The sequence below is a fragment of the Salmo trutta genome, chromosome 25 (genome assembly GCF_901001165.1).
Source record: "Salmo trutta chromosome 25, fSalTru1.1, whole genome shotgun sequence".
Taxonomy (NCBI): domain Eukaryota; kingdom Metazoa; phylum Chordata; class Actinopteri; order Salmoniformes; family Salmonidae; genus Salmo; species Salmo trutta.
This window is the reverse complement of record NC_042981.1, coordinates 17,377,307-17,506,026: the sequence shown is the minus strand read 5'-3', so window position 1 is coordinate 17,506,026 and position 128,720 is coordinate 17,377,307. Positions and strand designations below refer to the sequence as shown.

The window sequence follows — 128,720 nt, the reverse complement described above, 5'->3', positions numbered from 1 at the left end:
GGTCTCTGTGTCTGCTCGATCTCTCGATCTCTCTGTCTGTGTGTCTGCTCGCTCTCGATCTCTCTCTGTCTCTGTGTGTGTGTGTCTGCTCTCTCTCTCTCGTCCTACTTACTGAGCTACAGTGGAGCTCAGCTTTTACTGTTAACAATTCATCTCCCCAGCTCTCTGATGGCCCACACACATGTACTTTTTACTCAGAGTACAGCAACCCTCTGGACCAAAGAAAAACTTAAATCAAGAGCAGACCTTGGTTTCGGCCTCACCTAAATTGTTTGGAATCGCTGATATTGAATTGCAGGATTTACAGTATGTGGCAGCACTATCAATTTAGGGTCTGAATGAAATCATATCTGTTGTCTGAATAGTATGTAATGCTAAATATCCATTGTTTAGTTGGAATGGAATGTTTGTTTCCTGTATATTTGACTGTGATATGTGGTTGTCTCACCTAGCTGTCTTAAGATGAATGCATTAACTAATTCTCTCTGGATAGGAGCATCAGCTAAATTACTAAAATGTCAAATGTAGTAATTTTGTTACATTTGACTGTGTAAAACCAAGCAGTATTACTTATTTCTCTGAGTGAGGTGGATATTTTGTCTCTCTGAAATGAAACCATTGAGTGATAGACATATTTGTTTAAAATCTATCATTGAACAACCCAATACCATGATTAGATTATTATTATTTTTTCCACTATCTCTTTCTACATTTCTTTCAACAATGAAAGCAAATTTACCAACAATTCTGAAAATTGATAGTGTTTTGGAATAAAACCTCACATAGGCATAGGTAACATAACTAAATGACTGTGAAAGTCAAACTGCAATAAGTATAATTGAAAGTTGTAAAGTCATGGTAAGTAGGATTACTGTTATTCTGTGTACTGTACTGTGGGACATAAGCAAACAAGGAAATGCACATCCAGAGGTAATGCTCCTAGTGGCAGGTGATTTTAACGCAGGAGAAGTGAAATCCTTTCTATCACATTTCTACCAGCATGTCATCTGGGCAACTAGAGGCGACAAAACACTGGATCACCTTTACTCCACACACAGAGACGCATACAAGGCTCTCCCTTTGGCAAAACCATAACTCTATTTAATTTCTTTATTTAACCTTCATTTAACTAGACAAGTCAGTTAAGAACAAATTCTTATTTACAATGACGGTCTACCAAAAGGCAAAAGGCCTCCTGCGGGGACGGGGACTGGGATAAAAAATAAATAATATATAAATATAGGACAAAACACACATCACAAGAGAGACAACACTACATAAAGAGAGACCTAAGACATCATGGTAGCAACACAACGTGACAACAACATGGTACAAACATTATTGGGCACAGACAACAGCACAAAGATAAAGAAGGTAGAGACAATACATTGCGCAAAGCAGCCTCAACTGTCAGTAAGAGTGTCCATGATTGAGTCTTTGAATGAAGAGATTGAGATAAAACTGTCCAGTTTGAGTGTTTGTTGCAGCTCGTTCTAGTCGCTAGCTGCAGCGAACTGAAAAGAGGAGCGACCCAGGGATGTGTGTGCTCTGGGGACCTTTAACAGAATGTGACTGGCAGAACGGGTGTTATATGTGGAGGATGAGGGCTGCAGTAGATATCTCAGATAGGAGGGAGTGAGGCCTAAGAGGGTTTTATAAATAAGCATCAACCAGTGGGTCTTGCGATGGGTGAACAGGGATGACCAGTTTACAGACGAGTATAGAGTGCAGTGATGTGTGGCAAATCTGATGACCGAATGGTAAAGAACATCTAGCTGCTCGAGAGCACCCTTACCTGCTGATCTATAAATGATGTCTTTGTAATCTAGCATGGGTAGGATGGTCATCTGAATCAGGGTTAGTTTGGCAGCTGGGCCCAAAGAGGAGCATATCCTCCTGATACCTGCTACTAAGCTATAGGGAATTGTTTTAGGAAGATCATACCAAGAATCACTTAGTTATTTGATCTTGAATTTTAAAACCCTTTGATTTGGGTCCAGTGTAGTTATGTGTAGCTCAGCAGATAGTCCCCCAAAATATAAAAAAATTAATTCATTCTGAAATGTCTCTGCTACAGTATATCTGAGAGATTTAAGAAAGATCAGGAAACGTGTTATTAATTCTGTATTTAACCCCATATTTTTGGCATTCAACAGTCTCCATATATACTTCCATTCATTTTTTCAACTGGTACCAGGGGACCTTCAGACAAGTCTTGTACATGTTCGTGAGTCTCACCTTTGTACAGAGGGGTTATATTAGTGTGTAGCCAAAACGGTTTGGATGCTACAGATGATTTTGTGAGAAGACCGATTTTCGGGATGTCTCATGGTCTGACAAACATCGCTGTAGCTCTACCACCTTTCACCGCAGATGAAGTGTGACTTAGGCGGATGCGGTGGATTGAGACGAATCCAATGCAAAAACAAAATCATATCTCTAGTTTAAACTGACAGATCTTTATGGGGATTTCGTTGTTATGCTAAATAGATTTCCACGGGGGCGCGGACATCGACCTTAAGCGGTTTGATAAGTGCATCGATCATGTCTTCCCCATTGTGACGTGCATACATATCCCAACCAGAAGCCATGGATTAAAGGCAACATCCACACTGAGCTAAAGGCTAGAGCTGCCGCTTTCAAGGAGTGGGACACTAATCGTCCCTGTGCCCAAGAAAGCCAAGTAACCTGCCTAAATAACTATCACCCCGTAGCAGTCACATCTGTAGCCATGAAATGCTTTGAAAGGCTGGTCATGGCTCACATCAACACCTTCATCCCAGACACCCTTGACCCTCTCCAATTTGCACATCGCCCTAACAGATCTACAAATTACGCAATCTATATTTTACTCCACACTGCCCTCTCCCACCTGGATAAGAGAAACACCATTATGAGAATGTTGTTCACTGTCTACAGCTCAGTGTTCAACACCATAGTCCCGCCAAGCTCGTCACTAAGCTCAGGGTCCTGGGACTGAACACTTCCCTCTGCAACTGGATCCTGGACTTCCTGACAGGCCACCCCCAGGTGGTAAGTGTAGGCAACAACACATTTGCTACGCTGATCCTCAACACTGGGGCCCCTCAGGGGTGCGTGCTTAGTACCCTCCTGTGCTCCCTGTTCACCCACGACTGCGTGGCCGCGCACGACTCCAACACTATCATTAAGATTGCTGATGACACGGCGGTGGTATGCTTGATCAATGACGATGAGACAGGCTATAGCAAGGAGGTCAGTGACTTGGTAGGGTTTTGCTCAACATCAGCAAAACAAAGGAGCTGATCGTGGACTACAGTAAACGGAGGGCCAAGCAGGTCCCCATCCACATCAATGGGGCTGTAGTAGAGCGGGTCGAGAGCTTCAAGTTAATTCCTTAGTTATGTGGACACCAAGGAACATGGTCCACACACCAACACAGTCATGAAGAAGGTACGACAACACCTCTGCCCCCTCAGAAAAGGAGGCAGAAAAGATTTGGCATGGGCCTTCAGATCCTCATAAAGTTCTACAGCTGCACCATTGAGAGCATCTTGACTGGCTGCATCACTGCTTGGCAACTGCTGAGGATTTGACCGCAAGATGCAACAGAGGGTAGTGCGTACGAACCATTACATCATTGGGGCTGAGCTACCTGCCATTCAGGAACTCTATACATGGAGGTGTCAGAAGAAGGCTATAAAAATGTACTCCAGCCACACAAGTCATAGACTATTCTCTCTGCTACTGCACGGCAAGCAGTACCGAGGTCTGGAACCAACAGGCTCCAGTACAGCTTCTACCCCCAAGCCAAAAGATGGCTAAATTAGTGAATCAAATAACTACCCTGACTATCTGCAATGACCCCCCTTTACACTAACTCTTTTGACTCATCACATATGCTGCTGCTGCTACTGTTTATTATCTATCCTGTTGCCTAGTCACTTTACCCATACCTACTGTATATGAACATATTTACCTCAATTACCTCGTACCCCTGCACATCTACTTGGTACTGGTAGCCCTTGTATATAGACAAGTCATCGTTACTCATTGTGTATTTATTCCTTGTGTTATTATCTTTCTATTATTTTTCTAGTTTTCTCTCTGCATTGTTGGGAAGGGCCTGTAAGTAAGCATTTCACTGTTAGTTTACACCTCTTGTTTACGATAAATATGTGACAAATAAAATGTGTTTTGATTTGATCGTAGGCCTAGTCATGTTGCTGTGTGTGGAGAACCTATTCTTGCACTGGTCACTAAAACCACTATCGATCACAACAATCCTCACATGCAATATTTTTCTAGTAAAATATGATTACCTAGTGAACAGTCTTCTACTGTATATTTACATGTGTTTAATTGCTTATATATGAAGTAATCTGCCCTATAACGTAACAAGCTTCCCTGGAATAATATCAACCTCTCACTTTATTTGACTCATATTTAATTCTGAGTTTGAGGCCACCTTATTGTCCTGGCTTCTTAGTTCAGATGTCCCCTCTTTTCAGTTTGAACACAGGTCTCTAGTAGACCCTCCTCCTCTGATGTCAAGGCAGGGAGATGCCTGGGGAATCTGAGGACATTATTTAAGGAGCTTGGATGTGATCCCAGTAATACTACAAACTTCCAAGGAATACCACCTTTTTCCTTCCCCCTGCAAGAATTTGGAATCTTAGATCTCAAGAACATTTGTATTCTACAAAACATCTGTAAGGTGGAATTGATCTCCTTTTTGGGGCATAAACGTACTTGTGCCACATCATCTACAGAGCCTTCAGAAAGTATTCACACCCCTTGACTTATTCCACATTTTGTTGTGTAAGAGCCTGAATTCAAAATTAATTCCATATTTTTTTAAATCTCACCCATCTAAACACAATACCCCATAATGACAAAGTGAAAACATGTTTTTCTACATTTTTGCAAATGTATTAAAAATAAATACAGAAATATCTCATTTACATAAGTATTCACACCCCTGAGTCAATACTTTGTAGAAGCACATTTGACTGTGGTTACAGCTGTGCGTCTTTCTGGGTAAGTGTTGAATTGCTTTCCACACCTATATTGTGCAACATTTTCCTATTATTCTTTTTAAAATTATTCAAGCTGTCAAATTGGTTGTTGATCATTGCTAGACAACTATTTTCAGGTCTTGCCATAGACTTTCAAGTAGATTTAAATTAAAACCGTAACTCACCACTCATGAACATTCACTGTCTTCTTGGTAACCAACTCAGTGTAGACTCGCCTTGTGTTTCAATGTATTGTCCTGCTGGAAGGGGAATTCATCTCCCAGTGTCAGGTGCAAAGCAGACTGAACCAGGTTTTCCTCTAGGATTTTGTCTGTGCTTTACACCAGACACACTCTGTTTTACTTGGATGAAAGCAATTCCTCAATAGCAAAAGGTGATGTTTATTATTTCTCTTCGAAATGTAATTAACGTAGAGGTTTGACTGAGGGTCGTTTTTCTTCAGAGTTGTTCTTTATTGTAAACTGGGTAGTTCGAGCCCTGAATGCTGATTGGCTGATGTATACCACGGGTATGACAAAACATTTATTTTTACTGCTAATTACATTGGTAACCCATTTATAATAGCAATAAGGCACCTCTGGGTTTGTGGTAAATGGCCAATATACCACAGCTAAGTGCTGTCTCCAGGCACTCTGTATTGTGTCGTGCTAAGAACAGTTCTTAGCCGTGGTAAATTGGCCATATACCACAAACCCCCGAGGTGCCTTATTGAGTAATTATAGCCTGCAGGATTTGGTAGCGAGTTGTGGCGACTGAAGAAGGGAAAGACATAAAAAACTAAGAGTAATAGGCTACATGATAGAAAACACAAGGAGCTCAGACAGTATTCCCTATTTATTCTCTCTCTCTCTTTGGAGGGTGTCTGTGTTCGGTTCTTGGGTTTTACGTAGCTGTGTCAAGCGTGTGTGGAGCAGCCGTGCACCGGTGAGGCTGGAGGAGTTCAATAGCAGGGCAAAGACTAAGAGGCTGTGTAGGCCCGGAGAGAGATAATGTTTGGCACTGCTATAGAGTTTCACCTCTTCAACCTCAACATAAGGCACATCAGGTGCCATGATGCTGCCACCATGCTTCACCGTAGGGATGGTGCCAGGTTTCCTCCAGACGTGACTCTTGACATTAAGGCCAAAGAGTTCAATCTTGGTTTCATCAGACCAGAGAATCTTGTTTCTCATGGTCTGAGAGTCCTTTGGGTTCATTTTGGCAAACTCCAAGCGGGCTGTCATGTGCCTTTTACTGAGGAGTGGCTTCCGTCCAGCCATTCTACCATAAAGGCCTGATTGGTGAAGTGCTGCAGAGATGGTTATCCTTCTGGAAGGTTCTCCCATCTCCACAGAGGAGCTCTGTCAGAGTGACCATCGGGTTCTTGGTCACCTCCCTGACCAAGGCCCTTCTCCCCCAATCGCTCAGTTTGGCTGGGCGGCCAGCTCTTGGAAGAGTCTTGGTGGTTTCAAACTTCTTCCATTTAAGAATGATGGAAGCCACTGTGTTCTTAGGGACCTTCAATGCTTCAGACATTTTTGGTACCCTTCCCCAGACCTGTGCCTTGACACAATCCTGTCTCGGAGCTCTCGGAGATTTGATTTGATTTAAGGACAAATCCTTCGACCTCATGTCTTGGTTTTTGCTTTGACATGCACTGTCAATTGTGGGACCTTATATAGACAGGTGTGTATCTTTCCAATTCATGTACAATTAATTGAATTTACCACAGGAGGACTCCAATCAAGTTGTAGAAACATCTCAATGATGATCAATGGAAACAGGATGCACTTGAGCTCAATTTCAAGTCTCATAGCAAAGGGTCTGAATACTTTTCTGTTTTTATTTTTTTATAAACTTCCAAACGTTTCTAAAAACCTGTTTTTGCTTTGTCATTGTGGGATATTGTGTGTAGATTGATGAGGAACTGTTTTATTTAATACATTTTAGAATAAGGCTGTAAGGTAAAAAAAAAGTGTGGAAAAAGTCAAGGGGTCTGAATACTTTCCAAATGCACTGTATGTACCTAGCTATATGTACAGTTCATAGCTACCTCAAATACCTGGTACCCCTGCAAATGGACTCGTTACTGGTACTGCTTGTATATAGCATGTTATTTTTACTAATTATTGTTATTCGTTATTCACTCTGTATTTATTCCTCGTGTCACATTCTTTTTTTACATGTTTATCTTATCTTTAACATTGTTGAAAATGGACATGTAAGAAAGCATTTCACTGTTAGTCTACACCTGTTGTCTACAAAGCATGTGACAAATACAATATTATTTTCTTGTATTTTCAGTGACACCCCTCGGACAGAATTCTTCCTGACTATGTACAGTCGTGGCCAGAAGTTTTGAGAATGACACAAATATACATTTTCGCAAAGTCTGCTGCCTCAGTTTGTATGATGGCAATTTGCATATACTCCAGAATGTTATGAAGAGTGATCAGATGAATTGCAATTAATTGCAAAGTCCCTCTTTGCCATGCAAATGAACTGAATCCCCAAAAACATTTCCACTGCATTTCAGCCCTGCCACAAAAGGACCATCTGACATGTTAGTGATTATCTCATTGACACAGGTGAGTGTTGACGAGGACAAGGCTGGAGATCACTCTGTCATGCTGATTGAGTTTGAATAACAGACGGGAAGCTTCAAAAGGAGGGTGGTGCTTGGAATCATTGTTCTTCCTCTGTCAACCATGGTTACCTGTAAGGAAACACGTGCCGTCATCATTGCTTTGCACAAAAAGGGCTTCACATGCAAGGATATTGCTGCCAGTAAGATTGCACCTAAATCAACCATTTATCGGATCATCAAGAACTTCAAGGAGAGCGGTTCAAATGTTGTGAAGGCTTCAGGGCGCCCAAGAAAGTCCAGCAAACACCAGGACCGTCTCCTAAAGTTGATTCAGCTGCAGGATCGGGGCACCATCAGTACAGAGCTTGCTCAGGAATGGCAGCAGGCAGGTGTGAGTGCATCTGCACGCACAGTGAGGCGAAGACCTTTGGAGGATGGCCCGGTGTCAAGAAGGGCAGCAAAGAAGCCACTTCTCTCCAGGAAAAACATCAGGGACAGACTGATATTCTGCAAAAGGTACAGGGATTGGACTGCTGAGGACTGGGGTAAAGTCATTTTCTCTGATGAATCCCCTTTCTGATTTGTTTGGGGCATCCGGAAAAAAGCTTGTCCACTAATTTGAAGGGGCGTCTACATAATTTTGCATGTACAGTGTATATACCTATAGATCGGTTAGTGATGAGCAAGGTATTCTTTCTCTTTCAGCCTCATCAACAATACACTGTAATATAAACTGGTATCACTTCTCAGCTTGATATGGCTTCCAGTTTATTTTGTATACTGTACACCATACCTACAGTACATTTGCATGTTGACCTGTACTTTATGTAAAGGGATTTTTTTGTTGTTAAGAATTGTATGATTCTATATCTTACTATAATTTCTTTCAATAAAGCCATTTTTCATGCATCTTTTCAATAGATTTGTTTTCTTGCAAACACAATTAATCCAACAAAACAAGGTTGCATGCATTACAAACAAAAACAGACTTTGTACAGGTACACCATTTAATATTTATTATAGACATTTTATATACATTATTTTTCAACTGTTTCATTTTGCTATGTAGTACAATCTTTAAAATCTGCTGATTCATAGTTTGTAAATCAAAAACCTTACAAAACTCATCAAAACTCGCAAACTGACCAGAACCTTTTTTTTGGAAGACTAGAAAAAAGACTATTGTATTTATCATGCATTACACAAACAAAAGCATTTAGTTACACCATAAATTGTAGCATGTTTGAACATAAAATAGTTTTGCAGGATAAAATAGAAAAGTACAATCAAACAAAAGACTGAGTCGTGATTAATCTTATGTTTGCTATTCCAATCACTTAAAACAAAATTAAGAAAAATAAAACGGTTACACCCCATGCTTGCTTCAAAGCACTGACATAGCATAAAGATGTCTAATAACCTGTGATAAATAAACTCAAATACAGTAAGGTGTACAAAATATCACATAGTGATAGGATGATGCAGTTTATTTGAAAAGAGAGCGCTCTCTCAGGAAGCCATGAACTGTGCTTCTTTTAGTCCTACAGTCTTTACTCATGTGACAAAGCCAGGTAAAAGCAATGTCAGAGATCACATCCTTGGGTTAGGAAGGGTGAGATCACTGAGTGTTTTCAGTGACGGGGGAACAGTAAGATGATGGTTGTGGGGGACATAATGAGTTGTGACGGAGGGTTCAGACCGGGAATAAGTATTCCCTTTTTTAATACATCATTTTCAGTGCTGTTATGACAGACTTTATTTATATAAAAAGGATTATAAAAACTATATATATTTTTTTTTTACACAAAAATGTCATGAAACTAATGCTAAAGTGTGAAGTTGACTGACTATATTTCACGCCTGACTCATGTTTAGTGTGAACTGACGCCGCAGGGTCTCCCAGTCGGCCCACCAGGGGCTGTGGCCATGTCCTGTTAAATACCCTTTTCACACTAGCAAGCCAAACAAAACCGAGCTGAACTGGTTACAAATCCACCATAGTTACTGGAACTATGATGAAAATAAAATATCAGAGCCAGCCCTGTATGGTTGGGGTCAGCCCTGTATGGTGAGGGGTCAGCCCTGTAGTATGAATCAGGTGAAATCTCAATTGTCCCTCGGCCATTGAACTATACTGACAGAACAGATATTAGCTCAGCTCAAACCCAGTCAAAAAGGCTACATACACTAGTTTGTTTTACTCCAGCTTTTTAAACTTACAGTAAATTACAGGTAAATGTTGTTTTAGTTTGAAAACAGGATAAAACTGATTGGGCGCTTCTCCACCACCACCACGCCTGGCATAAGTCCCCTTGGCACCTGGTTTCTGTCAAGTGTTGAGTTCAACATGGATGGGGTGGAGGGAGGCAGCTTCAATGTAGTGTCATAAAATGCTACTCTTGTTAAACAAGGCAGTGAAGCAGTCCATTCTTTCTCTCTGTGTCTACCCACTCAACCTGGCAGAGCAGCACAGGTCTACTACACAAACACTTTGGCCAGGGCGTCAGCCCCGGCACTTGCTATGTATGCCTTAGACGGGTGGAAGGCAACGTCATAGATGGACTCGTCAGACTTCTTGCGGTGGGCAGTGATCTCCTGCACACAGGTCTTACTGTCCAGGTTCCACAGACGGATAGAGCAGTCGTGGCCTACGGAGGAGGAATGTGTTCAGTAGGGAGAAAACATTTCGAAACAGAGGTACTAGCTACCTGAACTCAAAAAGAAGACTTTTCTTGTCCATACAAAACGTTTTGCTACAGTGTGAGTGAGCAGTAGTGTGGCTTGTACTTACTTCCTGACATCAGGTAGATCCCGTTGGGGTCCACAGCCAGGCTGGTAACGGCATCCAGGTGGGCCACCATCACATGGATCACTTTACCTACACGACACGCAGACGTAACAGTCAGTACAGAGATATGGCAGACAGACAACAGTCCATAAAGAGGTATGGCAGACAGACGTAACAGTCAGTACAGAGATATGGCAGACAGAGACGTAACAGTCAGTACAGAGATATGGCAGACAGAGACGTAACAGTCAGTACAGAGATATGGCAGACAGAGATGTAACAATGAGAGTAACTAGCTAAACAGTGTCCCCTCCTGCCCACTTACCCGATTTATTGTCAAAGAACTTGATGTTCCTGTCCTCGTGGGCCGTGATGGTGATCGGCAGGGTGGGGTGACTCACTACCTTGTTGATGTGGTTGGCTGCAGGCAGAGCTGAAAACAGAGGAGAGGTCAACACAACTCACTATTAATACACCATCTGGAATGAAGACAGACAGTTAAAACTGTTTACTTCTTCTCTAGGAGGATATATCATATATCTACCATGGTCACAGGAGAACAACAACAAATAGCAGAATGCAGTATTTAAAAGTTCCCCAGTCTTACCACAGAGCTTAGGGTTAGCATCGCTAGTATGTTAAATAAGACTCCAGGCTAGGGTTTGGACTAGGTTAGGATTAGGGTTCTACTCTAAATTGTAGACTTACTGCTCTCCCCCTGACCAGCGAACACCACGGCGGTCTGTGACGTCTCCAGGTCATAGATCACAGCGTTGCCCGTGTTGAAGGACGCCACCATGTGGGCGGGGTCACAGCCGTTGAAGTCCACCGCAGTGGGGATGCCGTGCTCTGTAGAGCACACAGACAGAGACACCTGTCAGTTAAAGAGGCTTTTACACCAGTATTCTCTGACCTTGGCCACACAGACAAGTGCCAGTGTCATGTCCGTGTGGATAACAAGCTCTCCATTACACTAGTTATCCATCACACTACTGGGGAAGGTCAAGTGCACAGCGTTCTTACCTTTCTCTGCATTGTAAGTGCTGATGCATGGGTTCTTCTCCTGGGGGTTCCACAGCTTGACGGTTCCGTCTGCAGAGCAGGACAGCAGGCGGTTCTTGATCCCGCTGTAGGCCAGCCCCCACACGGCGTCTGTGTGGCCCAGCCAGGTTCCAGCCAGGACGCTGGGGTCTGAGGGGTTGGAGGGGGGGACAGGGTCAGTCATACCCATTAAATAAGGGTGGAAAAACAGCTCTGTGATTACTCAATGACGTGATTGGAATAAAGTGAAGAGAAAGTCTACTAGTCAATTCCAATAATATGACAGATGAATGAAAGTATTCCTGACTTCTGTTACTGTGGTCAATGTGTGAAGGCACAGAGGAGAGACAGAATATTAGCCATGCTAAATGTGCCAACCTTACCATAGGTGTCATAAGGGTCCACATTGGAGCTGGGGATGTTCCACCACTGTATTGTGTGGTCAATCCCTCCACTGTAACACTGCTCTCCACTAGAACTCATAGCCAGGGAGAGCACAGGCCCCCTGAGAAGAGGAAAGGGGACTTTTAATCATTTACATCATTATACAGTGAGAGAAAGCCAAATGCAAAACAGTTGTATTGATTGATTATAGCTTTATCCTATTAGGTTGTCTTTTTTACCACTGCACCTTCTGGTAAATAGATACTTACACATGAGCTCTGAACGTATAAATAGGCTCCACATCAAAAGAGGCACTTCTAAAGAAGAGGAAACAAACAATTCTTTAAAAAGGGTTTTCAGACCCATTTAATCTAATGATGCATTCTATAATGACAAGATAATCCAACCATGTAAACAAGTGTGTGTGTTTACTTTTTGGCAGGCACAGTCTTCTGCAGGTTCCACAGTTTGAGGGTGTTGTCCTCAGACACGGTGACCAGGACAGGCTCTACAGGATGGAAGGCCAGAGCCCTGACCCCGTCAAAGTGGCTGCGCAGGGTGTACTTTGGATTCCACGTCTTCCTGAACGTGTCCTTATTGGCTGGCAGCTAAAAATAGATAGACCGGACAGGGGAGGAGAAGAGAAGGGCAGCTTTAAACAAGTGTGGAGTGAAAAACGGAGACAGCTTGGTGGTGAGTTAGCAAGGGGGGAATGGACTGCACTTGAACTACTGGAGGGCGGTATGCCCCTCCACTTCCTAATGACTTGTGATGATTCTGACCAACTGTCAAAGCAAGAACATTCCCCCTCTCAACGCTTTGTTATAGTTATAGAGAGAGATAGAGAAATTAGACAGAGAAAGGAGAGCGAGAGAGAGAAAAAGAGAGAAAAAGTGACAAAGTACAGAGCTGCAACTTTTTCTATGGTAGGTTATGGGGGGACTCTTTGGGGAGATTCACCTACTGCTCACCTCTTGGCCACAGCACAGTACACTATATGATTACAGACATTGACCCTTTCTCTCTCAGCTCATTCACTGTCAAGCCACTAACACCTCTGTCTGATCACAGCCAAATTACGTTGTTCCTCAAAAGAACAGACATGGAAACCACACATTCACAGCCCAGTAAGCCGTACAACATCAGAAACTCATACAGATAGGCCCAAAACAGCACAGAAGAATACCAGAAAGCAACCTGTAACCAAAATATCCAAACACTCTTAGATAACTTCCTGGATAACACATTTACTCACAGTAAAGAAGGCATCAATCTAGCAGTAAAAAACAACTATATATATATTAGAGGTCGACCGATTAATTAGGGCTGATTTCAAGTTTTCATAACAATTGGTAATCTGTATTTTTTTACACACCTTTATTTAACTAGGCAAGTCAGTTAAGAACACATTTTTATTTACAATGACGGCCTAGGAACAGAGGGTTAACTGCCTTGTTCAGGGGCAGAACGACAGATTTTTACCTTGTCAGCTCGGGGATTTGTTTTTGCAACCTTCCGGTTACTAGTCCAATGCTCTAACCACCTGCCTTGCAGGCTGACTAGAAGCCAAGGTAAGTTGCTAGCTAGCATTAAACTTATAAAAAACAATCAATCTTAACATAATCACTAGTTAACTACACATGGTTGATGATATTACTAGTTTATCTAGTGTGTCCTGCGTTGCATATAATCGATGCGGTGCCTGTTAATTTCTCATCGAATCACAGCCTACTTCGCCAAATAGGTGATGATTTAACAAGCGCATTCGCAAAAAAAGCACTCTTTGCACCAATGTGTACCTAACCATAAGCATCAATGCCTTTCTTTAAAACTTCTTTGGGCTCAAATCCCGTTAACGGGATTGGTTTGACAACATCCGGTGAAATGGCAGAGCGCCAAATTCAAAAAAGAAATATTAAAAATATAAAACTTTCACAAGTGCAACACACCAAATTAAAGCTTAACTTCTCGTTAATCTAGCCACCGTGTCAGATTTCAAAAATTCTTTATGGCGAAAGCAAACCATGCGATTATCTTAGAACAGCGCCCAGCATACCAACACATGAAAATCAGATTTCAACCCGCCAGGCGCAACACAAAAGTCAGAAATAACGATTTAATTCATGCCTTACCTTTGAAGAACTTCTTCTGTTGGCACTTCAATATGTCCCATAAACATCACAAATGGTCCTTTTGTTCGATTAATTCCGTCATTATATCTCCAAAATGTCCATTTATTTGGCGCGTTTGATTCAGAAAAACACCGGTTCCAACTCGCCCAGCATGACTACAAAATAAGCTACCTGTAAACGCTGTCCAAACATTTGAAACAACTTTCCTAATACAACTGTAGGTATTTTTTAACGTAAATAATAGATCAAATGTAAGACGGAATAAACGGTGTTCAATACCGGATAAAAACAACGTGAAGCGCGTGACCTGGAGCGCGCATCAAAACAGAGTGCACTAGGCTGGACCCTCGTTCACAACTGCCGTACTTCTTCATTTCTCTAAAGAAAAACATCAACCAATTTCTAAAGACTGTTGACATCCAGTAGAAGCGATAGGAACTGCAAGCAAGTGCCTTATAAATCTAGATACACATACAAACAAAAAAATCCTGGATGGTTTGTCGTCGGGGTTTTGCCTGCCAAATAAGTTCTGTTATACTCACAGACACAATTTGAACAGTTTTAGAAACTTTAGAGTGTTTTATGCATATCCTAGCTTCTGGGCCTGAGTAGCAGGCAGTTTACTTTGGGCACGTTTTTCATCCGGACATCAAAATACTGCCCCCTAGCCCAAAGAAGTTAAAATCAATACACAAGTATATATTTTTAAACCTGCATATTTCATTAATATTGCCTGCTAAGACAAATTTCTTATAACTAGGGAAATTGTGTCACTTCTCTTGCGTTCCGTGCAAGCAGTCAGGGTATATGCAGCAGTTTGGGCCGCCTGGCTCGTTGCGAACTGTGTGAAGACCATTTATTCCTAACAAAGACCGTAATAAATTTGCCAGAATTTTACATAATTATGACATGACATTGAAGGTTGTACAATGTAACAGGAATATTTAGACTTAGGGATGCCATCCGTTTGATAAAATATGGAACGGTTCCGTATTTCACTGAAAGAATAAACATTTTGTTTTCAAAATGATAGTTTCCGGATTCGACCATATTAATGACCAAAGGCTCGTATTTCTGTGTGTTTATTATGTTATAATTAAGTCTATGATTGATATTTGATAGAGCAGTCTGAGCGGTGGTAGGCAACAGCAGGCTCATAAGCATTCCTTCAAACAGCACTCTCGTGCGTTTGCCAGCAGCTCTTCGTTGTGCTTCAAGCATTGAGCTGTTTATGATTTCAAGCCTATCAACTCCCGAGATTAGGCTGGTGTAACCGATGTAAAATGGCTAGCAAGTTAGCGGGGGGCATGCTAATAGCGTTTCAAACGTCACTCGCTCTGAGACTTGGAGTAGTTGTTCCCCTTGCTCTACATGGGTAACGCTGCTTCGAGGGTGGCTGTTGTCGATGTGTTCCTGGTTCGAGCCCAGGTAGGGGTGAGGAGAGGGACGGAAGCTATACTGTTACACTGGCAATACTAAAGTGCCTATAAGAACATCCAATAGTCAAAGGTATATGAAATACAAATCGTAGAGAGAGAAATAGTCCTATAATTCCTATAATAACTACAGCCTAAAACTTCTTACCTGGGAATATTGAAGACTCATGTTAAAAGGAACCACCAGCTTTCATATGTTCTCACTTTCTGAGCAAGGAACTTAAACGTTAGCTTTTTTACATGGCACATATTGCACTTTTACTTTCTTCTCCAACACTTTGTTTTTGCATTATTTAAACCAAATTGAACATGTTTCATTATTTATTTGAGGCTAAATTGATTTTATTGATGTATTATATTAAGTTAAAATAAGTGTTCATTGATAAAAAAAGAAATTAAAAAAAAGACCACAGATGACAACTGGTTTGATGCAGATTGTAAAATTATAAGGAAAACACTTAGAACACTATCCAACCAAAAGCACAGAGACCCAAATAATGGTGAATTACGCCTTCATTACTGTGAGACTTTAAAACTCTATAAAACGTACACACAGAACCAAAAAAAGCACAGTACAACAGCAAGCAGCTGACACTAATTCAGGAGTCCAAACAAACAATTTATGGCAAAATTGGAAAAAACTAAAAAAATCTAAACAAGAGGAATCAGCGATACAAAATGGTGACATATAGACAACCCATTTTAAAACACTCTACAACACCGTTCAAATTGACACAAACGCAGAGCAATGCCAAATTCATGAGAAGTTGAATGGATTAGAAAAAGCTATAAAAGGACAACCAAAATCTGACTAGGAGCTCTATAAGAAACTTCAGGCCCTCAAATTTAAAATAAAAAAGCATACAGGCCCCGATGGCATCCTAAATGAGATGCTCAAACGCACTAATGCAAAATTTCAATTGGCTATATTAAAACTGTTTAATTTGATCCTGAGTGTAGGTTATTTCCCTGACATCTGGAATCAAGAACCACAATCTTCAAGAACAGAGACAAATTTGACCCTAACAATTACAGAGGCATTTGTGTGAACAGTAACCTGGGGAAGGTTTTCTGTAGTATTATAAATGTAAGAGTTCTAAACGTCCTTAATAAGCACAATGTCTTGAGTAAAAGCCAAATTGGATTTATACAAAAACATTGCACGACTGATCATATTTACACCCTACAAACCCTGATAGATAAACATGTCTACCAAAATATACGCTTGCTTTATTGACTTCCAAAAAGCATTTGATTCTATTTGGCATACAGGACTGTTCTACAAAATTATTGAAAGTGGTGTAGGAGGTAAAACATATGACATAATTAAATCAATGTATACTGGCAATACGTGCAGCATTAAAATTGCCAAGAAAATAACTGAATTCTTTAACCGGGGCGGTGCCTTCGCCAGGGTTGCAATCTGAGCCCTGCACTCTTCAATATTTAAGTCAAAAAATTGCCACAATTCTAGAAAAATCCTCAGCCCCTGGTGTTAGTCTCCACAATTCAGAGGTTAAATGCCTACTCTTCGCAGATGACCTATGCCTGCTGTCACCCACAGCACATGGTCTACAGCAGAGCCTGGGCCTGCTAGAGCAGTACTGCCAGACCTGGGCCCTGTCAGTAAACCCCAAAAAGACTAAAATAATGATTTTCCAGAGAAGATCTCTGTGATGAGAATAGGCTACCCGTCCTGTTGGGGGAGGACGCAGAGAGCTGCTTAATATTGTAAATATCCAAAGTAAGCTTTGGCAATATGTACATTGTCACGTCATGCCAATAAAGCAAATTTAATTGAATGAGAAAGAGAGAGAGAAGGGAGGGGTTCAAGGGTGATTGAGGAGATAGAAGGGCAGGGAGGTGTTCAGAAGAGGGTGGGGCAGGGCAGGGGGTGTTCAGGAGAGGGTGGGGGAGGGGCATGGGTGTGTTCAGGAGAGGGTGGGGGAGGGGCGTGGGGGTGTTCAGGGTTCACTGATGGCAGGTGGGAATCGTGGTGCTTACGTCATAGCTGTAGTCGGCGTCGTCATTGGAGACAGTGAGGTCAGCTAGGTCTCCCAGTCCCAGGACACTCTCCAACACGTCATCAGAGCCCATGATAAAAGACTTGCCCCCGCCTGAGGGAAACGGTAAGGGCTCGGCTAAGAACAGGACAGAGAGGAGGAGGTTTTAGTAAACACCATACAGGCCACACCTAGACAGAGAGAGATGCTTGGTAACCAAAGAGCTCAGCTCCTCTCAGCAGGATGCTAAAACATTCACCTAAATGGGAAAGACTAAGCTGCTAGACAGAAAATATTGTCTTGCCATGTTAAACACTAGTAGAAAGTGAAGTATTCCCCTGGGTAGACGTCAAAGCCTAAATGACTAAAATGTAAAACATTTTGATGCGTGCAATGAAACAAACAATTTCCTAAACAGACTAACATTAAAGATGCACAACGCAGAAATTGCCCCGCCATTTCCTGATTGCTAAAATTCTAATAGTTTGCTTAATTTCAGTTTGTGACAAAACAAGCAAGTATAGTGTAGGAAATTATTGTACCATCTAAAACGCTATGAAATATATTTTCCATAACCCCCAAATATTATATTTTCAGCTCATGTACAAAACCAAAAAGATGCAAAAATTTTACTTAACCCGGTCTAAAACCGGAAGCATAGAACTTGCGCACATAGAACTGACCTACTGCTTCTTAGACTTGCTATCAATGAGCATGACAGATCTATAACATACAATTCTGTGTGTATTTGGTCAGGTCGCCCAAAAAGTTACATATTGCAGCTTTAATGACGAGAAGCAATGACACAGGTTAGGCCTCCTGCACAAAACTAAAACAAATAGACTAGCACTGTATAGAACAGGGTTCATTTCATGACTAATGAGCCTGACTGGTGCTCTGTACGCAACTCTTTCTCTCAGCCACTGTGGAGCGTTGTGCTGAGAGTAATGCTAGAGTAGTGCTGCCTGAGGGTACTGTGACTGACCCTAGAGTCTGTGATTAGAACAGGGCATGCAGCAGCAATGAGGTGTGTGTGGCAGGGCCAGGCGAGGGCTCAGAATATCCTGTGCACAAGTGAGGAGGAATGCTGACGCAGCATCGGCGCAATTGAGATTCCACAGGGTGGGCCTTTCTTGCTGCACATCAGAATAGCCCCCCACCCCAGTTCAATTATATCTACCACTGGCCCACACATAGACAAGTATCCTCTACCTAACACACACACACACACACAGTCCACAGATCTTCTACCCAACACCCATATAGGCTAACAAATTAGACTTGGCGCATTTATGCCAATTGGACATGATGCAGAATGGAGTATAACCAGTAAATTCTTTAGAGTCTGAGAAGTTGGGGGAGGGGGGAGCTAAGCTGACATATGGAATTGTTTTAAGATGGTCATACTATGTATGATTAGGCTATTTGATTTGGAATTTTAGGACCCCTTTAGGTATATAAAAAAATATATTAAAATGTTGGCCTTTACTACTAAAGCCCATTGAAAGGGATTGAATAACACATTCATACAAAACTACCTTCATACTTCCATTCGTTTTTTTAAACCTGTACTGGTTACCTTCAGACAAGTTTCGTGACACTTGTGGGGTTCGGAGAGCAAAACATGTGTTCGTGAGAATCTCCTCTTCCACAGTGGGGTCCCATTAGCTTGTACGTCAAACCGTACAGACATTTTCTTAAGAATACCAATTTTTGGGATATCTCATGGTCTGACATACACCTCTTTGGCTCTGCCACCTTTTACCACAGATGCGGAAGTGCAACACCGCCGGATGCGGTGGATTGAGACATCTGGTGCAAAAATATCTGAGATCTCTAGTTTAAACTGACAGATTTTGATTGGGATATTTTTGTTATGTAACTTAGACTGACGCACCGGTGCGGCAAACAACTCTAGGGAGTTTAATGTAACTAAATGTCATTGTAAATGTCATCTACGTAATCCCCAAAAGTTATTATTTATCATGAGAGGGCCATAAACAATAACTAGTAATGCGGCATACTCAAAGAAAGGTTAAAATCTCACCTTTCCTGTAAAAATAGTTATAAATTGCTGAGGTGTAGTCACTTCTGAGGACACAAGCTCATGTACACAGTTCAAATGATAGAAATATGAAATACAGTATTGATGTATTTCCTATTCAACTAAACTGTATGAATAAGACTTGAAATGACATATGCCTTCAAAATATAGCATTATCAAATTATAAAATGACTAACCTTCCGTATAACTGTAAAATACATATTTGTATGTTTAGTGTTAGAGAAAATGGGCATACTTTCTGAAGGTCTCACTTGATCAAAACGTCTGCCGCTATTGCTGTGAAAATCTCACCGAGCTCTAGCTTCCTGAACTTCTTAGGAACTTGCCTTTCATCTCATATTATCCATCTATGTCAAACAGAAAGTGTTTTTTGTTTAAAAAAAACGATTAATTATTGTAGATGAATGGCGATAAATCGATCCCTGAATGTGCTACCATGATGAAACCACTCTCTCCTGCTGTGCAACAATGTAACGATTGCAGACATGTCAGTGGTTGGCTTCAGCCAGGAGTTGATGAACAGTCAGAAGAGCAAATGAAATGGTAGGAGGGACATCCCAGCTTCAAGTGGTTTCAGATTTCACATCCTATGCCACACAGGCTCAGAAAACATACTCTGTCAGTGGGAACAAGGGCTATCGCTCAATGCAAGGCATTTCGATCTACAGTGTCCACATATTTTATTATGGAAAATGACAGTCGGAACCGGTACCAGAACCATGCAGGTCCCCTAAACAGAGGACTTTACATCTATAAGTTATCTCTCAGCAGCTAATGAGTTAGGTATCTGATATCCTCTTACCCCATTCGGTCCCGTCCCCTGAACTCCGGGCCTCCCCTGCTCCTTCTCCATCCTCGGAATTCACCAGGAAGTCAAACTCCTTCAGAGCCTCCTCTGTGTCGGGGTCATCTGGAAGGTCAGAGGCCAGGCCCTCGTTCCCAACCTGGACAGATGACAAACATTCAGTCAGTCACCAGGTCTGGCACAGTGGGATTATCAGATATAGAGTTAATACAATACTTGTATTAAAAAAAAGTTTAAAAAAAACGTACAATACTTTTATTTTCCATATTTGATTTTAGGAGACTAGTGCTTGGTATGTTCGTTCCATATGCTCTTGTACCAATTTAATTGCGTTGACTTCTTTAACACAGCAGGCATTTAAAGGTTCTCTCTTTATGAATATCAACATTTAGAATCAGGTCTGAAGATACTAGTCTAGTGTCAAGAGCTAAGCACCGCTTTGGTCTTAGTAAGCCATTATTACAACCATTTACACAGTGATGACAGCGGCAGTACATTTAGAACAACATTAGGAATGGTCTTTTCACTTATGACCATATGTAATCATCTGTAGCAGAGAGGTTTTCACCTTCATCTTATGCTTTTTTATTGTGTGTTTGCCACTGTCTATATCCTCCATCAGGTCTCCCTCCTCATCATCATCTTCATCACTGTCCTCTGCGTTTTCTAAGAAGTTAAATGTTTCCAGAACATCTCCTGGATTCCTAGTAAAACAGGTAGAAAACGATTTAGAGCAATTCGTCAATGTGGATGATTTGATTATTCACATACATGTCACAGGTCTGGATGATGCATCTAATGCTATTCAGAGCAGACGGTTCTGAACACAGAGGCAGAATGCACAGAATCAATCAGAAATCTGCTATCTGGGAAGACGCCAGGAATAGTGAGTCAGTTGGATAACACTAATTCCTTCAGACCTTCACTGAAGTCAGTGGCAGTATGCATGATCAGATGAGGCCTACCTACCTACCTTTTCATATCTTGTCCCTTTCGTTTGGCTGGAGACTCCCCTCCATTGAGGATCTGATCCAGGTTCCTGTTTTCCACTGAGCCATTCTGCTCTGAGCCGGACAGGCCCAGTAACGAACGCACTCTCTGAGACCGCACATCTAGTATTGTGTCCGTGTAACCTACTTCCTGAAGATATCTGTTGGGACAGAAAATTACACATAAAAATGACTTAGCTAACTAAGTAAACCTGGGCACGTATTCCTAAAGCGTCTCAGAGTTGAAGTGCTGCTCTATTATCAGTTTGACCTTTTAGATCATAAGGAATAAGATGACATAGACAAGTAGGACCTTATCCTAGATCAGCACTCCTATTCTGAGATGCAGGGCCGGATGGAAATTCATCTTGATCGATAAGTAAGCGTGTTAGCTGCATGAGAGGCCCTGTAAACCGTGTGTGCTGTCTGTAGAGTACTCACTGTCTGAGGAGTTGTCTGCCCTGTTTCCACGTCAGCTGACTATTCTGAGGTACAGCAGGGACCTCTGTGTCTTTGGTATCTTCTGTAAACACAATAGAAACGTTAATGAAACCGCTGTATAGCTAGCTGTATGTCAACATATTCTATTTGTCATCATTAAGTTTTATTGCAGTTCAGAGAGGAGAGGTCCGTACCTGATTCAAAACTGGGCATCTTAACTTCACCTTGATTTAATTCTGTTCCATATTTTAATTTATGGTATTTTGCTCTAATAGAGTAAAGACAAAGTAAAGAGATTAGTAAATGTGATGAGATAATAAAGCATACTTTGCAGTTATGCACAACATTTACAGGCAATGTATAAATGTCAGGCATTGAGGTAAATGAGACTAAGATTGAAATGGGCCTTATATGGACTAATAAAAAATTATTAGGTAATAGGTATACACACTCACCTTTCTTGCTTTAATGCATATTCTAACATCTTTATTCTTCGAACTAGATCATTCTTTAAATTTTCTTGACCCTTCCTTTCTCCTTGTAGGAATGCTATTCGAGCCTGAAAGAAACAAGAAATACGTTTAGGGTCTGCCGATGAAGTCAACATTACATTCTCAACTTTGAAAGCACTACATATTAAAAGCAATATTTTGTGGTGTATCAAACACTACTGAATTATTAAACATCAGATCTGTTTCAGAGGCAGCAACAACTTCATCACCTAGTACTACCACACTCTTCTTCTTGTCCTCAAATTCCATTCAAAAAATTACTCCAAATCTTTGTATCAAATTCAACTTGAATTACTCACAAACAACCCCCATGTAGGGGCTTACTATTCCAGCTAGGGACCCTGTAGAACAGTGGTCACTAACCTTTTCTGAGTCAAGATCACTTTCGCAGTTAAAAAAGCAAGAAGAGATCTACTGCTCAAGATGATTGTTCTTTTTTTTTTATTTTTTTTTTTTAAAACATGACTTAAAAAATATATGACATTAACCTAATAAAAACAGTTCTGTCGGAATGAGGTTTGTGCAGTAGGCCTAATACATTATCACAGCATATTGGGTATATGCTTGGCCTGCAAATATTGTTCTTCTCAGACCACATTATATATCAAAACTCGAGCTTTGATAACAAAATAGATCAGTTGGTGAAGCACTTGCGAGGCACAGCTGAGCATAATTTGAAATAATTCACTTTTTTTACTGGACTGATGGTATCTGCATCTGATGGTCATGGTGCTTTCAAGCCAACAGGGAACTCTGGGGGAAAAAACGAGGTCAAATCATGACTTCAGTGAACTTCAGGTCGAAAGTCGGAGCTCTCGAAACATGCCAGAGGTTTCAAGTTGGATTGCAGTTCCCCAAAAAATTCCCAGTCGGATGTAGTTTTTTCCGAGTTCCCAGTTGTCTTGAACACACTGAAGTCGGATATTTGAGTTCCCAGTTGTTTTGAACATGGCATTAGTCGCAGCAGATGGAGAGCAGCAGAGGGTCCGCCTCAGTCCCTGCTCTCCTTCATTTCCACCGGTGATTGACCAGAGAGAGGAGAGACAGTCTTCCACCTGATGGCGAAACTCGAGTGGCACCGCATCTGCCTCAGCACAAATTCATGTTGTTTCTATGACTAGAGAAAGTGAAATACTCCTCGATATTAAAATAGCTAATAATAACAAAAAACGCAGGGCTATCGATACACTTGGCTACTCACTCATTGCAGCTGCAGCGTGAGTGGAAGTAGAGAAGTGCATTTAATGTTTTGTAATTGTGTTTAATAAAAACTATTGACAGTGCTGAATAAAACTTAAAACATGAACTCACTCATACAAACAGCAGCTCTTTGCTGTATTCTTTGACAGTTTTTCACTGGTCATGGTTTTAAATGTTATGAAATCTCACGTAGGCTACTATCAAACTTTGCTGTGGCCGGGGTCATGGAAGCTGTACGTAGGCACAGTGATTTGTGATATCCGATTGGCCAGCGCAGTAAGTGCACTGGACTTAGCCACAGATCTCCTGGTCCACCGGGTAGGTGGAGACAAATTAAAATGGTTAAAAATAGGAACACTTTGCCTACCTGGTGCACAGGGTGTCTGAATTAAGTGCATCTACCACCAACTGCACAAAACAAAGAAAAGAAGAGCAAGCCTTTATGCTTTTATCAGTGGCTTTTCAACAGAAATGTTTGGTGATGGACTAGGAATGCCTTGAACTAGAGGTTGACCGATTAATCGGAATGGCCGATTAATTAGGGCCGATTTCAAGTTTTCATAACAATCGGTATTTTTGGCCACCGATTTGCGGATTCTTTTTTTTATAATATTTTTTAACTAGGCAAGTCAGTTAAGAACACATTCTTATTTTCAATGGCGGCCTAGGAACGGTGGGTTAACTGCCTTGTTCAGGGGCAGAACGACAGATTTTTACCTTGTCAGCTTGGGGATTCTATCTTGCAACCTTACGGTTAACTAGTCCAACGCTCTAACCACCTGCTTTACATTGCACTCCACGAGGAGCCTGCCTGTTACGCGAATGCAGTAAGAAGCCAAGGTAAGTTGCTAGCTAGCATTAAACTTATCTTATAAAAAACAATCAATCATAATCACCAGTTAACTACACATGGTTGATGATATTACTAGTTTATCTAGCCTGTCCTGCGTTGCATATAATCGATGCGGTGCCTGTTAATTTATCATTGAATCACAGCCTACTTAACAAGCGCATTCGCGAAAAAGGACTGTCGTTGCTCCAACGTGTACCTAACCATAAACATTAATGTCTTTCTTAAAATCAATACACAAGTATATATTTTTTAAACCTGCATATTTAGTTAATATTGCCTGCTAACATGAATTTATTTTAACAAGGGAAAATGTGTCACCTCTGCAACAGAGTCAGGGTATATGCAGCAGTTTGGGCCGCCTGGCTCGTTGCGAACTGTGTGAATACTATTTCTTCCTAACAAAGACAGCCAACTTCGCCAAACGGGGGATGATTTAACAAAAGCGCATTTGCGGAAAAAGTCACAATCGTTGCACGACTGTACCTAACCATAAACATCAATGCCTTTCTTAAAATCAATACATAGAAGTATATATTTTTTAACCTGCATATTTAGCTAAAAAAAATCCAGGTTAGCAGGCAATATTAACCAGGTGAAATTGTGTCAGTTCTCTTACGTTCATTGCACGCAGAGTCAGGGTATATGCAACAGTTTGGGCCGCCTGGCTCGTTGCGAACTAATTTGCCAGAATTTTACGTAATTATGACATAACATTGAAGGTTGTGCAATGTATAACAGGAATATTTAGACTTAGGGAAGCCACCCGTTAGATAAAATACGGAATGGTTCCGTATTTCACTGAAAGAAAAAACTTTTTGTTTTCGAGATGATAGTTTCTGGATTCGACCATATTAATGAGTGTTTATTATATTATAATTAAGTCTATGATTTGATAGAGCAGTCTGAGCGGTGGTAGGCACCAGCAGGCTCGTAAGCATTCATTCAAACAACACTTTCGTGCGTTTTGCCAGCAGCCCTTCGCAATTCTTCAATATTTTTTTTAAACATTTTTAGTCATTTAGCAGACGCTCTTATCCAGAGCGACTTACAGTAGTGAATAATGTAAACATTTCATACATTTTTTTTCTCCGTACTGGTCCCCCGTGGGAATCGAACCCACAACCCTGGCGTTGCAAACACGTTGCAAACACCATGCTCAACCAACTGAGCCACAGCAACTTCCAAGATTAGGCTGGTGTAACCGATGTGAAATGGCTAGCTAGTTAGCCGGGTGCGCGCTAACAGCGTTTCAAACGTCACTCGCTCTGAGACTTGGAGTAGTTGTTCCCCTTGCTCTGCATGGGTAATGCTGCTTCGAGGATGGCTGTTGTCGATGTGTTCCTGGTTCGAGCCCAGGTAGGAGCGAGGAGAGGGACGGAAGCTATACTGTTAGACTGGCAATACTAAAGTGCCTATAAGAACATCCAATAGTCAAAGGTATATGAAATACAAATCGTAGAGAGAAATAGTCCTTAATTCCTATAATAACTACAACCTAAAACTTCTTACCTGGGAATATTGAAGACTCATGTTAAAAGGAACCACCATATGTTCTCATGTTCTGAGCAAGGAACTTAAACGTTAGCTTTTTTTACATGGCACATGCTGCACTTTTACTTTCTTCTCCAACACTTTGTTTTTGCATTATTTAAACCAAATTGAACATGTTTCATTATTTATTGAGGCTAAATTGATAGTATTTATGTATTATATTAAGTTAAAATAAGTGTTCATTCAGTAATGTTGTAATTGTCATTATTACAAAAAAAGAAAAAAAAAAAAGAAAGAAAAATCGGCAGCGGCTTTTTTGGTCCTCCAATAATCGGTATCGGCGTTGAAAAATCATAATCGGTCGACCTCTACCTTGAACCATATTAGTTTGTTGGTGAAGTGGACACCAAGGAACTTGAAGCTCTCAACCTGCTCCACTACAGCCCCGCCGATGAGAATGGGGGCGTGCTCGGTCGTCTTTTTCCTGTAGTCCACAATCATCTCCTTTTTCTCTCCCTCAACATGTTCAAGACAAAGGAGATGATGTGGACCGTTGTGAAGATGGCACGACAAAACCTACTCCCCCTTAGGAGACAAAAGATTTGGCATGGGTCTTCAGATGCTCAAAAGGTTCGACAGCTGCACCATCGAGAGCATCCTGATTGGTTGCGTCACTGCCTGGTATAGTAACTGCTCAGCCTCCGACCGCAAGGCACTACAGAGGGTTGTGCGAACGGCCCAGTACATCACTGGGGCCAAGCTTCCTGCCATCCAGGACCTCTATACCAGGCGGTGTCAGAGGAAGGCCCTAAAAATTGTCAAAGACTCCAGCCACCCTAGCCAGACTGTTCTCTCTGCTACCGCACGGCAAGCGGTACCGGAGCGCCAAGTCTAGGTCCAAGAGGCTTCTAAACAGCTTCTACCCCCAAGCCATAAGACTCCTGAACATCTAATCAAATGGCTACCCAGACTATTTGCATTGCCCCCCCCCCCCTTACACCGCTGCTACTCTCTGCTGTTATAAACTTTAATAACTCTACCTACATGTACATATTACCTCAATTACCTCGACTAACCAGTGCCCCCGCACATTGACTCTGTAGCCCCCCTGTATATAGTCTCACTATTGTTATTTTACTGCTGTTCTTTAATTACTTGTTACTTTTATTTCTTATTTGTATATATTTTTTTTTAAACTGCATTGTTGGTTAGGGGCTCATAAGTAAGCATTTCACTTTAACCTGTTGGGGATATGCATATAATTAGTAGATTTGGATAGAAAACACTCTAAAGTTTCTAAAACTGTTTGAATGGTGTCTGTGAGTATAACAGAACTCATATGGCAGTCAAAACCCTGAGACAAATCCTAACAGGAAGTGGAAATCTGATGTGTGGAATCACTTTCAAGCCTTTGCCATTGAAACACACAGGGACTTATTAATCATTTAGCACTTCCTAAGGCTTCCACTAGATGTCAACAGTCTTTACAAAGTAGTTTGAGTCTTCTATGGTAGACACTGACCCAAAGAGAGGCTTGGAAAGTTGGTCACAGGGGGAGGGCCATTACTACTATGACGCGGGCGCCCATGGGAACCCTTTTGTTCCGAAACGTTTAGTAAGACAATGCAATCGTCCGCCTTGAATATTATTGAAGCTCTGGTTGAAAAAGGCCCTAAAGATTTGTTATACAACGTTTGACATGTTTGAACGAACGTAAATATATATTTTTTGCACATTCGTGACGACAAGTCCAGCGCGCCTCGTACATTATGAGTAGCCTTCAGAACGCGCTAACAAGAAGGAACTATTGGGACATAAATTAACTTTTTCGAACAAAACTACATTTGTTGTGGACCTGGAATTCCTGGAAGTGCCTTCTGATGAAGATAATCAAAGGTAAGGGAATATTTACAATAGTATATTTGATTTTAGATGGTTCCAAGATGGCGCTAACATGTATCGCCTAGCCTATTTTTCTGAGCATACCACGTCGTTTATTGCAAAGTGTGATTTCCCAGTAAAGTTATTTTTAAATCTGGCAATGCGGTTGCATTCACGAGATGTTAATCTATAATTCTTTGAATGACAATATTACATTTTAACAATGTTTTCGAATAGTAATTTTGTAAATTTTAGCGCTGATTCACCGGAAGCATTTGAGGGAAAATATTTTCTGAACGTCACGCGCCGATGTAAAATGCTGTTTTTATATATAAATATGAACTTTATCGAACAAAAAATGCATGTATTGTGTAACATGATGTCCTAGGAGTGTCATCTGATGAAGATTGTCAAAGGTTAGTGCTGCATTTAGCTGTGTTTTGGGTATTTGTGATGCATGCTAGTTGCTTTGAAAATGTCAGTGATTTTTTTTGGCAGGGTACTCTCCTAACATAATCTAATGTTTTGCTTTTGCTGTAAAGCCTTTTTGAAATCGGACAACGTGGTTCGATTCAGGAGAGGTGTATCTATAAAATGGTGTAAAATAGTCATATGTTTGAGAAATTGAAGTTATAGCATATGAGGTATTTGTATTTCGCGCGACGCGATTCCACTGGCTGTTGACTAGGGTGGCCCACGTTCCCAGACAGGTTAAGGTCTACACCTGTTGTATTTGGTGCATGTGACTAATGAAATTTGGAGATCAACCAGTTGTTTGTGATCGACTGGTTGGTGACCCCGGCTGTACAACATTGACCCTACACATTTAACATTTCTCTCAAAGAATCACTGTGGATGTAAAAATAGAGCTAAACTAACAAAAAGCTATAAAGGCACAGATGAATTGGGGAAACCTTGGTATAGACCTGGCGGGTCAGGGTAGGACTGCAATTAGCAGTGTGTCTGATTATCATCAGAGCAGCAGGCCTATGTTGTAACACAGGCCTCTCTAGCACCATCACCCCTGTAGGGGTGTTCAGTTCATACAGAACTATTTAGCTGGCCCTCTTCTCCTGCTCAACTCTATACTGCTAGGGAGTACTGAGCAGCTGTGAAACCCAATGCCGTTTAAAGGGTAGCAGGCATGGGGTATTTTTAGTCAGCCGCCCCTTGACTGTAGGGGCAGTGCTCGACTTGGGCAGGAGCTCATGGAAGCAGAGTACCAGCACCTCAAATGTTCTACCGCTTGAGCTCCTGCACCTATATAGAATATTAAGACAGCTGCCCCTAAAAACCCCTCTCTTGACTGTTGGGGTGTCATGGTGCCCATAGCGACCCAGTTGTAAATTGACAGGTAAACTGGAGGCCGATTTCCATTCCGTAGTCATGGAGACTGAGAAAGTGTGGTGCCCTGGCATAGTGACTCCACATCTTGGGCCACCGGCTAGCTTACATAACAGTTCCGTTGCTCTCTGGTATTAGATCATACCAGCAAAGAAAACACTACGGTGGATCTGAACCATTGACTCACCTGGTCCAGTCACTCCCTCACAGTAATAAGATAAGACATAATTGAGTCCACATTCAAGGAGAGAAGGAGTAGGAGATTTAACTCTCTACAGGAAAACATGGGAGAACTGGGGTCAATTTTAATAATAGGATTCACTTCAGTAAACTGAGATCAGGTCTCTTAAACAGAACAGTAATATTTTGTGTACAATATTCTCTTCCTTTTGCCTGCTTCCTTGGTAAGCAAGTCCAAGGGCTAAATGAACGGCTTGCTATTACCATAAGCATGGGAGGTCTGGCCAGTCAATGTTAGCTAGAGGGAGAAGGAAGGTTTCAGCTGAACGAACAGCTGTGTACACACTGGAACCAACTCAACAGCCAGGGGACAGAGTAGTCTGTTACACAAGCATGCTACTAGCTCTGCAGATACAGCTGGCTACAACGTTCTTCAAATAAATATCACTGTATGTGTACATTTAATATACAGCTAAAATCTAAGAGGGCATACTAATTAGTCTATTTGTTAACCTCACTTTTCAATATCCCTGATAGGAGCATGGCAGGCATAGTTACAAATACAGTACACTAATCAGAGATCAAATCTCAACTATAATCATAATTTAAATGTTACTGTTACTGCTAAAACCACTTTGGGAATCCCCCCTGCCCGAAGGACCACACTTCAGATACCACCTCCAACCAATCCCAGTGCAGCTAGCAAAGCCAGTATAGGCCTAGCTGCTATGTATGTGTGAGGTCACAGCGTTGAGATGTGTAATGGTCAGACTGGGGACACAGTGAGCTCACAGACCCAAGTTAACATGCTGACAAAGGAATGGGCTGTATTGGAACAGGAATAGACATTGCCGCCTTTTGGAGCTTTGTTGTCCCCAACATATCATATACCTACCACTTCACTGCAAAGGAACAGAGCTTTGGCCTATTTCACACATTTGGATACATTTAGGGCTGTATTTTGGATTCGCCTATCTGTCTACTTGTTTGTGTGTATAAAAGCCATCTTGCTTCAATAAACAACAAATAAACATAAGTCAGTGAACTCATATCTAGGTTTCACAACGCTGGCCTAAAAATAATACCGTATTATCAGACAAGTCTGAAACTGTCAAATGTATACACACAGTTTGCATCGTTTTTAGGAGCCGAGGTAGTCCATTAAGTAGAACAGCTATTTTCAGCATGTCTACTTATAGATGTTATGTATAACCAAGAAAGAACTGTGGAAGAAAATGCCAGTGTACTACTAATTAACACTGATGCTTTAAGGATAGAGTGCTGACATAGTTGTGCACCACCTGGCTCATACACATCCTGAGGAAACACCTGCGCCCAGTGGAAAAATACATCACCCACCAAATCAAGCACAATGAAAGAATGACGTGAATAATAAATTATTTCTGTGTGAGCAGTCAGTGTACTAAGGTATGAATATAGGCCTACATTGAGTTAGTGATTTCAATTTCATCAAGAGAGAACAGCATGTTATCAGTTGGATAACATAATCGTGTCAAACCTTCATTGTGGTGTTTAAATACTCAGCATCAACATATCAAAAATAAAACCCAGATAGAACAATCACTGCCTCTGTGTGTTAATAAACATTTTATTTCCAAGACAGATTCTGAATAGAAAGGGCCCTGTCAGTCTACCATTTCTCTGTCTGTCTTCTACAGCCAGGGCAAAGGAAGAACAGAGCACATAAGAATGGTTCATAATATGCCCTGGATGTCTCAGCGACCTATAAAGCCTGATTTAACCCAGATACTTCCAGGCCTGATGTGACTGCTGTGGACATTGAAGTGATTTGTGCTAACAAGGCTAACTGCTTGAGTGGTGTTGCTGGACCGCAAAGCAACTCGAACAATAGGAAAGGTGCAGTTGACCAAAATAATCTAGGCTGTCAGCTTGCTTCATTAATTTAACATTTAAATAATGTGACCAACACAGAAGTTCAGAAAGCATACACTGATTCATATTGTTTTATCAATAAAAAGTTTAACAATATAACAGCATATGGTTCTGGAAAATTAGGCAGGTCATAGGCTACTACTTTATGTTGGCAAGACAATTATCTATCATATTGTACTTCAAATAGGGCCTGTGAAATGTTAAAAAAATATATAAAAATATCTAAGACATAAACCCTTAACAGTGCCCTAAATCTGGCTCGTTTTTTGGCCATCTAGTGAGGCACCCAATTACAGGGTCATAACATGTAGTGTTGTCACTTCACTAGTCCTGAGGGGAAATACACAGAGCACTACAGGGATGCGGAAGACTGCTGCCTTCTATCCATGTCAGTCTCTTGACTGGTGAGTCATGCTGAAGGCATGTGTCACTGAGCAAGTCAGTAAAGTCTGCCTCCACCTCACCTGGCCTGGTATGGGTTGTGTTCAAACAAAGCAGTACTCTACTCTGTCCCAGGCATTTCAACACTTCCACATTCATTGTTATTATTACAATCATAAAAGTGAACCAACATTCCCTTTAATCTCTGCAAGACATAATTATCACTTAGCTGATGTCATAAACTTGTTATAACAAACTTTGCAAAATGTAAAAAATACGCACAAAAATAAGAAATAATTCCTAGCCAAGATGGCATCCGTGAAACAAAAAACAACTATAAAAGTAATGTAGCTAGATAGCAAACTAGCTAAGTCTAAAGCCACAGATTATTTTTTAACCGTTCGATCGGTTAAAATAAGCCACTGTCAGACTGTGGGCCTTGACAGCTAGCTAGCTCTGTTGACGTTAGCTTGCTAACCACAGGCACGAGCCATCTGACTGGCATCAGACTATGGGATTTTCGATTTGTTTGAAATAAACTTTCAAAAAAATATTTGTTAAAAATAATGCACAACTGATATGATCAATAAAATGGGATTTTGTCATATTCAAGATTGATGGTTACCTAACGTGATTCAAGAAGACCCAGCCAAGTCGTCGCCATAATGACCAAACCAAAATGGCTCCTAGTCTCAGAGATTAGTTGACTGTCAGTGGTTTGATTAGATCATTCTGTAGTTCAACGACTCTAAATTGAAACTACTAAATGAATACCACAACAACAAGAGTCAACATTATTAATAAAATCACGTGTAAGACATTGCAAACACATCAACCTGATGATGTTCCACTGTAAAAAGAGTGACATAGCTTGCCATCCTGCTGTGTGCTAAGCTAACGTTAGCCATCTAACGTTACCTGTTATCCGTGACTAGCTAGCTAGCTGGTGGTATTTGATAACTAACAATCAAGTTGGGCGGACAAACTACAGTAGACGTTTATCTATCGAAGCATGGCCACTGTATGGAAAGGGTGTAAAACAAATGTTGCACACTATCCAGGCAAAATGCATTGTTGCTCAATATAGTGTTTATTTAGCTAGCTAAGGTAACGTTCACCAAGTTAGCTTGCTACCTGAAGTTCGGCCCTTTCCACTTCCCAATGAGCTCTCTCCATTTCGAATCTGGCCCATTCGTGCTGGATATAATGTAGGATACCGGGGATGGTATACTGCTGTGGCCGTGGCATCTCGTCATGCTGCTGCCCCATCCCTGAGCCACCTCCACCACCGATTTGGGGATTAGCGTTGTTATTCCCCTGCGGTTGTTGCTGAGGTCTTGGGGCGGCCATTCCAACTCCTCCTCCGCCGGGGTGTTCATCCATTTTTAAGAAGAGGAAAGTCCCAGCACAATTTGCTGCTTGAATTCGCCCCCCTCCCCCTTTCAGTTCAGTATTCCCGTATGGATTTGACAATGCCTTTCCCTGAAATTCCTCGGCGACTGTAGTGAGACAGGGTTTTGTTTTGAACTTGCTCTCAGTGTACTGATTTGACGACCGCCATTAGTCCGATCCTTGGATATGAGAGTCTATTCTACTTACTGCGGGGGTGAGGAAGAATTGGCCCGCACTGCATGATGGGACATGCTCACCTTTTTATTTTTTCCTGTCATCCAAAGCAGCTCAATGATCCAAATACAGGAGCATGGGCATGTGTGCCGTTCGTACAGTTACACCACAGACAAATAATGTGAACCAGGGAAATAATATAAAAATGATTCGAAAAATATATCTTGATAAAAAACGAACAATCAGGTGTTTGCATGGCAGGCCTGGGACTCTCAGGGGGGCTTCTTTCCAGCACCATGGACCTCTCTGCTCATTGTTGAGTGTTCCTGAGTATATTGTTTATGTGTATCTTGTCAGACTCATCAAGGTCTGACTTGCATCTGAAACGTTGTTGGTTTAGGGTGAGTAGCTTAATAGTATTCAAGCTTGACTGAATGCATTCAAAGCTTGGCCATAGTCGTCCTGACTTTGCTGAATTGGATATAACTGTCCGGTTACAGATGCATTAACACAAAAGGGTATTACATAAAGACTAAATGCATGATTTGCTATGACACCATTTATATTATTCTTTCCTTTTTTGCAGATACACTGGACTAGGAGGTCACCAGGATCAAGTTCCTCCTGATGGTGAACAAGCAGGGCCAGACCTGCCTGTCTAAGTACTATGAGTGGGTGGACACTGGAAAGAGGCCTTCTCTGGAGGCTGATGTTGTCAAGGGATGCCTGTCATGGTAAAAAGAAGAGGTCTCTATCTCAATTGTTATTTTTACTCCATTTGAAATCTCAATCAATCAAATGCATTTTGTAAAGACCTTTTTACATCAGAAGTTGTCACAAAATGCTTTACAGATACCCAGCCCTAAACCCCCAAAAGCAAGCAAGCAATGTGAAGGCAGAAGCACAGTGGCTTGGAAAAACGACTTTTTTGTTGTTTACTTTCAGGGTAGGACACAACAGTGAGAAGACGTACATAACTGGTGACAGGGGCATGGACGAGACAATACAGAACAGAAAGAAATCCAGTTCAATAACCTACATCCACCCCTTTACTTTATCATTTTGGTTATGCTATTCTTCATGCTGAGTTAGTTTGCCACTGCCAGTCCACATGCAGTTTATACAGGTGACAGAACTCATTCTGCTATTCAAACATCCAAGTAACTATTATTTTCTATCTAGTGCTCTTTTATGGACTTCAAACTAGTATATCGACAGTATGCTGCTCTCTTCATAGTTGTTGGTATCAGTGACACTGAGGTGAGAGTTCATAATTTTACTGTTATGTGTAAAAATAGTGTTATCAGATTAAGGTTGATAATTATATTATTGAGAGTATTAATAATAATAATTATATTATTGAGAGTATTCATGATTCATGGTGTGGGATGTCTTTCTTTCCCACAGAATGAGCTGTCACACAACTTTGTTGAGGTTCTTGACAAGTACTTCAGTCATGTGGTGAGTTCAGAGTCTCTTTTTATTCACTGCTTCAGCACATTCTGACTGTATGCTAGATTTACTGCATGTCAACTATCCAACCACCTGTGCATAGCTCAGCATTTCAAAGGTCAACTTTTTCTGGGACAAAAACACATTACTCTAAACTGAGCATTCCCCATTAGAGAAGCCAATACTACACATTTAAAGTTGTTTTCCATTGGCAGATGTATCCTTGGTTTGCCTAATGTATCTCTATTTTGCCTTTTGTATTGATGTGAATATTCTTGTAATTACAGGGCTCATCTGCAAAAGAGTCCTTGGTCTCAGCATGACTCCCTGTCAAAATAAAGGTTAAATAAATACAATAAAAATAACCATGTAACTGCTTTGTTTTTCTCTCCTAACAGAGTGAATTGGATGTATCCTTTACAAATGATACGTTTTGTTATTAATCAGTTTGAGGAAATTCATTTAAATAGATGCTGGGGCTGTCTGCGTGTCCACCCTTCACATTAGGGGCTTGTCACGTGGCTAGCTGACTGTGCCATTCCAGGCCTGGCATTTAGTGCGGCACTGCACAGACTGATGAAGACAACTGTCATTGTCTGAGTCTTTTTCTCAGTGGGCAGTCAGACTTGCCGGGTCAGACCAGTCATAAGAAGTGGAATGCAACTACAGTCGGTTGTTTTTTTAAAAGAAGTTGTTCAACCTGGCGAGACATGTTAATGCAGAGGTTAAATTCCATGACTGAAACTTAAGTCAATTCATCCTTTTACAGAAAGACAATCATTTTGTACATGTATTAAACTGTGAGTTTGACATTTTCAATGTTTAAATATTTTTTCAAAGAATCCATGACTGAAATGTCACAGTGAACTTTGACCCCTCTGTTAAGAGTAGCCAGGGTTAACAATAAAATGTTTCTTACTAATGGAAAGGGATCATTGGGGGGGGGGGTAAATGCCCTACTTTACACTGTGATAGGGAATTAAATGTGTATTCAATGTCAGTGGAGACAAACAAGAACCGCATCCTGGCACCTCTACTAGCTCTGGACCAGATGTCTGAGACACATTGAGCAGTTGCTTGAACAAGAAGACTAATCGGCCTTTGAAAAAGGGGAGACACTGCCATCCAAATGATTCATGGACTTCATACTTGAATTTATCAACAACCCATTGTTATTAATATAGAATAGGGAGGTTTTAGACAGCTGTAGTAATAGATTGACTGTAAGGTATCACACAAACCCTGTCTTGTGTTTGGTTCTTGAATGTGCCTGGAATATGTAATTCAGGTCTTTTATTAAGTAAATAAACAAGACGTTTCATACTTTGCAAACATTTTAATTTTTTGGAGCATACACATTTGAAAATATCTGTTTACTTCAAACTGCAACTTGAGTTAAATAAATGTTTATAATATACAAAGAAAATACAAGGGAAAGCATAGCTTGCTTTTTTCTTTTTAAATGTGCCTTGCACACAGAACCAGTGTTTTTGTCTCTATAGCTTTATTGTAAAATTACACAAGAAATGCACTCAGGGACTTTGATCCTTATAGCAGGATAACAAACAATCAAAACATACATAACAAAAGAAAAATGAAGAGCAAAAATAATAAGCATGTGCATCATGATTGTATGCCGTAAGATTAAGTAGAAGGAGGGAAAAATGTAATCCTAATATTCAAACAATGCAGGCACTAATAAAACTTAATCTGGTAAGGAAATTCCCAAACACACTACAGTTAGCGCTACAGAAGCAGATGCCCTTCTCCCCTCAAGCAGGGAAAGGAAGGGGGTTGACAGCCGGGTGGTGGAGAGTTGGTGGCAATCCAAAAACCCTCAAATCTACAGAGAATGTACAGATGCTCACAGCCAGAGTATGAGAGAGAGTAAACACTGTAGACCATGAGGAAACTGTCTTCCAGTCGCTCAAGTCCTTCAAGCAGCAGTGTGCCCTGGGAAGGGAGGGAGCTGTAGTGGGTGGAGCGGAGGAAGGTGGGGGTGCCCCGGACCTTATCTGTATCAGTAGCTAGTTGAGCCAACATGGGACTGTTTTCCTAGAGTTCTCAGGGGGAAAGGACGGAACAGGGGAGATTTAAGGGAGGGTGGTTGGTGGGGTTGGGAGGAGGGGGGAAGAGAGAGATCTATTTTTCTGCAATAAAACACAATAGGCTTCACCAGCAGGGGAGGTTTGTCAGTCATAATGGGGCAGACGGGGCATGCTCAGTTGAGGTGGAAGCCCTTCTCCATGGTAGCAGCTAGGAGACGCTCTCTCATGATGTCTTCAGAGGAATACTCTGGCAGCTTCAGATAGTGTACACAAGTGTTAACAGAGGGATAGCTGGAGTCTGTCGCGTCCACCTATGAAAAGGAACAATTAGTTTAATTGTATTGCAGTCACCTTGCGGTAAACTATATACTGAACAAAACACGCAACAATTTCAAAGATTTTAGTTACAGTTCAAATAAGGAAATCAGTCAATTGAAATAAATTCATTAGATCCTAATCTATGGATTTCACATGACTGGACCTCATCACACTATCTTTGTGCATTCAAATTGCCATCGATAAAATGCAATTGTGTTCATTGTCCGTAGCTTACGCCTGCCCACACCATAAGCCCACCGCCACCATGGGGCACTGTTCACAACGTTGACATCAGCAAACCGCTCGCCCACACGCCACCATACACGTGGTCTGTGGTCATGAGGTTGGTTGGACGTACTGCCAAAATCTCTAAAATGACGTTGGAGGCGGCATATGGTAGAGAAATTAACAGAAATCTCTGGCAAGAGCTCTGGTGCATTCCTGCAGTCAGCATGCCAATTGACACTCTTTCAAAACTTTTTAGCGGCCTTTTATTGTCCCCAGCACAAGGTACACCTGTGTAATGATCATGCTGTTTAATCAGCTTCTTGATATGCCAATCCTGTCAGGTTGATGGATTATCTTGGCAAAGTAGAAATGCTCACTAACAGGGATGTAAACAAATTTGTGCAAATGATTTCAGCTCATGAAACATGGGAACAACACTTTAGGGAAGGGAAAGGGGGATACCTAGTCAGTTGTACAACTGAATGCCTTAAACTGAAATGTGGCTAACGCATTTAACCCAACCCCTCTGAATCAGAGAGTTGCAGGGGGCTGCCTTAATCGACGTCCATGTCTTCGGCGCCCGGGAAAAGTGGGTTAACTGCCTTGCTCAAGGGCAGAACAGATTTTTACCTTGTCAGCTCGGGGATTCGATCCAGCAGCCTTTCGGTTACTGGCCCAACACTCTGACCACTAGTTGCGTTAATATTTTTGTTCAGTGTAGTATGAACCCTGTCTATTATCCCAGAGGTATGGAGTGGCAGATATTAGTGATAGAGGTTGTTGCTGAGGTCTTGCTGCGGCCATTCCAACTCCTCCTCCGCCGGGGTGTTCATCCATTTTTAAGAAGAGGAAAGTCCCAGCACAATTTGCTGCTTGAATTCACCCCCCTCCCCCTTTCAGTTCGGTATTCCCGTATGGATTTGGCGATGCCTTTCCCTGAAATTAGTGTCATTCTTGGATGATAATATTGTATTATGTTTTAAAGCTAAACAGAATACATTTAATACTTCTCTAGGGTAGGGGGCAGTATTTTGACGTCCGGATGAAAGGCGTGCCCGTAGTAAACTGAGCCTGAGTAGCAGGCAGAAGGTAGGATATGCATATTATTAGTAGATTTGGATAGAAAACACTGAAGTTTCTAAAACTGTTTGAATGATGTCTGTGAGTATAACAGAACTCATATGGCAGGCAAAAACCTGAGAAAAATCCAACCAGGAAGTGTGGAAATCTGAGGTTTGTAGTTTTTCAAGTGATTGCCTATACAGTATCCAGTGACTTAGGGTTCATTTTGCACTTCCTAAGGCTTCCACTAGATGTCAACAGTCTTTAGAACGTTGTTTCATGCATCTACTGTGAATGGGGAGAGAATAAGAGCTCCTGGAAGTAGACAACTGAGAAAATGACATGAGCTCAGTGGCGCGCTCAAACGTGAGAGTTAGCTGTGTTCCTTTTCTTTTTTGAAGCCATTGGAATTGTCCGTTTGGAATATTACTGAAGATTTATGATAAAAACATCCTAAAGATTGATGCTATACATTGTTTGACATGTTTCTACGAACGTAAATAAAAACTTTTTTTGACTTTTCATCGTGACATTTTGCGCACGCTTCCTGCATTTGGAGTAGTGGACTAAACGTGAACAAAAAGGAGGCATTTGGACATAAATTATGGACTTTATCGAACAAAACAAACATTTATTCTGGAACTGGGATTCCTGGGAGTGCATTCCAATGAAGATCAAAGGTAAGTGAATATTTATAATGTAATTTTTGTCATTTCTGTTGACTCCAAAATGGCGGGTATCTGTATGGCTTGTTTTGATATCTGAGTGCTGTACTCAGATTATTGCGAAATTTGCTTTCGCCGTAAAGCTTTTTTGAAATCTGACACAGCGGTTGCATTAAGGAGTAGTGTATCTATAATTCTTTGAATATTTTATCAACGTTTATGATGAGTATTTCTGTAAATTGATGTGCTCATTCATCGGAAGTTTTGGGAGGCAAAACATTTCTGAACATTACACGCCAATGTAAAATGGGGTTTTTGGATATAAATATGAACTTTATCGAGCAAAACATACATGTATTGTGTAGCATGAAGTCCTATGAGTGCCATCTGATGAAGATCAAAGGTTAGTGATTAATTTTAGCTGTATTTCTGGTTTTTGTGACGCCTCTCCTTGCTTGGAAAATGGCTGTGTGGTTTTTCTTGTTTAGGTGCTGTCCTAACATAATCTAATGTTATGCTTTCGCCGTAAAGCCTTTTTGAAATCGGACAATGTGGTTGGATTAACGAGAAGTGTATCTTTAAAATGGGATATAATAGTTGTATGTTTGAGAAATTTGAATTCTGAGATTTGTTGTTTTGAATTTGACGCCCTGCTATTTCACTGGCTGTTGAATAGTGTGTCCCGCAGGTGGGACGCTAGCGTCCCACATACCCCAGAGAGGTTAATATCAAACGTTCCCCAAATTCCTACTGTCAGCAAGGTTGACAGTTTCATAAACTCAGTAGTGATTTGCGTCATAGAGAGCCCTTTCCTTACCTTTCGAACGATGGTGAGGCGTGGGTGCAGGTTTGCCAGACCGCCAGGGGGCAGAGTAGAGCATCCTGTGGTGAACTGGAGGAAGGCTTTCCTCTCGTCAGATGACATGCCACAAAGCACCCGCACAAAACGCAGGAACCCAGGACTGTAGAGAGGACAAGAGAACCGATGAACCCGTTAAAAGGACTCTCCAGCTAAATATGAAAACAACCTGCTGTTAGATAGCGCCAGTTGATGAACTGGTACTTTAGTACAAGCCTCATGTGACCTTGCCATTTGAGCCCCTTTTAAAGCATGACTAACAGTCAATACAAGGAGATCTAACAACAAAGAAATGATTTCCAAGTTAGCCAAAGGAAGTTCTATTCTACAAGCTGCAGTAGATGAAGGGTCATCATACCTGTCCCTAGTATAGCCCAGCTTGGGCTCTGTGTAGTTCATGACATCCTCAGATGTCCAGGATGGAGACTGGTTTCCACATAGAATCATCTGCACCTCCTTGTGACTGAAGGAGCTCAGCTTCTCCATGGGGAACACTCGGTTAAAGCCCTCTGAGAAAGGAACCATTCATTTCATTACATCCAAAATGTACTGTAGGAAAACAAACTTATTTGTGATAACTAATACTAAAGAGAGCCAATCGGCGAGTCGTATCAATAGGCATACCTCTGAATGCCTCCATTTGTTTCTGGATGCCAGTGTGCATGCAGAAGTCAAACATGAGCTCCACGTACTCCTCAGCATTATCCATGGTCACCATCTGGATGGATGAACAGAGGGGGAAACAGGACAGTTTCAGACAACTCATCTAACTAATAAAACTCAGGTCAGAGCCAACAGTGGTGCTCTACCTACCTCGTCATCCGCATTGGGCTTCAGGTCCACTGCTGAGAACCCATGCACTTTGGATGAGGGGCAGAACTGGAAATTCAATCTGAGGGAAAAGGGACTCAAAATTAACTATGTTGAATGATGACACAACTTTACAGCTGTCAAGATCAAACACTATATCAGCATCATGGACAACTGACAAAAGAAAAGTGAACAAATTCAAAAGTGATTAATCATTGCCTACAAAACAATGTAATTAGCAAAAATGTCATTCCAGTTCAGGATATTATCCACTGAATGCCTGACTAATTTAAGAAGCTCAGTAAGAGTGGTGGTAGTAGCTGTGCTCACCCCAGGTCCTCTACACTAAGTGGGGGTCCGGAGCCCAAGGGGTTCTTCAGCATGAGGTCCTGCAGCCTAGTGTTCTTTTCATCCTCAGACTGACTGTTGTTCCCCAAAATCAGCCTCCTCTTCACCGCCAGCTCCTTCATCTCTTTCAGGAACTTGGCCCGGTGGGAGTTGACCCGCTCAAAGTCTTCCCAGGTCAGGATGCCATGGTACCAGGCCGGGGGCTTGGGTTTAGGGGGGTCCAGGATGAACTCGGACTTGGAGTCCTCGTCAAAGCTGCCGACAGAATAGGTGTCCAGGCTCTCCTCGGTAGACGCCTCCGACTGGATCTCTGAGAAGTGGTGGTGCTGCTCAGTGGGATCGAGGAGGAGAGGGCCCCCACGGGAGGCGTATAGCAGCTTAGACATGTTGCTCTTGATGTCACCCATACAGAGCAACTTGAAGAAGGGTCGTGAGATGGGAAGGTCCACCAGGCGGTTGTCCTGAATGCACTTGGCCAGGAAGACCCCCAAGAAGAGGAAGAGTTTGCTGAGGCGATCCAGCTCGTCACTGTCCTGGGGGAATGGGGCTGGGAACAGGCCGCAGGAACGCTGGACGTAGTAGCCTGGAGGTTTCAGACCCCCACCCAGATCCACCTGATAGTACACAACACACAGTCAATAAGAAGCAGGGCATTTTCATTGACATGACCTTAACCCCAAAAATATTCATTAAAAGGTGACACTGACATGGTTCAAATATTACCGCTTAGATCTACATTTTAATGATGTGACAGTGAAGCAGCACTTACCTGGCGAGACTCATCGTCTGGGAAGTCATCGTCACAGAGCCAGATACCCAGGGATGTCCTCTGGAACTCAGCTGCCACCAGAGCATAGAACTCCAGTGTGGGACCCAGGCCTGTACCCTCCTCCCCCTGGAACTCAACCTGGGGAGAGAGAGAGACTGGTCATTCGCTACGACCTCTCATAACCAGTCACTATGACCTCTTGTGGCCATGCCATTCAAAGAAATAGGGGAAGACATTACCAAGCTGGAAAAAAACAGGTGTACAGTAAGATTACAAAATGTATGCCTTTGAACTGGATGAATGAGTACATATTTCACACCATTTAGCATGACATGGACCACTTATTCATGGGTACTAATGACAATCAATAATCCCTTCACACAGACTCTCCAATGAGCATGCATGTTAGTCCAGGAGTACAACTAATCTGGTTTAATCAGGCGTGTTGTTTTACTTCCAAAACAGATTTCCTGTCAGCGTGGATCTGCATGACGCTCTCAGCCCACTCCATCATCTGGTCTCCGCGGGGGACCTTGACTCTCTCATGTTTGAGCCGGCCCACCCTGAACTCCCCAGGGTCGTCTCTCCGCACCGTGGTGGAGGGCCGCGAGCGCTCCATGGTCGCCTCCCGCCGGTTCTGCAGCCACACTACCGCCCTGAGGTACACCGACAATACAGTGCGAAGTCAATGAAATTAACAGCAATAATTGGCCCTGTAATATGCAAGATCTGTATTAGTTTGTTATTCAATGCTATATAAACAAAGACATGAAATGGGTGTGGATGTGAGAAGACGTTGCACCAGTTTCAGGAGTACACACCCCTTTTGTTTAAACGTCAAGCAGCACTAACCTGGAGGCTCCAAACGCAGTGCAGGTGAAGTAGAGCTGCCGGGTCTCGAAGGGGATGAGGAAAGGACACTTGCTGGTAAGCTGCTCACACCATTCTGGGAGGGCCCCGCTGGCCAGGGCCAGAGGCTCCTCGATCTGCTGGAGAATCTTCGTTGTGACTTTCTTGCTGGTGAATTCCTCGGGCGATGCATTGAATTGGAGATCCTCTACATATTGTAAACAACACAGTTGATCAACAACATGTGTTATTAAGAACACTAACAAGTAACATTTTCACTGCAAGAGGATAATAAAATAAGGAAGCATATTATCTTCAGGTGATATGTGATGGGGAGGGGGGTCTGAGGTGGTATTAGGTGTGTATCTGTACCTTCCTGGAAGGTGCGTGTGTGGGCGTGGGGGTCTCCTCCGATGATGAAGAGGATGCGGAGCAGCTGGAGCACATCCTCCACTCCGCAGGCGCTCTGGCTGGAGCCAGCCTTGGCCTGGGCCTGCTCACTGGCCACACTCAGGATGTCACAGGTCTGCATGGCACCCAGAGACCCAGGGCTCAGGCCCCCCGACCTGCACCCATGCTCACAAAAGTCCTGCAAGCAATCATATGGACCGTGGTTTAAACCTGATGTTTCCTCAGCTACCTGACTCTACAAACTCTGATTAACAGCGAAGACAGTAGCAGAAAACTGGATATGGCTATTTTGCTGCACATACATCCAGTTACTGCATTCTCACAATCATTATGTTCGTACAACAAAATAATGAAAGGGAACAGATTCACTATGTAAATCATGGTAATGCATAATTTACAGAACAGCCACAAGCCATTTGGATAAAGTTAAGATAACAGCAAAAACTGTCTAACAAGTGGCTAGAAAAATGACAGTCAAGCAAGAAGGAAAACGATATATCAAAACAGAGAAGGGAAAATAAATAGATACATAGACAGATAAGCAACATCTTGATGCCGGTCTATACCTTGTATGCAGCTATGAGCTGAGAACAATTTCTGTTTTTCCTAATACTTTTATTAGTGCCGGTTAATTTCCAGTGTCGCAGGAAAGAGGAGTCTGCATTCTTCTGCATGTAGGTTATCAAGTCATTCTTTGGTAATTCATCAGTGCCAAGGTATTGCTCCACATGCTCTACAGACCAGCAACCCTACAACAGGAAGAACCAAATGTTGGTCTTTCCTGATTGTAAAGTCTCAAGGAAAATAGACATGCATTACAGTAGGTTGGTTTAACCACTAAAAAGAGACCCGTGCAGTTACTCTAGTTACATTATAACTAATAGGGTTTTAAGTCACAGTATCCTTGCTGCTTTAAAGGTTAGTGAGATAGGTCTGTCTTAGTCTCAAAAACCCGACCCTAGGCAACAATGACTAGGGTCCGGTTTGAATAACAGACTTTTGGCAACTTTGATAAGAGAAAAAAATAATGCCCTTGTTCCAGAGTGGGTCCTCTTCAGATAGACAACTCTCCCAACAAATCACGATGCAGACATTCCAGAATGTTGTGATTCGAGACCAAAGTTCAGGCAAAATCCTTGTAGTGGTTTATTGAAGATAGCCACTTGCGAAATGTACTCACTAAAAATAACCTCAGTGATCTCAATCTCGCCAGCTACTGTTTAGTATTTTATTCAAGCGAATAAGGTAGTGATGTGGGCAGGGACGTAGTTCCTCTACGCCATAAAGAGTCACTGTTGCCTAGGTCGGGTTTTCCAGACTAGGTCTGTTTAATTATCCAGGAGGAGCATTTCGCTACACATTGAAAACAGCCACAAAAAAATTCACAGCAAAGATTTTTTTAAAATGGGCAGGAGACAAAGACGGGGGGGAGGTGTGAAACTTGTTAATTACCATTTTTCTGCTTTCCTTCTCTTTGTCCGAATCCTTCAATTCTCTGTACATTATCCTGCAAAACAAAGTAAAAATGGAGATCTGCCATTAATTCCAGCTACTTTCAGTTTAGGTTTCATCATAGCGTCAAGTTAGAATCCTAAAGAAAAAGCCAGGCAGACTTACGTGTATGTGGGTTCCCAGATCCGGCGTAGTTTATCTGATTTGATGCTCCCGTTGCAGGAGATCTGTAGAAGCTTCTGGACATAGTAAAATATAGTACCCTTGTAGTTGGAGAGGGGTAGTTCAACTTCTCGGGTGGTTCCAAGCCCTGCCACTTTGAGGATGAGGGCGAGGTGGGGGGACGGGGCACACTCAACCTCCTCCTGGACTTCAGAGCGAGGTGTACCTGCAAGGACAAGGAAAAACATGAGGAAAGAGCTCACCACTATGCCCTAGGGTGCAATTGAAGTAGGTGTGAAAGACTTGCCATTTGTCTAGTAATCATGTACAATCCAAGTCCATCCACAGATAGATATTGAACTGTGTCGTGTTTGTGTACCTGGGGGAGGGATCTCCAGGTCAGTGGTCTGCTGGACATTGGTCCGGCCTGGCCTGGGGTCAAATGCCGGGACTAAAGCAGAGAACTGGCGTTTGAGGACAAAGTCATCGTCCCAGGTTCTACGCCGACCCCCTTTGGTTTCATACTCTTCCTCTTCCTGATAAAACAGGACATGAACAACAGCCCTTAGTTCTCTGGTAGTGGCAGGTAAGGTATTACACACAACACAAATCGACATTTACAGGAGAAACAAAACTTTCATAAAAACAAGGTCACATACATTTAGTCACACACTTCACATTTGAAATAGGGAGGTTTTCAGGCAATTCTTTTTTTACGAGGGTGCAAGCATGCAATCGACAAGTACACTTTATATGAATAGAAACTGCATCAGATTTTACCCTATTAAAATGAATGTGGAAACCAAGGTTTACCCTGGACCGTACCAAAACTTCCTCATACTCTTGGTCTTCCTGATTGTCATCCTCGTTCTCATCATCATCATCATCAGGCTCAGGCAGATCCTCCTCATCATCTAACTCAGCCAATAGCGTGTTAGCACGACAGCTGTCCAGGAAGTCTGCGGGGAGAGGTGGTGAGAACTCACTAGAAACAACTTTGATCATAATGCACTTCATATAGAGTCAGAAAGCGCTAGCCAAATGTACGAGGAGGACACTGATGAGTCAAGAAGTGTGAAATGACAAGATGGAAGTCAGGCAGTAGAAACACGTATGTGTTAAATGATGAAGAAGCAGAAGAGTAGTGGAGGAGGATAGGAGAGCTGTATAATATAGAGATGTATAATATAAGAATAATAGTAAGTCTAGTATAGCCTACCATAAAGGGAAAACTCAGCATCCTGACCAGTGTCACTCTCACTAGACGTAGAGGTCAGGCTGGTCGTCAGAGTGTTACTGAGCAACTGGCCAACCGACAAACCCGTGGTTGCCGTGGCTACATTATTGCTGCTGGTTACTATGGATGTGGACATTGTAACAGTTGAGGTGGTACCAGTGGTGGTGAGGTTAGGAAAGCTCTGCGCACCCATGAGAGGAGAAGCTGCAAACAAAAACCCAAAATGCGATTAGTTCCCAAACAGAAAAAGAAGCAGGTATTATTTTGACTGGTTCCAGTTAAAACTGAATGCTGGTTGCTCTTCTACCACTACACATGCTTGTCACATTCAAGGCTCAGTCAGCACCTTCCGACCACTGGAAGTCATGTTTTGAGAAAAAAAAAAACTGTGCATCTTACTTTTAAAAGGTTAACATAGAAAATAATGCAGTGATCACTGCTCGCTTTACACAAGGATGACGCAAAAATGTAATTAGAAAATGTCAGTAATACTCTGTCAGCAATGCAATAATATGATTTATTGGTGAGGCATTTGATTCTCCTTGGTTTAATGAAATGGCCTAATATTAGAGCAAAGAAAACCAGAAAAAAACAGCGGCACAAGAGCAAGAACACCATTCAGATATGTGGAGCCAGTATTTCTTCTTGGCTAGATAAGTGTCTGTCCTGTTTCTTCCCTTTGTGTGGTGATCAAGAGTCGGATTAGCAATCATATCAATATTGAACACAATCTACAATTTTACATTGCCAGGACAAATTTTGTTGACTAATACTCCAGGTTAATGTAAAAATGTGATAAGCTAAACTCTAAACCAAAGCTACAAGGCTCCTTCTACAAGTCATGCTAATAATGTCAAGTGAGCTGGCTGGACAGTGGTCCCTTTATGTGCACTGAAGGCTGATGAGGACTGAAGGCTGCATGTATCCCATGTGTCCCTGGCCTGCAGACAGTGGAGGCTGAATACTCACTGGCAGCGCTCATGACGTTTCGACCCAGTGTGTTGGTGTTGTTGTCGCTGCTGCTGCGGCTCAGGTTCATGTTGTTGGTGGCATTGGTGCGGGACATGTTAGGAGCTCGCCGCACAAACGACTCCATGAGGCTGGCCTCTCGTGACGACAGGTTTGGCACGCTGGCGCTGGAGCTCATGGGAGCGCCGGCCGCCAGCAGAGAGCTGACGGACAGACGGGCGCTGGCCACGGAACATAGAGGCCTCTGGGAAGCAGCCTCCTTACTGGAGGACTCAGACACGGAGCTGACGTCAGGCGAGCTGACGCTGACTAGTCCCATGGAGATGGCAGTGGCGTCTGCCGCCGCTTGCCTGTCCGCGCCCGCTTTCCGCTCGCCACCTTCCTCCGCAGTTATCGTGCTGGAGGCGGCATCGGCGGAGGACAGCACCACAATGGGTTCTTGGCCCTCTGCCCCAGGGATGCCACCACCAGCCCCAAGTACCCCCCCCTGCTCCAGCAGGCTATCGGCCCGGCGCTCTACCTTGGTGGAGCTGAGACTGATATCACTGCTGCTGGCCACGCTACACACCGAGCTGCTACTGCCCTTCCGGCTGGAGGAGCTGGCCCCTGCAGCCGAGGAGGAGCCGCCCTTGTCCGGACAGTTATTTTTCACCAGGCTGCTCCAGGACTGCGCTGTGCCTGAAACAGTGGATGAGACAGGTTTGGGTGACGGCGCAGACTCAGGGTCGTACCCTGGCGCAAGCTTGAGGTCAAATTTTCCTTCAGCACCCATACGATAAGAGTTTGAGCCACCAGCATCCCAGGTGACATCAATCCAGCCTGGAAAAGGATATGAATGTAGTGAGACCCAGCAGAGAGCAAGTCAAGACAGCAGTTCTGCTCGACACTGGACCAGATAACCATGTTTGTGACGTTGTCTACAGGTGGGCTGAATACAGATTCAGACTAGATCCGTTATTCACCATCAGTATGCCATTCTATGCAGCTATACTGAAGCTGATAGCATTGTGCTGAATAGTAAAACCAATAGCAAGTCAAATTTAGATACTGGATGTCTTGATGAAACTGTATGGCCTAGTACTCTGGTCCAGGTGAAGCAGTCAGATAGAAATCATGAGTTACAGAAAATGACAAAGCAAGGTAGAATTTAGCAAATGCAAAGCTGAAAGCCACTTGAGAAAAAGGAACTGAATAATATCGTTGTCAATGTAAATATAATAAAATTGCAATGGAGCCCATTCAGAGCTTGCAAATTGTGACATCAACATGCACTCAGCTGATTGATGGAGACAATTAGTCAAAAAGTATTTAAACACACTGGAAACATGGCTGCCCAGAGATTTAACAGATTGCGACGGAGGAAATGATTGTACAAGTATGAAAAGGTTACCTGATAAGTTGGGGGAGAGGGGGGAGGGTTGCACTTCAAAATATCAAACTAATAACAAAAAGGGTATAATGGTAGTGACAGTTTGCAAGTTTAGTCAAATACGTAAATGATAATGGGAGCGTTTTTAAGACGTTTGGCATACAGAGATAGACATGTAATCCTTTACACGCCCCTTGTATTTAATGATAAAAAATTAAATAATGCAATAGGAGAGCAATAATCCAGTCTAGTCACACAGCAGTAGCACTGACTCAGATCAACAACTACGCTGCTCTGTAGTCAGCCTCTACAGTTAGTGCATTTCAAGGTAGTTATTTATCCTTCATTAACATAAAGCATGGCCTTATTTGCCAATTGGGACAAAGAGGAAGTAGGCCTATAGTGTGAGGTCAGAAGCAGTAGGTTAAGTAATAGGCCTATAGTGTGAGGTCAGAAGCAGTAGGTTAAGTAATAGGCCTATAGTGTGAGGTCTAGAGGTCGACCGATTAATCGGCATGGCCGATTAATTAAGGCCGATTTGAAGTTCTCATAACAATCGGTAATCAGCATTTTGACGCCGATTGTGGCCGATTACATTGCACTTCACGAGGAGACTGCGTGGCAGGCTGACCACCTGTTACGCGAGTGCAGCAAGGTGCCAAGGTAAGTTGCTAGCTAGCATTAAACTTCTTATAAAAAACAATCAATCTTAACATAATCACTAGTTAACTACACATGGTTGATGATATTACTAGTTTATCTAGCTTGTCCTGCGTTGCATATAATCAATGCGGTGCCTGTTAATTTATCATCGAATCCCAGCCTACTTCGCCAAACGGGTGATGATTTAACAAGCGCATTTGCGGGAAAAAAAGCACTTTTGTTGCACCAATGTATACCTAACCATAAACATCAATGCCTTTCTTTAAAATCAATACACAATTAAACATTTTTAAACCTGCATATTTAGTTAATATTGCCTGCTAACATGAATTTCTTTTAACTAGGGAAATTGTGTCACTTCTCTTGCGTTCTGTGCAAGCAGAGTCAGGGTATATGTCGTTGTGAACTTTGTGAAGACCATTTCTTCCTAACAAACACCGTAATTAATTTGCCAGAATTTTACATAATTATGATGTAACAGCAATATTTAGACTTAGGGTTGCCGCCGTTCGATAAAATACAGAACGGTTCCGTATTTCACTGAAAGAATAAAAGTTTTGTTTTCGAAATGATAGTTTCCGGATTTGACCATATTAATGACCTAAGGCTCGTATTTCTGTGTGTTTATTATATTATAATTAAGTCTATGATTTGATAGAGCAGTCTGACAGCGGTGGTAGGCAGCAGCAGGCTCGTAGGCAGCAGCAGGCTCGTAAGCATTCATTCAAACAGCTCTTTCCAGCGTTTGTCAGCAGTTCTTTTCTGTGCTTCAAGCATTGCGCTGTTTATGACTTCAAGCCTATCAACTCCCGAGATTAGGCTGGCAATACTTTAGTGCCTATAAGAACATCCAATAGTCAAAGGTATATGAAATACAAATGGTAGAGAGAGAAATAGTCCTATAATAACTACAACCTAAAAAACTTCTTAAATGGGAATATTGAAGACTCATATTAAAAGGAACCACCAGCTTTCATATGTTCTCATGTTCTGAGCAAGGAACTTAAACGTTAGCTTTTTTACATGGCACATATTGCACTTTTACTTTCTTCTCCAACACGGTATTTTCACATTATTTAAACCAAATTGAACATGTTTTATTATTTATTTGAGACTAAATTGATTTTATTTATGTATTATATTAAGTAAAAATAAAAAGGTGCTAATTCAGTATTGTTGTAATTCTCATCATACATTTTTTTTTTAATATCTGCCGATTAAATCGGTATCGGTTTTTTGGGGGTCATCCAATAATCGGTATCGGTGTTGAAAAATCATAATCTGTCAACCTCTAGTGAGGTCAGAAGCATTAGGTTAAGTAATAGGCCTATAGTGTGAGGTCAGAAGCATTAGGCTAAGTAATAGGCCTATAGTGTGAGGTCAGAAGCATTAGGCTAAGTAATAGGCCTATAGTGTGAGGTCAGAAGCATTAGGCTAAGTAATAGGCCTATAGTGTGAGGTCAGAAGCATTAGGCTAAGTAATAGGCCTATAGTGTGAGGTCAGAAGCATTAGGCTAAGTAATAGGCCTATAGTGTGAGGTCAGAAGCATTAGGCTAAGTAATAGGCCTATAGTGTGAGGTCAGAAGCATTAGGCTAAGTAATAGGCCTATAGTGTGAGGTCAGAAGCAGAAGAGAAAGCCTTCAGTTGGAAAACCAGGAACAAAGGCTGGACCGTTTAGAAATATTGAGTAGCGTCACCCACAAACCACCTGTACAATGTCTTATACAGACATTGTTTTCAAGTTACTAATAATGTTATGAAAGGACAATGAACAACTGCTGGTTGATATTTTCTGGCTGACCCACCCCCCCCACAGTATTTAACATACAAAAGTGAGACTTCTACGAGCGTTAGTAATAGGTGCTTTGGGTGAAGATGCACTAAAGGCTCCTCAAATTATATAAATGCACTTGATGATGTTCACAATTTGTTTTGTGGTTGGTCTACCATATTTATCAATGACTCCCTTGTCACTAGTTTGTGCACATCTTATGTTCAATTGTCATAGTTACGTAGCCCGATGTCTCTGAACTACTATTATAACACTGCCCCCGTGATGATGGGGTGACGTATGGGATTATTCTGGGATAAAGCTCAGCATTGTCCTGCTTTAGCAGTTTAAACATGCATTATCATGTCATCCGACTAAGTCCCGCAGAAAATTTCTTAAACACTTTCATATGAAACAAAAGCTTTCTATGCAAGCTGTGTGTGTGTTCAGTTCCACACGGAGGGATGTTTTATTAGATGGTAGGGCTCAGGATGTACTAGTGTCTTACCGTTATGGGCCTCCCCTGTCACCGTACCCTCTCCTGCTGGGTTGCCATCCTGGTCTCTCCACTTCCAGTCGATGCCCCGCACCACACGCGCCCCGGGCACTATGTACTTCATCACCTGGGAGCGGAACAGACGCCTCTGCCTGCGCAGGTTGGCCTCCGCTTCCTTCACTGCTTTACCTGTAGAAGGGAGAATGAGGTTGGTCAGATTGCTTTGCATCATTCAAATCTAATGAATAATGATTCATAAACATACTACAACTAGTGTCTCAGCAAAAAGAGTGCTCCTCGCACACACCTTAAAAATACTTGTGTTTTGACTGTTTCTTGACAGCAGTGGCGAGAGCTTAGACCCCCAAAGAGCAAGCAGAAGTGGCACGGACAAACTCCCCAGAGAGAAACCTCAAGAGAACCCACGAGCAGACTCTTACCTAGCTGGTCCTCACACACACCACTGACGGTGCCGTAGATCTCAAGGCCTGACAGAGACAGGTAGTGTGTTTGCCCGCTGGCATTCTTCCCCATCTGCTTGATGCGGATGTGTCTCCAGCCCTGTTTCTCCTCTTTGGACGGGTCCAGAGGCCAAGTGGCTGTGGACCTTCACAACAGGACACAAACTCACTGTCAGAACCAGCCTTATAGGTTTTGGATCCTGACTTCTTCCTGACCATAGGCTCCTGGATATGAGCCCTTCTGACTGGAACAAAGCTTACTTACCCCGGCTCGTTGAGGCTGCAGTCCTCCACGTGGTTGTAGAGACTCATCCAGGTTTGGCCGTCTTTGGACACCTGGAACACCCAGTTCCTGAGGGCGGAGCGGCCGTAGCCACGGGCGTGGCGCAGGGTGTAGGCAGAGGGGATGACCCACAGGCCTAGGTCGATGGCAAACCAGGCGTTCTTATCATCATTGGTGTGGCAGTTGAGGGCAGAGCTGTCCCGACTCAGGATGTCCTCCAGTCGGCCATATGGGAGGTTACGACCCTCAGAGGAGGTCACTACCACCAGGCCGTAGGCTGCTGGGTTCACCCACTCATAGGCAGTCCTGGAGACAGAGGAAACACACAAGATTAATACAAGGTTATTTTCTAAATACTTTCTTGTATTGTATAATAAGCATTTAGCTGATCATCAGGTCTTTACACAAAGACGATGGGAGGAGACATACTTTGCATTGGTACCAATCCAGTAGACTATTCCGTTCTCGTCAAAGTCATGCTGGTGTCTGAATGTGAAGGTCTGTCCCTCTCTTAGCTTCCTGACGAAGATGAAGGAGGATCTATCAAAGTCATACCACTGCTTGGCCACCTGGGGGAGAGAGAGGAGATTACTCTGAGACCGTGTGAGTGTTTGCTCAAACTGATCCACTCAAATATGCTGAATGGACAGATAGTGTGATAAGAGAATTATCTAATAAAGGTAAATTAATAAAGAATCCATTATTAATTAGTAGTTATGTAGCATGGGTAATGAATAATTAAAGTACTGAACGTTAGTCCCATAAGGTCTAGTAGAGACCCGGAAGGGAGAGAAGTGTGCGTGTGTGTGAGATTAGTGGGCCTAAGGGAACTGTAGACATGTGTGTGTGTGTGTGAAGAGACCGGGAGTAGCCTTCAAGGTTCCCCTAATCTCGGGGGAAAGGAACAGGCAGCGCTGGATAGTGATAAACAGTGGTGGGAAGTCAGGGGAGAGATACTATTCACCTACTGTTTGTGTGTAGGTTATCTACTGTTTGTGCGGAGGTGTGTGCGTAAGCGGAAAGAGAGGATAAAATTAACTTTTGTTAATGTTGGGCAGAACGTTCTCTGAATAAACTGTACAGACCTTTTGCAGAAAACTGAGTCCTTGCCTAATTATTAACCCATTGTCTTACAAACCTTGGGAATTAGTCAAGGCTTATTGATTGTTTGTTAATTATTATCATCATCGGGATAGAATAATTCCCTTGACATAGTGAGAGAAGATGAAACATGGTTAAGGTAGAGGGGGTGGTACCATCTTGAGGAGGTACTGCTCCAGAGACTCCACGGTGGCCAGGGGCTCCATCTTCAGCATACGCCCTGTACGGTCGATCAGCGCCGTCTCCCCAGGCGCACGCTCCAGACGGAAACGCAACCTCCTCGTCAGGATCTAACACACACACAGGAAGGACGAATGAGTTAGGGATAGGCATTTGACCTTTGACTGTTGGAGTACTTGCATTCCTCATGAAGTTGGTTGAGAGAATGCCAAGAGTGTGCAAAGCTGTCATCAAAGCAAAGGGTGGCTACTTTGAAGAATCCATAGTATAAAAGATACATTTTGATTTGTTTAACCCTTTTTTGGTTACTATAGGAATCCATGTGTGTTATTTCATAGTTTTGATGTCTTTAACCTGTTTGGGATAGGGGGCAGTATTTTCACGGCCGGATAAAAAACGTACCCGATTTAATCTGGTTACTACTCCTGCCCAGAAACGAGAATATGCATATAATTAGTAGATTTGGATGGAAAACTCTCTAAAGTTTCTAAAACTGTTTGAATGGTGTCTGTGAGTATAACAGAACTCATATGGCAGGCCAAAACCTGAGAAGATTCTATACAGGAAGTGCCCTGTCTGACCATTTGTCCTTCTAGGGCATCTCTATCAAAAATACAGCATCTCTGCTATAACGTGACATTTTCTAAGGCTTTCATTGGCTCTAGGAAGGCGCCAGAAAGTGGAATGACAGCTCTGCATTCTCTGGGCGAAAAACAGCAGGGATTTTTGTGAGTGGTCCTTCTGGGAACAATGACATTGAGGCGCTCGTGCACGAGGCGACTACATTTTTTTCTTTCAGTGTTTGAACGAATACGTCGTCACCCGGTTGGAATATTATTGCTATTTTATGAGAAAAATCGCATAAAAATTGATTTTACACAGCGTTTGACATGCTTCGAAGTACGGTAATGGAATATTTTGAATTTTTTTGTCACGAAACGCGCCGGCGCGTCACCCTTCGGATAGTGACTTGAACGCATGAACAAAAAGGAGCTATTTGGATATAACTATGGATTATTTTGAACCAAAACAACATTTGTTGTTGAAGTAGAAGTCCTGGGAGTGCATTCTGACGAAGAACAGCAAAGGTAATCCAATTTTTCTTATAGTAAATCTGAGTTTGGTGAGGGCCAAACTTGGTGGGTGTCAAATTAGCTAGCCGTGATGGCCGGGCTATCTACTCAGAATATTGCAAAATGTGCTTTCACCGAAAAGCTATTTTAAAATCTGACACCGCGATTGCATAAAGGAGTTCTGTATCTATAATTCTTAAAATAATTATGTTTTTTGTCAACGTTAATCGTGAGTAATTTAGTAAATTCACCGGAAGTTTGCGGTGGGTATGCTAGTTCTGAACAAAACATGCTAATGTAAAAAGCTGTTTTTTGATATAAATATGAACTTGATTGAACAAAACATGCATGTATTGTATAACATGATGTCCTAGGAGTGTCATCTGATGAAGATCAAAGGTTAGTGCTGCATTTAGCTGTGGTTTTGGTTTTTGTGACATATATGCTTGCTTTGAAAATGGCTGTGTGATTATTTTTGGCTGGGTACTCTGACATAATCTAATGTTTTGCTTTCGCTGTAAAGCCTTTTTGAAATCGGACAATGTGGTTAGATAAAGGAGAGTCTTATCTTTCAAATGGTGTAAAATAGTCATATGTTTGAGAAATTGAAATTATAGCATTTTTAAGGTTTTTCGTATTACGCGCCAGGTGCTACCATTGGATATTAGTGAGTCCATAAGAGGTTAATATTATTCTTCAATGTAGAAAATAGTAAAAATAAAGAAAAACCCTTGAATGAGTATGTGTCCAAACTTGACTGGTAATGAGATATATATATAAAAAAAAAGTAAAAAATAAAAGGGGCATTTAAGATTCATTCATTGAAACTGTAATATCAACTGGTTATATTATACTGTGGAACACAAACTTCAAAAAGGTAGTAACCTCAGCAGTGGTGCCTGCTTGTAGAAGCCTGTAGCTCTGCTATGCCATAGCATTGTTTTGTTCATTTAGCAGACAAAACACTTATATCACTGTCAAGACACCTATTTTATAGTAAAAATAACCATGATGTAATAAAACAGAATAAAATAGAACAGAATGTGAATCGCATCTCGCGACTAGAACAGTTATTCTCAAAGAGATAATTTGATTCAGTGCTCAATTTGTCAAGTTGAAATACATTTTTCAGAGTTACAAACCAAAATATGTCTTCTGTTAAAATGTATTTTATTATACCTGTTCCTTGTTATTTTCTAAACGGATTAACAATTCTACATTGAACACCGCACGGATTTGAATTATGGCCAGAACATCTGGTTGGCTTAACGGTCAGCTTAATGATTCTGATGAAAATACACCGTCTTCATTAAACTAATGTTTTCGCATATTTTCAGTGTGGAACCTGTCTATGTTGGGTAGGGGGGGTTATAGGCTAGGCAAACCAATTCTAAATGCCACTAGCAGTTTACAAAGTAGGGTCGTCACTACTGTTAGTTACCACAGCTGAAGTCATAAACCCTGCCCGTTTCTACAAAATTCTATTTTAACTGTAACCTTCAATTAAAATCGAAAATTGTATTTTTGTTTTCATAACTGTTTTTACATTTTGACTGGGGCAACCGCAAAGTAGCCTAAGCGGAAAAGTATGAATTTATTCCAAAACTGCACATCATTATTAGAACACATATTTCCCTACTTCAGTCAACCGTTCCATTTAGAATTTGTGATAAAACTGTCATCATTTGGCAAGGAATGTAGCTTGTGTATCCCATCAGTTAGATACAGAAATAAATGCCTATAAAAACGTAAGCGCACACAGCACACGTGTAGAGGGAGCGGTCAGAACATAATTGAGTGAGACATGGAAGGAAAAGTGAATTTAAAGAACATAACTGTGTGATGCTTGGCTTGGTTTATTTGTTGTTGTGTCCCGCAAATGCACATGTACAAATGAACACTAGAGTCAAAAGCAAATAGTTTCACAGTACAGTGCATTCGGAAAGTATTCAAACCCCTTCCCTTTTTCCACATTACAGCCTTATGAAAAAATGATTTTCCCTCAATCTACACCCATAATGACAAAGTGACCAGTTTATATATATTTTTTGCAAATAATGAAATACCTTATTTACATAAGTATTCAGACCCTTTGCTATGAGACTCAAAATTGAGCTCAGGAGTATATTGTTTCCATTGATCATCCTTGCGATGTTTCTACAACTTGATTGGGGTTGGGGCTTGGTCAGGGTGGTGGAAGAACCTTCCAGAAGGACAACCATCTCTGCAGCACTCCACCAATCCAGTATTTATGGTAGAGTGGCCAGACTGAATAGACTCCTCAGTAAAAAGCACATGACAGCCCGCTTGGAGTTTGCCAAAATGCACCTAAGAAACAAGATTCTCTGGTCTGATGAAACCAAGATTGAACTCTTAGGCCTGAATGCCAAGCGTCACGTCTGGAGGAAACCTTGCAACATCCCTATGGTGAAGCATGGTGGTGGCAGCATCATGCTGTGGGGATGTTTTTCAGCGGCAGGGACTTGGAGACTAGTCAGGTTTGAGGCAAAGATGAACGGAGCAAAGTACAGAGAGATCCTTGATGAAAACCTGCTCCAGAACGCTCAGGACCTCAGACTGGGGTGAAGGTTCACCTTCCAACAGGACAACGACCCTAAGCACACAGTCGTGGCTTCGGGACAAATCTCTGAATGTCCTTGAGTGGCCCAGCCAGAGCCCGGACTTGAACCCGATCTAACATCTCTGGAGAGACCCGAAATTGCTGTGCAGCAACGCTCCCCATCCAACCTGACAGAGCTTGAGAGGATCCACAGAGAATGCGAGAAACTCTCCAAATACAGGTGTGCCAAGCTTGTAGCGTGATACCCAAGAAAACTGCCAAAGGTGCATCAACAAAGTACTGAGGTTGAATACTTATGTAAATGTCATTTCAGTTTCTAAAAACCTGTTTTTGCTTTGTCATTATGGGGTATTGTGTGTAGATTGAGGCGGAAAAACAATACATTTTAGAATAAGGCTGTAAGTTAAAATGTGGAAAAGGGGAAGGGGTCTGAATACTTTCCGAATGCACTGTATTAAAAAAAAAAAAAAAGGGATCTCTGGTTAAAGATCGAGTTTTGACATTAGTTTGAGAACTCATGCCCATCCCTAGAATGAGTTTTACTGAGCCTAAGCTTTAAAACAGGTCACTGGAACAAACAAAAACTGACCATCACCACTATACTACTGAGAGGTGTGGTGGAGGAGACTGACCTGCAGGTTATAGGTAGAGCCTGGGGTGTCATACAGGTGCAGAGGTAACCTCTCAATGGACTCCAGGACTGCTAGTAGTTTGCGGATTAAGGCAACTGCGGGTCGGCTGAATGAATGGGTCAAACCAGGAAGTCAGCCACTGACAGGTTTTTGTTATTTAAAAATACATTCATAAAAATGAATTATATAAAAGTCTGAATTATTACCTTTCATCATCTTCGTTTTCACTGAATGCGGCTTTAAATACATTTATTCTTTCCATTAATGGTTTACAATTATGTTTCATGTCAAGTTCCACACTCTGAAAAAGAGAAACGTTAATTGAGCTGGAGTTGGACTAACAAGGAAGTTGAGGAACATTGCAGAAATTGGTTACCCAGACAGAGTTGAGAAAAGGTATGAAAGAAAGAGATCTGCATCCCAGATGGAACCATAATCACTGTATAGAGTACTACTTTGGGCCAAAGGTCCCTGTACACCTCATCCATCCCACTTACATTATTAAGGACTGTAAAAAGTGCTTGCACTAGGCCACTGCTGCACATTTCATAGGGGGAGATGGTGTTCTCATCCTTGAGAACCACAATCAAGTTTTCCAGAGCCGTTTTCATCAAGTCTCTCCATGTGTTTTCTCCCTCGATACACTGCAACAGAAACAAAACAGCACATTTAACTTTCACTGAGTCATCAAACCTGTAGCTTACAGCTTCAGACAGAACAACCAAGAAAACAAAACAACTACATTGACTCACTCTATCAAAATATCTACTTTGTTTTTTTATTAAAGTACCGATTTTACTGTAAATTGCATTGAAGCGCACTTTCCATAAAGTGCAAGTAGACATGAATTGATCATGTGTGCTGGGTGAGCGGACCAGGGCAATTCCCCCACCTACCTGTCTGTTGGTAATCATGTTATCCAACTCTGACATACATTTAGGTTAGAGTTGATGTGCTTTTTTCCCCTACCTGTTTGTTGGTATGCAGCTCCCAAGCAGACTCCAGCTGGGTGGCGATGTTCCTCAGGGTGACCACCACCCCCCTGGGCATGCTCTCTACCGCCTTGAAGTGGTCATCATACAGGTCTCTGGCCATGGTCTTCACCTGCGTTTGACATTTCTAGCCATTTAGCAGACACTCGTATCCAGAGCCACTTACAAATCAGTGCATTCAACTAAGGTAACACAACCACACATCACAGGAACAGACAGAGGGGCTCTAGGCTCGCTGGGTGTTAAGGAAAAAGTGAGGGATAACTAGCATAAAACTGCTGTTAGGCTTGGGCTGTATACCGGGGTATTTGGAAATAGACACAGGATGGTTTTTCCAATACTGTTGACTATTAGATTTTTTTTTATATACATTGGAATATTTGCAGCTACTATTTAAGTAAAATACAGTCAACCTGTCAGGAGATAAAGAAGATTGTGTTCTTCGTTTCACCTGTCAGATATGCTTCATAATGAAACATTTCTGGTAGTAGTACCCAGTCACGTGGTGTTTGTTTACAAGCACACAATGAAGAGAGACCAGAGCCTTATGAGTCGCTCAGTGTTGTGCAGCACCTGCCAGGTGATCTAGTTACAGTATGGAATTCACAACTAAATGTTCGCCAGCTAAATATCTTAGAACTATTAAGTTAACTGTCTAAAATGTGCCAAATGCTCTGCAGTTGTACATTTGGTTCGCTAATGTAGTAGCTACTTAGCTATCTAGCTAAGTGGTTAGCTTCTTCCAAAATATATGTCTAATATTAGTTTTGTGCGTGCAGTAAACTGGGAGTAGCATTTTTGAGTTACTTGTAATAACGTCATGAGCTGGGATATCTGTCCTGAAAATAGTTTAGGTCAGAGACTATAAAATGTTTGCAATGCGATCGTTAGCATTCTCTATGGGATTTTATATGTACTTGTTAGCATTGCTAACCTTCGGGTTACAAAGGCTCAGGGGAGTTCGAAAACAGTGCCCCCTGTGTTTAGCGCCGGTATTACCTAAGATCCCGGTATGGAACAAGGCTGGTATGAAGGTATGACAATCTGGATACTGCCCAAGCCCTCCTGCTGTTATATTAAACAGAAGAATGATATGACAGCTAAACTAGATGGATAATATGTAATGTGTTCTAAAGCAAAGAAATATATACAAAAATAAAAATTTCCCTGTGACAATAGACAAACTAATCTTCTCAATTCAGGAAGGAGGAAGCTGGCTTTAAACAACAAAAAAATACTGAACAGCAGACGGACTCAACCACCTTTTGTTTTGTTTTCTCCAATTTGGATTTGAGCTTTCTTCCCCTCTTTCCAGTCCAGCCAGTCACAAATTCTGACCCTGTACAACAGAACACAGAAGGAAAACTTTAAGACAATCCCCATGAAAGGCAGGGCGGACTGGGAGAGGCACTTGATGGCTTACCACATCATTCTAGTAGAGGATAACTTTATATATATATTTTTTTTATACACACATACACAGTACATGGCCAAAAGTATGTGGACACCTGTTCGTCGAACATCTCATTCCAATATCATGGGCCTTAATATGGAGTTAGTGCTCCCTTTGCTGCAATAACATCCTCCACTCTTCTGGGAAGGCTTTCCACTAGATGTTGGAACATTGCTGTGGGGACTTGATTCCATTCAGCCACGAGCATTAATGAGGTCGGGCACTGATGTTGGGCGATTAGGCCTGGCTCGCAGTCGGCCTTCCAACTCATCCCAAAGGCTTTCGATGGGGTTGAGGTCAGGGCACTTTGCAGGCCAGTCAAGTTCTTCCACACAGATCTCAACAAACCATTTCTCTATGCACCTCACACTTTGTCCACCAGGGCATTGTCATGCTGAAACAGGAAAGGGCCTTGCCCAAACTGTGGCCACAAAGTTGGAAGCACAGAATCGCCTAGAACGTCATTGTATGCTGTAGAGTTAAGATTACCCTTCACTGGGACTAAGGCGCCTAGCCCCCTTCAAACCATGAAAAACAGCACCAGAGAATATTCATCATCGACCAAACTTTACAGTTGGCATTATGCATTCGGGCAGGGGGAGTGGCCTACTACTTAACAGCTGAGCCATTGTTGCTCCTAGATGTTTCCACTTCACAATAACAGTACTTACAGTTGACCGGGGAAGCTCTAGCATGGCAGAAATTTGACAAACTGGAAATGTGCCTATGACAGTGCCGCGTTGAAAGTCACTGAGCTCTTCGGTAAGACCATTCTACTGCCAATGTTTTCTTTGCAGATTGCATGGATTTTATTCACCTGTCAGCAACAGGTGTGGCTGAAATAGTCAAATCCACTCATTTGAAGGGGTGTCCAAATACTTTTTTTTTTTTTTAATATGGAGTCTCAGGGTTTCCGTTAGCCGGTAATAGTCGGCTTTTGGCAGCACATTTTTTTTTAAAGGCCAATTGTCCGGGGATAGAAAACAAATCCTATTGAGATAATGCTTTTTAGCCTATTAATTGATGGAAATACATTTGACTGATCATACTTATTGGTCTATGAGTTCATTTGCATAATTTAGTGGAATTGAATTGCAGGGTGTACATTCATTATGGATCTTATTAATTTTGGGCCATGATTAAAATAAGCCACTCGATTTCTCACCTGGTAATTTAAGTGCACCTCCCATTCGCTATTCAAATGCATAGGCAACAGTAGGGAGGCTTCAGCGCTCCACACAACACTTTGCAATGAGCTGGAGGCAGTATGCATTTAGAAAACATATGGCTACCTAATTGTTGAAAACAGAATGTGGCACTACATATGAGACATTACCTTGCTTCAAAGTAGCCTAGGCAAAACCCAACCATATCTGTAGAGCAGTGGAGGCTCCTCAGAGGAGGAAGGAGAGGACAATTCCTCAGTGAATTATTATTATTTATTTTTTTTCTAGTGAAACACTGTCATTTTTAAATAAAACTATACAATAAACATGTTCACGTCACCAAATAATTGATTAAAACACATTGTTTTGCAATTAAGGTCAACAGTAGCCTCAACAGCACTCTGTAGGATAGCACCATGGTGCAGCCGGAGGACAGCTAGCTTCCATTCTCCTCTGGGTACATTGACTTCAATACAAAACCTAGAAGGCTCATGGTTCTCACCCCCTTCCATAGACTTAAACAGTAATTATGACAACTTCCAGAGGATGTCCCTCCAACCTAACTAAAATGTTATCCATCCAATTAATCTAGTAGTGAAAGCATAAGCTACAGCTAGCACTGCAGTGCATAAAATGTGGTGAGTAGTTGACCCACAGAGAGAGAAAGACAATAGTTGAACAGTTTGGAAACTAATTAATTTCTTCAAAAATGAAGGAGTCTTTTTATTTTTTATTTTTTTAAACGTTCACTTACTTAGCAAATGCAGATAGCTAGTTTAGCTTACTCAAACAGAGGGATGCCATGTTATCTAGCTGGCTATGGCTATCCAACACAACACTGGATCTCTTCCAAGTCGAGGTAAGCTTTTGGTTTTACTAATTTATTGCCACCAAGACCCACCGGTGCAACTGCTTACTGACTGTACACTGTACTGCATGCTTGTAGTGGGTTTACTAATGTGTTAGACAACATAGCTAATAGAACTAACACATTACTTTAGCTAATATGGTGACAGCAATGTAGGCTGTGTGTAGGTTATATGGTTTGACGTCCACAAGCGAAGGAAAAGGTGAGAGGAAAGCGCTTAGATGTGAGAAGGAATACAACGTGGCTACTATGAAAGTGAACTGTGTGTGTGAGATCAGAGGTGTATTCATTCCGTCTATTCTGTTGAAAAACATTTCTTAAAATGGAAGCAAACGGAACGAAACAGTGATAAACCTACCTGAATTTGTCCAATAGAAACTCTCATTTGCAACTGTTGGACTAATAATTACACCCTAGATCAGCTAGATGCAGGCAGGAGTGTGCAAGGCAGTATTGAATGTGTCACTGTCTGTCCATGTGTCACTGTCTCACCTAATTTCTCTCTAGACCTGTGTGTACCTATGTTGTAAACTTTTCATAGGCTAGGTTGTAGCAACCTCATGATGGGTATAGGAACATTTTGTAGTAGCCTAAACCTACATTTACGTCATTTAGCAGACACTCTTATCCAGAGCGACTTACAAATTGGTGCATTCACCTTATGATATCCAGTGGAACAACCACTTTACAATAGTACATCTATATCTTTTAGAAGGTATTGATGTTACATTGAACTGGATGAATGGAATATGAATGACAGGCCTCCAATATGCTGTAATAGAAATAAAGCCATGCTCATGAAAAAAAAAAATTGTCATCTTAAACGGCACCGCCGTGGAGGCAATTATTTTATTTCATTGTCCAGTAGCCAGATGTACACTTGTGCATAGCCTAGTGCTTTGTGTGCATTGCTGCACTAATAATGTTAAGAAATAGTTGATCAACATTTCAAGCGAAACGTTGTGATGTATTGCATCAGATTCATTGCTTTTTAAAAGTTGTATGAATTTGGGATATATCGTCCCACAACTGTCGTCCCACAAATGTCTGTTTGGGATATTTCTTTCTTGACAAGCTGACCAATAGACTAGGTAAACGTTTTTTACTATTGTGGTAGTAGATTGACATAAGTGGCACATCCAAAAGGCTAGGGGAATCTAAGCTTTCCCTAAGTAAATTGAATTAAATTGCCAAAATTATATAGCCTAATTAGCATACTCCTGTCTTTACAGAAATAAATAAAAACAGTTTGGAAAGCAAATGTTATTGCTGTAAAGAGAAGACAATGAAAAAAATACTAATGTCTTTTAGTTATCAAAATGATCAACTTAATTGAGTGAACAAGAGTAGGCCTGTATCTTATTGGCACCAGCAGAGAACATGGGCCATATCCCCAGTGAGTGTGCACTGCGCATATTCACTCTATCATTGTTGTGTCAGTGACACATAAGTTTGTTCTATGAAATCATTTCCTCCTCCAGTTTAGATGGACGTCATATTCTACTTATCTCCCCTTCTCGGAGACCTAAAAACAGATTCTGCTGTCTCCAGTCATATAAAGTTTAGTAGAAATGCATGACATAGGTTTATTTCTTTGCACAGGAAAAACGTATCTGATATAGCTTATAGTCCAAGCCTCTACACGCTCAGCCATGCAACAGTGATTGAGTTATATTAGCCTAAATTATGACTATCCAATCTACTAATCACATTACGATTAGTAAGCTCTTACACAAGTCTGCAAATGCGATGATGCATGGAATGATTTATTATAAAGGTGCATTTTTACGGTGAAAATGTGCTTCCCGAAACATGAAAGTCACACGCAGTTTATGTATAGGCTAGAGATTTTGCTGTTCATTACTGAGGAAAAGTAAATGTGTGCGATAAGGACACACATCGCATCCTCGATTTGTTCTGTTAAGATAAATTACCATAATATAAAATGTGATTTTTGTGCACCGTGGGTCAGAATCAGGTTATGGTAAATTTCTCAAAACATCCGGTAAATTAAAATTCTGCCAGTCAAATGTCCGGGGCCACATTTTCATAACGGAAACCCTGAGATGAGATAAATGAATAAATAATAAAATGAGAGATTAATCTGTAAACAATTTAGGCACATTTAACTACAGATTTAAATACAACAAAATGATATGATCTATATGCATTGAAGTTCAAACTAACTGACCTAGTGATGTTTCAGCGGTGAAGGAGTGCTTGGTGCCCCTGTTGGACTCGAACACGAAGCCGGGCAGGTCCTCCTTGAGGATGGTGGCCTGCTGTCCGTCAGAGTTGTGGATGGCGATCTCTCCCTCCTTCAGGCAGGTCAGGGACCAGTTTCCCACCGTCAGCTTGGTGGGACACAGGGCAGACAGGATGGGCTGGCTGGCTGTCACAGGCTTCACCTGGCTCCGGGCACGCTGCAGCTTCTCCAAAAACTCACTACGACTTTCTGGGAGGGTAGTACATTAGAGGAATTGGAACAGTTTGATGTTGGTTATGATATCACCATTATAATACGGTTATTCACTTGTTACAACTGCATGTATGTGAGTGGAGGGAGCTCATTCTGGCCTTAATTCCAAATAAGGAGATGGAGAGGAATAAGTACCTAGTTGAGGAAAGTTCAAGTCATAACATACCAGGTCAATTGAGAAGGTATGTAGCTAGGTCTACCTGAGCTGTCGGAGCCTCCCTCTGGGCTGCCGCTGGAGTACATGGTGGCCAGCTTGCCGTCCAAGATGAAGCGGAACCATCCATTGGAGCCATTGGAGAGCTCCAGGGCTGCAGCATCACTCCAGATGTACAGGCAGTCCCTCCCCCTGATAATGGACCAGTCACGCCAGTGGTAGGGCTTCCCCTGCTGCACCTCTTTGGCATCCTCCTGTGGCTCGTCTTCCTGGTGGAACCAGAGACATTTACTTTACATTTTAGTCATGTAGCAGACGCTCTTATCCAGAGATTTTAAATAGATTTAAATATATTTTCTTTGCGGAACGCTTTTTATTACACAGAAATCACAAAGCTCTATCAGTGTATATTTGGACTGCATTATGTTGTTGTTCTTACTGCACCTTCTCTGGTTTGGACACCTCCTCGTTCTCATCGTCTGAGGTGGGTCCAGCCAGAGTGGACACCTTGTTGATGACGCCCAGTCTAGCCAACTGGTCCAGGAAGACATCTCCTCCTTTGTCCACCAGGTCTCTGATGATCTGCAGTGCCAGCAGGTGACCGTCATCATCGTCCTGTACAGGAAGAGAAACCACATTTAACTTAGCCTGTGGATTACTAGAGAGCTGGTGCAACAAAATAGCTTTTTAACAGGCATTAGGTTATCGTTGGATGTTGTTAACAGTGGAGGATCACACACGAGAATGCACGCACACCTCCTGATCAAGCATCTTGAACACACACATACACAAAGAGATGGATGTTGTGTAGTGTTGTGTAGTGCCGTACCTCCTGATCCAGCACGGTGGCGGTTATCTCCACTAGCACGGTGGGCAAGTTGTGACCGGCGTCAGAGTCACACACCTCCTTCAGCAGCACTTCACAGCTGTAGTGGATCATCTTCCTGATCAGAGCCAGGCTAGCTTTCCTGTAAGGGACAGAGGGACGACATGTTAAAGCACCAATATGTCACTTCTTGGGCAACCTAACCAAATGCCCATAGAAATTAGTTATAGATCTGTCATGATCATTGAAAGCAAGTATAAGATGCGATAGAACAGATCTGTGTAGTTTTTGCATCTTTTGCTTTTGTACACCAGCTTCAAAACAGCTGAAACTACAATATTTTTGATTCTTGAAAATATATTTCACAGCGGTTTAGACAGTACAATGATTCTCTGAACGAGAAACTGAAATTAGGCAAACTATTAGAATTTTAGCAACCAGGAAATGGAGGCACGATTTCGGCATATTGTACTTTTAATGCAGGGGTTTCCAAACTTTTTCAGTCTGACAGTATTTCAATCTGAAGACATTATGGTTTGAAGTGACAAATGCTTTAGAAAAGGGATTGGGAAGTTCAGAAGATCATCAGACAATAATGTTGTATGATCTTCTATGTAGAAAATAACCTTATCGTTGATGATGTTCTTTCCCCCCCAGTCTGATTAAGAGCCTGGTCTTGTGGGCATAGTAGAGAGAAACCGTACGTACGTGTTCCTGAGAGTATCTTTCAGTCATAATATTTTGTTGCTTAAACCATTCAAAAGATAGCGCCACATGTTTAGGAAGAAAAAAGAACCCGCTCTGTTTATTACAACAGCATCTAGCGGCTACCGGAGGTTACGGTTCTATGAACCAACCGCAAAACTTCTCTCACAACCCCATTTTCAAATCACGTGACCCATAGTTTGGGAAACCCTGTGTTAATGGATTTGTATTTGTCCCTATTCAATTAAAATTGCATTCAGGACCTCAGTAATATATACATCTCTGTGAGTATAGACAAAGGTCCTTTGGTCAAGTTACTCTCAAAGTTGTGCTTACCTAATAGAAGGTAGCATGGTTTGCTGAAAGGTTTGTGCAAATACTGGTAGCAGCCTCTTCAGGTAGATGGGGGCCATCTCAGGGTCTCCTTTGGGTTCGCTGCCCTCCTCTTCCTCGTTCAAGTCTTTCTTCTTCTTGTCCTCTCCTTTGTTAACGGGGCACATCCAGTCTCCTTCAGAACAAAAGAGAACACAACAAATTGTGAAATAACCACTGTCCTTTATTCTCTGATGGGCATGAGCCACTGACGACCAAGGATTTTCATGGAAGTCAGTCGGCAGCACAGCTGTTCATATATTGTTAGAACTCACCAGGAGACTGGAGGATGGCTACCACCTCACTGTGGCCACGCTCCCTTGCTTTGTCCAGGGGAGTTTTCCCATCTTCATCTCGGAGGTCAGGGTTGGCTCCATGTCGCAGCAGAGTCTATAGACACATAGAAAAATGATGCTTACTAGGGGAACTTACATAGGTCTGCCTGTATTTCCAAACATCATATAGAGGAGGATAGGGTGCACACGCAAAAACTTTATCCTATGTTTTCTTTACGTTCATTGAATTCAATATACACCAGCAGCCAACAGTCCAGCTGCTGGGCCTTTATCAAGGGATGTTGGTGTTCGAGCGTTACAAAAGATTTCCTCTCAAGGTTAAAGAGACCTTTGCTACTTGAGGCCGTCCAAAACAGGCAGCGTAGTGGAGGGAGGAGGACCTCTGACCTCTGTTGACATCAGCACCTCTCTCACACAGGAACTCAACCTGGGACATCAACCACAACAAACAGGGGTTATTCAACAGGGTCTTGATAATGAAGGCACGCAAAGAACAACTTTTTACAACATTTTGGAACAGACGTTTATTATTGGACTCTCCTTGTTTCAGTCCATTTTCTTCTGTTTGGTGCCGAATGAATACAACTGTGTCGTGGTCTGGTTTCGAGGTGACAAGCCATTATTTAACCAAACCATAGTAATCCGTCTACATTAGGCTGCAGACGGAGGTGTCCACAGTTTGTTGCTATGGACACCTATTGACAGAACCTTGAGCACTGAGCCCATTATCGCAGAACAACAGGGAAGAGATGCTGTCCTTAAAATGATACTTTGGGATTTTGTCAATGAGGCCCTTTATCTACTTCCCCGGAGTCAGATTAAGTCATGGATACAATTTGTGTGTCTCTGTGTCCAGTATAAAGGAAGTTAGAGGTAGTTTACTGAGCCAATGCTAACTAGCATTACTGCAATGACAAAGTACCTTTGGAAAGTATTCTGACAAAGTACCTTCGGAAAGTCACTCTGACAGAGCTCCAGAGTTCCTCTGTGGAGATGGGAGAACCTTCCAGAATGACAACCATCTCTGCAGCACTCCACCAATCAAGTCTTTATGGTAGAGTGGCCAGACTGAATAGACTCCTCAGTAAAAGGCACATGACAGCCCGCTTGGAGTTTGCCAAAAGGCACCTAAAGAAACAAGATTCTCTGGTCTGATGAAACCAAGATTGAACTCTTTGGCCTGAATGCCAAGCGTCACGTCTGGAGGAAACCTTGCACCATCCCTATGGTGAAGCATGTTGGCGGCAGCATCATGCCGTGAGGATGTTTTTCAGCGGCAAGAACTGGGAGACTAGTCAGAATCGAGGCAAAGATGAACGGAGCAAAGTACAGAGAGATCCTTGATGAAAACCTGCTCCAGAGCGCTCAGGACCTCAGATTGGGGTGAAGGTTCTTCTTCCAACAGGACAACATCCTAAGCACACAGCCAAGAAAACAGCCAGAGCCCGGACTTGAACCCGATCAAACATCTCTGGAGACCTGAAATTGGAGACCTGTGCAGCACAGCTCCCCATCCAACCTGAAAGCATCTGCAGAGAAGAATTGGAGAAATTCCCCAAATACAGGTGTGCCAAGCTTGTAACGTCATACCCAAGAAGACTCGATGCTGTAATCACTGCCAAAGGTGGTTCAACAAAGTACTGAGTAAAGGGTCTGAATACTTATGGAAATGTGGCATTTCCGTTTTTTTATTTTATTTATACATTTGCTAAAATGTCTAAAAAGCTGTTTTTCTTTGTCATTATGGGGTATTATGAGGTCATTGTGGGGTATTGTGTGTAGATTGACGAGGGGGGAAAAAACGATTTAATCAATTTTAGAATAAAGCTGTAACGTAACAAAATGTGGAATAAGTCGAGGGGTCTGAATACTTTCTGAAGGCGCTGTATATGGGTATCTGCATTGCGCTAACGCTAGTAAGCAATTGTTCTAGCGCTAGTTAACAACTTCCTTCAACTGCGCGCAGAGACATAAATGGTATCCATGAGTTCATCTGACTCCGGGGAACTAGATAAAGAGTGCCTCATTTCCAAAATATATCTTTAATTCCCCTGGCACAATGAGCCATTCTGTTCTGTTCGCACGCCTAATGGTTAATCTCTGTAAAGAGATGGAGGGATACGAGACTCAGTCTAAAATAGCTTACCATTTCCTGTGTGCCAAACGCAGAGGCCCAGTTCAAAAGAGTCTGCCCGACGTCATCCATGAAATTCACTTCAAAAGCTGCAACACAGGAACCATTTTAAGCAATTGAATAAGCGTGCGCAATAACAGCGGACACTTTTTCATAAACATGACATATTTACCTTTTTGCAAAACAAACGGCTGAAATGAATTAGGAAAAAAGGCACCATTACACCAGATTGGACAAACTTCCTCTGCCACATCATCATGTACCCTAGCCTCCTGACAGACCAACATACAGGATATATCTGGGTCCCAAATGGTGCCCTATTCCCTTTACAGTGCATTACTTTTGACCCCATACTATCCACCCACCCACCTCCGGTGTCGATGGCATCAATGAGAGCGTCTGTGTCTTTGCTGCGGATACAGTCGATGAGCTGTCGGTGGGAACGCTCCCCGGAGCTGTCCAGCCGTCGCAGGCCCGGGATGCGTCCTGTTGAGCCAGCGGTGGATTTGGGCAGAGCTTTGCGGCCCTCGAACAGCAGGACCAGCAGCAGGTCCACCAGACGCATGGTGTCCAGAACACATCGCTCATCCCCCTGCATGGCACTCTCCATGGAGTCAGGCAGCGCAGAGCGTAGCAGATCCTAGACACACACACACACATATAGGAAATACACACACAGAGAGACAAAACAAAAACACCACTTCTATTATTATCCCATTATTCTTTATACTAGTCATAGTGTCACTTCAGAATAGCTCTCATTACAATACAGTTCGCCTCACTAATATATTCTGAAATAAGATCCTTTCAACGTTTTATGTTATTTTTACTATTGTTAGCTTTCAAGATATTGCAGTTCATATATTAAACATTCTGTGCCAATAAAATTGCTATGGAATACATTAGGAATTCTTACTAATACAGAAATGTGTCCCAGAGTGCTCATAACACCAAATACAGCTACCACAAATCAAACTGCAATAATTTGACAAGGCTGAGGACTTAAAATAAAAGCCTAATTTAAAAAAAAAAAAGCCTAATAAAACTCTTCTCAGGGAGTAGTCTGAGATGTGAGCTGGTCCTTAAAGACTAACATAGAGAAAAGTATTTTCTCCCAACAATGGGCAATTTGATGAGTAAATGTTTTTTAGTTTTTTTTAAACAAGACTAAATGTAAAATGTCCTTACATGAGTGACGAGGGGAGAGCCTCTGCACAGCGTGGACAGCAGGCTAACGATGGTGGACACCTGGTTGGAGAGTTTGGAGTCGGCAGCGGTGGGTTGGGCCCCAGTGGAGGTCCGGCCTGGCTTACAGGTGGAGGAGGGGCCGGAGACCGTGCCCCCTGCCGCCGCCATCCGGGAGAGCAGCTCCTCTGTCAGACCGTGCTTGGCCAGTGGCGCGGGGTCCACCCCTCGACGGGTGAACCGGTCCGCCAGGGAGGCAAAGCAGCGCAGAGCACCATCAGACACCTGTCAATCAATGGGTTGCATTTTTATCAATAACAATGTAATCATTTGCAACCAGACCGTCAAGCTTCTTTCCAATTTATATAACTGTTTGGATTTATATACCACTTTTCCAGTAGTTCAAAGCACTTTATATAGAAATGGGGAAAACGCATTCATCCACCACCAATGTGCATGGATGACCACCCCCCCAACCAATGACCCCTGAGTGGGTGTCCCATTCACCTGGTGGTCTTCGTGTTTGAGCAGACTGGAGAGGGACTCCACACAAGTCTCCAGAGAGGAGTCCTGGGGCTCCATCTTGCTGCACAGGCGAGACACCACAGACATGGCAGAGTGCAGGGTGTCCTTATGGACCAGATGACCGCTGTCCCGGATGAAGCTAAGCACACAGTTCAGACCCCCAGCCTCAAACACTGCACCAGACTCCCTGGTACAGATCAGCTCCAGCACCTGACAAATGACACCACAAATAGTCAGCAGAAGAATATATTCATAATTGATTATTTATGATGCGCGGCCCATCTTTTTTCTATGGATTTCACAACGAGGACTCTGCACCTGACTACTTTTGAGTATGAGCATGTTCTGTAATATTCTACCACATACATAAGCCCTTCCTAAACAAGATATATTTGTTGTGAAATATGACCTACATATTCAAGACCTAATTTGAATAAACTCCTCATACGCATCTTGTGATTTGAATAAAAGGTTCCAGGTAAAGAAAGAGAACATTCTCTTGCAGGGCGTAACATTTTATTTTTCTTCCACCAGCCACTGTGGCAGGTAGATGAAGAAAAAAAAAATCTACCAGCCAAAATATTTTTTGTTGTTGCCATAATTACATAAAAATAAAAAATAAATTAAAAAAAAGGACCATGTTTTGTAATGTTTCTAAAACAATAAATGTATAAGTAATGTGGTATATTGCTAAATTTAAATTTCATATTTTCTTTTAAGCAAAATATCCCATTTGACAACATTTTCAGCTTCCCCTTTAAGAGTAGGAGATTACCGTGGTAACGGGGCCACTGGAGTCACGTCAAGTGTGTGTTTGTGTGTGAGATTTGGAATGTAGTAGGTACACTCGGATGTGACGATGTAATACGTCATTCAAGGATTGAGGGTTTAGGGCCGAGGGCTGCAGTCCAAATTAAAAGTAGACAGCCCTCGGCCCTAAACCCTCAATCCTTGAATGACGTATTACATCGTCACATCCGAGTGTACCTTAAATGTCCCTTGCCCAAGCGAGGGAGAGTGATGATCGGAGAGGCAACGTTCTTGGTGGAAATCTTGAAATTGAGCTTAAAAAAAAAAAACAATCTAAAGCTATTATTGTGCCTAGCAAGCTAACGTAGCTAGTTAGCACTCCTGTCAGGTAGCTAGCTAGCTACAGTTACTTATAGCTGGCTAGCTAGTTTTATAGTTTGGTAATTTATTCCATTAAAATGTCAGAATTCCCAAAAATCTGTTTATAAAGCTAACAACGTTTTATAGGCTCCTCACTATGAGACTATGCCAACACTAAAATCAATGTGATCTATACAGATTTATTTTTTGCAAGCCAGCATCATAATTTTATCTCACATGCCCGAAAATCCAGCCATGTTGATTAAATGACACCGCGCCACCGGAGTTTGACACGTGACTACAGTTTGCATTGAATTGTGGTTCATGAGTAAATTAGACCAACATTGATGCCTGTGCCTCCAAAAAATGATCTATCAGCACTTCACTCACAGTGCGCAAAACTGCGCGAGGTGGGATATAGTATTCGTATTTCTTGGTGCGATTAGCAACTATGAAACAAAACAGAAATACTTTGAAAACAGCTACTTCAGCATTTTTATGCTAGAAATCGCAACGCGCACATATTTGACTTGTGACAATGTTTTATTCACAAATGTAATGTAATGCTCGCACTGTAGAGCCCTGAAAATTGACCACCTGCCAACGTGACTGGTGAAGTAGACATTCTTACCAGAGGTGCATAAACATCAACGCCTTTCTTAAAATCAATACACAAGTAAACCTGCATATTTAGTTAATATTGCCCGCTAACATGAATTTCTTTTAACTAGGGAAATTGTGTCACTTCTCTTGCGTTCTGTGCAACAGAGTCAGGGTATATGCAGCAGTTTGGGCCGCCTGGCTCGTTGCGAACTGTGTGAAGACCATTTCTTCCTAACAAAGACAGCCAACTTCGCCAAACGGGGGATGATTTAACAAAAGCGCAATTGCGGAAAAAAGCACAATCGTTGCACAAATGTACCTAACCATAAACATGAATGCCTTTCTTAAAATCCATACACAGAAGTACATTTTTTTAAACCTGCATATTTAGTTAAAATAAATCCAGGTTAGCAGGCAATATTAAACTAGGGAAATTGTGTCACTTCTCTTGCGTTCATTGCACCCAGTCAGGGTATATGCAACAGTTTGGGCTGCCTGGCTCGTTGCAAACTAATTTGCCAGAATTTTACGTAATTATGACATAACATTGAAGGTTTTGCAATGTAACAGGAATATTTAGACTTATGGATGCCACCCGTTAGATAAAATGCGGAACGGTTCCGTATTTCACTGAAAGAATAAACTTTTTGTTTTCGAAATGATAGTTTCCGGATTTAACCATATTAATGACCTAAGGCTCGTATTTCTGTGTGTTTATTATATTATAATTAAGTCTATGATTTGATATTTGATAGAGCAGTCTGACTGAGTGGTGGTAGGCAGCAGCAGGCTCGTAAGCATTCATTCAAACAGCACTTTACTGCGTTTGCCAGCAGCTCTTTGCAATGCTTCAAGCACTGCGCTGTTTATGACTTCAAGCCTATCAACTCCCGAGATTAGGCTGGCAATACTAAAGTACCTATTAGAACATCCAATAGTCAAAGGTATATGAAATACAAAATGGTAGAGAGAGAAATAGTCCGATAATAACTACAACCTAAAACTTCTTACCTGGGAATATTGAAGACTCATATTAAAAGGAACCACCAGCTTTCATATGTTCTCATTTTCTGAGCAAGGAACTTAAACGTTAGCTTTTTTACATGGCACATATTGCACTTTTACTTTCCTCTCCAACACTTTGTTTTTGCATTATTTAAACCAAATTGAACATGTTTCATTATTTACTTGAGACTACCGTAGTTTCCAGACTATTAAGCGCACCTGAATTTAAGCCGCACCCACTGAATTAAAAAATATATTTTACTTTGAACATAAATAAGCCGCACATGTCTATAAGCCGCAGGTGCCTACCGGTACATTGAAACAAATTAACTTTACACAGGCTTTAACGAAACACGGCTTGTAACAAAAATAAATAGGCTTTAACGAAACACGGCTTGTAACAAAAAATAAAAAATTAGCAGTAAGCTTTAGGTAGTTGTCTTTTTGCACTGAGTCAATTCCTCACGCTGCTGTTTCCAACGTCTTATCATCGACTCATTAAGACCAAGCTCCTGTGCAGCAGCTCTATTTCCTTTTCCAACAGCCAGATCAATTGTCTTCAACTTGAAAGCTGCATCATATACATTTCTCCGTGTCTTTGCCATGATGAGGGTGACAAAATGACTACCGTAAATCAGAATGATGGGAAGTTTGAGAGCGCTCGATTTAATCTAAACCGTAAACAAAAAAGTTGTTTGACCTTAACCCGTTCGGCAATTTCATTGGTTTAATGAAAGCTTCATGCCGCCAAAAAACTGAGCACGTCACAGAATGTGTTTTTTTGGAAAAAAAAAATTGAAAGCGGGAAAAATCCATATACTAGCCGCGTCATTGTTTAAGCCGCGAGGTTCAAAGCGTGGGAAAAAAGTTGCGGCTTATAGTCCGGACTTTACGGTAAATTGATTTTATTGATGTATTATATTATGTTAAAATAAAAGTGTTCATTCAGTATTGTTGTAATTGTCATATATATATATATATATATATAAATAAATAAAAAAAATCGGCAGATTAATCGATATCGGCTTTTTTTGGTCCTCCAATAAAATCGGTGGCGAAAAATCATAATCGGCCGACCTCTAATTGTTACCCACCAATACCTAAATCGACCCGCATTTGGCAGGTGTTCATTTTATGCCTTGGTTATGCCCTGAAGCAAACAGTCGATCACATAAAAATAAAAAAGCGAAGGAATTGTTTTTATAAAGTACAACAAAAACGAATTCCCCACACTGGTGTAATGCTCCCACAGTGTTTAATAGGATAATGTTTCAAGCTCAAATTCTAAATAAAAGCGTACCTTGACACACTGCTCGGCCAGGTCTCTGCTGGTCCTGTTGTTGAGCTCCACCACCACTAGGCGGTTACAGAGAGCCTTGATGGCCCCATCCACGCCCACGATCCTGCGGGTGCACTCAGCCGACACGTCCAGGTAGTATGTGATGGCGCGGGCCGTCACCTCCAGCACGTTGTCCGGGGCGCTTTCGTCCAAGAAAATCTTACACAGGGCGGGGAGGAAGGTGCGTGGGGGACACCTGGGGGACAGAGGAGGGCATATATAACCTTTATTTATACAGGTTATTATCAATGAGATAAAATCTATTTTGCAAGAGAGGACTAGCTATATAAACATAAGCATCCCCGAACGACTCACCAGTAACCACATAAAAAGGCTTGTGCCGTCATTATAGGCAGTTTGTATAAGCGCGACATTGTCCTGTCAACAGTATGACTAATGCTTGAGATGTTTGTGAGATAGACAGTTGACAGTGTGTGTTGGTGACTCACGTCTCGAAGCAGCGGTCCACGTTGTCAGACATGAGCAATAACATGCAGAGCTGCTCCAGGGCAATCAGCTGCATGTCCCTCTCATCTCCCTGGCCCATCTGGAGCCACTCCAGCAAGGTGTCTGGGTCCACGTCCGCCATGATTACCCCCCTGCTACAGCTCCCTATCTGGCACCTAGCCCAATCACTGCTGTGGGCTGAGCTGGGGACTCATCCGCCGGATGGAGAAAACACAGACAGGTCCAATCACTGCTCCCTCCTGTGTGTCATGTAGTCTTCCTTCACCTGGGGTGGAGAGAGAAAGAGAGAGAGGATGGGGGGAGAGGTGGAGAGGATGGGGGGGAGAGGTAGAGGAGAGAGAGGTAGAGGAGAGGGAGAGAGAGGGAGAGAGAGAAGTAGAGGAGGGGGAGAGAGAAGTAGAGGAGGGGGAGAGAGAGGTAGAGGAGGGGGAGAGAGAAGTAGAGGAGGGGGAGAGAGAGGTAGAGGAGGGGGAGAGAGAGGTAGAGGAGGGGGGAGAGAGAGGTAGAGGAGGGGGGAGAGAGGTAGAGGAGGGGGAGAGAGAGGTAGAGGAGGGGGGAGAGAGAGGTAGAGGAGGGGGGAGAGAGAGAGTTAGAGGAGGGGGGAGAGAGGTAGAGGAGGGGGGAGAGAGGTAGAGGGAGAGAGGTAGAGGAGGGGGAGAGAGAGGTAGAGGAGGGGGGAGAGAGGTAGAGGAGGGGGAGAGAGAGGTAGAGGAGGGGGGAGAGAGAGGTAGAGGAGGGGGGAGAGAGAGGTAGAGGAGGGGGGAGAGAGAGGTAGAGGAGGGGGAGAGAGAGGTAGAGGAGGGGGGAGAGAGGTAGAGGAGGGGGAGAGAGAGGTAGAGGAGGGGGGGAGAGAGGTAGAGGAGGGGGGGAGAGAGGTAGAGGAGGGGGGAGAGAGGTAGAGGAGGGGGGAGAGAGGTAGAGGAGGGGGGAGAGAGGTAGAGGAGGGGGGAGAGAGGTAGAGGAGGGGGGAGAGAGGTAGAGGAGGGGGGAGAGAGGTAGAGGAGGGGGGGAGAGAGGGAGAGAGCGAAAGCTGGCGTTTAGTTTAATCATGACTGGCTCATCTTGCAGTTGCCAATGGGATTACGTTGGGCAAATCAGAGCAACAAAGGTTTGTAGCTAGTTCACGTGACATCTGAAACATGGTATTTGCTATAAAGAACCAAGAAACAGTAACTTTTCCTCTCAGGAAAATAAGTGAGGCCCAAAACCTGTTCTCTGGGTACTGTATGTAACAATAATAATACAAAAATGGGACTTCAAGGACCCAAAGTCACTTTACAACATAGAAATCAAGAATAAAATAAATAAATCAGGAGTCAAAATAAACATCAGACTAAACAAAAACATGAATAAAAAGAGGGTTGGGCTCAAAAATAGGAAAGAGTGTGATGTATCAGTGTATGGGGAGGGTTGGGATACGAACCGGGTTTAGGGTAAGGGGAGGGTTGGGATACGAACCGGGTTTAGGGTAAGGGTAGGGTTGGGATACGAACCGGGTTTAGGGTAAGGGGAGGGTTGGGATACGAACCGGGTTTAGGGTAAGGGGAGGGTTGGGATACGAACCCGGTTTAGGGTAAGGGGAGGGTTGGGATACGAACCCGGTTTAGGGTAAGGGGAGGGTTGGGATACGAACCGGGTTTAGGGTAAGGGGAGGGTTGGGATACGAACCCGGTTTAGGGTAAGGGGAGGGATACGAACCGGGTTTAGGGTAAGGGGAGGGATACGAACCGGGTTTAGGGTAAGGGGAGGGATACGAACCGGGTTTAGGGTAAGGGGAGGGATACGAACCGGGTTTAGGGTAAGGGGAGGGTTGGGATACGAACCGGGTTTAGGGTAAGGGGAGGGTTGGGATACGAACCGGGTTTAGGGTAAGGGGAGGGTTGGGATACGAACCGGGTTTAGGGTAAGGGGAGGGTTGGGATACGAACCGGGTTTAGGGTAAGGGGCGGGATTGGGATACGAACCGGGTTTAGGGTAAGGGGAGGGTTGGGATACGAACCGGGTTTAGGGTAAGGGGAGGGTTGGGATACGAACCCGGTTTAGGGTAAGGGGAGGGTTGGGATACGAACCCGGTTTAGGGTAAGGGGAGGGTTGGGATACGAACCCGGTTTAGGGTAAGGGTAGGGTTGGGATACGAACCGGGTTTAGGGTAAGGGGAGGGTTGGGATACGAACCGGGTTTAGGGTAAGGGGAGGGTTGGGATACGAACCCGGTTTAGGGTAAGGGTAGGGTTGGGATACGAACCGGGTTTAGGGTAAGGGGAGGGTTGGGATACGAACCGGGTTTAGGGTAAGGGGAGGGTTGGGATACGAACCGGGTTTAGGGTAAGGGGAGGGTTGGGATACGAACCCGGTTTAGGGTAAGGGGAGGGTTGGGATACGAACCCGGTTTAGGGTAAGGGGAGGGTTGGGATACGAACCGGGTTTAGGGTAAGGGGAGGGATACGAACCGGGTTTAGGGTAAGGGGAGGGATACGAACCGGGTTTAGGGTAAGGGGAGGGATACGAACCGGGTTTAGGGTAAGGGGAGGGATACGAACCGGGTTTAGGGTAAGGGGAGGGTTGGGATACGAACCGGGTTTAGGGTAAGGGGAGGGTTGGGATACGAACCGGGTTTAGGGTAAGGGGAGGGATACGAACCGGGTTTAGGGTAAGGGGAGGGATACGAACCGGGTTTAGGGTAAGGGGAGGGATACGAACCGGGTTTAGGGTAAGGGGAGGGATACGAACCGGGTTTAGGGTAAGGGGAGGGTTGGGATACGAACCGGGTTTAGGGTAAGGGGAGGGTTGGGATACGAACCGGGTTTAGGGTAAGGGGAGGGTTGGGATACGAACCGGGTTTAGGGTAAGGGGAGGGTTGGGATACGAACCGGGTTTAGGGTAAGGGGAGGGTTGGGATACGAACCGGGTTTAGGGTAAGGGGAGGGTTGGGATACGAACCGGGTTTAGGGTAAGGGGAGGGTAGGGATACGAACCGGGTTTAGGGGGAGGGTAGGATACGAACCGGGTTTAGGGTAAGGGGAGGGTTGGGATACGAACCGGGTTTAGGGTAAGGGGAGGGTTGGGATACGAACCGGGTTTAGGGTAAGGGGCGGGATTGGGATACGAACCGGGTTTAGGGTAAGGGGAGGGTTGGGATACGAACCCGGTTTAGGGTAAGGGGAGGGTTGGGATACGAACCCGGTTTAGGGTAAGGGGAGGGTTGGGATACGAACCCGGTTTAGGGTAAGGGGAGGGTTGGGATACGAACCCGGTTTAGGGTAAGGGGAGGGTTGGGATACGAACCCGGTTTAGGGTAAGGGGAGGGTTGGGATACGAACCGGGTTTAGGGTAAGGGGAGGGTTGGGATACGAACCCGGTTTAGGGTAAGGGTAGGGTTGGGATACGAACCGGGTTTAGGGTAAGGGGAGGGTTGGGATACGAACCGGGTTTAGGGTAAGGGGAGGGGAGGGATACGAACCGGGTTTAGGGTAAGGGGAGGGATACGAACCGGGTTTAGGGTAAGGGGAGGGATACGAACCGGGTTTAGGGTAAGGGGAGGGTTGGGATACGAACCGGGTTTAGGGTAAGGGGAGGGTTGGGATACGAACCGGGTTTAGGGTAAGGGGAGGGTAGGGATACGAACCGGGTTTAGGGTAAGGGGAGGGTAGGATACGAACCGGGTTTAGGGTAAGGGGAGGGTTGGGATACGAACCGGGTTTAGGGTAAGGGGAGGGTTGGGATACGAACCGGGTTTAGGGTAAGGGGCGGGATTGGGATACGAACCGGGTTTAGGGTAAGGGGAGGGTTGGGATACGAACCCGGTTTAGGGTAAGGGGAGGGTTGGGATACGAACCCGGTTTAGGGTAAGGGGAGGGTTGGGATACGAACCCGGTTTAGGGTAAGGGGAGGGTTGGGATACGAACCCGGTTTAGGGTAAGGGGAGGGTTGGGATACGAACCCGGTTTAGGGTAAGGGGAGGGTTGGGATACGAACCCGGTTTAGGGTAAGGGGAGGGTTGGGATACGAACCCGGTTTAGGGTAAGGGGAGGGTTGGGATACGAACCCGGTTTAGGGTAAGGGGAGGGTTGGGATACGAACCCGGTTTAGGGTAAGGGGAGGGTTGGGATACGAACCGGGTTTAGGGTAAGGGGAGGGTTGGGATACGAACTGGGTTTAGGGTAAGGGGAGGGTTGGGATACGAACCCGGTTTAGGGTAAGGGGCGGGATTGCGGTTGGGATACAAACCCGGTTTAGGGTAAGGGGCGGGATTGCGGTTGGGATACAAACCCGGTTTAGGGTAAGGGGTAGGATTGGGATACGAACCAGTTTTAGGGTAAGGGGTAGGTACTGCTCGGTATGGTGAAGAGAGGAGTGTCTTTGTAGTGTATTTCTTTGCTTGTATGTGGGTGGGGGGCACTTTAGGAGGGACTGAAAGATAGTGATGGACTCAAGAGTTACAAATGGCTGGAGGGAGGGAGTTTCAGAGCCTAGGAGCAAGGCAAGATGGTGAAGGGCTTTGTAGGTCAGAAGGAGGATCTTATCAATGCATTGGGAGACAGGGAGCTATTGGAGTCGTCCACAGAGGACAGGGGTGAAGTGCTGCCAGGATTTAGTGTGGGTCAGGAGTCAGGCTGCAGACTGGAGGTATCATCTCCACACAATACTGAGTTCAACTATTTTCAGTTGGGGGTTGGACTATGTTCATTAGGACTTGAAACAGTAAAACAGTGTCCTTTGTTAGAGCCTGGATGGCTATAGGATAAGATGCTTGGGGTAGATCCTCTTATCAACAGATTAATCACAAATTGCCAGAGAACATTTGCGGTTTCTACGACTGGCAACTACTGACTCCCACCGAATTGTCTCCCAGAAGTTTCTAGTACTTGTGTAGGAATTAGTTCCATTTCTTTTGAGCCACCAACTGAATGTCCAGAAAGGATAGCCCAGTACTAGGTAACTTATCTTACATCTACAGTCTAACTGACAATAGAGACACACTAATAATGTGCAGACAGCCCATCTCCTTACAAAAACAAGTCACAAATCCATTATTGTTAGTAACACCAGAAAGTACAGCAAACATATTCAAGTGAACAGGTCTTTATATAGACCTAACTAACTAGCTACAGTAGCTACTTAATTCCATCATGACTTGGTTCGCTTTTACCGCAGAGAAGTTTAGCAAACGTAATTTTCTGACATTACAGTTGTTGTGAAATAACTGCTAGTTAACGTTAAGTGGCAGCATAACAATTTTACAAAACAAATTATACTGCATAGCTAGCTAGCGTAAACAACCTAACGTTTGCTATAAGGCTCGGCTACACTTAGCTAGGTACTGGCTAACTAGCCCAGTTGTATCAACATAACAACGTTAGCCATCTGTCCACGAAGACAAATTACGTATTACCTGCTGTAGTTAGCGTACTGTTAGATGACTAACGTTAACTATATTTAGCTAAACGAACGTTAGCATTTAACCGGTTATTTGTTAGCTAATACAAAAGTCAATTAATTCAATAACTACTACTTCATGCTCAACGACATAATATAATCAAACACAGCAGACTGTATAGGAGGACGCCAACATTTGCGTGCTATTTTGGTTTATCTGTACATCACTAGACAGCTAAATTAACGTTAGCGTACCTAGCTCATCCTACCGAGTCAGATTAACAGTAGTTAGTAGCCTAAAATTAAACAATGAAACTGCTCCAATAATTACCAACATGTATATTTTGAGGATTGAATAATACAGAAGAGTTCAAAACATGTTTGCAATACAATGTTATAATGCATGGCCTGACCATCAACACGAAATCCGCGAGGATTCAGTTCCAAGAGAGCCCAAGGCCGCAACACTTCTGTCAGTCATAACACGTAGGAAAAACTAGGTTGCTCGGTTTACAACACAAACATAGTAGATACACACTCACCGTCTTTCAGATGACGAAAAATAAAATGACGGTCGATTAAATACAATAGTGCGTAAAGGTACAATCCAACCTAAGGGGAATATAATACTTAATTCCCAGTTATTTTTACCGAGCCATAAAGGTCAAAGTGGACAGTAATGCAATACATAAATTCAGGCGAAATGGAGAGCGGTCGAGGTAACCGAGTTGGCTCTCCGTCGTATGCATCACGAGGCTACGCAACGTCCTACTGTATTCTCTATTCACCGGCTGACAGCATTGCGGCTGTATGCCAGGGGGCGCTAGCTACAATACGTGGAAAAGCACAGAGACCCCATTTCAAGAATGACTTTATTTATGTAAAGGATGGACCTTCAGTTCCAGTCAGAAGTTTGGACACGCCTACTCATGTAGAATAATAGTGAAGACATCAAAACGATTAAACGACACATGGAATCACGTAGTAACCTTTGTCATCAAGGCAAAGAGTGGCTACTTTGAAGAATCTAAAATATATTTTGATTTGTTTAACACTTTTTTGCTTACTACATGATTCCATATGTGTTATTTCATAGTTTTGATGTCATCACTATTATTCAACAATGTAGAAAATAGTAACAATAAAGAAAAACCCTGGAATGTGTAGGTGTGTCCAAACTTTTGACTGGTACTGTACATACTCAATTGGTATCATTCATGAATATTGCAGTCAGTCAGACAGAAAACGCTAAATGCAGAATACATGCATACAGTATGCTATCATACCCTCACATATGTTATAGACAACGACAAATTAAGCAATGAATACAACACATTTTGGTTTTATTCATTCACTGCCATTAGAAAATAATGTGTTAACTGCACCTAATATTTGTATTTTTACAGTTTACAAAATAAATGGCCAGGCTAACATTTTACAGTATCCTCACAGGCACAAATGCAGTATGAAAGTGCTAAACAGCCCGAGCAAAGCCAAGCTGAAGCAGGACAATGTCCTCCATACCAGATGTTTTTGTTGTTGTTGCATAAATTATTTGATTTGTAGTGTTAACTTTCTGAACCACCTTCCCACGATTGACTGATCCAATATTATACTGTCAATTCAATTTTAATTGCATTTGATTGAAATTCGATGCATGCATCCATTTCATAAACCACTATTCTGATGAGTGTCTCTTTGGAGCAGAACTTATTTTGACATACATTCTATCACACGCAGCAACCCAGGATATTTATGTAGGGTAACTTAACATGAACACAGAGGATTACGCTAGTAACGATAAAGTGATGCTGCTAACTGACTGCTGGCTATGTGGATCTCTATGCAGCCCTTTTAATGTAGTCAGTGACCATAATACAGTGCTAAGATTATGACCATTATAATGTTAACTTAATAACAAAGTTCTGATTGCTGGCTGGACAACATTAAACAGTATGATATGTGCAATGCCATTTCAAGAACATCAGTGCAGTGGTTCTATTGTTCTGTGGACACACTGCTCTGTGCAGTTCAATTAGTCTTAAAAAAAAAAAAAAAAAACATTTCAGTACATGGTAGTTTACATTGATTGACCTGTATTGCTATGGCAATTCAAACCTAAGTTGTGTTGGAGAATGAAGTGAACACAGATATGTATTTTTCTTCAACAGTCTACAATTATGACAATAGTGTGTATGTGTGCTGTATCTCTTTCAGCTTTGAAAATGTCTGTATAATATATGTATTGACTGCCTCTCTACATAATATGATGACAGCCATTCAAATGATATGACAAAACAAATACTGTAGACATGCAAATACTGTAGACATGCAATCATGGATGCCAAGCAAAGTTTAGATGTGAATGAAAATGCTGTGGTTAGAGGTGAACTAATGTTTCCCTCACTGATTGAACAGGGGTGTGTGTATTCACTAGGAAGCAAACAGGCCGAAACGGAGAGGGACCTACCTGAATTTGTCCATAAGAAGTACTTGTTATCCTTTTCCATTTTGCTACAGTCCAAAATGTTTTGCTACAGTTTGCACTAATGAATATTCCCCACATAGGATATGACTAACCACAGACCTTTTCCCTGTGTCAACCTAGCAGCAGCATTTGAGCTCCCTGGTTAGGGATCTGTGTCCGATGATGACATTGTCTTTACTCTGTTGTCATTCCATCATAGAGGTTAAACAGTTAAAATGAACACCTATTGTACCATGAAATTAAACTATACAAAGTCATACAATTATTTTTATGGCACTTGTCCTAGATCTGTGCTGGCTTTAGTGACTAATAGAAATATTAATGCGGTAAGAATCCTACTATGGCCTCCCGAGTGGTGCAACGGTCTAAGGCACTGCATTGCAGTGGTGAGGCATCAATACAGACCCAGCTGTGTCGGAGCTGGCCGCGAATGGGAGATTCATGAGGCGGCACACAATTGGCCCAGCGTCGTCCGGGTTAGGAGAGGCTTTGGATGGCCTTGTCCCATCGCGCTCTAGTGACTCCTTGTGGCAGGCCGGTCGCATGCAAGCTGACTTTGGTCGTCAGCTGGACGGTGTTTCTTCTGACACATTGGTGCGGCTGGCTTCCGGGTTAAGCGAGCAGTGTGTCAAGAAGCAGTGCGGCTTGGCAGGGTCGTGTTTTGGAGGACGCATGGTTCTCGACCTTCACCTCTCCCAAGTCCATACGGCAGTTGCAGCGATGGGACCAGACTGTAACTACCATTCGGATATCACGAAAAAGGGGTAAAAAGTACAAATAAATAAAAATAATCCTACTAAGATAAAGTGACGGTACGCACTAATAATGACAACATGTGGGTGTTTCTGTTTCTTGTCTGCTCATGATAACTAAGCATTAATTTCAGTAAATATAGGCTCACAGGAAATTGGTCTTGAATTGAATGCTGGGTGAGGTCTTGCTGGGTACTTGGGGCTGTATGGCCTTGGTATTGACACTATCTTGGTTGCCCTTGACATCAGCCTCCAGCCTGGCCTTCATGTGGGGTGAGGAGGCCATCAGGGCCTTGAAGACGGACGAGTGTTGGGGGCCGATGCCCATCGGGTCCTGCAGGCCCGACTCATGCAGGGCGCAGGGGCAGAGGGCAGGGCGTTCTCGTCCAGCAGACAAGAAATTAGGCTGGGAAGGAGAATGGCCACCAACTAGGAACCTGGAGGTCAAAGATCAAAACACAACCAAAATAAGACTATGCATCATGGGACAGAAAGACAGAACAATTGGAAAGGAAAGAAAAATATCAACCAATCCATATTTGACACCCATTATCCAACCTGGGAACGTATTATTGTTTTCCACTTCAGCATCTAGAAAAGCTGACGAATAATATTGACCACTAATGACCACAGCATTCGGGAGTCTGAGGTAACTTAGTGTAACGGGTGTCGTAAGGATCAGACCAAAACGCAGCGGAACGTGTATACTCATCTTCTTTTTAAATGTGAAGAAGGAAAAACAAACAAATCACATATACAAAACAAACGAACGACACTAACAGTCCTATCAGGTGCTCAGACACTAAACAGGAGACAACTACACACCAATCCCATAGAAAAAACACCCCTCTTAAATAAGACCTTCAATTAGAAGCAACGAGGAGCAGCTGCTTCCAATTGAAGGTCAACCCCATTAACTAAACATAGACATAGAAAGACTAGAACTAACATGGAAATAAACTAACAAGAACACAGCCCAAAAACCCCGGAACACTCTAAACAAACACCCCTCTTACATAATAACATAACCCAACAAACCCCGAACCACATAAAACAAACACCCCCTGCCACATCCTGACCAAACTACAATAACAAATAACCCCTTTACTGGTCAGAACGTGACAGTACCCCCCCCAAAGGTGCAGACCCCGGATGCACCTTAAAACAACAAAACAAAAACGAATCCAATAATTCTAAACATAAACAAAAAAATTAATCCCCAACTAAAGGGAGGAAAGGGAGGGTGGCCACCGTCACCGACGGTTCTTGTGCTACACCCCCCCTCCCCAACCCACCTACTATGGAGTTGGCTCAGGCTCCGGCCTTACTCCCCAACCTAACCTGTCCACCCCCGCTAAATACTTATTAACTTTTACCCCTCCCGAAGTCTCTGGGCTATGGCGCATCGCTGAAGACCTCGGGCTGATGTATGTTGCTGGAGACCTCGGGCTGATGCGCGTCGCTGGAGACCTCGGGCTGATGCGCATCGCTGGAGACCTCGGGCTGAAGGGCAACTCTGGCTGCGCCGATTCCGGACTGTAGGGCGACTCTCGCTGCGCCGATTCTGGACTGTGGGCCGTCTCTCTCGGCTCCAGACTGTGGGCCGTCTCTCTCGGCTCCGGACTGTGGGCCGTCTCTCTCGGCTCCGGACTGTGGGCCGTCTCTCTCGGCTCCGGACTGTGGGCCGTCTCTCTCGGCTCCGGACTGTGGGCCGTCTCTCTCGGCTCCGGACTGTGGGCCGTCTCTCTCGGCTCCGGACTGTGGGCCGTCTCTCTCGGCTCCGGACTGTGGGCCCTCTCTGCTGGCTCCGGACTGTGGGCCCTCTCTCCTGGCTCCGGACTGTGGGCCGTCTCTCTACGGGGCACTGTCGCCGGAAGCTCTGGACGGGGCACTGTCGCCGGACACTCTGGACCGGGCACTGTCGCCGGACACTCTGGACCGGGCACTGTCGCCGGACACTCTGGACCGGGCACTGTCGCCGGACACTCTGGACGGGGCACTGTCGCCGGACACTCTGGACGGGGCACTGTCGCCGGAAGCTCTGGACGGGGCACTGTCGCCGGAAGCTCTGGACGAGGCACTGTTGCCGGAAGCTCTGGACGAGGCACTGTTGCCGGAAGCTCTGGACGAGGCACTGTTGCCTGAAGCTCTCTACGGGGAAGCGCACTGAAGGCCTGATGCGTGGGGCTGGCTTAGGACGCGCCAGACTAAGAACACGCACCACATTGCTAGTGCGAGAAGCAGGAGCAGGACGAGCTGGACTGGGCTGACGCACTGGAGGCCTGGTATGTGGGGCTGGTAGTGGAGGCGCCAGACTGGAGACACGCACCTCAGGGCTAGTGCGGGAAGCGGGAACAGGATATACTGGGCCGTGGAGGCGCACTGGAGGTCTCGAGCGCACCTCCTGCACAACCCGTCCTGGCTGGATGGTAATAGTAGCCCTGTACGAGCAGAGTGCAGGCACAGGGCGAACTGGGCTGTGCAGAGGCCTGATGGTTGCCGTGCGTAGAGCAGGCGTAGGGTAGCCTGGGCCTAGGAGGCGCACTGGTGGCCAGATGCGCTGCGCAGGCATCCTCCTTCCAGGCTGGATACCCACTCTAGCTCGGCACTTGTGAGGGGCTGGGATCGCTCGCACCGGGCTGTGCGTGCGCATGGGCGAGATCGTGCCCACTTCCGCATACTCCTGCGCTCTCCACTCCATACGCTCCCCATAATAAGCACGGGGAGTTGGCTTAGGGCTCACCCTTGGCCCAGCCAAACTACCCGTGTGCCCCCCCCCCCAAAACAATTATTGGGGGTGCCTCTCGTGCTTCCCAATCGGCACGTATAAAGCCTCAAAACGGCGCCGCTCCGCCTTGGCTGCCTCTATCTCCTCCGGTGGGCGACGGTATTCACCAGCGTGGTGCCATGGTCCAGCCCCGTCCAGAATTTCCTCCCATGTCCACGACTCCCTGTAGTCCACCTGCTGCTCCTTCCTCCGCTGCTTGGTCCTTTGGTGGTGGGTAGTTCTGTAACGGGTGTCGTAAGGATCAGACCAAAACGCAGCGGGAACATGTATACTCATCTTCTTTTTAAATGTGAAGAAGGAAAAACAAACAAATCACGTATACAAAACAAACGAACGACACTAACAGTCCTATCATGTGCTCAGACACTAAACAGGAGACAACTACCCACCAATCCCATAGAAAAAACACCCCTCTTAAATAAGACCTTCAATTAGAAGCAACGAGGAGCAGCTGCTTCCAATTGAAGGTCAACCCCATTAACTAAACATAGACATAGAAAGACTAGAACTAACATAGAAATAAACTAACAAGAACATAGCCCAAAAACCCCAGAACACTCTAAACAAACACCCCTCTTACATAATAACATAACCCAACAAACCCCGAACCACATAAAACAAACACCCCCTGCCACATCCTGACCAAACTACAATAACAAATAACCCCTTTACTGATCAGAACGTGACACTTAGCCTACTCACGGTGTGCCTCGTCTGCAGCAAATACCAGAGCCTCCATGGTCCTGACTCCATCCTGGATGGCCTGGAGCTCCTCGGGGCTCTGGGGCACCCTCCTCTCCACACCCTGGAGGTGTCCCACCACACAGCCCTCCAAGGCCTGGATGAAGGGCACCACCCCCATCTGGCTCTGGTACACTGACATCAGCAGCTGGTAACTCCTGCTGAGCACCTGAGGAAGAGTAGAGAGCTGGTGTAGAGTCAGCTGTGGATAATGCCTTTACATATGCTTTACATATGAGAATCAGTGGGGAGAACCTTTTTGCATTGAACGCTTGAAGAGAATGTAATACTGAGGAACTTAGAATAGTAGAAAAGTTGACTCTTAAAATACTTTTATAGTCATCATAAGACAGTGGGTCACCAAGGAGTCCTAAAAAGCTGTCTTGTGCTTTAGTTTTGTATTACTGCTGAACTATTTAGTGCTGAGTTTCTACAGGGTCTTTAGAATCCAGGATGGCTTGAAACTTGTCTATGCAGCGTGTCTGCAGTGGCTGGGCTGTGGTGACCTCAGAACTGGCAGACAGCAGGAAGATGGTGAGAGCTGTCAACAGACTGATCTCAGCCACCGCAAGGTTGGGCTTATCTGTTAACAGAGAAAGGGACACAAAGATAATAATTCATCTGACTGAACTTAGAATCTGACTGAACTTAATACAATTTATAATGGAATTGTGCATTCTGAACCGTATTTTGACTTGTAAAACCCAAGACCAAACTTGGAATGCAATTAAGGAACTTAAAATGGGATTGCGCACGTGTAGACTTCCAGACCAAAGGCCATGACATTTGATGTAGGCTGGTTTGTTTGATCAAGCTTTCCTTGTGATGTGGCCTCCCATGTCGTAACTGACTGCGTGTGTGTGGAGGGGGGGGGGGGGGGATTGGTTGTGTGTGTGTGGTTGTGTGTGTGTGTGCGTGCGTGCGTGATTCTGTTTTCTATGTGACGTGCCGTCCCATTCCGCTTCGTCCCTGACTCCGTACCTGAGTCCCAGAAGTCCAGCAGGGTGTTGAGGGCACAGTGCAGCATGTGGGCCCAGGCTCCGCAGCTCTTCTCTGACCGACTCATAGGGGAGGAGGCACCACCTGGCCCAGAGCCCCACCACCACAGGGCTGCTGGACTAACTCCCTCAGCACCCCCATCAACAGGAATAGAACTGTAGGCAGGATGGATACACTACCTCTGAGGGGAGAAGAGAGAGGGTTTAACTATTAACCACAGGTTAACCACAGCACCATAGAAAAGACGAGAGAGGTGAGGAGGAGAATGTTTAATCAGCCTATCATCTGAGTGATCATTCTTTAAAACAAGATAAAGTTGTTTTTAAAGGGCTTTAACACATTCATTTGCAAATGAGTTTTCGTCCATTTGTGAGTCATGTATTGACCATTACTGATCAAATAATCAATCATTCTCCATTAATCAATCTAATGATTAATCATGGTGTTGACCTACTCTATGTGCTGTTTACTTCCTGACTTGGTTGAGTTTAGATGGAATTAATTAACCACAGTCCTGGTTAGTATAGCAACCAGGCCCAGCTTGGCTTACCCTCATTGGCCATTGAAGGCCAAAATGTCAATCTTTTAAACTTAAAAATCTTTTAAACCATAAAAAATACAATTTTTTAATGGTGATCGAGCGTTGCGCCTTTTCCTGTCCAATGAGGTCAGAGAGGATGGCCAGAGCAACCGCTACCCGTATGCAATCACTGTCACAGACTCCAGGCCGGTCCTCCCTGGCCCCCACAGGGGCTGCCGGCCAGCTTGGGGCTGAGCTAGGGAAGTTTACGCACCAGCACAGACAGGCACAGCTCCAGGGCCCCGAATCAGGCCGTCTGTGTCCTGGCCCTCCCCAAACCATCTCCTTCTCTGCTGCCCCGTCATCCACTGGGAGAAAGCGACACATTTCAACAAAATACAATGTCCTACCTTGCAGTGGTAGAATACATGTGCTAAAGATGGTAACGCTCCCCATCATCCACTGTTGCTCCCTATCATTACTGTTTCTTCATTGATCGATCAAACAAGCAAGGCAGGTCTTCCTGTTCCACACTCTCCCTCATTGGATGATATTCATAGAAAGCTGCCCTTCAGTCAGTGTGACTGCAAACAGAAAGACCATACACAACATAGGCAGTTAGTAGAGAAGCCGTGGGCATGCCCATTTCTTCTCACCCAGGATGAGGTGGAGTCGGTCGGAGCTGATGTCCTCAGGGGACTTGACGGAGGCCAGGGAGGTGGACTGGCCCATGGAGAACGGGGGTGACGGGCCGTCGTCCACCATGATGAAGTCAGTGCTATTGAGCCACAGGGCCGTGGCCTGGATGATAGGAGCCCAGGAATTGCAGTAGTGGGGTCTGGCCTGCTCCACTGTCTCTGCTGTGCAGAACGTCCCTCCTGACAAACACACACAAAATGGTTAAACCAATGCAATATCCCATCCCAACTACAGGCACACATCGATTAATAACTCAGAGCATCTACCGACATGAACTACTCTCTACCCAGATTAACTGCCATCTACCCACATTAACTGCCATCTACCCAGTGACACAGACAACCCCACCAGGCCCAGAACATGACCTGTAGCATGTAGTGCTGTAGTAGTGTCCTGCTAGTGTCCTCACCTGTAGCGCTGTAGTAATGTCCTGCTAGTGTCCTCACCTGTAGCCTGTAGTGCTGCAGTCAGGTCCTGCTAGTGTCCTCACCTGTAGCACTGTAGTAATGTCCTGCTAGTGTCCTCACCTGTAGCCTTTAGTAATGTCCTACTAGTGTCTTCACCTGTAGCTTGTAGTGCTGAAGTCATGTCCTGCTAGTGTCCTCACCTGTAGTGCTGTAGTGCTGTAGTCATGTCCTGCTAGTGTCCTCACCTGTAGTGCTGTAGTGCTGCAGTCATGTCCTGCTAGTGTCCTCACCTGTAGCCTGTAGTGCTGAAGTCATGTCCTGCTAGTGTCCTCACCTGTAGCCTGTAGTGCTGCAGTCATGTCCTGCTAGTGTCCTCACCTGTAGCCTGTAGTGCTGCAGTCATGTCCTGCTAGTGTCCTCACCTGTAGCCTGTAGTGCTGAAGTCATGTCCTGCTAGTGTCTTCACCTGTAGCGCTGTAGTCATGTCCTGCTTGTGTCCTCACCTGTAGTGCTGTAGTCATGTCCTGCTTGTGTCCTCACCTGTAGTGCTGTATTCATGTCCTGCTAGTGTCCTCACCTGTAGTGCTGCTGTCATGTCCTGCTTGTGTCCTCGCCTGTAGTGCTGTAGTCATGTCCTGCTAGTGTCCTCACCTGTAGTGCTGTAGTCATGTCCTGCTAGTGTCCTCACCTGTAGTGCTGTAGTCATGTCCTGCTAGTGTCCTCGCCTGTAGTGCTGTAGTCATGTCCTGCTAGTGTCCTCACCTGTAGTGCTGAAGTCATGTCCTGCTAGTGTCCTCACCTGTAGCCTGTAGTGCTGCAGTCATGTCCTGCTAGTGTCCTCACCTGTAGTGCTGTAGTGCTGAAGTCATGTCCTGCTAGTGTCTTCACCTGTAGCGCTGTAGTCATGTCCTACTTGTGTCCTCACCTGTAGTGCTGTAGTCATGTCCTGCTTGTGTCCTCACCTGTAGTGCTGTAGTCATGTCCTGCTAGTGTCCTCACCTGTAGTGCTGCTGTCATGTCCTGCTTGTGTCCTCGCCTGTAGTGCTGTAGTCATGTCCTGCTAGTGTCCTCACCTGTAGTGCTGTAGTCATGTCCTGCTAGTGTCCTCACCTGTAGTGCTGTAGTCATGTCCTGCTAGTGTCCTCGCCTGTAGTGCTGTAGTCATGTCCTGCTAGTGTCCTCGCCTGTAGTGCTGTAGTCATGTCCTGCTAGTGTCCTCACCTGTAGTGCTGTAGTCATGTCCTGCTAGTGTCCTCACCTGTAGTGCTGTAGTCATGTCCTGCTAGTGTCCTCTCCTGTAGTGCTGTAGTCATGTCCTGCTAGTGTCCTCGCCTGTAGTGCTGTAGTCATGTCCTGCTAGTGTCCTCACCTGTAGTGCTGTAGTCATGTCCTGCTAGTGCTGTAGTCATGTCCTGCTAGTGTCCTCACCTGTAACAGGGAGCTGTGCTGAGCAGTCCTGGGGAAGGGTGAGGAGAGTGTAGTCCTGCAGGGCAGCCAGACATAGATGGCTCAGAGTAGCCAGGTCAGTCTGGACTAGCTTCAGCAGCCCTGCTCCTCCAGCACCCAGCAGACAACACAAACGGCAATACAGTCAGGGTTAGTATTTTTACATTTTAGTCATTTAGCAGACCCTCTTATCCAGAGCGACTTACAGAGCGATTTAAGTGCATGCATCTTCATTTTTCCTCAATGAAGTAGTTGTCAACAAAGTCAGAGCTAGTATGGGGGGGAAAAGTCAAGTGCGAGTGTTAAGTGTGAGTGCTTTTTTGGCGGTGGGGAGGTCAGGTTGAGGAGGAGGTGCGAGCTGGGGGTGCTGCTGTGAGATTATTTAAGATACTCGTTGAAGAGGTAGGGTTTCAGATGTTTTTGGACGATGGGCATGGACTCTGCTGTCCTAGCTTCAGGGGGAATCTTATTCCACCATTGGGGTGCCAGGACAGAGAGAGGACACACATTCTCTCTGTGTTTTAAAGTGATAGTAGCACATGGAGAGTCTCATAAAAAAAGGAGTGATTAGCACTTTGGTTGAAACATAACAATTCATAGCATAGAAGAAGTGAACTAAGAGTGAGTCAGATCACATTTCATTACAGGACCAAGTCTATCCATCTTAACAGTGTGACTACTCCTCTGTTCAAAACCCCAGTAGAAACACTATCATAGATAATTAATAAATGTTCAGCTCAACTTATAGCTGGAACGGATACAAAATAATAATTGCTGTGAGCAGCTAGCGAAACCAAAATATCAGGGATATTTCAGCAAGCAATTACTTTCAAAGTTTGTGTGTCAACAACTGAATCCCAAATGATTTTGCCTGCTAACTGGATATCAAACAAACAGAAGCCCCTTTAGAGGAGAAGGGAGGAGTATTAGCCTGGTTCTAGATCAGTTCTTTCGGTCTTGCCAACCCCTATAATCACTGTCAGGTCATTGTCAACAAGTTGGCAAGATGGCGCCAACAGATCTGGGACCAAGCTGGAGGAGTGTGGGAAAGATCTGACAGCTGAGGTACTGGGAAGGATAGTTCTACTTGCATCAGTGACCACATGATATGTTGTTTGTTGTTTAGACCAGTGTCATCAATCAATCTTTACTACTTATGGTCATTTGGTCATGGTCATCATTTTTCAGAACTCACTACTCTGATAAATAGAGCAAAAAGCAGTTGACAGAGACAAGTGACTGTTTTCGCCCCTTGACCTACACTAGTGATCTGAATAGCCATCCATTGTGAAGAGAGGACTTTGAGAAACGAGCCACTGACGCAAAACAACTCCTTGGCACTACCCCTGGTAGAGGGCTGTCAGGAAGGAAGGAAGGAAGGAAGGAAGGAAGGAAGGAAGGAAGGAAGGGAGGGAGGGAGGGAGGAACAACTCCCAAGTGGCGCAGCGGTCAAAGGCACTGCATCTCAGTACAAGAGGCATCAATGGTTCGAATCCAGGCTGTATCACATCCGGCCGTGATTGGGAGTTCCATAGTGCGGCGCACAATTGGCCCAGCGTCGTCCGGGTTTGGCCCGGATACACTTGAGCCTCCTCTTTCTCTTCCTCCTCCTCCTCCGTTCGCCTATTATCGAATTGACACTCTCCTACATATTAGTGATGGGGAGAAAAATGTATAGCTACATATTGCAATGTTATTTTGGACGATATTATATCGATACTTTGACTCCAAGTATCAATTATTTTTGCTAGGTAGCTTTAGCTAGCGATAGTCAGCTGTACCTGCACCAAAACTCAGCACCAGGGTGATGATGGCCTCCACATGGCCATGGTACAGAGGACCATCCAGGTCCATCACCCTTGGACAGCGAGTGCAGCGCCCACCTCTTATACAGACAAAGAGGAAACAGTTGCTAAGTTCCCAACAGAGACATTTATTTCCCTATAGACCTTTTCAACGTCTTTTTGAGATGCTGAGGAAGTGGCGTACAGGGTCTGTCCATAACAGCTGTTGAGTGGGTGACGATAGAAACAAACTCTGTACCTGGACCTATCGCTACATAGAGGTACAGTGCACCCAGCACCAGGGCATGACCCGTACGCCTCACAGCATCCCGGGCTGTCTTCAACCTGGTGGGGGGTGAGATAGGATCAATCTGAGGTCCAACACACTGTGAAACTGATAAACTGTTGTCCAACCAACACACAAATGTCACAACATTAGCTTAGCACGCACGCTAATATGGCATCCTAAATGAAGACAGTGCAAGACATTGTACAATATCACAGCCAAAGGCAGATCAGTCCAGTATGTGTGTGGTAAGGGGTTGGGGGTTGTCCACTCACTTGTCGAAGCTGAGCATGGTCATGGAGACGGTGAATGCAGGGTCGTTGACCACCTGTACCAGGCGAGACAGGCCCTCAGCAGCCATGCAGCGCAGCAGGGGGTTAGAGCTCTCCAGAGCACATATCAACAGGCCCAGGGCTGGCCTCTGAACCTCTTCTTGACCCAGACCTACACGGCCGGAACCTAGGGGCTGAATACACACACAGAGAGATGAGGAGGGTTCATTCCTACAGCATGGGATATCCACAGTAACATCTCCTAGTTTATCCCAAAGGAAGCTGCACAACGACACATTTGAAATTGTACTTGTTGCATCACTTTGAGGAAATTTGCATTGTCAGTGTGAAGAAATGTTCATTATCATTCTGCCTTTAGACAATGTATTTAGAGTAAAAAAAACATAATATTGTATAGGTTGGTAATGCAAAAGGCAAGGCTATCAGGCCTACGAAGATGTCAGAATTCAGGCTCTGAGTGTTAACCTTCAGGACAGTGGAGAGAGTGGCGGTCACGTGAGTCTGAACAGTCTGCTGTCGGAAACCATTCAACTGCTTCAGAGACTCAGTAAACTGTTCCAGAATCTGGGTCCTGTCCAGGATACAGGTGATTAATCATTTAGAACCTGAGGTAGAGCCAAAATGATTGTAACAGCAGTCACACAGTCACTCAAATTTAGTTTAAAAAGTTTAATAAAAAAGTATCAAACCTATCGCTGTGATAAAGAGAGCTAAAAAGGGACATAGAACTATAAGAAACAAAAGTGAGGGCTGAATTTCACTTTCAAAGGAAAACCACCAACCCACAAACACTATTTAGTTCCTCATTGAGTGAAAAGAAACAGCAGAAAAACTCTGCTCTGATCACATAGCAGAGGACAGATACCACAGACAAAGACACACACACCTACGTAACAGACCGTGGATGGACAGAAGCTGTGATCAAATGTGGCAAAATGTGTCTCTTTTTACCTAGACCCGTAACCACAAAGCGTCTCAGAGCAGAAAATTGGTCGGAAGTGCTGAGAATAGAGACATGATTCCTATGTTGTTAATGTAAAGAATATGTGTTGGTCCGTGGTGTGTAATGAGGAGCAACCAGATGCTGCACTTCACACATTTATGAAATTGCTTATCCCATTTACTAATGTTACCAACCCTTAGTAAACTTTTGGAAAAAATTGTGTTTGACCAGACAATGCTATTTTACTGTAAACAAATTTACAACAGAATTTCAGCAGGCTTATAGGGAAGGACATTCAACAAGCATGGCACTTAAACAAATGACTGATGATTGGCTGAGAGAAATTTATGATAAAAAGCTGTTTTGTTACACTTCAGTGCAGGTTTTGACATTATGGATCATAGTCTGCTGATGGAAAAACATATCAAATCAGATTTTATTGGTCACATGCACATGGTTAGCAGATGTTAATGCGAGTGTAGCGAAATTCAGTAATATCTAACAAGTAATCTAACAAATTCACAACGACTACACAACGACTATGAATAAGAATATGTACATATAAATATATGAATGAGCGATGACCGTACGGCATAGACAAGATGCAGTAGATGGTGTAGAATACAGTATATACATATGAGATTAATAATGTAGGATATGTAAACATTATTCAAGTGGCGTTATATAAAGTAACTAGTGATACCTTTATTAAATCAATTTCTTAAAGTGGCCAGAGATTAGAGACTGTATGTTGGCAGCAGCTGTTTAACAGTCTGATGGCCTTGAGATAGAAGCTGTTTTTCAGTCTCTCATTCCCAGCTTTAATGAAACTGTACTGACCTCGCCTTCTGGATGGTAGCGGGGTGAACAGGCAGTGGGTCAGGTGGTTGTTGTCCTTGATGATCTTTTTGGCCTTCCTGTGACATCGGGTGGTGTAGGTGTCCTGGAGGGCAGGTAGTTTGCCACCGGTGATGCGTTGTGCAGACCGCACCACCCTCTGGGGAGCCTTGCGGTTGACGGCGGTGCAGTTTCCGTACCAGGCAGTGACACAGCCCGACAGGATGAATCGCCTTGCGATTTCTGGTTCCAACCACCGTGTCTTTGTCCACTCTAAAATGTGAAGTTGTCACACAACACAATGCTACAGATGTCTCAAGTGAAAGGAGTGTGCAATTGGCATGCGGACTGCTGCAATGTCCACCAGAGCTGTTGCCAGAGAATCGAATGTACATTTTTCTACCATAAGCCGCCTCCAACGTCATTTTAGAATATTAGGCAGTACGCACAACCAGTCTCATAACCGCAGATCACGTGTAACTACGCCAGCACAGGACCTCCACATCCGGCTTCTTCACCTACGTGATGGTCTGAGACGAGCCAGCTGATTAAACTTTGGGTTTCCACAACTGAAGAATTTCTGCACAAACTGTCAGAAACCGACACAGGGAAGCTCATCTGCATGCTCGTCGTCCTTATCAGGGTATTGTCCTGACTGCAGTTCGGCGGCGTAACCGACTTCAGTGGGCAAATGCTCACCTTCGATGGCCACTGGCACGTTAAAGAAGTGTGCTGTAAATGGATGAATCCTGATTTCAACTGTACCGGGCAGATGGCAGACAGCATGTATGGCGCAGTGTGGGAGAGCGGTTTTCAGATGTCAACGTTGTGAACAGAGTGCCCCCATGGTGGCGGTGGGGTTATGGTATGGGCAAGCATAAGCTATGGACAACAAACACAATTGCACAGAGACACCGTGACAAGATCCTGAGGCCCATAGTCGTGCCATTCATCCGCCACCATCACTTCATGTTTCAGCATGATAATGCACAACCCCTTGTCGCAAGGATCTGTACACAATTCCTGGAAGATGAAAACATCCCAGTTCTTCCATGGCTTGCATACTCACCAGACATGTCACCATCGATTGAGCATGTTTGGGATGCTCTGGATCGAAGTGTACGACAGCGTGTTCCAGTTCCCGCCAATATCCAGCAACAGCCATTGAAGAAGAGTGGGACAACATTCCACAGGCCACAATCAACAGCCTGATCAACTCTATGTGAAGGGGATGTGTCACACTGCATGAGGCATGAGGTGGTCACACTGACTGGTTTTCTGATCCACGCCCCTTCCCTTTTTTTAAGGTATATGTGACCAACAGATGCATATATGTACTTATATGAACTGTAACTGTTGCATATATATTTTTGTGTTGCTGGTGCAGTGCTTATAAATCCCCACTAGATGTCACAAGTTGCCATTCATAAACCAATTCACAAATTGCAACACGGATGACAAAACAAATATTTCAGTTGAGTTCAGACTTTCTTTTGACTTCATTATCATATTACATTTGTATAATTTAACATAAGAACATGATACAAACACACGCCTTATAATAAAAACTATTGGCAGCTTTTATCAGATCTACGCATACAGTACCACCATTTCAGGGACAAGAGTGCAATTGGTCATTCACTGTGAAATGTAATAAGTATTGGTAGTTTCAAAACTCCATCAGGTGTGTGTATGGTCCGTTGGTATCCAGCTTCAGCACTTGTCTGTTCCCATAAGTTCCATGTTTGATGATGGTTGCAGTCTCACTACTCTTACTGGATAAAGCCAGTTCCTTCTCAAAGAAGGAGACAAAGTTAGAATACAGCTGCAGGCCCTCTTCTTTCCCAATGTTATGGTGGTACTGCATAACCTTCCCTTTGGCCTTGCCTCCCAGTGTAGCCTGAGGAACGATGAGAACGCTCCCAGGCAGGTCCAGCACTGACACATACTTCCCAGAGTCAGCCTCACACAGTTTCAAGTTAAGCAGAGTGTAGTATAGTATAGCAGTGTGATTAATAAATAAAGCAATGCTGCTTTACGATTCATGGCCAGGTCGCAATTGTAAATGAGAACTTGTTCTCAACTTGCCTACCTGGTTAAATAAATAAAGGTGAAAGGTGAAAAATTGAAGAACAGTTTACTGTTCACAGTCTTGCAAAGCCCAGGTAGGTGCATTATTGCAGTATTGTCCAAAACTGGAAAAGCTGAACAGCTACCCATTTTGGGGATAATGTCCTCTGTAGCGCATTTGAAAAGCAGATATATACCATCATCCCTCTGTCAATCTGAAAACATGAAATCTTATGAAAACCCCAAATTATTATCTTAGGCTAGGTGCAATTCCTATTATTAGCATGCACTCTCACTAGTATAGACCATATTTGCATTTGAAAAAGGAGTAGAACATAATTCAATAGTACCTCCACCCATTCAGGCTCAGATTGATCATCTGCACGTTTGACTTGAAGCATTGCATAGAGACACTGCTGAAGAACAGATCTTGCTTGTGGAGAACCTGCCTTTTCAGTCACTCTAAAACAATGTCAAACGATGTCTGCCTGTTTCAGAAGATAAAGCACAAAAGGAATCATTACATAAAAAAGGGACAGTCAGGCAAAACCACAGAGAAGAAACATAAACGTGGAAAACTTTTATGGTTCCAAGATGGCGTAGCAGTGCAGACGTTGTTTGTCATTCTCCCGTGTATATTTAGTATTTTTTGTCTCTTTTGTATATAATTTTACATTATTTTCAATCTCTTTTTCCATTTTTAAATGAAATATACCTTCCGGCAATAGCCAGAACCTCCATCAGCAGCTAGCCATCAGAAGCTAACCAGCTAATTAGCTACTAGCTATTTAGTCATTGTTAGCCACTGCTAGCGGCCTTTACCTTTTGAGCTCTATTGCTCAAATTGTTTAAAACTAACGTTAGCTGGCTAGCTTGCTACATGCTACCAAGTTCACTCTGGTTTACTGTTTACAAAGCTAGCTTATCAGTAATCATAGCAAGCCATTGAGGCCAATAATGTTGCATGTTTTTTTTAACTTATCTGTGTAACTACTTGCTATCACCTCTTCACTATAAGAGTTGCATTACAAGTTACATCATGTAAATCTCAGTTGCTCATTCCATGATGGTGTCTCTGTATTTACCAGACCTCAGGTCCTGAGAGGGCGTTGCAGGAGAGACAGAAGCAGCACATGGCACACGGCTTGCCCAAACAAAAGCCCATTGCTGGAGTGAAACAAGTTATTGTGTGGCCTCAGGGAAGGGGGGTGTTGGGAAATCAACCACTTAAGGTTAAGCAGGCTCTTATTGGGCTCTCTGTGCTGCTCATTCATGAAACATTTACACAAATGTGTAGGCTACAATTTGCAAACATTTCAACAGACAGTAGTTTGGCCTTATCTTTTTGTACTGCATGTACTATATATTTATATATAGTGTAATCATTTGCTTACCTACTACTTTTGCATTTCCTCCCCTCAACAGGGAATTTGGCCGTTGGATTCACAGCTAATGATCCAGTAAGGAATGCATGCATCATTATTCATTTGCACATTTTGTTATAACTGTTGCATACCAATTTCTGCCCAACTGGTTATGCAGAACCATGACAATCTCTCTCTCCATTTTACTACTGCTGTATCTTTTCTGCACTCAGAGTAAAACAGTGGGCATCTTAGATGCTGATGTTTACGGTCCCTTAGTTCCTAAGCTGATGAACCGGAAGGGGAACCCAGAACTAACTGACAGTAGTAGACTTCTGCATGTAGTCTAGCTTGAGGAATAACAGTGATCACATTGAAAAGAGTACCAACAAAGTTGATGAGAGCCATACAGAGGACAGTGTGGTGTTTACTGTAATGGCTGTCTTCGGGTAGAGAGGACCAAGGCGCAGCGGGTTGCGTGCTCATCATTATATTTATTAAACTGTGAACACGGAAAAACAATAAACAAAGAAACGACAGGAAACAGTTTCACAGGCTATACACATAACAGCAGTGCTAAACACAACTACCCACAATTAACAAACAAAACACATCCCTATATATAGGACTCTCAATCAAAGGCAACTACAAACACCTGCCTTCAATTGAGAGTCCAACACCCAATAGCTAACATAGAAAATACTAAACTAGAAAGAACATAGAAATACAAAAACATAGAACATAACCCAAAACCCAGAAATAATAAATCAAACACCCTTCTAAACAAACCACCACACCGAACCACATAAAACAAATACCCTCTGCCACGTCCTGACCAAACTACAATCACAAATAACCCCTATACTGGTCAGGACGTGACATTTACTTTATTTGTGCTTTCAGACAATCTCTGAGACCACTTGTGAATTTTGGGATTCCTTGGTGAGTATATTTATCTATAATTGCAAGTGACAGGGGAAGGAAGTGAGCAACCAAATCATTAATTGAATCGTTGACTGCACTCTGCATGGCTCTCATCCTTCTGTCCTCAGTATGTCCATGGGGTTTCTGGTAGAGGATGTAGCACCACCCATTGTCTGGAGGGGCCTGATGGTGATGTCAGCTATAGAGAAGCTACTTAGACAGGTTGGGGAGACTGATCATTCATGTACAGTAACCTTACCCTTTGTTAGGTTTCATTCTAGAGATACTGTATCAGAGTAATAGCTACTAGATATTTTAGGTTGCTGTGCCATTTTTTTATTCTTATGCAGGTAGATTGGGGACTGCTGGACTACCTGGTTATTGACATGCCACCTGGAACTGGAGATGATCAGTTATCAATCACTCAGAACGTCCCAATAGCAGGAGCAGTGATTGTGTCCACTCCTCAGGATATTGCCTTGCTGGATGCACGCAGAGGAGCAGAAATGTTCAGAAAAGTCAATGTACCAGTAAGAGTATTGGATGCTAAATGCCACTTTATATCAACTCAACATAATTATGAAAAAGGTCTTACTTAAATTATTTTCAAATGACCTTGGTAAGGACAAAATACACATTTGTGAGATTGAGCTACATTTGAAGTCGGAAGTTTATATACACTTAGTTTGGAGTCATTAAAACTCGTTTTTCAACCACTCCACAAATTTCTTGTTAACAAACTATAGTTTTAGCAAGTCGGTTAGGATATCTACTTCGTGCATGACACAAGTCATTTTTCCAACAATTGTTTACAGACAGATTATTTCACTTAATCACAATTCTAGTGGGTCAGAAGTTTACATACACTAAGATGACTGTGCCTTTAAACAGCTTGGAAAATTCCAGAAAATGATGTCATGGCTTTAGAAGCTTCGGATAGGCTAATTGACATCATTTGAGTCAATTGGAGGTGTACCTGTGGATGTATTTCAAGGCCTACCTTCAAACTCAGTGCCTCTTTGCTTGACATCATGGGAAAATCAAAAGAAATCAGCCAAGACCTCAAAAATTATAGACCTGCACAAGTCTGGTTCATCCTTGGGAGCAATTTCCAAATGCCTGAAGGTACCACGTTCATCTGTACAAACAATAGTACGTAAGTATAAACACCATGGGACCACACAGCTGTCATACCGCTCAGGAAGGAGACTCGTTCTGTCTCCTAGAGATGAACGTACTTTGGTGTGAAAAGTGCAAATCAATCCCAGATAACAGCAAAGGACCTTGTGAAGATGCTGGAGGAAACAGGTACAAAAATGTCTATATCCACAGTAAAACGAGTCTTATATCGACATAACCTGAAAGGCCGCTCAGCAAGGAAGAAGCCACTGCTCCAAAACCGGCATAAAAAATCCAGACTACGGTTTGCAACTGCACATGGGGACAAAGATCGTACTTTTTGGAGAACTGTCCTCCGGTCTGATGAAACAAAAATAGAACTGCTTGTCCATAATGACCATTGTTATGTTGGAGGAAAAAGGGGGAGGCTTGCAAGCCGAAGAACACCATCCCAACCGTGAAGAACGGGGGTGGCAGCATCATGTTGTGGGGGTGCTTTGCTGCAGGAGGGACTGGTGCACTTCACAAAATAGATGGCACCATGCGAAAGGAAAATGATGTGGCTATATTTAAGCAACATCTCAAGACATCAGTCAGGAAGTTAAAGCTTGGTTGCAAATGGGTCTTCCAAATGGATAATGAAACCCAAGCATACTTCCAAAGTTGTGGCAAAATGGCTTAAGGACATCAAAGTCAAGGTATTGGAGTGGCCATCAAAAAGCCCTGACCTCAATCCAATAGAAAATTTGTGGGCAGAACTGAAAAATCGTGTGCGAGCAAGGAGGCCTACAAACCTGACTCTGTTACACCAGCTCTGTCAGGAGGAATGGGCCAAAATTCACCCAACTTATTGTGGGAAGCTTGTGGAAGGCTACCTGAAACGTTTGACCCAAGTTAAACAATTTAAAGGCAATGCTATCAAATACTAATTAATTGAGTGTATGTAAACTTCTGACCCACTGGGAATGTGATGAAAGAAATAAGATGAAATAAATAATTCTCTCTAATATTATTCTGACATTTCACATTCTTAAAATAAAGTGGTGATCCTAACTGACCAAAGACAGGGAATTTTTACTCGGATTAAATGTCAGGAATTGTGAAAAACTGAGTTTAAATGTATTTGGCTAAGGTGTATGTAAACTTCCAACTTCAACTGTATGTATATGTCACATCTCAAAGGTCCTGGGTATAGTCCAGAATATGAGTGTGTTTCAGTGCCCCAAGTGTAACCACCAGACCCACATCTTTGAGTCAGACGGAGCAAGGTCACTTGTTGATACTCTGGGAGTACAATTATTGGATAAGACCCATTTCAACCATATGTCATTACAGAGTTAATCATTTCTTTCAATCTCATGTGTAATAGAAGGATAATAGAGTGTAGACTGTCTCTTCTCCCTCCTCTGTCTAGGAGACATTCCTCTACACCTGAACATCAGAGAGATGTCAGACAGTGGCCAGCCTTTGGTGTCTTCGCCTGTTAGCCCTGAGGTAACAATAGATAGTAAAGACAAACATTGGCAATGTTGGGAGACAAACTGTGTATTCGTCACCGTAACATTGTGTACGTTTTAAACTTTTGAGAGTTTGCCATGTTAGTTTTCTACCTGGGTTTGTTTAATATATCTCTGCCAATGCCTATTGTGTTAGGCTGAGGCCTACAGAAAAGTGGCGACTGCCGTGGTCCAGCATCTAGAAGAACTCTCTAATTGAGTGACTGTCATCTACTGTGTAGGACAACTGGACATCTAGTCTTCTACTGTGTCGGACAACTGGACAACTAGTAATCTACAGAAAATAGACCAGAACACTGCACTTCTCCTTATCCCCCACTGTTGCCGCAGAGTCTGCAGAAATCCATGGTATCTGATCCGGTTACATGTATATATTACATACTTACTCTATTGAATGATGTACAGTATATTGGGCTTTCATTGTTGTGACAGTGATAACATTATGTTCAGTTTCAATCTGTCTCTTCAAACCGGTGAATATTCAATATATAGATTGTGTTCAGTCTGATGTTCAAATACAAGTTTAATTTAAGCCTTGAGACCACAATGTACAGTCCACAGTAAACTCATTAATTGTTATTTTTGTCCTAAAGCATAAGGTGAAAATAAAGGAATGCTTTGGTTGTATGTTGTTTTTTACTTGATGCCTGGTGAGTTGTGCTTTTATTTTTTAAATAATATTTACACAATCTTCCATCTTCATGAAATGCAACATGTTACTAAGTCAGAGATTAAAATAAACAACCTATGGCCCACTTGACTTGGAAGCCTAATAAGAGTTGCAGTTACTCTCTATAAACACCTGGTGGCACTGCATATCCAATCAAACATCCCACTTCCCCAACCACCAGTCATATCAGCCTGGTCTCATAGACTAGATGTAACATATTGAATGTAAATCTGGGACACTCAAATTAGTATGATATGTTACGTTTGGTATGCTTACATGAGACAGAAGGTTACTTAAGGAAATAACTAAAGTAGGGTGGCTGGTCAGGCGTATAACGTGAACATTTAGCAAACCTAAAGATTGCATGTTCGAATCTCATCATGGACGACTTCAGCATTTTAGCTAATTAGCAACTTTGCAACTACTTACTACTGTATAGCTACTTTGCAAGTAATTAGCATGTTAGCTACCCCTAGCCTAGCTAACCTTAGTCATTTATATAACATTAGCGACAACAAATAGAAATTCATAACATTTCTCGTTTTTCAAATGTGAAACATTTTGTACAAATTGGTTTTCGGAACAACATATTGTAGTAATTGCAATTCGTAACATATACGAATTTACAATTTTTTACATATACGAAATGGATTATGGACATCCACAAATGAATACATACCATACAAATCGTAACATATCAAACTAATTGGACTTTCTCTGATTTACATTTACTATGTTATGTCTACCCATGAGTCCAGGTTGGTGAAATGTATTTCCTCAGCCTGAGTGGGATGAGCACTCTGTGACATGCATCAACAGGACTACTTCCCGCATATTTCTGTCACTCCCTAGACTCATCTAACTACAGCAGCTGTTTCACTTTCAACCAACCCAACTGCCATGAAAGCCAAGCCAGACAGCTCAGTGTCTTATCAGGTCAATGAGCATTGAACATTTACTGCTGTTCCTGTGTAGCTGTGGTTATTCATTTGCATGCTGTTCTATATTTTAGGAACAGAATATGACTGCGTTTATATAGGCAGCCCAATTCTGATATTTGTTTCACTAATTGGTCTTTTGACCAATCAGATCAACTCTGAAAAAGCTCTGATGTGATTGGTATACTTAAGTATCAAAAGTTAAAGTATTAATAATTTCAAATGTCTTATACAGTATTAAGTAGTACTTTAAAGTATTTTTTGCTAAGTACTTTACACCACTGCTGAGGCCTGTCCTGTGTCTGGAGACACTGGCTGGGGTTGAGACTGGTTGTTGATAGGACGCACTTCTGCTTAGATGGTCCCCATTAAAGAGGAAGGCCCACTAGTGCAGCCATCTATTTGTGGTTCTGTTTAAAGAACTGAACAGTATTGTGGTCAATTTATTTCCATTCAAGTCCTGTTTTCAGTTCTGTACACTTATTTCACCTCAACTTGACCTTCATTTTTAGGGACATGGATCAACATGATATTGTCTTTAATCCCATACATACAATGCATTCAGAAAGTATTCAGATCCCTTGACTTTTTCAACATTTTGTTATGTTACACCCTTATTCTAAAATGTATTAAACAAATTAAAAAATGTGCCTAATTAAATAAAGGTTAAATAAAATAAAAGATTGGTGGAGTGCTGCAGAGATTGTTGTCCTTTTGAAAGGTTCTCCCATCTCCACAGAGGAACTCTGGAGCTGTTTCAGAGTGACCATCGGGTTCTTGGCTCTGACATGCACTGTCAACTGTGGAACCTTATAAAGACAGGTGTGTGCTTTTCCAAATCATGTCCAATCAATTGAATTTACCACAGGTGGACTCCAATCAAGTTGTAGAAACATCTCAAGGATGATCAATATAAATAGGATGCACCCGAGCTCAATTTCGAGTCTCATAGCAAAGGGTGTGAATACTTATGTGAATGTGATATTTCAGTTATTATTTTTTATACATTTGCAAACATTTCTACAAACCTGTTTTTGCTTTGTCATTTTAGGATATTTTGTGTAGATTGATGAGTGAACATTAAAACAAAAATCTATTTTAGAATAAAATTAGCAAAATGTGGAAAAAGTCACACCAAACACACTGTCTATACTGTACAAACCAACGTCCATTGACTTTAGGTCAACTTTCGGTATAATGCTAGTTGATCCCCAAAATATCATTACAACAACCATATAATAAATAACAAAATCAGGCAGTATATAATTTGTTTGTGTCCATCAGAAAAGCACAAGTTCCTCTAAAAATAAAAATCTCCCTCCAGTAAGTCTAGATGTATTCCTGAAAGGGGAACAGTGTAAAGCGAAGACGGAGAAGTGAGACTTAGAGAAACATGAAAGGTGGCTGTAACAAATTAGGTGAAATGAAGGAGATACTGCAGGGCAGACTTGTTAGTTCAAGGCTACACAGTCACACTCCCAACACACTCACACCTGACAACACCAGCACTGAGGAGGAAAAAGCCAAAGGGTCCAAAATGATGACTCCTGTGTACAGTAATTATTGGTGTGCCATGGATCTTACAGACACCGGACAGGTTGGATGCTTTACAGATGAAAAGGATGTGTAGAGGATGGCCTCGTTTGCCAAGTTCTTCCTCCAGATTTCTTTCTCTGACAGATAGAGGGTGTGTATGTGTGTGTATTTGTGGGAGAGAGAGAGTGGGAGAAATCCATTCAGTGAGTATATGATTCAGTACTGAGTGGCTCCTTAGTGACTGGCACTCTTCCCTATGGGCAGCTGCCAGCGGCTCTTGCCCAGACATGTAGTGCTTTTCTAGGCAGAGAGACGCAAGGTATTCCCATACAAACACAACAGCATAGTTAAACATAGGTCAGCTGACTTAAATTATCTCCCTCTCTAGGTGGGGGATTTCTCTGTCTCAGTCTGCACACTATTCCCTTTTTAGTGCACTATTTTTAACCAGGGCCTATATGGCTCTGGTCAAAGGTAGTGCACTATATAGGGGGAATAGTGTGTCATTTGGGACGTATCCTCAGTGTTTACTGCAATAAACATACCATGATACATATAAAGTCACTGACCGTCAGATATCCGTACTTACGGAATGAACTACGGTACTTCCTGAAGAAAAATCTATAATGAAATCGGGAAATCATGGAGAGGGGGGGGTGTCTGGTGTCAGTGACACCTGAGCCCCAAGAAAATATATTGATTGTGAATTTATGTTCTTAAAACAGATTCTCAATTGTAATTTTATAAAGTGTAAGTAAAATAAAATGAATATGTGTGTGTCTAAAGAGTTTGAAAATGTCATGCTATGCACTCCATTAAAGTGCTAAAATATTTAAGATGTAAAAATAAGTCTTCATGCTGTATATTTATTGCTGTAAATCATCCTAAGTGAAAACATAAATTCTACTGTCACGATTGTCGTCGGTGAAAGAGGACCAAAATGCAGCAGGTACGTGTATGCTCATTTTGACTTATATTTAAATTATCAAAAGAGCACTCCAAAACAACAAACCACAAAAACGAACAAACAACTAAACAGTCTGGCAAAGCCTAGGGCTGAACACAGAACAATCACCCACAAATCACAAACACAAACACACCCTACTTTGAGACTCTCAATCAAAGGCAGATAGACAACACCTGCCTTCAACTGAGAGTCCCAACCCCAATTAACCAAACATAGACATACATTCACTAGACTCCCCATAGAAATACCTAAACATAAACCAACACCCGGAATTACTAAAACAAACACCCTTTTAACAAAACACACCACCCTGAACCACATAAAACAAATACCCTCTGTCACGCCCTGACCAAACTACAAAACAATGAACCTTATATACTGGCCAGGACGTGACAGTACCCCCCCCCTTAAAGGTGCTACCCCGGAAGCACCTTAACAAAAAAAATATATATAAAATACCCCCAAACAATACCCAAAAGAAAATTTCCCCCTTACTAAAGGGAGGGAAGGGAGGGTGGCTGCCGTCAACGACGGCACTGTGCTACACCCCCCCTCCCCAACCCACCTATTTTTTGGAGGTGGCTCCGGCTCAGGCCGTTCCAGGCTGTCTGGGCAGTCTGGCAGCTCGGGACAGTCTGGGCAGTCTGGCAGCTCGGGACAGTCTGGCAGCTCGGGACAGTCTGGGCAGTCTGGCAGCTCGGGACAGTCTGGCCACTCGGGACAGTCTGGGCAGTCTGGCCACTCGGGACAGTCTGGCCACTCGGGACAGTCTGGGCAGTCTGGCCACTCGGGACAGTCTGGGCAGTCTGGCCACTCGGGACAGTCTGGGCAGTCTGGCCACTCGGGACAGTCTGGCCACTCGGGACAGTCTGGCCACTCGGGACAGTCTGGGCAGTCTGGCCACTCGGGACAGTCTGGGCAGTCTGGCCACTCGGGACAGTCTGGCCACTCCGGCAGGTCAGGGCAGTCTGGCCACTCCGGCAGGTCAGGGCAGTCTGGCCACTCCGGCAGGTCAGGGCAGTCTGGCCACTCCGGCAGGTCAGGGCAGTCTGGCCACTCCGGCAGGTCAGGGCAGTCTGGCCACTCCGGCAGGTCAGCGCAGTCTGGCCACTCCGGCAGGTCAGCGCAGTCTGGCCACTCCGGCAGGTCAGCGCAGTCTGGCCACTCCGGCAGGTCAGCGCAGTCTGGCCACTCCGGCAGGTCAGCGCAGTCTGGCCACTCCGGCGACTGTTGACTGACGGGCAGCTCCGACGACTGTTGACTGACGGGCAGCTCCGACGACTGTTGACTGACGGGCAGCTCCGACGACTGTTGACTGACGGGCAGCTCCGACGACTGTTGACTGACGGGCAGCTCCGACGACTGTTGACTGACGGGCAGCTCCGACGACTGTTGACTGACGGGCAGCTCCGACGACTGTTGACTGACGAGGCTGGGTTTACGCACTTGCCGTTTAGTGCGGGGAGCGGGAACAGGACGAGTCGGACTGGGTGGACGCACTTCCGGGTCCGCACGAGAGACAGGAGCTGGAAACCCAGGGCTATGGAGGCGCACAGCCGGTCTAGATCTTACCTCCTGCACAACCCGCCTTGGCTGGATGGAACTAGTAGCCCTGTACGAGCGGAGTGCTCGTACAGGGCAGACTGGGCTGTGCAGGGGCCTGATGGTAGCCGTGCGTAGAGCGGGAGTTGGGTAGCCTGGTCCTCGGAGGCGTACCGGCGACCAGATGCGCTGCGCAGGCATCCTCCTACCAGGCTGGATGCCCGCTCTAGCACGGCACCTGCGAGGGGCTGGAATAACTCGCACCAGACTGTGCATGCGTATGGGTGAGATAGTGCGCTTCTCAGCAAAACATGGCGCTCCCCACCTCATACGCTCCTCCATATAACCACGGGTAGCTGGCTTCCGGCTCTTCCTTCGCCTAGCCAAACTACCCGTGTGCCCCCCCCAATTTTTTTTTTGGGGGTGCCTCTCGTGCTTCTCCCTCAGCGCGTCTCTGGCCTCGTACCACCGCCTCTCTGCCTTGGCTGCTTCTATTTCCCACTGCGGGCGGCGATACTCCCCAGCCTGATGCCAAGGTCCGGCCCCGTCCAGAACTTCCTCCCAAGTCCACTTCTCCCGCCAGTCCAACTCGTAATTCCTCCGCTCCTTCCTCTGCTGCTTGGTCCTTTGGTGGTGGGTGATTCTGTCACGATTGTCGTCGGTGAAAGAGGACCAAAATGCAGCAGGTACGTGTATGCTCATTTTGACTTTTATTTAAATTATCAAAAGAGCACTCCAAAACAACAAACCACGAAAACGAACGAACAACTAAACAGTCTGGCAAAGCCTAGGGCTGAACACAGAACAATCACCCACAAATCACAAACACACCCTACTATATGAGACTCTCAATCAAAGGCAGATAGACAACACCTGCCTTCAACTGAGAGTCCCAACCCCAATTAACCAAACATAGACATACATTCACTAGACTCCCCATAGAAATACCTAAACATAAACCAACACCTGGAATTACTAAAACAAACACCCTTTTAACAAAACACACCACCCTGAACCACATAAAACAAATACCCTCTGTCACGCCCTGACCAAACTACAAAACAATTAACCTTATATACTGGCCAGGACGTGACATCTACACAAGACATACATATTTTATTGATTAAGGTTATGTTAAGTTGTTTTATTTCATTGAGTGCTATACTTTTAGAAAAATAGTTTTACCCTATGGTTAGTTTTGAAAATCTCTGATTGAAAAGATGGTTTGTCTTTTCCGTTAAATAAACCCATGAATTCAGTTGGGTGTCATTCCAACAGTTCGCTCTGCTTCTGTCAGCAACTAAATGAACTATAACTCTCTATTGTTGTATAAGCCACATCCTGCATTCCAAAATTAGAGAAGAATGGATTTTCAGAGACCAAACAAAAAAAACAAAAAAAACATCTGCGATTTTTTTGCACTCTGTAGGCAGGGATACTTTCACTTTCTAAAATCAGTTACTAAACCTGCCGTTCAAAATACAGAGCCCTGCTATTGCTGTATTCCGTGACCTAGAAAAAAACTTGTCTTTGAACTTATTATCAGACAGATTCATATCATGAAAAAACAATCTCCAGTCCTCATCGTCCCAATTAGATAAAGCTTAGGACTGTACGTAGCCACAGGGTAGGATGGAGTTGGTGTTCATGGTGGTGGTGGATGAAGTCTCTCACACTCCAGCTCTAGGCAATCTCCCCACTCCTTATCCCCCCCATCCCCCCTATCCATGGCCCCATCTCCCTTGACCTTGGGGTCCCTGGCCTGCCTGGCAGGCCCTAGCGTTGATCCATTGCCATGCCAATGCAGCTACGGCAGGGCTCTGGGTAAACATCAGCAGCTGGTTGCAATTGTGCTGTGTCACTGGGAGGGCATGTATTGGCTCAGAACAGGAGTGAAGGGGTGGGGGAGGTAGGGTGGAGGGAGGCAGAGGGGGACTGCAGCAGCACCCCCACACACTCTAGTCATCTGTCTTCCTGTTCGGCTCTCTGCATACTGCTGAGAGCTCTAGAACTTTGCAGACTCAACACTGCTAACAGAGCTGAAAAACAACATGCAGACTCAACACACTGCTAGCAGAGCTGAAAAACGACATGCAGACTCAACACACTGATAACAGAGCTGAAAAACGACATGCAGACTCAACACACTGCTAGCAGAGCTGAAAAATGACATGCAGACTCAACACACTGCTAACAGAGATGAAAAACGACATGCAGACTCAACACACTGCTAACAGAGCTGAAAAACGACATGCAGACTCAACACACTGCTAGCAGAACTGAAAAACGACATGCAGACTCAACACACTGCTAGCAGAGCTGGAAAACTACATGCAGACTCATCACACTGCTAACAGAGATGAAAAATGACATGCAGACTCAACACACTGCTAACAGAGCTGAAAAACGACATGCAGACTCAACACACTGCTAGCAGAGATGAAAAACGACATGCAGACTCAAAACACTACTAGCAGAGATGAAAAATGACATGCAGACTCAACACACTACTAGCAGAGCTGAAAAACGACATGCAGACTCAACACACTGCTAACAGAGCTGAAAAATGACATGCAGACTCAACACACTGCTAACAGAGCTGAAAAATGACATGCAGACTCAACACACTGCTAACAGAGCTGAAAAACGACATGCAGACTCAACACACTGCTAGCAGAGATGAAAAACGACATGCAGACTCAAAACACTACTAGCAGAGATGAAAAATGACATGCAGACTCAACACACTACTAGCAGAGCTGAAAAACGACATGCAGACTCAACACACTGCTAACAGAGCTGAAAAATGACATGCAGACTCAACACACTGCTAACAGAGCTGAAAAACGACATGCAGACTCAACACACTGCTAACAGAGCTGAAAAATGACATGCAGACTCAACACACTGCTAGCAGAGATGAAAAACAACATGCAGACTACCTGGGATAGGATTAAGTAATCCTTCTAACCCTAACCCCCCCCCCCCACCCTCCCCCTCCAAAAAAGATAGAGATGTACTATTGTAAAGTGGTTGTTCCACTGGATATCATAAGGTAAATGCACCAATTTGTAAGTCGCTCTGGATAAGAGAGTCTGCTAAATGACGTAAATGTAAAATGTAAATGTAAAAACGACATGCAGACTCAACACACTGCTAGCAGAGCTGAAAAACGACATGTAGAATCAACACACTGCTAACAGAGCTGAAAAACGACATGCAGACTCAACACACTGCTAGCAGAGCTGAAAAATGACATGTAAAATCAACACACTGCTAACAAAGCTGAAAAACGACATGCAGACTCAACACACTAAAAGCAGAGCTGGAAAACTACATGCAGACTCATCACACTGCTAACAGAGATGAAAAACGACATGCAGACTCAACACACTGCTAACAGAGCTGAAAAACGACATGCAGACTCAACACACTGCTAGCAGAGCTGAAAAACGACATGCAGACTCAACACACTGCTAGCAGAGCTGAAAAACGACATGCAGACTCAACACACTGCTAACAGAGCTGAAAAACGACATGCAGATTCAACACACTGCTGGCAGAGCTGAAAAACGACATGCAGAATCAACACACTGCTAACAGAGCTGAAAAACGACATGCAGACTCAACACACTGCTAACAGAGCTGAAAAACGACATGCAGACTCAACACACTGCTAGCAGAGCTGAAAAACGACATGCAGAATCAACACGCTGCTAACAGAGCTGAAAAACGACATGCAGACTCAACACATCGCTAACAGAGCTGAAAAACAACCTGCAGACTCAACACACTGCTAACAGAGCTGAAAAACGACATGCAGACTCAACACACTAAAAGCAGAGCTGGAAAACTACATGCAGACTCATCACACTACTAACAGAGCTGAAAAACGACATGCACACTCAACACACTGCTAACAGGGATGAAAAACGACATGCAGACTCAACACACTGCTAGCAGAGCTGAAAAACGACATGCAGACTCAACACACTGCTAACAGAGCTGAAAAACAACATGCAGACTCAACACACTGCTAACAGAGCTGACAAATGACATGCAGACTCAACACACTGCTAACAGAGCTGAAAAACGACATGCAGAATCAACACGCTGCTAACAGAGCTGAAAAACGACATGCAGACTCAACACACTGCTAACAGAGCTGAAAAACGACATGCAGACAACACACTGCTAGCAGAGCTGAAAAACGACATGCAGAATCAACACGCTGCTAACAGAGCTGAAAAACAACATGCAGACTCAACACACTGCTAACAGAGCTGAAAAACGACATGCAGACTCAACACACTGCTAGCAGAGCTGAAAAACGACATGCAGAATCAACACGCTGCTAACAGAGCTGAAAAACGACATGCAGACTCAACACATTGCTAACAGAGCTGAAAGACAACCTGCAGACTCAACACACTGCTAGCAGAGCTGAAAAACAACATGCAGACTCAACACACTGCTAACAGAGCTGAAAAATGACATGCAGACTCAACACACTGCTAGCAGAGCTGAATAACGACATGCAGACTCAACACACTGCTAGCAGAGCTGAAAAATGACATGCAGACTCAACACACTGCTAACAGAGATGAAAAACGACATGCAGACTCAACACACTGCTAGCAGTGCTGAAAGACAACATGCAGACTCAACACACTGCTAGCAGAGCTGAAAAACTCATTGCTTTCAGAGCCTAGGATCGCTGTTCAGTGCACAACAGGGGAAACGATCCATGGAAATTGGATGATATCCTAGGCCTAGGACGCAGCAGTGTCAGATACACATTGGAAATACAAATACTGCTTTCTTTGGTATCAGGATACACATTCTTTACTCTCCTTTGAGTCAGATTTGATTCAGTTGTTTCAATTTGGAGTTCTTTATTTCAGTGTCAAGCCTGGTTTTGAGCTTATTAGGGCTCACCTCTTCCCCTGCAGCTCCAGAGTAAACAAGGGACCAAAGAGCCCAGTGAGGCTCAGGCTAAGATGTAGAGGGACTCTCAAACACAACTGGCAGGAGACTGTAGATCTGAGGAGATAAAGAGGGAGATTTGAGGGTTGGGGAGGTGAATAATTCATGATTGTGGAGTAGGAGATTTTAGATGAAGCAGGGGTACTGTGTAGAGACGGGACCATACAGTATTGCGATACTCATTAGTATTGTGGCAAGGAAACAAAACAGAAAGTGGTTGTAACTTTTTTAGGAAAACAGCCCTAGAGAGACAGACAGAAGAAAGCTGGGGTATTGGTCTGCAGCTGGGGTTTTGATGTCTGGGCGGGCATGCCCATAGAAATGTAATTCTTAGAATGGGGACCCCCATTCCAGTCAATAGGTGGGTGCTGAGGAGGCATTCAAATTGATGTGGTCTGAGGGGCTAAGTCCATTATAGGAATGTTATGTCTATGGGCATGGCTGGGTGGTGTGTGAGACTTGGTCTGGGCGCATCAACGTCTTTACCTTGCTCTCTGTGTCTGCTGCTGAACGACGTGTGTCTGAGGCATGGGCCAGTGGTGGGGATGGATGAAATGGAGGAGCTCACTCATGTTGCCTCGCCTCAGGGTTCAATTAAAAATAAAGCTTAGGTTGCTATAGTAATAGGTAGCAACTGCACCATCAGCTCTTAAGGACATCCGCTTCTGTACCAGGACTTGATCCAAGCAAAAAAATAAATCCAATATGCCTTTATTTTTCCAAAACGTAGAGATGATTATACACTGTACATCGGTTTGAGGGGAATTTTATCTATGAGTGTTTGTTTGACAACCTTTCAAGCCTATAGAAAAAGAGATATAGCACACACTTGCCGTAAATGACATCATTGTCTTCAGATTAATAATTTATCCACATAGTCACTGTAGTTTCAATAACGATAGTAAGAAGGCAGTCAATATAGTATGAAGTGTTCTGCATTGTTTTAAGGCCTATTCTTGAGACAGATGGCTGGACCTTACAATTATTAAGACAGATATGATGGTGGTGGTTATTCTAGTGGCTCCTTGTATAAAGCCTACAGTATGTTATGTTTCAGCCAAAATACTAATGCACTATAAGTGCTGTACTGGATGTTACAAGAAATGCCCCCCATCTCTCCCAGGAAGCTATAGCCTTTTGAAACTTAAGTAGATAATAGTTATAGATCAGAAATAATGCCAAACATTGACCATTAGAAATCAGCATCACCACAACACAAAGCTACAGGGATTAATCAAGCTTTGTTTACACTGTGTGTAACGGTTGTCCAAAAGAGTAGACCAAGGTGCAGCGTGCTAAGTGTTCATCTTGATATTTATTTTTACTCAGAACACTTAAACAAAATAATAAACAATGGTAAACGACCGTCACGTCTTGCAGGCTTACCGAGCAGTACAAAAATAAGATCCCACAACTCAAGGAGGGAAAAAGGGCTGCCTAAGTATGGTTCCCAATCAGAGACAACGATAGGCAGCTGCCTCTGATTGGAAACCATACTTTGCCAAAACATAGAAATATAAACCATAGAATGCCCACCCCACACCCTGACCTAACAAAATAGAGAAATAAATCGTCTCTCTCAGGTCAGGGCGTGACACTGTGAGACGGTTTCCTCGGCTGAACACTGCTTTCTATTCACATGCTGTGGCCTTCCTGGCTAATGCACAGAAAAAAACTTTTTAGTCTTGTTTCCTTCCACCTGTTAGCTAAAAGGACATATAAATACATGGATGTGACAGGTGGCTTGGTGGCTACAAGCAGCTACCTCCCTGTTTGCCATCTACACAAGCAGTGCAGACAGGTTAAATGGAGGCGACAGACCATTTCTCTCAGGTGATCAAGGGTCCAATTGATAGTGAAGTCTCACCGACGCCTTGACCTGCAGACAGAGAGCATGAAGACACCATTGTTGTGAATTGAACACAAACACTCACTAACACAGACAGACTTGAAGCTGGTAGTAGCTTCAACCCTTAGTGCCCCCCCGCCACATAATACAAATGCAGCCTTATGCACAACTGAACATCAAAGGGTTGTTGTGTGTTGTTTTCATTGAGGCACTTGCATTTTCCTGACTAATTTGTCATCTGTTTCAAACGTATAAAAGCATATGTTTTATAATGCAGACTAAGACCTGTTACTGAAAATGACAGAACTATTTGGATGCTGTGAGTTTTCTCCTGTACAGGCTGTACTGTAGTGTCATTGATGTTTAATACACGTGCATGGTGTTGTGCTGACAGGAATATATGCAGTATAGAATAACATCCCATCCCCATCCTAAGAATAATACATTTTTTGGGGCATTTGCCAAAAAAATCTGTAAAAAGGACTAGGAAAACTAGAACACCCCCCTAGCCACGCTCTGACCTAAACACCATAGAGAACCGAGGGCTCTCTATGGTCAGGGCGTGACAGTACCGCCCCCCCAAAGGTGCGGACTCCGGCGGCAAAACCTGAAACCAAATGGATCGCCGAAGGCTCCGGACCGTTGACCGTCGCCGGAGGTTCCAGACCGTTGACCGTCGCCGGAGGCTCCGGACCGTTGACCGTCGCCGGAGGCTCCGGACACAGGACGTACCGGACTGGGGAGGTGCACTGGAGGCCTGATGCGTGGGGCCGGCACAGGTTGCACCGGACTGGTGACACGCTCTTCAGGGCGAGTGCGGGGAGCTGGCACAGGACGTACCAGACTGGGGAGGCGTACTGGAGGCCAGATGCGTGGAGCAGGCCCAGGTTGCACCAGACTGCTAACCGGATCCTCTGCTCGAATGTTGAGCAGAACACACTTGCACAACATCTCTCTCATCTCTCTCTCTGCCAACTTCTCCATCGCCTCCCTGACGGTCTCTGGCTCTTCAGGGCGAGTGCAGGGAGCAGGCATAGGACGTACCGGGCTGGAGAGGCGCACTGGAGATCTGATGTGTGGAGCCGGCACAGGTTTCACCGGACTGATGACATGCTCCTCCAAACGCCTGCGTTGCCGCGTACTCCTAGATAACTCCATTCTCCAGTATCCTTCCTCACACTGTTCCATCGACTCCCAGGCAGACTCTGGCACTGTCCTTGGGTCGACCGACCACTTCTCTATCACCTCCCTGACGGTCTCTGGCTCTTCCCTCTGCTCAGCCGCCAGCTCCATGTCCCCCCCCCAAAAAAAATCTTGGGGTTTCTGTGGCCGCGGTCCCCGGCGTCGCCGCTGTCTTCCTGCGTCATCTGCGACTCCCGCCAAGGAAGGGTCTCGTGTCCTCCCATGATCTCCTCCCAGGTCCAACTTACGTTTCCCATCGTTGCACGCTGCTTGGTCCTTGTTTGGTGAGATATTCTGTCATGGTCTTGGAAATGAGAGGACCAAGGCACAGCGTGAATTGAGTTCCACATCTTTTTAATAACAAAGTGAAACTACAAAACAACAAAACTTACAAAGAACGTGACGTCGTAGTGCCCAAAACACACTAACACAAACAATATCCCACAACCCATGTGGGAACAATGGAGAACTTAAGTATGATCCCCAATTAGAGACAACGATAATCAGCTGCCTCTAATTGGGAACCATACCAAGCTCACCAACATAGAACTAGGAAAACTAGAACACCCCCCTAGTCACGCTCTGACCTAAACACCATAGAGAACCGAGGGCTCTCTATGGTAAGGGCGTGACAACCCTGTTGCGCATGGAAAACCCAACTAGTTTTTGCTCAAAGAGGAATGAATTCTTATGGTTCCTTATGATAACACCACTCCGCATCATTGACATGAAGAGGGCCAAAAGCAGAATGAACGGTTATTTAAAGGGTATAGGACATCATACATTTATAACCCATACATATCACATTCATAAGCAGTACATGAGTGTTTCATAACAACTACAAGACAACGAAAATGTACACTTACTTATACAGTGCTTTCAGAAAATATTCATACTCCTTGACTTATTCCACATTTTGTTGTGTTACAGCCTGAATTCAAAATGGATTCAATATATATTTTTCTCTCAAACATCTACACACAATACCCTACAATGTTAAAGTTAAAATATGTTTTTAGAATCTTTTGCCAATCTATTGAAACTGAAATACAGAAATATTCCATTTACATAAGTATTCACACCCCAGAGTCAGGTTGGCAGGTAGACTCAAACTATACTGATCGTGCAGGGTAGCTGAAAGAGAAGGCAATTACCTGGTTGTTCTGAGGAGAAGGAGGGTGTAAGGACCAATAGTTGAGATTCTCAACCAACACTTACATCAGATGAGAACACACTACTGTCTGTTGCTAGGAATCATCACATCTATTTACAGGTTGTTGTTGTTCCATCACGAGCTTTGCACTTGCATGGCATGGCAACCTCACACATAGTCTGCTCTTGGAACTGATTTGAATTAAACCATTGGCTAATAAATACGTTGCCTCCTCTTTTTACTACATCACTTGTGACAACAATGACACCGATGACACTGTGTGAATGTTATATTGATTGACCTTTGACATGTAAGCTGCAAAGCACTGAGAGAGAAAAAAATAGAGAGAGAGAGAAAAAGAGAGAGAGAGAGAGAGAGAGAAAGAGAGAGAGATAGAAAGAGTGAGAGAGAGAGGCAGTGAGCCTTTTGGCTCTGAGTCTGTTAAGTTTGTAACTAACTAGTTAAATAAAGGTTCAATAAAAAATGTAAAATAAAACTAAGGCTATGATTCCAATGCCTTGTTCCTGTTCATATTGACAGATGGCAAAGTGCCAACCCAGAACACTGGGATCCTGTGTGAAACAACTCCCACTTTCTCTCCACCATTCAGCTTTGGTTGGGAGAGAATGCCCACTCTCACTATAATATTTACACTCTGTTTCAGTGTGCCATCATCACAACAACAGTGCATAGAACTATTAAAAACACGATTTTAGTTTGAAGGATAACATGAAAATATGAACACTTAACCGACACAAACAATTGGACACAGCTCCCTCAGCCTTCCTGCTCGTCCCTGGTGTTTTGTGTCGCAACAATTGCAGTGGGACAGCTGAGCCCAAAACAGACCCAGACAATGGAGCTTGGACTCTCAGCTTCACTGCTAAAGGCTATTGCATTATGATGACTGACAATAAAACAGCACAGCGATGTCTGGATTTCCAACTCAATATAGAAAAGGCTTGTATAAAAGGGTTGATAACTTTGTGTCTGTCAGTTGTGAGGGACACACTTTCTTTGATACAACGATCAATCCACTCATAAACTTACTTCCTATCACATTTTTGCATAAGATGCTTGATGCAGATATTTTACATGCACATTACAACATGTAAGTTGAACATCATCATGTACCATCATTGCATATGTATAGTTTATCTACTAGGGCTCTGTCAATCCTAATGGATTAAACCAAATCAGATTGAAATGAATTATACCTCCTGGATAGAACCAAATCAGGTTGAAATGAATTCTACCTCCTGGTTAGAACCAAATCAGGTTGAAATATATTCTACAATGAATTTCAACAGAAGACACTAATGTGTATAGAACAGTGTAAAAAATGTGTAGAAATGTAGGCTATGGTTGAGTGAGAGACAAGCTGTAGGGATTCCCCCTTCCCTCTAAGTCAAGATAAAAGCAAGAGCTTAACAAACAAGGTTTTGCAAATCTGCCTAGAATCTACTAGTGGAGCATTGAAAGTAAAGGCCTTAGGGTGAGCAGCATACTGTGTAGTATTAAAAACCTGCCGTTGCATTTCTCCAGAGAACTGTACACTTATTTATTAACAAAAAATAGGTTTGTCTGTCATATAAAACCCTCATGAAATATTATTGTAATTCACATGAATGTTACTGAAATTCTTCAGATGGCTTCTTTCAGATGTTCATTTCCCTGTAATAAACTTGTTATAACCATGTAATAACTTGGTTTGGCTCCACACTACAACGTAACCACAAAGATATGTCAGTAGCCTACTGTATTTGCAAAACTAGATGGTCCAAGCTTATGCACTATTGAACAATGTAGGTTATTACATTCTCTACGTAAATGTTTATTCTGGTTGACAATGTGCCATCTCTTGGACATGATCCCTAATCACTGGTCTCTAATCACAATCACAAAAATAAGCCTCCAAATATTCAGGCGTTAGCTAATACTATTTCCAGACATGATCAATTCACACAATTACATAGCAACCATGCGCGAGCATCGCGCCCCTGCTTTGAGCCCTAATGGAAAAGTTACTGGAGAGAGAGAGAGTGGGTGAGAGCAGGATGTATCAGTCGCCATTACTGACTGGGATAAGAGAGAGAGGAGGGAGCAGGTCTCCGATTACACGCATACCACCAATTAAACAAAATATATAAAAACAAACACATTTGGAATAGAAAGAGGATAAACGGAACGTTCCCCGTGAATTGCAGTGAGCGAGCCGTTGATAAATAGAATTTGCTGGAGTAAAATAATACACTTGGAATGCTACCTTTTTTTCGTGGTCTCGGAGCTGGGAGCGACCATGTTAGGTAGGGGAATGTATTTGGAATGGACTGAATCGAATTTCTTCATTAGCTACATCCTGGATAAAATTGTCTGTGTCAAATAAATTCAATTTTTTTCAGTTAAGGATCAAGGGAGGTAACGAAATATTCCGACAAGGTCATTCGTTTGTATTTTGCGCTGAGTGAAATGTATTATCGTTCGACCAGCTACCACTATTTCGCTAACTAACTAGGCAGTGTTAGCTACAGCTAGCTAGTGGGCTAAGCTCAGCCTGAGACTACTCTGGAAGCAAGCGATTTTAGTTTAGGCCCTTGAGTTGGCTATACAAGTCATTCTTCCAACCAAATGCCATTGATGATGGGGTTATCATTGTCATAGTTCTGATACAATGGCATAGCCAGACGTAATCTTTTATTGCATGGGTTATTATAATTGTAACCATATGCAGATAAAGCAAACCACGTTTGCTAGCAACCTAATTGGAAGTGTGACAGTTTCACTTGCTGGACGTTTCTTGCTTGATAGTTCGCACGCAGTTAATGTTAGCTAGCTAGGACAGGTACATTAGCTAGCTAACTAATGAACCTCGGATTGTTGCAAGATGATAATTGTTTCTGACAAGTTGTCCAGAGCAGCGTCGTGCTTTTGAATAACCTCTACATCTCGTTGTAGAGGATTGCTTTTTAGTTTTCATGGTGTGCCTCCCTGGCAATGACATTGTTGGTTGACTACCATTATCATTAATCAATGACCGGGGTTTAGACGGGCGCACCGTTCAGAACGTAGCAGACCGGAAAGAAATGTAACCACAGCCAGGTACTACAGTGGTTTGCTAGTGAGAGGCTTACCTTCTCACCTGGGCAGTACTAGTCACACATCTCGATAATAACAAAAAATGCAGTAGATATGCAATAGCTAAATTCCTGTTTAATACTAGAAGCGTGGGACCGGTGTAACTACAGTATTATAAATCGGACGTCAAAACTGGACTGTTTGCTTTTTAAGATGTCATGATGATGGGGTGTGTTGCATGATTCTTAGCTGACGAACATACGAAGTGCAACATATAATAGCCAGTATTGTTGTCAAAAGGTTCAATAATGGAAGGTGCAATAGTTCTCTAGTAACATCTGCAACAATAGTATTGCTGGAGTAAACTGAAATGTAATCTATATTGAATGATGATGAATAGTAGGTTTCTGGGATTTGATAAATAAGTAAATTATGATCTTGTCTCATTACGCTTTTTTTCATTATTTCTAGGTCACTGCCTCCAAGTCTGAAGTTGCATAACATTTTTTATCTTCTGCATAAATTGGATAAAAGGGAGTTTTTTTAATGGAATGGCCAATATCTGTGGGAGGAAATTACTCATGAAAAGAGTCACTGACACTGAACAAGAAACTTATTTGTTACACTCCTACAGACAGTACAGGATTTATCAACATTTTTATTTGCAGGTTATCGCATTTTATTTTGCAGGTTAACCTCTGTTGTAGGTTATTGCCTCATATGACTGACAGTCTCTAGAGCGGAAATAGCCTACTGTAACTGTTCAGATTTTATCATTAGTCCTGTGGACTGTTTGCAAAAGTTGTTCCCTATAAAGGGAATAGGGTGTCATTTGGTACACAGACCATATTAGGCCTATATGATCTGTTTTTTTGTGTTCCTATGTGTGTGTAGTTCAATTATACACTTTCTTTTTCAGGGAGGTCATAATAATGAAGAACCAGTTGCCCTATCCCAGCTCGAGGATCTAGGAGGATAGAGGGATTCACCACTAAAGGGAGAAAGCCATGAATGTGCACCACCACCCTATCTAACCAATTGGAGTGGAATGATAGCTGTGCTGGTAGAAACCTTTCTTGAAATTGACAAAGCAATGACAGGGGGAATATAATGGCCAAGAACAAGGAGGCACGCCCCCTAACATATGCTGTCAGTGTTGTCGGCCTCTCAGGGACAGAGAAGGAGAAGGGCAACTGTGGCGTGGGCAAGTCCTGCCTATGCAACAGATATGTGTGTTCCAACGCTGACGGTTACTACACTGAGCACACTTCTGTGTTGAGCACAATTGACTTTGGAGGTCGCGTGGTGAACAATGATCACTTCCTCTACTGGGGTGAAGTGCCACACCGAAGCGATGACGGGCTCGAGTGTAAAATTCAAATCATTGAACAAACAGAGTTCATTGATGATCAGACTTTCTTGCCACATCGCAGCACAAACCTGCAGCCCTATAGTAAAAGGGCTGCAGCCTCCAAGCTACAGTCTGCTGAGAAGCTGATGTACATTTGCACCGACCAGCTTGGCCTGGAACAGGATTTTGATCAGAAGCAGATGGCTGATGGGAAACTGAACATTGATGGTTTTTTATTGTGCATAGACGTGAGCAAAGGCTGCAATAGGAAATTTGAGGATCAGATGAAATTTGTCAACAGCCTTTATTCTCAAATGCTCAAATCGAAAAAGCCCATCGTCATTGCTGCAACGAAATGTGACGAGTGCATGGAGCAGTATCTAAGGGACCTTCAGGTGTTCGCTGCAAGCAAAAAGAACCTCCTGGTGGTAGAAACATCAGCTCGATCTAGAATCAATGTAGACCTGTGTTTTAACGCGTTGACCCAGCAGATGGACAAACCACGTGGCAAACCCAAAATCATTCCTTATTTGGAGGCCTATAAAGTTCAGAGACAGTTAGTAGCCACAGTGTCCGACAAGTTTGAAAAGAGGATTGTACAAACCGTCAGAGATTATCACACAAGTTGGAAAACAGTGAGTAACATGTTGAAAAACCACCCCGACTATGAGGAATACATCAACTTGGAAGGCACCCGAAAAGCTAGAAACACCCTCAACAAGCACATCGAACAGCTGAAGCAGGAACATATCAGGAAAAGGAGGGAAGAATACTTCTCGAGCCTGCCAAAAATTCTCAATAACTTGCTCAACAACTTGGAAGAACTCGAGAACCTGAGCTGGTCGGAGGCTCAAAGTATCTTGAAGAGCAGGGCTGAGTTTCATTTCTGGTTTGTGGTGCTGGAGCACACTCCGTGGGATGAGACGGACCAAATTGACAAAGTCAACGACAGAAGAGTGCCCTTTGATCTCCTCAAAACGTTGGAAGGGGAGAAGATTTTTCAGAACCATGTCCAGCATCTGTTCTCAGAGAAAATGCGGTTAGAAATGAAGAATAGATTCAAGAAGACATTAGATAGAGTCCATTTCATCAACCCTGGACAACCCTGGGAAGAGGTCATGTGTTTTGTCATGGAGGACGAGGCCTACAAGTATATCAGTGAATCTGATCACAGGGATGTTTATAGCCAGCATCAGCAGGAAATAGTTGAAAGGGCCAAAGAGGAATTTCAGGAAATGCTTTTTGAACACGCAGAGCTGTTTTATGACCTTGATTTAAACGCCACACCAAGCTGTGACAAAATGAGCGAGATCCACACTGTGCTTAACGAGGAGCCCAGATACAGAGCCCTGCAGAAACTGGCCCCGGACAGGGAGTCACTTCTTCTCAAGCACATCGGGTTCGTCTACCACCCCACGAAGGAGACGTGTCTGAGCGGACAGAGCTGCGTTGACATGAATGTCGAGCAGGTACTGGCTAACAGGCTAGTTCAGCTGGACCACAGTCGCTCTAATCTCTACTATAACAGTGCCAACATTGATAAAGTCAATTTGTGTCTCTTGGGAAGGGAGGGTCTCGCACAAGAACTTGCAAATGAAATCCGAGCCCAGTCCACAGACGACGAGTACACCCTGGATGGAAAAATCTATGAACTGGAGCTTCTGCCTGTTGATGTCAACTCAACGTTGCTCTTTAGCCATATGTGGGCGTCGACCTTCAAACCTCACGGAATCTTCTGTGTTTTCAGCTCCATAGAGTCGCTAAATTGTATTGGCGACTGCGTAGGGCGAATCAGGGCAGAGATTGCACAGAACAGGAGGGAGAGATACGCTCCGCCATTGCCATTCATTCTAATTCTAGCAAACCAGAGAGACAACGTTTTCAAAAATATGCCTATCTTAAGGCATCAGGGCCAACAGCTTGCAAATAAGCTACAGTGCACCTTTGTAGATATACCTTCTGCTACCTTTCCACGGAAGTTTAACGAGTTACAAATTAAACAGGCTCTCAGAGGAGTATTAGAAGGACTAAAGCACAACTTTGATGTGATGAGCCCTCTGCCGTCCATCAAAGACATGTCAACGACCGACTTGAGGATTGTTATGTGTGCTGTGTGTGGGGATCCATTTAGCGTAGACCTCATCCTCTCACCTTTCCTGGATTCACATTCCTGCAGCGCTGGGCAACCTGGCCAAAGTAACACTCTGATCCTCAACAAAATCATCGGCGACAGTCGCAGAAGAATACAGGTCACTGTCCTCTCCTACCACTCCTCCATCGGAATCAGGAAGGACGAGCTCGTCCATGGATACATCCTGGTCTACTCAGCAAAACGCAAGTCCTCCATGGCGATGCTCAGAGCTTTCCTGGCGGAGGTCCAAGATGTTATCCCTGTTCAAATGGTGGCCGTCACAGACAGTCAAGCAGACTTCTTTGAGAATGACCCAATCAAAGACCTCATGACTGAAGGGGAGCACATCGCTACGGAGATAACCGCCAAATTCACAGCTCTATACTCTCTGTCTCAGTACCATCGGCAGACGGAAGTCTTCACGCCGTTCTTCAACGAGGTGCTAGAGAAGAAGAGCAGCATCGAGAGCGCCTTCATGTTTGACAGCTCTCGAGACTGCACGGGTGCGAGTGAAGATGTCTTCCCCCAGTCTCCCCACAGCCATTCCCCTGCTTACAGTTACTACCCTGACTCAGAGGACGACACCGAGGCTCCTCCGCCCTACAGCCCCATCGGGGACGACGTGCAGCTTCTTCCAACGCTTAGCGAACGTGGAAAGTGTAGGATCGATCTGGAGGGGAACGAGTACCCTGTCCATAGCACACCTATCGGTGACCAAGAGCGCAACCACAGAGTGCCTCCCCCGGTTAGACCCAAGCCTATACTATCCAAGCCCAACGTGAAGAAGTTGGACCCCAATCTCCTGAAGACCATCGAGGCTGGAATGAGGAGCAACAGACGACAACGCAGCCCCATGGCCCAAGGTGAAGACGTCGAGGCCTCCGACAATTACGCAGACCCCGTAGACACTCTCCTGAAATCAAAGGGCTTTACCGACAACATCTACGCTGTCCCGGAGGACACCCACAGCAGGACCCTCAAAATGCGCAACTCGTTTGAGGGGCTTCACGTCTTACACGGGGACGAGGAGAACGGCTTCGACCACAAGGCGCAGGCCAGCAGGAGGCCCTCCAAGTATAAGCACCGCTCCAAAATACTCTTCAGCAAAACCAAGATGTACCACAGACGTGTCCACTCCGACGTCAGCGATGATGAGTCTGGGCCGGCCATGCAGAAGAAGAAGAAGGGCAGGGCCCATCGGGGCAGTGAGGAAGACCCCCTGCTGTCCCCAGCGGACCCCTGGAAGGGAGGGATAGACAACCCTGCCATCACCTCCGATCCAGAGCAGGATGACATGAAGAAGAAAAAGAAGAAAACGCCAAAGACAAAGGAACCTAAAAAGGTAGGCATTCTGATTCATGATACTATAACACAGATTCAGAATGGTCTGCTCTCATGATTACTATAACACAGATTCAGAATGGTCTGCTCTCATGATTACTATAACACAGATTCAGAATGGTCTGCTCTCATGATTACTATAACACAGATTCAGAATGGTCTGCTCTCATGATTACTATAACACAGATTCAGAATGGTCTGCTCTCATGATTACTATAACACAGATTCAGAATGGTCTGCTCTCATGATTACTATAACACAGATTCAGAATGGTCTGCTCTCATGCACTGAAGAAAATCAATGTTTGAACTATCACACTGAGAGTAAATGTGACTTGTACTTTCTGTTGAATGTTGCAACATCACTTTATCCTGGACAAGCATGCACTCCCATTCCTTAGCAATTATCATGGGATATAACACAAGCAATGACAACATAATCACGGTTAAATGTGACCGCTATAGTTGAGGAGTGAGAGGAGAATTGGGCATCCCACTGTATTGTAGTCTGGTCTGTTAAAGGCATTTGGAGGAAGGCAGGGTTCCCAGGGTGTGGAGGAAGTGCACTGAGGCATGAATCAGTGGACAGCTTTTATGGTCCAAATGGCACCCTATTCCCTATATAGTGCACTACATTTGACCAAAGCCCTATGGTCTCTGGTCAAAAGTAGTACACTATATAGGGAATAGGGTGACATTTGGGACATAAAAGCTGTCCACTTCACATTTTCACTACAGTACTGTACAGTAGGTCCACACTCACAGTGACGTTTCAAGGAGCTTGCTTCATTCTTAATTTTGTAAAATGATTTTGTCTGCACATAACAGGACAATCATACACAAATGTTTTGGCTAAAAGCCAATCTTCATATATTAGAATCCCGAATTGTTTTCACTACAGTAGCACCACTGCCATTAAGTATACTCTCATTGTTTGAACATTTTGCTGTCTTTGATAATCAGGCAACAGAACATTAACAAAAAAAACCTGGGAACAAAATGTTAGTTCTCGCAAGGTGTTTTACACTTTTCTTTTTCAATTAGAGCTTAAGTCTTGTGGAGAATGACAACTCTTTTGAAGAATTGAAATTGAAAGAATGAACTTTATTTCTGTAGTTTGTTTTGAAAACGATGCTATTATCTTTTCCTTCAATTCACAGCCAAAATCCAAGCCCACAAAGCCTTTGTACCCTCCCACACGGAGGAATTGGGAGAGCCATTACTTTGGTGTTCCCCTACAGAACCTGGTCACCCCGGACCGGCCAATCCCCTTGTTCATTGAGAAGTGTGTGGACTACATTGAACGCACTGGTAGGTTATTTTCTATCAGTTCTCCCTCATCCCTGATTGGAGTTGTTGTTACTATTTGACTGTGTGTGTGTGTGTGTGTGTGTGTGTGTGTGTGTGTGTGTGTGTGTGTGTGTGTGTGTGTGTGTGTGTGTGTGTGTGTGTGTGTGTGTGTGTGTGTGTGTGTGTGTGTGTGTGTGTCTGTGTGTGTGTGTGTGTGTGTGTGTGAGAGAGAGAAAACATAGGCTACCCCAAATATGTATGCTATTTGGTCGGAATTCACTTGAGCCTTTTGTGGCTGCTGCTAACAAAATGTGGCATTCATTCATGCTGCCTTTTCACTATTAGCTGACAGTTCTTGGGATTTCAGTTGTGTGATAATATGATAACCCCTCTGCTCCAACTGACTGGCATGACCTTTATGACAGAACGTCATTGTGGTTGAGTTTACTGTTATTGCATTACAAACCACTGATTTCCAGAAAGAGAGAGGATTAATTTATTACAGGTATTGTATGATTCCTTTTTAGATTCCCCGCCTGTTTGTATCGACTTAACTTGCGTAACATGTGCTTAAGCTCTTACTTAGCGCACTTGATCCTTTTAATTGTTGGATCTCATGTAATGTTAGGGGTTAATCTAGTGATTCATTCGGCCCATGGGTTTTAAACAAGCGTATACACTGACATGCCAAGCTACATTTGTTCACAATCCTTTAGTAGTCAAACGTAGCATTGTAGCAATATTGTTTCCCCTTGCAGTGAATCAAAGGGCTTGATTCGCCTTAGTTTCTGCAAAGTGCATCAGTCGCCAGACGTAAGCCATGACTGGAGAGAGAAGGCTCCTCTAACTGCTTACACACTCAATTGAGGATTTCATTAAACGCTTCCTTTCCCCCCACTAATAAATTGTGTTTAATGGGGGGCAGAAGAGAAGAGGGCGATGACTGGGCATGGTGAATGATTAACTGGAATTTGATGTTGATGCATTTTGAAATCTCATTGGCCATTATTCTCTCAGCACTTAGCCTAATGCTAACGCCGACCAATATTATGAATGCAGCAGCAGAAATCTCCCTCTAGGTTATTCGTAATGATATCTGATTTGTAAATTTGCAGTTTACCGTACTGTCTGGAACTGGAAATGATATAATATCTGACTGCAGTGAACCCTCAATGCAGCATTATTTTTATGTATTTTCTAAATTAAAAAAAGGTGGGCTTTCCATTTATTTTGGGGGGGTTGAAAGTAATCTCTGAACATATGTTTAACCAAGCTCAGTAAAAAGCGGAATATTTTTGTTTGCTATGAAGTCAATGGAATAGAGTAAATTCTTTCCAGTAGTAGTCATTGGAAACTTCCTGCTTGCTAGGCTATTGGTATAAGGGGCATCTTTCCCCCCCTACTTCGAGAGGTGAATCTGCAGGTAAGCATTTCATTGCACTGTGTACTCCATGCATATCATGTGTATATGATGAAAAAACTAACTTGAAACCTGAACATGACCGCCGTGTTCAATGGAAACATTGACTGGTAGGCTACTCATCAATACCCAGTGAGTGAGAAGCCTGAGGTCTCAGACAAGCCAACATTGTGGTGAATATCAAATAGGTGAATTTCACACAGATCTGAGTAGCCTAGTTTGTGGCAGGTTTACATGCCTTTGAAGCAGTAGGCTGTGTGGCAATGAAACAAGCCCAGCACACTGCTGTGTGGCAATGAAACAAGCCCAGCACACTGCTGTGTGGCAATGAGACAAGCCCAGCACACTGCTGTGTGGCAATGAAACAAGCCCAGCACACTGCTGTGTGGCAATGAAACAAGCCCAGCACACTGCTGTGTGGCAATGAGACAAGCCCAGCACACTGCTGTGTGGCAATGAAACAAGCCCAGCACACTGCTGTGTGGCAATGAAACAAGCCCAGCACACTGCTGTGTGGCAATGAAACAAGCCCAGCACACTGCTGTGTGGCAATGAAACAAGCCCAGCACGCTGCTGTGTGGCAATGAGACAAGCCCAGCACACTGCTGTGTGGCAATGAAACAAGCCCAGCACGCTGCTGTGTGGCAATGAAACAAGCCCAGCACACTGCTGTGTGGCAATGAGACAAGCCCAGCACACTGCTGTGTGGCAATGAAACAAGCCCAGCACACTGCTGTGTGGCAATGAAACAAGCCCAGCACACTGCTGTGTGGCAATGAGACAAGCCCAGCACACTGCTGTGTGGCAATGAGACAAGCCCAGCACACTGCTGTGTGGCAATGACACAAGCCCAGCACACTGCTGTGTGGCAATGAAACAAGCCCAGCACACTGCTGTGTGGCAATGAAACAAGCCCAGCACACTGCTGTGTGGCAATGAAACAAGCCCAGCACACTGCTGTGTGGCAATGACACAAGCCCAGCGGTGGCGATGGTTATAGACTTTTAAAACATTTCA

At 43.5% G+C, this 128,720-nt stretch overlaps 5 protein-coding genes and 1 pseudogene across 10 annotated transcripts in view; 3 read left to right on the top strand and 3 right to left on the bottom strand.

Moving 5' to 3' along the window:
- Positions 1 to 8,577: 8,577 nt before the first annotated feature.
- Positions 8,578 to 33,059, bottom strand: LOC115162095 (striatin-3). The gene is made up of 16 exons (XM_029713059.1): positions 32,559 to 33,059; positions 22,124 to 22,227; positions 21,863 to 21,936; positions 21,669 to 21,750; positions 21,212 to 21,388; positions 20,807 to 20,942; positions 20,236 to 20,377; positions 17,370 to 17,506; positions 12,230 to 12,405; positions 12,067 to 12,114; positions 11,797 to 11,918; positions 11,396 to 11,563; positions 11,081 to 11,221; positions 10,698 to 10,805; positions 10,376 to 10,462; positions 8,578 to 10,232 (listed from the first exon to the last, which is right to left on the bottom strand). The coding sequence occupies exons 1-16, from the start codon at positions 32,805 to 32,807 to the stop codon at positions 10,063 to 10,065; spliced, it is 2,121 nt and encodes a 706-aa protein (XP_029568919.1). The 5' UTR covers positions 32,808 to 33,059; the 3' UTR covers positions 8,578 to 10,062.
- A 67-nt stretch (positions 33,060 to 33,126) lies between these two features.
- LOC115161788 (AP-4 complex subunit sigma-1-like) lies at positions 33,127 to 35,327 on the top strand (annotated as a pseudogene).
- Positions 35,328 to 35,758: 431 nt separating this feature from the next.
- LOC115162094 (E3 ubiquitin-protein ligase HECTD1-like) lies at positions 35,759 to 81,073 on the bottom strand. 5 transcript variants are annotated; one of them, XM_029713054.1, is made up of 41 exons: positions 80,839 to 81,073; positions 74,903 to 75,186; positions 74,415 to 74,649; positions 70,379 to 70,606; positions 69,875 to 70,156; positions 69,056 to 69,326; positions 68,699 to 68,775; positions 66,881 to 66,979; positions 66,532 to 66,646; positions 66,221 to 66,392; positions 65,183 to 65,321; positions 64,798 to 64,968; positions 64,400 to 64,622; positions 63,912 to 64,175; positions 59,496 to 59,572; positions 58,211 to 58,345; positions 57,739 to 57,885; positions 57,448 to 57,542; positions 57,242 to 57,347; positions 52,931 to 53,065; positions 52,104 to 52,243; positions 51,657 to 51,980; positions 51,371 to 51,537; positions 50,943 to 51,119; positions 46,630 to 47,448; positions 45,643 to 45,864; positions 45,204 to 45,382; positions 44,803 to 44,959; positions 44,427 to 44,649; positions 44,262 to 44,316; positions 43,376 to 43,558; positions 42,771 to 42,987; positions 42,402 to 42,606; positions 42,004 to 42,205; positions 41,550 to 41,687; positions 40,763 to 41,394; positions 40,436 to 40,514; positions 40,247 to 40,340; positions 39,981 to 40,131; positions 39,581 to 39,725; positions 35,759 to 36,801 (listed from the first exon to the last, which is right to left on the bottom strand). In XM_029713054.1, the coding sequence occupies exons 2-41, from the start codon at positions 75,040 to 75,042 to the stop codon at positions 36,664 to 36,666; spliced, it is 7,758 nt and encodes a 2,585-aa protein (XP_029568914.1). In that variant the 5' UTR covers positions 75,043 to 75,186; positions 80,839 to 81,073; the 3' UTR covers positions 35,759 to 36,663. The 5 variants fall into 5 exon arrangements, with proteins under 5 accessions (XP_029568914.1, XP_029568915.1, XP_029568916.1 ...); XM_029713055.1 differs by having other exon boundaries at positions 45,249 to 45,382; XM_029713056.1 differs by having other exon boundaries at positions 46,630 to 47,307.
- Positions 81,074 to 96,948: 15,875 nt separating this feature from the next.
- LOC115161787 (D-aminoacyl-tRNA deacylase 2-like) lies at positions 96,949 to 98,390 on the bottom strand. Its single transcript, XM_029712568.1, has 4 exons — positions 98,386 to 98,390; positions 97,700 to 97,811; positions 97,492 to 97,564; positions 96,949 to 97,271 (listed from the first exon to the last, which is right to left on the bottom strand). The coding sequence occupies exons 1-4, from the start codon at positions 98,388 to 98,390 to the stop codon at positions 96,949 to 96,951; spliced, it is 513 nt and encodes a 170-aa protein (XP_029568428.1).
- Positions 98,391 to 98,661: 271 nt separating this feature from the next.
- Positions 98,662 to 102,522, top strand: LOC115162713 (iron-sulfur protein NUBPL-like). 2 transcript variants are annotated; one of them, XM_029714180.1, is made up of 7 exons: positions 98,662 to 99,050; positions 99,629 to 99,655; positions 99,766 to 99,859; positions 99,988 to 100,167; positions 101,939 to 102,055; positions 102,167 to 102,250; positions 102,410 to 102,522. In XM_029714180.1, the coding sequence occupies exons 1-7, from the start codon at positions 98,821 to 98,823 to the stop codon at positions 102,470 to 102,472; spliced, it is 795 nt and encodes a 264-aa protein (XP_029570040.1). In that variant the 5' UTR covers positions 98,662 to 98,820; the 3' UTR covers positions 102,473 to 102,522. The 2 variants fall into 2 exon arrangements, with proteins under 2 accessions (XP_029570040.1, XP_029570042.1); XM_029714182.1 differs by lacking the exons at positions 98,662 to 99,050; positions 99,629 to 99,655 and having other exon boundaries at positions 99,763 to 99,859.
- A 16,593-nt stretch (positions 102,523 to 119,115) lies between these two features.
- The window catches only part of LOC115162092 (rho GTPase-activating protein 5), a 75,361-nt gene continuing 65,756 nt past the window's right edge, over positions 119,116 to 128,720 (top strand). The window contains exons 1-3 of the mRNA XM_029713053.1: positions 119,116 to 119,402; positions 121,091 to 124,995; positions 126,154 to 126,304. Coding sequence (XP_029568913.1) covers positions 121,282 to 124,995; positions 126,154 to 126,304 — 3,865 coding nt within the window. The 5' untranslated portion in view covers positions 119,116 to 119,402; positions 121,091 to 121,281. The remainder of the gene's footprint in view (positions 119,403 to 121,090; positions 124,996 to 126,153; positions 126,305 to 128,720) is intronic.

Coding starts and splice junctions, on each gene's coding strand:
- LOC115162095 (XM_029713059.1), bottom strand. CDS start 32,807: ATGGATGAACACCCCGGCGGAGGAGGAGTTGGAATGGCCGCCCCAAGA. Junction 20,943..21,211: donor AAGGGACAAGATATGAAAAG/GTAGGTAGGTAG, acceptor CTGTTTTACTAG/GAATCCAGGAGATGTTCTGG. Junction 10,463..10,697: donor GTTCTTTGACAATAAATCGG/GTAAGTGGGCAG, acceptor CGTGTCGTGTAG/GTAAAGTGATCCATGTGATG.
- LOC115162094 (XM_029713054.1), bottom strand. CDS start 75,042: ATGGCGGACGTGGACCCAGACACCTTGCTGGAGTGGCTCCAGATGGGC. Junction 70,157..70,378: donor TCAAACACGAAGACCACCAG/GTGAATGGGACA, acceptor ATTGATTGACAG/GTGTCTGATGGTGCTCTGCG. Junction 57,348..57,447: donor GAAAACGAAGATGATGAAAG/GTAATAATTCAG, acceptor CCATTCATTCAG/CCGACCCGCAGTTGCCTTAA.
- LOC115161787 (XM_029712568.1), bottom strand. Junction 97,565..97,699: donor CTGAGCCTGAATGGGTGGAG/GTACTATTGAAT, acceptor TCATGTTTTCAG/ATTGACAGAGGGATGATGGT. Junction 97,272..97,491: donor ATTATCCCCAAAATGGGTAG/CTGTTCAGCTTT, acceptor CTATACTATACT/ACACTCTGCTTAACTTGAAA.
- LOC115162713 (XM_029714180.1), top strand. CDS start 98,821: ATGCATCATTATTCATTTGCACATTTTGTTATAACTGTTGCATACCAA. Junction 99,051..99,628: donor ACTGACAGTAGTAGACTTCT/GCATGTAGTCTA, acceptor ACAATCTCTGAG/ACCACTTGTGAATTTTGGGA. Junction 99,860..99,987: donor TAGAGAAGCTACTTAGACAG/GTTGGGGAGACT, acceptor ATTCTTATGCAG/GTAGATTGGGGACTGCTGGA.